We start from the raw sequence: 121,896 nt of genomic DNA on the forward strand, positions 1-121,896 counted from the left end.
AGGGACAATGGTGGTATAAAATTTGTAAATAAAGTCATGTTATAAGGGAGTAAATGAGAGATAGAAGGGCCCTTATTGGTCATGCAAGTATTGGGTATGTTGTGTTCAATTATAGAGCTATTTATATTGCCATCATGTAAAAATCTCCAACATAATAGAAGAAATATTCTATTATTCCACTATCATGATGTTCTCTTTTCTCTTTCCACTTGTTTCAAGCAATTGTGTTTAACCGTCTTGAATTTAATGCTTTGTCCATTTTTTGCAACCATCGTAGCACATGCTTCCCATTGACATGCAATTGGCAATCTAGAAATGACAATTTGCCTCACAACACACAAAATGAATGCAACTTACAATTACATGTCAAATTAATTTGTTAATCACTTTTCATAATTGACATAGAGCTATCTTACATGGTTCATACATTCAAGCCATCAAGAGCTACTTTACAGATACTTTAGCTTTCTAGACTATTCTAGAGCTTACTTTTACAACCAAATATTGTGTGACAAGTCACATGCCATGTTTATTAGCATTGCCTAGGAACTCTAGAATGGATAATTGGATGTTCCTTTTGGAAAATTCCATGTGTAGTTCTTTAAAAAATAACCTCCAATATTTATGCATTGGTATGGTCATACCATACGTATATGCATTTGATAGTCATGAATCTTGCTGGGACCGTTGTTAGTAATGTCCATGTTGTGGAAAGTTATCATAAGGGTGAACCATCATTTCTAACTTGGGGCATGTACATTTCCCAATAGCACATGTGTCTAACAATTTCACATTAATAGTCTTATAACTTATGTATTTATGTCCGCTAATCATGATACTTTGTAGAGCATTTTTTTAAAGTAAGGCCGATGCACTTTCAAATGTTTGTAAGTATCAAACATCGCTTGTATTGTGGGATAGGTGCCTTTTCTCATCTTTTGCCATGAATGTTGCAAGAGCTACAAATAGTGCATTATTATGCTCGTACCATATGTGTATGTGTCTAATGGTCATAAAAACTTTGTAGTCCAGCCTAGATAATGTGGACCAAATTTTCCCTACACTAGTTGATGAATAAGTAGAAGAACTAGAAGTGAAAGAGAGTCCCTCTTTGTAGGGCAGGTGTTAACCCTAGGGTTAAAAGAACAATAAAGTGTTCCATTTGTGTCTAATGAAGCATCCATTTTACATCAAGACCTTGGATTACAAAAATAATTGTATTTTGAGGCTAGAATGAGAAAGACTAAAAGTTCTTACCATATGCTTTAAATGGAGAGTGGAGGATTGAAATCATTACTGCATGCTTTTCATAGAGAGAAAATACTTATCCCATGCTTTGCATACATCAATGATGGTGGATTTAAGGCTTCAAGATTCCGAGTAGAAGTTCATCTTATTCTAAGGCAAACAAGGCATTTCTTTCTAAATACTCAGAGAATTATGCAGTCCTAGAGCAACTAATTGGGAGGAACATGGGATGTGAGGTCTCATATTCAAAGTCGATCAAGATCATGCTAAAAACTTGAATATGGAATCTGAGGGTAGGTTTAAAAGTGTCGGCTCAATCCACGAGCATTGGATTGCACATGTTGGGCATGAACAAGATGAACCAATGGGAAGAGGAGATAGGGAGGCTAAAGAGGAAGTTATAGAAGAAAATTTGAACCCATGGGAAGAGGAGATAGGGAGGCTAAAGAGGAAGTTAAAGAAGAAAATTTGATTGTAAAATATGACAGGGAACTCAAGGAGAGTGCTAAATCCATGGCAGGATAGGCACAATCCTAGGCATATCGGGCACACACTAATGTGTACCAAGTGTGAGAGTACCCCACTTTCATTTACATTTCTTTGCACCTACTCATCATTGGGTTAAGTTCCACCAAGTTTAAAGCCAAAATGCTTCTAAAAACAAGTGGATGCTACCAGTTGGATTTACACATTCCAAAAATAGTCATCTTGGCTTGGTGAACACAATGTTGACTTAGGCAAATGGATTGCCCCTCGCTTTGCTTAAATCATTTCTTTTTTCTACACTTGATCATTGACACAATTCATTGCTCATCTTTTCTTATTATGCTATTGAAACCCTTTGTTTAAGGTGATGAACATTAACCCCAACTATCATTTCATTCATGTTCTCATATGGCTTAGATATCTCACTATTGTGTTGTGTGCCTCCTCTTACGGTTTTTTTTCGATCAGGGTACTAGAGGTTTGCCACACTTGTGAATCTATGTTGCCTCTACTTTTGAGTTCTTGTGCATTTAGTAGTATTGGTACTTTATGATCTTTAGGTATACAATGATGTTTGTGGACTTGAAATCTTTTAATCTTGTCTAGCAATGTGGTTTGGTGCCACTTCCCAATCTTCTTCACCTTCACAATTTGTATCCAGATTGCTCTTCGCCATGCATGTTTGATATTCATAGAATGATGAGGGAGATTGATGTTACCAATTCTCTCATTTGCACATTGTAGTGCCCAAATTGATGCACATATGAGCATGCTCTACTATCAGATTCATGGGGGGATAGGTTTCTTTCTTTGGAAATTTTCTCAAGCTCAACCTTTGTGAGATCAACTACTTGGAATCACTCTTGTTCCATCCATTTTTAGATTCATCTTGTTCCAAAAATTTCTTAATTCATTGCTACTTAAGAAATACTTCATGGACAAGTTCAATTGCCTTCATTTTATTTTTCCCTTCCCTTGGATGTGCCTTGTGCTTATGGATGTCTTCTCAATGGGGAGTCAACGGGGTGGTCTTGACCATTGAGATTGTTGCGATCCCTAGTAACGTTGCTTAAAATTTTATATGAATTGGGAGATTTGTTCATCTAATAATGATGTTGTGATTCATATTCATTCTAGGTGTTGGTAGGAGGATTGTCATTTCTATATTACTAACTATGAGTCAATGGGAAGCACATGTTATGATTATTATAAATGAATGGGTGAATCATCAAATGAAAGACAAGTAAACACAATTTCTTTGAGAAAATGGAAAGAGACAAGAGTACTCAAGAAAATGGAATGAGAGATATTTCTTATATTACTTTGAAAAGTATTGTATGATGGCAATACAACTCGCTCTTCAACCAAACATAACAAGCCCACTACTTGAAATAGCCACAATGGCATTGGCTAAATAGTCAAATGGAAATCCATCAAAGGCAATGTGGGTTCACAAGTACTTCCCAACAAATTCCTTGAGTGAGAGCCCAACAACTCTCTATAGAGTACAAGGATGTATTTGCATGGGCATACACAAAGTTAAAGGGGAACCATCAAATTTGATGCAACAATAAATCCATGTGACTTTGGATGGAAATCCAATTTGGTAGCAAAGCCTAAAAGATGAACCCCAACTATGCCTAGTTGGTAAAGGACAAAACAGATTATCTAGTGCCTAAGGGCATGGTTGATCTATGAGTTGGATAGACGAAATTAGTTGTTTTGTAATTTTATCAAATAATAACTAAGAGTTTGTGTGGAGTATAAAAAGCTCAATGAAAGACCATCCCCATTGAGGCATTTTTCATGGATGCATACATTGGATACATCCAACAAATTGGCTAAAGAAGGGTGAGAAAAGACATCCTTCATCACCAAATAGAAGCATACTTGATCAAAATAATTCCATTCAAGCTATCACATGGAAAAATCATTAGTCATAATTTAAGCTTCATGGTGGAAACCTTCCAAGGACACATCAATAAATTCTTCACAATATTATTGGATGATTTTTATATCTATAAATTAGAATGCCTACATAAAATGTTCCAAAATTTTCAAAAGACATGAATCTACCTCAATCTATATAAATTTGTCTTCTCTACGTTCTCCACTGTCTTGCTAGAGCACATGATTTCAAGAAAAGGCATCATGAACCAAAATACCAAAATTGATGCCAACCAGGTAGAGGAAATTGCAAAGAGAAAAGAAAGTGAAGGCCAACAAGTCGAAGAGTATTGACATCCAGCCTCCCCAAGAATAAAGTTGGTGATCGGCAGCCATCAATGGCTACGTCTCATAGCACTATAGGATTCCAAGAGCTCCAATGGAGCCACATTTTTGATTGAGCACTGGAAACGAAAACCATTGGCAGGTATGACCTGGCCACAAAGAGATTCCAAGTCAAAGGAAAGAAGATAACAATTAGCAAAGACAAAGTATATGCAACCTTCAAGCAACCAATGCAAGTCAATTACTCCCAAGGGTCTCCTATGGTACATGTGATGACCTCTTCCCAGAGGGGGCCTAGCTACAAGGCTATGGATATCACAAGCAAAGCAATGAGACTCAAAAGTGAGTAATATCTTTTGTCTCTGCTTTGAAAAAAATTTCTTGAAGGCTCAAGGTGTTTGTGCAAAATATTTAGAGGCAACTACATGAGCATAGTTCAACCAGGCAAAGATTTAATTTTTCAAATCAAAGACTAGGTGGAGAAGCTCAAGGTGAGAAAGTAAAAATTGTGTCATGTGGGAGCACATCTATGCCTTCTTACATGAAGGGAACTTGATAGATAAATATTTGACAACACTTACCGAGGCCTCAAGAACTGGCAACTAGTTGAGTAGCAACTGCAGCAGCAACCCAAGTAGCCATAGCCATAGCAATAACAACCCTTCTAAGAAAGTCTAATAAGAGCATCAAGAGAACCATGCAAGGTAGATAAGCCCACATTGGAAGAGTAGGGGAAAGAAAGAGGTACCCATTAAAATATTTCCAAATAGGCTGATGGAAGCCCTATGCAAAACCCCTGCATACCCTACCATGAATCAGTTCAAAAAAGTCAACATTAAAAGATGTTACTATGAGTATGGCAAATCATAAGAAAGGATATCAATGTCTTATGCCACATCCAAGAGAACTTCAAGCCTCCGAGCATAGCAGAGTTTTGGGCACCCCAGGAAAAGGAAGAGAAGGAATGACCCCAAGCTACATGCACAACCTTGCAGATTGAGAAGGCAAGATGGTACCTAGAAGGAGCACAAGAAATCAAAGTTGAAGAGCTCAAGCCTTTCACCAATTGAAGAAGCATAGCATGAAGTCAACTAAAGGCAGTTAAAAAAGAAATGAAGAATATGAATCATGTAAACAAGAAGAAGCCACAATGACAAAAGAGTCAAAAGAGAGAATGTTGACTTGAAGGATCACATCTAGATCTAAAATTCCAAGGCAACTAGGACATAGACAAAGTCCCAGTGTCATAAGGGGACCAAAATCCAAGCCAAGTTTTCTTCTAAAGCATAAAAAATATTTGAGGGGAAATTTTCAATACAAGGATGAGTCACAATTTAAAGTGGGGGAGCTTCTATAATTATTCATGACATCAATATATCCCTTCAAACCATAATTATTGATGAAACCAATAGACCCCTCTGAAGTAAAGCCTAAAATAGATGATCTTGAATGAAGTTTGGGAAAGGCATCTTCTATGAAACCCCAAAAACCTCAACAATCAAGGCCACCCCCAAAAAGAAACATCCACATCCACAAGACACAACCAAGTAGGGGGGCAGTGACAACAAAGAAGGCAACCAAACCCACCCAAGAGTTGCTACTTGAGTAGCAACCAATGAATCAAGCAATTGAGGGATCAATAATGAAGTTGGATTGTTAACCTCATGAAGGCTGATCTCTAGGAATATCCAAAGAGCCAATGTCCCTTGCCTTGCAACCTAATAGTAGATTTTGAAAATGTGATGGGAAAGTACATCAAGTACTCTTCCTTTTTTGTATTATTGCTCTACTATTGCAAAAAACTTTACACATGGGATTAGGCATTCTTACCCTCTCATCGAGCTCTCATACCAGGTATTTTATTCTTGTTTTCAGTCCTTCATTGCTATTGAATATGCGATGGGCTTTCAAACATATACTTTATGGATTGTAAAATTGAATTTTCCATGGAATATTTGCCTTTATGAGGTCAATGGGGATATTCTTCTAGCTTCTTGCCAAAATTCTCCTGATTTTCCTTGAGAAGACAAGTCTCAACTCTTTCGATCTTCCCCTCTTTGTACTCAATCTACCCACCCTCTTTAGTTTGCATCTCCTCTTCACTCATAGTGTAGGGTGCACTAAGTTGAGCTTCCAATCCCACTATCCATACACCCCTCCATTGTTGACATCTTTTGATGGACAAGCTCTTGCATCCTCTGGTCCTGACACTCATTTATGAGTTGATCAACATATTTTGTTCCCGTTACTTCATTGGATCATCTACTGCAAACCACTTCATATCCTAGCAAGAGCTCCCAAAATTTTGATTACAAATTATGGCCAATGGAAAGATTTGTTTGTCTAGTCAATCTATCACATTTTGCATTTATTTTTGGTATCATGATGTAGATTGCCATTTTTAGATTACCAAGTGTGAGTTAACAGGAAGGACGGCTAGGATGTTTGCAAAGCATTAAATGCAAGACAAGTCAAAACACTTGCTTAGGATGAATGGAAAGAGAAAAGAGAAGTATTCAAGACAATGTAATGATAAAATGTTTCTTGTATATCTTTGGAAAGTTCTGTGTGATAGTAATACAAGCAGCTCTTTGGCAAAATGCAACACATTGATCCTTGCAGTAGCAATAAGAATGACCTTATCTATCTCTTGTTTACTCCATTATATACATGACCTTTTGATAGGGTGTGGTGGGTGGTACCACCCACCTTATCTATCTCTCATCAAGTTCATTATATGCATCCCCTTTTAACAGTGTGTGCTCGGTACCACCCACCTGTATTTACATTTCATCAATGGGGTAGGTGCTTCTAAGTCTAGTGCTGAAATTCTTTTGGACCCTACCATTCAGCTCAACAATGGTAATCTTGGTTTGTTGAACACTATTTTGACTTGGGCAAATGGATTGCCCCTTGCTTTGCCCAAACCTTCTCTTCGGCTACACTAGTGCTCTTTGTCATTGTCTTTGTCTTTGTTCTTAGGTTTGCCTCTTGCTATTGAAACCATTCATTTAGGGGGTTCAACAATCTAGGTAGCTTCAGTTATCGTCAACCACATAATGGTGGCTACATAAAAACTGAGCATGGTGGTCGATATGGGCTAGCAAGCTCGGTTGTAACTCTTATGTATGCCACCATGAACCTAGTCTAAAAAGTCTAAAATGCTACAAATCTCTAAGATAGATCTGTTATGCAAAAAATTAGTCGTGGCCTATATTGTAACATGATTATATGTCATGAACAAGGCCTATGGCAACCTGCACATGTGCAACTAGCACTAGTCTATGGCAACCGACACTAGTCTATGGAAACCTGTATTTATGCATCAAGAACTAGCATAGTACAAAAGATGGGCCAACATACTAGTCTATGGCAACCAACATTAGTTTATGGCAATCTACACTTGTGCATCAAGAACCAACATGGCAGAAAAGATGGGCCAACATGCTAGTCTACGTGCCACCACGAGCCTACACAACACACATGTCCTACATCAAGGACCAGCATGGTTGATGTGGGCCAACTAGTTGGTCTATGTGCCACGTGTCTTGCTTCAAGAACCAACATGATGGTCGAAATGGGTGCCACTTTGAGTTAGCAAAGTGATACATGTTATGCAATAAGAACTAGTGCAATTGTTGACATCACATGAGCCATCCAGCTAACCCATATGTGCCATTGTGAGCCTCTCACGTGAAGGCTATTTAAAACAATAATGAGCATGCTTAACTAGCATGTGATAGATGGTGGCTAGTGAAAAAATGGGGTGCATTGAATGCAAGCACCTCACAATTCCCCCCAAAGTGACAATCATCACCCCAAGAAAAAACCTAGTGAGCACAAATTGAGCACAAATTCAACCCCAACTTTGATATCTCACCCACCATTGGGATGTGGCACGTCCCCAAAAAAGTTCCATGCCTTAAGAAGAAAGAAGATTATATGTAGATCAGATCCTCTTTCAAACTCCCATTCCCACTCACTTACATTCTTTGTATTATCTTCCGCTTTGACCTAGAGCTTCTTATATAATTTGACATGTCTTATGGAAGAGGAGAAAGATTCTATGGATAAATTTGCATCAAGCCTCTTTCTATTTTGACCTCTTCATATCTTTGAATCCACTTTTTCATGTTGTTGTTGTAGAGGATACAAAATCATCAATCTTATCCACCTTTCTTATAATCTTGAGCAAATTTAGGTACCACATCATCATTTTCTTGTTATGCCAAGTCAATGGCACACTAGGATCCATGCATGGAAGGAATTATGTACCAATGACTATTACACCAACCAATCTTTTGCCATACTTCCCTCAAGTCGTCATGCCTTTTGTCTCATAAAACCTTTTAGACAAAAGCATAGAATGACTATGGACTATATTCTTGCAATGAATACCTCAATATATGTAGCTGGATTTATCATAATGCTTGGGGGAAATTGTTTCTCAAGCATATAGATTTGATAGAGTCAATCCTAGCCTTATTAATGCTTGAGTATGGACTATTATTGCAATGGCTACCTCAACTAATATGAGTATAAGCAAGTGAAGTACTTGATTTGTCATAATGCTTGAGGAAAAAAGCAAGCAAGTAGATAGCTTTGGTGGAGTAAATCCAAGCTTTATCAATGCTTGATTAGGACACCTCCTTTAAAGCAATCCATCTTTTTTGCATTCCAAAGTAATATTACAACATTAGCCATTGGGTTCATATGAAGTTATTAAAAATAATGTTGAATGATGGATATATGGTAAGCATACCTAACTATGCCATGAATCATGTAGATGGATTTTCAAACATCTTTAGGCAAGCATCCTTTCAGCAAAATTGAAGGATGAACAACAAGTCCAAAGAAATTCACAATATAATGATATATTACAATCAAATTTTGGATTAAAAGAAAAGGCTAGAGGTGTTAAGGATATTGTAATCACCAAGAAAGAAAGTATATGACAATACACCTATAAGAACATGCACCAATAATGGAAGAAAAAAGGATAGAGGCATTAAGGGTCTTCTTCTCCTCGAGCAAGAAATGATAAGACAAGCACACCCATAAAAACTTATGCCAATTATGAGACTTGAGGCTGTTAAGCCTTTTTTTAAATTTTAAAAGCACCCTTTAAGCAATACATTTGTTCCATTGGTGTTTTGAAAAGAGGCTATTCTTTCTTCACCATGGAAACCTCACTCTTGGTCAAGATCGACCAATTATTGACTCGGCTTGTATATGAGCATGCTCATGCAGCATAACTTTGCATTCCTAATTTGGCCATCACTAGAGATAAATTCCTCTTAGTGTGGCATCATTGTCTCTTGCAAGTTAATGTCATCATCATCGTTGTTGTGGAGAGGACGATATCACCAAAGACATCCTTGCGATTCTAGGGGGATCGCTACTTGAAAACACTATATATCACATGAGTTCAAAGGATATTATTATAACCCCTTATATGTAAATCGCAAGGCTTTAAATGACCCCTTTTCCTATACAAACTTCTGGATTTTTTTCAACACCCCAATTTAAAAACACCTTCTATAAGTATATTCCTCTCTTTTTTTTAACTAAAAAATATATATATTTTTTAAATCCCCTTAGTTGAACCCATGTGCTTGACTCTCTGAGATGTGAGTTGATACCCAGTATATGACACATAGCCCCTCACAAGACAAAACACACCCCTTGTGGCTATCTGATGAGACATTCCCCTCCATGCTAGTGGATAGCCACCTAATTGCCACTCCCACCGCGATAAAATGGTCTTGTCTTAGGCTTCTTGGATGGATGTCATTGCTACATCCCTTTGTTGGGGTCCTCTCAAAACTATTTTTTGGCTTTGCTCCAATTGTTCTTACTAACAAATTATGCCCTATGTAAACTAGCTCTCACCACATCTTAGATTTTTTATTCATGGTGGGTCATCACCCCTTGGAAAGTTAAGTTAATTTTACTAAGAACTTTCCTTTGTGATGTTGCATGTAGCCTATACACAAGTACCTACAGTAGAGCCTACACCGATGAGTAGCGATGCAAAGGGTGGGGATGATGAGGCTGAGAACCGAGCGCAAGGACAAGCCATCCTCTTAAAGGGGATGGGGGGTGAGGGCGAGGATGACCATGGTCCATGGTGGGGGAAGGAGGAGTGCTCTGCTTAGACTAGTGATTCCCCTTGTGAAGTAGTATGATTGTACATTTTTCTCGAATATGTTTGCATCCTTTTTTAGGACGAGAGTATCATTTTATATCCCCATTCAAGGGATTTTTGTAATGCATCTCGTCTTTTCCTTTACTATGGTTGGATTTACATGCCAAAAGTGTTTAATAATATATCATACTTTCTATTCTCATCGTTTTGTATATCCTTGCACCTTTGAGCAACCAGCCAAATAGTTAGGGTCATAAATAAAGGAAGGGATGGAGTACAGAACTAGAAATGGCATAAAAAATGCAAGTTCTATATTAGATACAACAACTTAACAATAGGAGGTTTGCGAGATATTCATAAAGTGACAATTTTCAATCATTGATGAGGATAGCTTCTTGTTATCCCATAGATCCTATTGGGCCTACAATAGTGTGCAATAATAATATCATATCATTAGTCTCTCTCTCTCTCTCTCTCTCTCTCTCTCTCTTTGTGTTCAATATTGAAAAGCCCATGATAGTGTGTGTGTGTTCAAAGAATCAATCAAAATACACTTGCTTCAAATAGGGTTTATATACAAATTTAAAGTTTTTCATGTTATTCCCTTATAATATAGTATAACCAGCGTGTACAAGAAAGTATGATGTGTCCAATCATAAAACTATTTCAAAGGGATGCATGTGCTATCATATCCATTTTGTAATACACAACCCGCTTGCCTTGCCTGGCCTCTTAGTGCCCCAAGGAATGATGAGTGCACTTAAAAATTGATACATGTAGGGGGTGCGAAACAGTGTTCATAGTTTTTATTTAAAATTCAAGAAATCAAGGTCCTTGCATAAAATTTGTACAAAGGTTTTGGGCAAAGGTCTGAAATAAGCGAAAACAAGTTATAGGTCTGAACGAAAATTTTTACAATGCATTGGACATTAGAGCTAGGGTTTTTCCTAGAACATGGGGAGGGTGAATGGTTATAAGGCGAAGGATGAAGTTGGTGGGGGAGGAAGGCAATGAGAAGTGGAAGGTGACGAGGGAACCAATTCTAGAAGAAAGCAAGATCATATATAAACAAGCACTATTCGTCAATTATTAAAAGACTAAACAAGCACTATTTCTGAAAAGAAGAGAGTACGAAGTCAAAGGGAACGTGGTGGCCGTTGGATGCGTGGATCGGACGGCAAGGGGAAAACCGACTTAAAACGTGAAAAGGCTACAGTATATTTAAACGCGAACACGGCAGGAAAGAAAGAAAGAAAGAAAAAATATATATAAATATAAATATATATCCGAGGGGTTTATATATAAAGGACTTTGGGAGACCATGTTGGTTGCAGAGATCTCAATTACTACGTTCTGAGAAGCCCGTTGCAAAACATATACATACATCGCACAGCTTCAGTCTCGTCTTCTTTTCACGCTATCTCCTGCCAATTATCGACTGTTGTATTATCATCCTCCTACTGTAGATTATCGCACAGATCTTCATCATTCCCATCTTTCCTACGCTTTGTTTCCCAATGACGACTCTCGATCCACCCCCCCACTTCCCATTTCGCCTTTCCTTCCCTCCGAGTCCTTCCTCCGGGTACGCCTTACCATCTCTCCTCCACCGATTTCTTGTAGCTTTCTCTCTCTCGTTGTTGTCGGTTTTTGGCTGCTCCTCCTCCTCCTCCCGTCGATTCTGGGGTTTCCTCGCAGATAATTCGGGTCGTGGTTCATTTTGGGTTTTCTTCTTTCGCAGTGATGATATTCGAATTGTGTCGTCTTGGAATTCCGACTGCCGCGCTGCTGCCGCCGATTCAGAGCTTTCCCTTACCTTGGCGGATTCTGCCTGCACGGAAGCCGAGATGTTAGCGGTCGAGCAGCTTGTGCAGCTTAAGAAGATTCGGCTTCTTGGGTGCTCGCAGTCCCAGGACGTTGATAGCCTCATGGCCTCATGCACGACAGAGCGATCATTCAACAACACGGCACGCAGCTGTGAGCCATCTCCCACGGCTTCATCTTCTGCAATCGCTATGACGGATCGTTGGGTGCCTAACCAAATGCGAGACGTTGGGATGAACGGGGATTCGAGGTATGAGGACACCTTGGATTTAGGTTTTGATGAACGCGTGAGGCCTCGGTCTAGGCTACTTGCCGATCTATACAGAATAGATGGAGACAAGTCGTTGGTTGTCTTGAAAAGGCCCAACAGCAAACGGGAAAGGAAGCGCAAAGCTTCACTAGAGGGCAACAGCGCCACTTCTATATGATAATAACAGTCAATCTCCATAAACTGGCCATGAATCTCTGTGTTCATGGGAACAATTCAGACCATTCATTTTGGCCAGGTTGAACGGCTACACAGGCCGATTCTGCAACTCCTTTTTTATACTGTACATATGGAATAACAATCTTAATCATTTTGATGGAACATATCTTGCACTTCGTGGGAACTTGGAAGTAGTCTGGTCTTCTTTTCTGTGTTGAAAGTCATGTAGATTCTATGTTGACAGGAGCAATGAATTCTTTTTGAGAGTGGAACGGTTCCCACGGTCCGATTTGCGCATGCTGAAATTAGTTTCTCAATGGAATAACAGTGTGTACAATTCGTGCAGTAGTTACAGTACATCAAGAGTGCTGGTCTAATGAACAATTGTTGTTGCAGGCTCCACCTGTCTTGTTTTCCTTTGCCTCTTCAAATGACTCTTTAACTCTAATGATTATCAAATCTTGCTTTTGCTTCGTTTTACATATACCAGAAACAGAATATCTGAAATCGGACAAGGAAACTTCAAAGAAGTCCAAGTAACAAAGTGTTCAAGTTATTTCTAGTGATTTACGAAGAAGTTAATTTCAAAAGTTTAAGTATTATGTACACAACGTCCGTGCTTTAGTCATTTCTAGTAATTTACCAAGTATCTAATTTCGAAAGTTTAACTAGTATGTACACAACGTACGTTTTAACAATCGGTCAAGGCCCTACTTTTGCGAGACTCGAGTTTAGGACTTTGAAGAGGAAGGGAGATAATATTTAGTGCATCACAACCTAGGACTCACAACTACAAACAACCCAAGTGGATGGAAAAGTACTCCTAGAATTCCCATGGCTCTTGAGTTACAAATGACACATGGTGGTACCTTAGCAAAATATTAATAAATATGCATTGTGTCTAAAGAATTCAACCATAGTATATGGAGCCTAAGCACAATAAAAATGGAACAGTCTCTAAAATCTAGTGTATCAGGTGCAAGTTTATCTAGTGCAAAATACATTCGAAAAGGAAAAGATTCTATATGTGGATAAGGGATGGAGCATGCAATTGCCATACTGCATTTGTAGATTGTACTTAGTTTGTCCCATGGCAAACTTGTGCTACTTTTACCACACTTTGTCTCATGTAGTGATTTGTGGATCACATAAGTAGACCCTAACAACATGATTCCATCAAAGTCATGGTTTGCACATATCGTATTTTCCATATTGTTAACATGTTGACATGAACACTACTTTAAGACATAGTTAATTTTGATATTAATTTTTGACATTTTTACTTTACAATCACAAATTATTTTATTAAATTGACGAGTATTAAAATAGATATCAAGATTATTGACATGAAAAATATTGATATAAAAGTCACAAATTCTGTCAAAGTATATGCCAAAATTTGACGATAAAATGGGTGATAAAAAGCGTCGATCAATGTAAGAATTATCATCCATATTAACATGGAAATCAACATCTAAATAAACATAGGATATATTGATTATAATAATGTTTATAAAGATGTCAAGAATCGACAAAAACTATTGATAAAGGAGTCAAAGTAGGTGGTGAAACTAATACTATAAATTTTGGGTGGGCAACTTAATAATGGCTTTGGTGTATAATATGGGTCATTTGAAAATATTTGCATGTAATTCAACTTCTCCAAACACCTCTCATCTGCCATTAACATGCATCATCTTGTCCAATGAAGTGTAAGATTATTCTTAACGTGCATCCTTTAAACCTTGATGTTCATCATATGATCATTTGTATCCAAGTTGAGTGCATCAATTGTAGTCCTCCCAAGTCATAGACATTCAAGAAATCCTCAGATGAGCTTAAACTATCCTCATTCTTGACAACATGCGCATGAGGAGTATTAGAAGTGTTGACATGAATGTTGACATGAAAAATAGATATCAAGATTATTGACATGAAAAATATTGGTATAAAAGTCACAAATTCTGTCAAAGTATATGCCAAAATTTGACGGTAAAATGGGTGATAAAAAGCGTCAATCAATGTGAGAATTATCATCCATTATCATCCATATTAACATGGAAATCAACATCTAAATAAACATAGGATATATTGATTATAATAATGTTTATAAAGATGTCAAGAATCGACAAAAACTATTGATAAAGGAGTCAAAGTAGGTGGTGAAACTAATACTACAAATTTTGGGGGGGCAACTTAATAATGGCTTTGGTGTATAATATAGGTCATTTGAAAATATTTGCATGTAATTCAACTTCTCCAAACACCTCTCATCTACCATTAACATGCATCATCTTGTCCAATGAAGTGTAAGATTATTCTTAATGTGCATCCTTTAAACCTTGATGTTCATCATATCGATCATTTGTATCCAAGTTGAGTGCATCAATTGTAGTCCTCCCAAGTCATAGACATTCAAGAAATCCTCAGATGAGCTTAAACTATCCTCATTCTTGACAACATGCGCATGAGGAGTATTAGAAGTGTTGGCTATTCTCTCTTCCTATATTCAAGCACTCCACTTTCACAACTTCACATACATGGCGCTATCAAGATGCATCTTGAATCATATATCGTGCCGCTTGTCACATTGATGTGATCTAGACCTAAGAGTCAAAGAGAACAATCCCGTAATAAGCTCATGGCTCATGATGCATACTTAGTTTACAAATGTATCCATATGAGAGAAAGAGCTTACTTGCTCACAATGCATGTGTAGTACAAGTGTGTTTCCCAAAATTTTATTGAGTTAATGGGAAAAAAACCATTCAAATCTCTCCTTAATATAATGTAACACTTGAACTTGAACCATTTCAACATCAATTTAAGCTAAATACTTTGAATCCTCTTATATTCACTTGGAGAATATCTTGTCTGATTCCAATAAAATCCATCTTGCATGTAATGAGATTTGTATCCCTAGTATTAGCTCGACTTTTTTGTGAAAAGATTACATGACTCCATGATCAAATGTACTATGCTTTAAATAAATCTTCTGGACACTCAGATGCAATTACCATGCGATCACGATGCATTGAATCAGTGATAATGATAACAAAAATTAGCACCTTGTTAGTTAATAGTGGATACTCATAAGTAATCTACAAAATAACGATACAAAGGAAGACACATAAAATAGTATAGTATGGTTATTAACCTAGAAATCAAAACACCATGCAAATCCTTTTCCCTTACTTGTCACCTTCTTTCCCTTTGCTTGGCCTCTATGACATTTGAATACCGCTTTTAGTGACTTGCACATAAATTGAAGGATAATCGTATTCCTAGTTATTTCACTAATTGAAAGCCCTCCTACCACCCTCTCATTGTCTTTTGGCCTCCTCATATCTCCCAGGTCATGTCTATATTTTTTCATAATTGAAACAAAAAAGATGATTTTCAATTCCAAGGACACATTCATCTTTCTCCCCTTCCCTTTAGCAATCTCTCCCATCCACCTTGGTTCATCTCGATTGTCCCAAAGTGAAGGCATGGATGGATTGGATTGCACTATAGACCTAATAACATAAAGCATAAACTCTTGCACTAGCCATCCTTTTGCCATGCTACTCTCTACTTTGCCTTTTCCCTTACATATGATTTTAATACCTTCATGAAGCTTTCCAAAATAGAAATCCATCAACTATGCATAGCCCCTAGTTAAGCCACCTCATCCACTATGTGCATGATTAAATGCAATTGGATATTGCAATTGGATATCTATGCCTTCTTTAAAAAACATATAGCTTCGATATCTTGGAAAGGTTGACTCAATCGAATATTTTTATTGTGATCTTTTGAGTTTATCTAGCTTCATATGAAAGAAATGTATCAGGTATGGCAATGTGTGGAGAGTCCTCTACATGAATAATATTATATGCCCACATAGCTATGAAATCATACCTCACAAATGCACTCACTTTATGAGCTTCCATGAATTTGTGAGCTACCATGGATTTGCGAGCTACAAGACATTCAATATTAAAATATCGATGCACACATTTTCTAGTTGCTAGCACATGGGGTACCATGAACAACCTTGCTAGCTATGGGCTACCACCATTGACACCCTTGCCTTGTTGCTAATGCATGCAGGTAAGTTCCACAATCTCATGTCATTTCCTACTCATATTATGCCAAACATATGAGATGCTCTATGAATTAAAAAATGCTAAGATTTTTTGTGTGTTTAAGATTGATGGTGGTAGGATCTTGAGTACAATATGTTAACATAAACCCCATGGTATAGTCTTGAGAGGTAAGCATTTACCAACACAAGATTAAGTACACCTAGCATTCACTAACAGTAGCACCAAATACACCTAGCACCAAGTAGACCTAGTTTGAGATAATGCTAGTTTGTTTATGGTAGGGATAGTGCTAGTTAATGATAGTGCTAATTCGGGCTAGTTAGTGGTAGCTCTAGTGCCTGTTAATATAAATCTAATTTGTAAACCACTTTTCATGGTATTTCTAATGCTAGTTAGTGTAAATCTTCTTTGTAATCCACTTTTCATGATAGTTCTAATGGTAGTTAGTATAAATCTTGTTTGTAATTCACATGTCATGATAGTTCTAGTGCTAGTTCATGCTAGTCAATGATACATTGCAATTTAATACTATCTAGCATTAGCACTATCACTAATAGTATAAATAGCACTAGCTTAATGGGGAATGCACTACTAAGAAACCCCAAATATGATGTGGGTTCAAGAGATGTTCTAAAAAGCCCTTATTTTTAAGTTTTGCATGATAAAAATAGCCTTTTATAATTGATTTTTTCCAAAACCTATTTGAAAAAACTCAAATGTAAATATGTTTTTGTAAATTTACATAAGAATATTTTAATTAAAAAACCCCTCAATTTGCACCCATCATAGTATGCTTATTATTGGGTGAACCCCCCTAGCACTAGCACTAATTTTTTTTTGTTTTTTTAAATTTCAAAAAAACACTAGCAATATCACTAGCACTAGCACTAATAATAACTAGGCTCAATCATTAGCACTAAATAGCCATGGGTAGCACCAAGTAGTACTAGCATTCAATATCTAATGCAGGTTTAGTTAATACAATGTTTATATTTGCCATTTTCAAGCATATTTCTTGCACTTAAGTCTTTTGTTATTACATATAGAGAATCAATTCTCTTAAGGGATTTTCACAAGCAATAGAAGTGTGACATTATATCACCTATATCTTTTAATGACGATAGAGCACCAAATAGGATTCATAGTAAGGTTTTTCTATGCATCCCTAATTTAGTGAACTTATCTAAATACTACATGAAATTTAGTAGCCAGACAAGGCATTCTATTTTGTGAATGGCTACTAAGGCATCCTATTTTGTGAAGAAGCATACTCCTCATACAAACCAAACTTAACCAAACTTTAAAGCTACAATACTTTACATTGTGGAGTAGGAGAAAGCTACTTAGGTTGATGTGACATGGTAGCCAATGATAACTCAATATAAACCTATAGGAAAGGTGATTGTAGTTAAATCTAAACCTGTACGGCAAGAAGATACAACATGCTTGCGAACTATAGCTATCGTTAGAGGATATTCTATATAAAAGGGTGAAGAAGTGAAAGTTAGATGCTTTGGCTACACAAACTATAGGTATTATATTTTCAATTGTTGACTAGTCTATAGTTGGTAGATGAATACGTATACTAACTCAATTTTCTCTTACATCACATGTGAAGGTGAAAAATAATCCAAAAGTCTAATTGCTGGCAAGGAGCAAAACCAAAGGAGTTCTACACTTGTGGATAGTTGTAATTAGAAGATTGCAAATGTCCCAACAGGAAGCCAAAGCATACCAAAGCCTATAAAATGTAGTGAGGGTGGAAAAAAGCTCACTCAGCTCCCCCACCTAGTCTCGACTTCAAGCCTAGAGCTTGTGAGATGTTCTAGTGGCATAGGATGTGTTGCCTTGAGGTATAATGAATCTTGGTCCTTGTAATTAATCCAATCAAAGTGAATTCTTAAGGTGACTTATTATGAACCTATTCATGAATTTCTTTCAGATTGGTCTTAAAATTTGTTTGTGAATCTGGTTGAAATAAGATCCAAAATCTATTTTAAATTTTATCCAAATGTGTTTTAGATCTATTTCTAGATGTTTTTAAAATCTAGTTATGAATCTATTTGGGCAGGAAAAATATATATTATATTATCATGATTAACTTTTGTACATCATTCAAAGTTCATCCAAAAGAAGAGAGTTGTCCTAAGATAGAATTATTGAGAGATGCATTAGCAACATGGAAGGAGAAGCTAGTAGACTCTTCATTGAGACCTACTTTGAGATTAATAGGGTCAGCAATAGGAGCAAAAACATCATCAGGAACACCATGGGCAGGATCAAAAGACATCTCTTCAATAGCATGTATCTGAGAGGAGAGAGTAGCACCATCAAATCTTTGAGCAGATGGGAAAAGGGTGGAGGGGCTAGCAGTAGGGTAGGTATTAGCTGAAGTAGTTCTTCTCTACAATAGGTGAAGAACCTTCTCTTAATGTTAGATGGAAGCTAGGTTAAATAAGTCCCGGAGAAGATGTAGATTCTTTTGCATGGCTTATAATTCAGAAAGCACTTTGGACTAACGCCAGAGGACTCGGAATAGGGAAGGGGAATGGAAAGTGTAACAAATTTCTTTTTGTTGCTTTTCCTCATGCCAGAAGAGTTTGGAAATTCATACAGATAGAGTGTGGAGAACCCATTAATTGGAAAGCTATTTTGCTAGGAGATGCTTGCAAAATAAGGCATGAGCCTTGGTTCTAGATAAGGGCACATGCCTTGTTTGCTTCATGGTGGGACATGAAAAAAGGAGACTTGATTTTCAGATAAGTGCTTACAACTTGGAACACTCTAGATAGCTATGAATCTATTTCTAGATGTATTATGAATCTATTTCAAATCAAGTTATACAATGGGTATATGAATAATGCTAGCGGATAGGAGATGAGGTGTGTTGGAAAATCTCAATGGGGATTAATAAGGTGGGGAAAGATATCATAGAGTCACATTTTCTTGCCTCTATTTGACTTGATAAATCTATGAGGATTAAAGAAATCTTAGTCAGCTATTTACGTACCTAAGAAAACAACCACTGCAGGAGGCAAATGTTTTTAACTAAAATAGAATCATTTGACAAATGAAAATTTACTTTAAGAAATTGTGATAAAATGAAATCAAATATGTCATTATGAATTCATTTAGCAATGACTCTAGTACAACTCCCCTATCGATGCGTGGAACTAAAATTAAAAACTCCTTGAAAGTCTTCTCCACTAGGACTACAATTTTTAGTGATGCCTAGTTTGGTACAAATGACACACATTGTGCATGATAAAGATAAATGCCAAGGATCAAGGGGGGACAAAGAGCAATTAATTAGCTTGAAATAAACGAGATCTATGAGATGGTTATCAAGATGGGACACCATTGTGGTTGAGTTGGGCCATCACGGTGGAGGACTTGGCCTAGCTTTTTGGAGGACTACCATTGCCATTTTGACATTTCATAATGAATTAGACCACGAGCATCTTGAAATATGCAACCAAGCTGGATATGGCTCAAAATTTCATCATAGCAAAGATTCGATAAATTTAGTGAAATGACAAGTAGGGGGTTCCACAAGGACTTTTCATAGATTGCAGGTAATATCCATAGTCACTTCCAAAAGTATTTATGCAAGTCAGTAGAAATGTGAAAGTTTTCCCAATGAGGTGCTCTAGTAGGCCTCTAGCCTCTCAAGCTGAGCTAAAATTTCCTAGCATTACTCACCATGTATTGAAAGATGGGGAGGCTCTTCTCTCAATGCCCTACATCAATCTATTCCCATTCCCCAGGATCCCACAACAAATACTATATTTGGGACACCTCCATAAATCCAAAATCTCCAAGAGCCCAACGGAATGTGATCTAGGTCAGGGTCTAGACATCATCCTAAATCCAAGAAACTCTTCTCCACATGGCCTCCAACCCTAACATGCTGAAAAGGAAAAATGCATGAGTATATCCTCCAACGATCTTGACAACCTTCCCCTCGATATAACATTAGAGACCAAGGCATCCCTATGTGAATGTGAAAATCCTTTGACCTAAAGATTGGATTCCTAATCTCACGAAGAGTCCTAGCCAAGTTGTAGGAGAATGGTATCTATCACCCGGGAGTACCCAATCTATAGGTATAGCTGCATCTATCTATTGAATCCTCCCTATACTTCATCTTAGGTGGCTTACTAATTGGGATTGTAGATCATTTGGAAGTCTTTTGAAATCCCTCCAAGAGACCACCAAGGAAGCAAGACCTCCCTCCCATCTTGATGACTACATGTAAGAAGAAAAACCCAAAAGTTTGCCATGCTCATCAAGTACATTGTCATTCCACATGACTGGCTACCTATCAATCTCTTCCCAAGATTTACATAGCATTGTGTCACCATATGGCCTAATTCCTACACCATTTTTCATTGGGTCTAAATCTTCCTTGAATCCCTAACTCATGGAGAGGTTTCTTCAACTTGGTTATTAGCAAGCCTTTTTTGGGTCTTAGAATCGCTACACCATTTTTCATTGGGTCTAAATCTTCCTTGGATCCCTAACTCTTGGAGAGGTTTCTTCAACTTGGTATTAGCAAGCCCTTTTTGGGTTTTGGAGACACTTTGTTCTCTTTTTTTCATTGTATTATCTATTGAATTCCTTTTTACTTTTAACTTAATTGGGCTTCCCTTTTTGCTTTTGACTGAAATGGCCTTCCATTCTTCATAGATATTGCTTAATTTAGAAACTATGTCTAGGGGTCAGGTTGAACATCCCCATTGACCACAAATCCATCAGGATAGTCTTATCCTCTAGCCCATTGTTTAGTTGTTTAATGAGTGCTTTCATCTTGAGCTAAACTAGCTCACTCTTTTTTAAAATTATTGAGCCTTGTCCTCACATCCTCCTCATTCGATATCCCTTTGGAACCTCCTCAGGAAGGCTCCTCTCATTTGCTTCCACTCTTGAAAGTACGTAATCGAGAACTGCTTGTGGTCAGTCTCTCCTTTGTATGAAACTTGACTCAACCTCTTGAAGCTCCCTTAAGGGCTCGCTCAAACAATATTCTTTGGTCTTGTCCTAATTTCTTTGTCTTGATATTTCTAGCATGATGTTGCTCACAATCTTCACAACGATATGTGATGGTGCACTACCTTCCTCAATTATTGTGGGCTGTGTCAAGCCTTTGTGTGCGCTCAAACTTATGTGATATTGTCTAAGTTTTTTCTACTTTACATTGTTGAAGCTATTGCTCTCCTAGGCCAAGTTCCTCATGATTAATGTATTTTTTATCTTGGTCATCCATCTCTCCTTCATTTTGCTCCAAGTTGCATTACATGATGAATAATACGATTCTACAACCTATTGGTTCGCTTCAACATCCCCTGAAATAGCTAGCATTTTTATAGAAGTAAACTATTGCACAATGAGCGATATACATATGTAGCTTATCAGTTCATTTTAGCATCTCCTAAAATAACTAACACCCTCACAGGATCTTGTTCACAATCATCATTTCATACTTTGTTTGAACCAACATCCTACAATAACATATGGGCACCGTACTTCAAACTAGGTATTACTTTGACAAGGTAGCATGTAATTCCCAATAGATTGCACATAACTTCTTACTTGTATAAAATCTCCGCTCCGTAAAATCATAGTTGCTTAGTGTCCCATATAAGTGATGACCAAATATTATGATTCAAAAAGTGTTTTATAGGAATATACTCAATTTATAATCCCTCCATGGTCTCTATGGGCAATACATCAAAACTTACCTAGGTAAGCATGCAAAATCAGTCTGAAGAGACTAAGGGGTCTCTCAATAAAAGTGAAGGTAGCAGCCAACGAGATAGGATCAAAGCAATAGCAAGATTCAACACCAAATACACAAGGTGTGGAAATAGAATAATTATCACAGGTGGGGGAGGAGAAAGACATATGCAAAGGAAAAAATGCAAAAAGTGAGTGCAATGCTATGCAAGGTGAAAGACACATCTTAGACTCTAGAGGAAAAGGACTTGGATGCTCATTCAATTTAAGAAAAAGAAAAACAAGTCCTCATCATGGGTGAAAACATTTCTTTTTCCTCTCTTAGTATAAACATATAGGGTCTAAAAAATGATCTAAAGACATGGCAATCAAGCCAAATTTGGTGGCTCTCTTGGAATTAAAGGTGGGGATAGAAAGATCTACAATGTGTTCTATTCTTGTATTTGGGATTAATGTAATAGGTGCCATAAGAATCTATTTATGCAAGAGGTTCTTCATTTAGAAAGACGTGAATAATGAAAAACGAAGCTATCCCACTCGGTGATTTCAATATGGTGAAAGTAAAGGAGGACATTATTAGAGAAATTGGTGAAGGTTCAAAGATAGATATTATTTCACAAGAGGCCACTTTCACGAAGGAGGGACTAACTAATTAGAGATGAGGAGGGTTGGTAAAATAATATTGACAAGGCCCTCTCTAAGCGAACGACAAGATCACCAATAGCATCTTGGTGGAGAACAAACAAATTTTCGTTTTGCGGTTGCATCCGTTGTTCAAACTGCTTGCTATCGTGGCGAGCATTCCTTTCCTTTTTCAGCTGGATCAAAATTCTGTGTTCCGGCTATTAATGTCCGATTGTTCAATCCAAACGGATGAGGATGACTTCGTTGCTGGCAGTCGTTTGCCTGCTCCATTGTTTGAGGGTGCTTATTGGCGCTGCTACTCCTTGTTTTGCATTGATGCTATGTCATTGCTAAGCGTGATCTAATCTTGTTTTGGTTGTGTAGGTCTGTGCTGTGGCTTGTCTTCCTGCTTGTTGCGCTGTCATGCGTGTTATTTTTGTTTTGCTCGCATCATGCTATAGAGTTGCTGTAGTTTTTGCATGCAGTTGTCGCTAGTCGCTGCTGTTGCTTGTTTGTTGCGGTCTTGCTTGCTGCTCGGTTGTATATAGCGCAGGTTTGCTGTTGGTGCACTTTGCTGCTGGTTATAGTCATCGTGCTTGTATGTGTTTGTAGCGTCACCTCCGTGTCGCGTTTTGCTTTATTACAGTTTTGTGTTGAGTATCACTGTAGCTTGCTGCTCGACTGCTAGTTGCGTGATATTGGAGCTCTAAGCTTGCTGCTCGACAGCTAGTTGCGAGCTCTAAGGCAATTTGACCCTCGGAACATGCATGAAGAAGCTATGGCAGGTACTCTGTCCTGGACAATCCGACCACGACAGCTTTGCTATTGGAGGCACTATAGGGTTGAGGTCTTGACCGCTGTGCAAGCTGTAGCTTGGGCTACACGTAGATCTCATGAGGGTCAAAAGCCACAGCAAGAGCGCAGTTCGTCAATGGTGAGGCAATGGAGTATATGGAATTATCAGGTGAGCAGCATGATGCTCAAGGAGGCTACTATACGCTTAAGGGCTTGAGATGATCTAAGAGTCCAAGAGGCTGTGCGAGCCAGCTAGAAGGAATTCCAGAAGAAAGCGAAGAAAGCTTCGTGAGTCTCGAGGAGACCAAGGCTATAGCAAGGGTTCTTAAGTGTCAAGGCAGCTTTGAGGTCTACAAGGCAACGCAGTTATCAAATCTGTGTGCTCTTTCGTGTATTTGTTGTCGAGATGGGGTTGCATAGGGGCTTAGCATATGGGAAGAAATAGGATGGGTCCCAGGTGGTAAGTGGCCCTGCAAAAGGAAAGAGAAGTTACGCTGGGGCAATAACATGGGATACCACAATCTACCCCTATAGTTCCAACTAACTACAATTACCACTATCATTACACTTAATAGCAACCTAAGCTAGTCAACATGACTTTTCTCAAAGGGAAACCATCATCTACACAAAACCACACCCATTCTATAGGTCCCTTTCAGCGCCAAAAAAAACAAGGGATGAGTTTAGTAGGTGGAAGAGGATTTCAATTGTTCAGGAGGTGGGGACCATGTGGGGACAAGGACACATGTCATCCTTCCATGTTTTTGAATCCCTAAAAGAAAGGAAAATCCATTCTGGTTGCGAGGATCTAGAGGCCATGGTCCAAGATGGGAGAAAAAGTGGCTACTCCCATTCTAAATCGATCCTAGCCCACTTGGTCTAAGATGGGAGTAATGATGAAAAAAAGATTCCCATCCTAAACCCATGCTAGCCCCATCCATGTGCTAAGGCCCATAGTACTATAGAATCCTAGAGTTTATGTAACTTATGAGTCAGCTCCCTCAAGAGCTAACATGAAGAGTTCAATGAACATTTGCCTCTAACACCAAAATAACGATGGAAAGAAGCACTAATGTACCTTTTCCCCCCTCCAAAATCACTTCAATTTTTTACTTTTATAGAGAATTTTAAAATACTACACTAAAGGGTGCACATCGTATCATTGTAGTGCTTTTGTTGGAAGATAAGTATTTATTCAACCTCAGTTGCCTTCTTGTTATCATTTAAAATATTCAAACTTAATAAATGAAAAAACCCTTCCCATTAAATGCTGTGGAGATTCCTAAAATAAATTTTAAGTGGAAAAAAAACCTAATAACCATGCCAAGCTTATCAAAATAACTCCATAATAGCCTCCATAATAAATTTTCAAAGTAGTTAAAAAAGAGAAAAGCCCTATATTAGACCCCCTCTCTCCTTCCGTATTCCGTATTATTCCCTCCTTCTGGTTGCCACGATTCATATATAATTTCAATTATCAAATCATCATTACTTCCAATTTGGTGGTGGTTCATAAAGACAACTGACCCAATTGATTTGCACCTCAACAAAACAAGCAGAGACAGTCTAACGGCAACAATAGGCAAACCTACCATTTGCCACCTAAGTATTCTAGATACTCACAAAGACATTAGATTGTTCTCATGTGTTTGATGTATGAACTCATAATCTCTATCCCTAGACCCCCTAAACCATACCAACTACATGATTTTTAAATGTATTATAGAGTTGGGACCAATACTAAATATATTTAGCAAATAAGAACAGCAATTAGGTAGACTTCATGATTCTATTGCAATAAAAAACCGTGTCAACATCACGAATTTTAAATAATTTACAAGTTTTTAGGATTTTATGGGCTACAAGAAGACACATTACCCAAAATAAGACACCAAAAATGATTGCAAAAGATAAAATACAAATGGAGTACTATAATGAACCTTCAAAACTATATGGCCTTCAATACTAGGGGATTGATTTTGGATTCACTTGGATTGAGAGGGGTGTTTTAGATACTAGATACTTAAGCCGCCAGGTTGGTATGGGCATCTCTCTTTCATAGCAGTTAGCCCCTGTGTTGAGAGTATCAAGAGGAGACTCCTTGTTTGGAGTTTAGCTAAACGTGACCTCTCCTCCAGGGTGGTGGTGGTCAACCAAGTATTGCTAGCCATGGCTTGGTTCATGTGCTCTTGTCAATGCCACTCTAGGAAATGCATCACTTAGCTTAAACACTGATAAGTAATTTTCTTTGGAGTGGTTTAGATGGTTTGGTAGACACCAAAGCTAGTATGGCTTGGGAAACCTTAATCCATCCCACACAAGAAAGAGGCCTTAATATCATAGACCCAGCCTTGTAGAGCAGAGCCATACTATCCAAGATGGTGGTCAAACTTCTCATGCGAGGGCAAGAAACTTGGAAGGATTTTTCATTCGATGCCATACAACCTTGTTCTCCTTCAGAGGTGGAGATTGGTTGGATAGTACTAGGTGGATTTTTACCTCAGCTTGTCTTAGGGCACTAGGGTCCCTGTCTTATGGCATGCATCTTGAAAGGTTGGGCTAGCTTCAAGAGTAGTCTCTCAATAATTTCCCCTGACATTTGTGCAAAGGTAGGGCACGTGAACAAGGGAGCGATCGAGGCTAAGCAAGTCTCAAAGGAGGACCCATGACCCTATTCTAGAATGGATACATCGGAATGATTGCCCGAATTGAGGCCAATGTCGTAATAATTGAGCTCGGTCTTGCGCACAAGCATCATAATTCAACTACCCAAACTGAGGTGCAAAAAAGATCAAGTGTGTCTTTTGTGATGAAGAGAGGCATATGAAAACTAAGTGCCATCGATAGCAATTGAATGTTAATAAGCTCTTGAAGAACAACATTAAAGAAGAGAAAAGGACTTGGACGTGGAGTACCAACCCATCTTGATTGAGGTGGTGGAGACCCCAACTACCTAAGCAGTCACTAAATCTCAAAAGAAACTTCCCAAGACACTAAGGGAAGCCCATCAAGAATGGCGCACTAGCTTAAGAGCAGAATAAATGTTGTTGCTAAGGTTCTTAAGGAGAAAGCAAAGCCACACCTATGAAACTTCTCAAGGAGAAACTTGAGGTGAGACAAAAAATTCCTTGAAGTAGAGAATGTGACTAAGGAAATCCCTCATCCCATTGGTAGGCCAACAACCATTACCAAACCTATGCAAGAACAACCACCTAGTGTAGGTGAAGCAGAGAATGATGAAGACACAAGCAAGACTGCAATGCTAAGAAAGCATGGCAAGAAAAGTTAGCTTAAGCATCAGATTGCTATTTGTAGCTCACCCCCTAGTATCAAAATTTCTTTGTTGAATAGTTCGAGAAGCAGGTGTAGACAACACTAAGTAGCACGGTTTGGCCACCATTCCTAATTACCAAAGTCCACTACTAGATGAGGCCATAACAATTGAAATATTCATAACAATTTAAAAAACCACTATTTGAGGAATTATTGTAGATGGAGGCTCTAAGAACCAACTGATCCCAAGGGAATGCTCCAAGACATATGGTTTGGTGGACTGTAGTACACAATTGATTTCATTGAAATAGTGATACAAGAAAATGCTTAACTTCTTCTACTTGGGACGCCATGGTTGAAGAAGGACAAAGTCCACATAACCAAGATGATGATTGAAGCATCCAGACTAAAGACACCAAGGTCCAAATACCTACTAACATTGAAAGAATCTTAGAACAAGGTTGAATGCAGCTATATCAGAGCACAAGAGCAGGTGTTTTATCTCTGAAGAACATGACAAGCTGCCCCATTTTCTCCACAGGTCTCCCTCAACTGACCCCAGCATTATGGCTACTGGCCCTTCCATGAGCCTTCCACATAGCACGCATCTGCCCAAAGCAAAGGAACTGCTGGCCCTCCAACCCAGCCTTGGTCTCATACTTCTGAGGAGATGTCTCTTGATCCTGTACAGGGTGTCTCTACTACTTCTGTAGCTACTCCTACTTAGAATACATGATTCAATGAAGAGGCTACCAGTTTTTCCTTTCATGTCCCCTCTTATTTATACAGGAAGAACTAAAGCTGATATATATCTTGACTGCCTGCTGCTCTCAGTTTTTTGTAAGGTTTTAGGCCTCTCTAGGGCTAGCTGATCTTTCATGGATCAACTTTAATGATGGACAAAGTTTCCTCGAGGTTAATATAAAAACTTTTTTGTTTGCCCAAAAAAAAAAAGAATCTCAACCAGAAGTCAACTACTTTTAGACTTAAAGGATAGAGACCAATTTCCTCAGGATTTGGAAAGCTTCATCAAACTTATTGGTACATTGCTTGAATTTTTTGAATTGTGTCACCTCTTCTTCTACATTTCTCAAACGCCTCTTCTTCTACACCTCTCATAATGCCTCTTCTACACCTCTCAAATGCACACCATCTTCTTTGTCTTTCTTTCCCTCTATTTCACTACCTTTTCCTTGTTTTTCTTTCTACTTGCATGGATAAACTATTTGTAGTTAGATAAATTTTATGATCGATGAAAGTAGATTGCACAATATATGCAAGTAAATAGTACTATACTTCTTGGACATCTTCATCATCCATTATCTCCTATTAATAGTCGGAGGATGACTAATTCTATGTAATAAATAATATCACTTCTATGTACCAAATAAGACCACTTCAATATAAAAAATTCAATGTGAATTTTTCATTACTCATTTATGACGATTGTCTAATACTTCGATACAACTCAAAGCAATGCTCTGTCTTTATAAAGAAGTGCATGAGGTAGGCAGTGTTAGATAGTGCTAAGACAGTGCACCCTTAAAGCTTACAAAGAAGAATAAAAAACTCAAAAGTAAGAGCACATCAAGTATCTACACATGTCAATGGTCTTCTCAAAGAAATTATACTATGTGATGTGCATGACAACGGAAGATAGAACATCTATGATCTTTTGATAATGATAAAAATGATTCTTTGAAAACTCTTAAACCAATAATATAAAGTGATCTTCTCACACTATTGGTAGGTATGAAATGAAATGCAATACTAGATTATTCATTGTTCTTATCAGTTTAATCCAATACTAGATTACACATTGTTATACAAGAAGCAGGACATCTTTTTTATCTCCTAAATGGAATTTGATAGTAAAAAAACTCCCTTTTCCCACTGTCCCAGCGTGTCCTTCCCATTCTCAACTCTTTGCCCATACATGAACATCTATGGATTTTTGTCATGTAATAGATAGCCAAAAAATAGATAACCTACAATGGACTCCAAAAAGCGAACGGAAGCATGAGGAAAGAAGACATAATGGAGAGGAAAGAAGGCATAGTGGAGAATCACTCACTACAGAGGAAAGGAAGGATCACAAGGTTGATAGGTGAAAGGAGAGATAGGCATTAACAAATGTGCAAAGAAAGAGATAACTCCACATTTTATAGCAAAAAAGAGAGGAGTTGTACTCTCTTTTCTAGCACTTGTTATGATCTATATTCTCTCAATGAAGCACAAAAAATAACAACAAGGCAACAGAAAGGTTCTAATTTTCTTTGTGCATTTTCAAAGTTATGAGCTTTTTAAATCTCTTCATCTTTGATTTTGGACACCACACTAGTCAGGTCAAACATCTTAATGTACATTCTCATTTAGAGGTTAAAATTATTATAGAGATATAATTACAAGGTGATTAAATCAAATTCTTAGTTTTTCATATAGAGAAGATGGGCATCTTTCTAGACAACGTACGCTTTAACCATAGAAAGACTCCAATACAAGATTCACTCTCTCTTTTCATCATGCTTTATGAAAGGCGAACATGCTCGAAGGGGCAAAAAGTGGCACAAACTATGTACAGAAAATCAGCACAAAGGATCATACCCATGATAACCATGTGGAAGTAGCACTTGATTCCTTAAAGATGACCTTAACAAAACTAAAATGTTTTCATTAAGAGTCACTCAGGCCTTAAAGGGTAAGCTAAAAGAAAATGCTACTTAAAAGCATCTACCACTTCTAACATCACACTCAATCTCACTACGCACTGAATAATAAGTCCTCTAGAGAACTATGTACTTCTATAAAATGCATTTTCATGATTGAACCCCATCTCTCTCTCTCTCTCTCTCTCTCTCTCTCTCTCTCATCAACAAACATATGGGTTTGGAGCCTTTATGGGGTGTGACACCTCGAGTTCCCCTACACAAGGTGTATTTCATGATGAACTTAGATTTTGGTCTCATAGTCCCGTTTTGTCATTTGGAGATGTTTGTAATCTCTCTCTCTCTCTCTCTCTCTCTCTCTCTCTCTCTCTTATAGGGCTAGAGTCTGAAAAGCAATAATTGGACAAACTAGTAACACCAATTACATCGGCTTGATGTTTAAAGATAGCCTTTCAAAAACCTTAAACGAAGTGGAATTGAAGGGTCCAATAAAAGGATCTCACAAGAAGCATTGTGTACTGGAAAAACGACCAATTAGTCCATACCGGCCATCTTTCACATCTCACAAATATCAAACTATGCATTGCATTGCTAGCAACAAATAATTTTAACCGGGACATTTGGATAATTAACTCAGTGTTGCAAAATGAAGAGACCCATCAAGGAAGCTCCAAATATTCATCTAGAAGAAAATCCACCGTCAATCAAAAGAATTGGGAACATACCAATTCAACTTTCAAGCGGTGACACTAAATCCATTTGTGATATACTACATGTGTTAGGACTAGCAATGAATCTACTATCAATCTTGCCCGTGTGTTGATCAAACTCCAAGTATCCCTTCTTGGGAGTCTAGGAAACGACACCAAATTTTATTCTTCTCTTGCATATCTAACTTGGAACTAGTTGGTGCATCCTCCCATGGGGCAATCATAGAAGTTTGCTTGCAAAGTAAGCTTTGCAGTAGCACCCTAAAAAGAAATGATGTATTATGTGCAACTTGTCCACACATGTGCCAAGAGTGCCTCCATACGGGATGACCAAGATAGAGCCCTGAGCTACCCCTGGGGCTTGAACTCAAACACAAACCCACACATTTTTGCCGCTTAGTCTAAACGCTCTTGGCTCATATAAAACCATCTTTGCTAAACAACCGCGATTATATCCGTGGATAAGTGGGTCTGTTTGCTTCGGCACCATGGAGATAAGCTAGATGTCCTTTCGGAATCTGCTCTATATGAGGCAGGTTTCAATATTTTCATGGGACATGACACCATTGTTTAGTTTGGGACCACATAAATGCAATGCACATGCATATCTCACATCTTGAAACAACTTTCTGGCATTGTTGTTCGTCACCTCTTCACCCTCGTCGTCCTCCTCGAGCAACCCCTTCGTGCCAAGCACAATAGAAGAAGACACATACCACATTGGTTATATCTTTGTCATGCTGTTTTACGTCCCTTCAAAAGTAACTATTTTTGGTCCAAAATGTGGTATCTCGTGTGGATGTTAACATGTTCATAATCATCTCTCTCTCTCTGCGTGCATGTGTGTGCCCACAATCTATTTTCTCAAGTGTGCTTGCATGCAAAGTTATTACAAGTTGTGCAATTGTATGGGCCTATGAGCACGAGGGTTTTTAGTGATCGGTCTCTTTGCTCTAATACTTGACTTCTTTTGGAGGAATGATTAGACGTTCGTTTTTCCTAGATCTCCAACTCAACGCTCACCATGCAAGGTTGCTCAAAATTGCAGGATGGGAGATCTCTAGAGACAACAATGGGATAAATTATAGAAAGGTCATCTAGCACAGAAACCCAGACTTTAATTTACACAATTTACTCTACATGTTCTTCCCTTACACACTACTAAAATTAGGTGTATAACTGCTTGCTTGTCTATCTCCTTCAATTTAGGTAGAACTTTTTACATTTGAGAGTGGATTAGAGATGGAGAAACTTTCAGTGACTTCCTCCTCACTGGCTAACGCAATTTGCAGCTGTTCCACTATTTCTTGCATTGAGGGTCTGCTGGATGCTTCTCTCTTGACGCATCGTGCTGCAAGTTGTACAACAGTTTCCATGCTACTTATACTATATGTGTTCTGTATCGATTTGTCAACAATAGAGTGGAACAAACTAGTCTCCAAGTATGGTTTTGCCTGAATTCAAACAATGTAAGCTTCAGGATGACCACTCAATTAGACAACAGTAACCCTAAATACATCCCTAATGTGCATCTCATAATAGCAGCAATCAGCATAATTTACCCAGAAAACTAGATTGTATTGATCGGGAGAACAATCCTGGGTCAATGGTGCACGCCCACAAATCATCTCAAGGAGAACTACGCCAAAGCTATACACGTCACTCTTGTCAGTTAGCTGTTGTGTTTCATAATACCTGCCAAAATAAAATGTACAATCAGTAGGCAATTAGGCATAAGCTTGGTGATCCTGTCAACCTGTATTATGCAAAAAAATCAAACATTCAAACAGTTTAAAAAAATTCAGGATTAGGCATACTCTGGATCAAGATAGCCAGCAGTTCCTTTCACAATGGTGGTCACATGGGTTGCATCATCCTTTTCAAGGTGTTTAGAGAGGCCAAAATCTGAGACCTTTGCATTGAGATCAGCGTCTAATAGTATATTATTGCTTTTAACATCCCGATGAATGATCCTTGGATTGTGTTTATGAAGATACTCCAGTCCTGCAGCCAAAAATGAATTAAGTTATGATCTTCAACACAACATAGGAGCTGCTTAGTAAATGTGTGGGGACACCATGGACACGTGCATGTGGGGGAGAAGAGAGAGATATAGAGCCAAAAGAAAGAAAGAAAGAAATAGCTTGCAAATATCCACTGGAGACCAAAATGGTCCTTAAGGTCATTAGAGAACTGAGTGCCTCTCTCACCTAGCACTAAGTGCAATATAACATGGGAATAGCTGTAATATCTCCACCAAAAGTTGTACCCACACATAAAGAGGAACCGTTTTTTTTGGGGGGGGGAGGGTACGGAGATGTGCCAGCATAGTGACATCATCTGACTGTCACTGAAGCTAATCTGAATGGTGGGTGCGAAAAGCTCTAGTCTGGTTCAATTGCTTGAAGATCAAAAAAACACACAAGATATAGATCTCTTTGGAATAGAGACGCTGCCCAAACAGGATGAAATGGAAGTGCGTAATTGCTACATTGAGTAGTAACGGGCCCAAAGGGACAAGCTAGCTAAGGCTCTCATAAGCCATGCCCTCCACAAGGTTTGTAGGCATCCTTTCACACAAGATGAAGCAAATATGTGGGGAGAGTAGGGTGCAAACCATACCTTCGATATCTCATTTCAGGAGGTTGGGGGGACTGATAGTTCCACCACCTAACTGGCCTTTAAGTCAGCCAAGGGCCATTTTTGGGTAGCTGATCAACTAAACCGTACCATGTGGCCGGCTACGATCACTGTCCCAGCAACTGCCATGTGGCACCTACTGACTAATGCCTGCTAGGATGCCTAGGTGATGGTGCATGGTTGTGCAGCTGGCCTTGTTGCCTAGCTATGTTCTTGGTCTTGGATGAGCCCTAAGGCTAGCCTGCATGTGCTATGGCCTATTGCAGATATACTCAAGTTATGACCCCAATATTGTGGGACGTGGTTAATTATAAAAGGAATAGGCAAGGTAGCCTATGGGTTGGAATTACCACAGGGTTGTAAGGTGCACCCAGTATTTCATGTTTCTCAATTTTTGCATCCAAATGACTCACTAATCAAAGGTATTGTTTAGTTTAGGATAAAAGTAAGGTGCAAATGAACAAGAATACTGGACCGTGAAACAATGCAAGTACGCAAATGGAAGATACCCATGGTGTTGGTTGCATGGCATAATTTACCTCTATCATAGGCAAATTGGGAATCCATATACCAGATGTGGAGAGCAATCCCAGATTTCATCATCGAGGTGTTGATGCTTGAAGAGCGAAGGAATGTTACGTTCCAATCAAAACGTAGCATGACCTCGGATGGATTGGTGATAGACGATCCTTAGAGCGATCAATGGAATCGCTAGGCTGGGTAGTGATAGTGTTCTCAGACGCTTGTGACCTCGGATGCTTGAAGAGGGAAGGAATGTTACGTTCCAGTCAGAACGTAGCATGACCTCAGATGGATCAGTGACAGACGATCCTTAGAGAGACCAATGGAATCGCAAGGCTGGGTAGCCATAGTGTTCTCTGACGCTTGTGAGTTGGTCTTTAATACCTTAGATGAGCAGAAATGAAGCAATGACATAGGAGGATGGCCATCCATGCCGAAGCCCCCTACAATGTCGTCTCTCTAGACTAAGATCAAAAGCCATGGAATCACAATGTCCATGATTATGTCAATAGCTTCTCCTTGGTTGGGCAATAGACAAGACTATTGTCTTTTCTCCGTGATCTTTTCTCAAACAAAATAGTAATGAGCCTCGATGTGCTTTGTCCAAGCATGCAACATTGAATGTTGTGTTATAGCCAAAGACAATATGGTTCTCGTGCTTCAGGATAGTCACTTCATCCTGACAAGAACCTATTTTCTTCAGGTCCAGAACGATCCTTTGCAATTACAAATCATAAAGCTGCTTCGAGTTTCTTTTTTGCTGATGCAAGATAAGCAACCTCCTCCAATCATGAGACAATAGCCTGATGTGGACCGACCGGTATCTGAATTTTGGATCCAACCTGAGTCGCAATAGCCACTAAATGTGAATTTTGCACTATATCTCATGCTTACACTATTTTAGTGTGGACCGACCTGTATCCGAATCTCATATCCAACCTGAGTCATAAAATCAGGCATAAACAAAGCTACTTCGGGACCCAGAGTTAGAATTGTAGTAATACCTGTCGCAGCACCAACTGCTATCCGCAGCCTCTTCCTCCAAACCATGGGTTTCTTCTTAGCTCTATTACCTGCAAGGTGAGACATCAGAGGTCCATCCCAAAAGCAATTGAAAAGGAAACATAATCTTCAGCAAGTCTTCTCAAAAGAGTATCCCCTCAAAGATGCTTTGACCCCCTGCCAGATCTTGTCTAAGTTGTATCTAAACACAAATTTATATTTTTAGATTTTCACAATCCCATTTATATCATACAAATGCATTATTCTTGTAAAAGAGCAAGAAGAAGATGACATAGAATGAAGATCGTCCGGTACCATAAAGATGGTCTGTGAATGTTCCACCAGGTAAGTATTCATAAATCAGAATCTGTTGCTGGGCTTCCAGACAAAATCCTATTAGTGAGACCAGATTTTGATGTTGTACCTGAGACAGCAAGAAGACCTGTCCAAGACATCAATCAAGCATGAGGAGCCAAAAAATTTCCAGCCCAATCTTTTCAAGAACTTTCTTTCCTTGATATTTCCATTTGTAAGATAAGGCAAATTTTATTGTCTCAGAAAAGAAAAGGTGATGAGCAAGCTGAAATCTGGACTTTTCTAGTAACTGGTGCTCTGAACTTCACATGTGCAATTTCCAATATTAGCATTCAACTTTTACCATACTTATAGACTGTAGATTCAATAAATACTCATCTATTTTTTTTTAAAGTATTTCCACTAAAGGTCCTGTGAATCAGCACCTCAATCATGATAACAAGTGGGAGGTTTTGAACAGTAGTACAGTGGCAGTTGACAAGATCACAGAACACTTGAACTATTTTTTTTTGCCGAAAAAACAGTGCTAATTATATTACTTCGAAAACAAGATACATGAGGTCAGCTTTGCAACTGACGGGGCTGCATTCACAAATCGGACACAGCCCAAAAAGGTAACAAAAAAGTAAAGCTCTCTCTCATGGAGGGATCAGGCGAGTGTGAATGAACAGCCAGAGAGGTGGTGAGTAGCGCCACTGAAGGCCCTGCGAAGTATGCTCGAAGAAGAGGCCCTGTGTGTCCCAATCCCTGTGTGTCCCAATCACGGAGGAAACGTCTCCGCTTCTCCCGGCCAGCCCGGGAGTCTCCCTGTATCTGGTCTCACTGGCCTCTGAGGGTGTGTATAATCTCACTCCAGATGTCAGTCATGACCTGGGCAGTCGAAAGGGAGGTGCCACCGAGGATCTGCGCGCAGCGCGAGGTCCAAATGTGCCATTCTGCGATGCTGCTAATAATCTCCCAGACTGGCTGCCTCTCCTGAGATCCTGTGCCAGCCTCTGCCAGGTGCGGTGGAATGCTCTCGAGCGGCCCCCACGTCCCCTGTGTGATAAGGAACGTGGGGTCCTGCGGACATGCCTCGAACAAGTGATGAAAACCAGGTGCGGTGATGCACTAGCAGAACGCGCCCCAAGTGATCAAACCTAACTCCGGTGCTGCGCGAGTAAGGATCCTAAAGGTCCACCTCCACACTTCCTGGGCACGAGTGCAGCTCCACAGGCAGTGTTTTGGTGACTCCTCGTCCTCATGACAGATCTGACAACGTCCATCCTGACCTACCTGCCGCAACCAGCTCTCTGGCCATCTCCACTCTCCTGGGTCCCAATCAAGCTCTGACAAGGCCCGCCCCTCCCAGAGCCAGAGTCGCCATAACTGCAGCTGATCCTGCTCTATACTGGGATCGGTCCGCCAAACCTTCCCCACGAGGCCTACGACCCGAACCCTCTGCCATGGGAGTAGGGGGTCGATGAGCACATCCTCTCTCCTGAGTCGGTCGTCCCCCATAACCACGAAAAAGGAAACAGAGGTGTCGTCCATCCGACCTACAACCACCAGTGGGATGCCACGGGGGGTGAACTGTCCCAGCCAACGGTCATCACCAGGCATGAGGATCTGAATCTCGGGTGGAACCAACCAATCAGCTAGAATCGCTCCGTCTATCTCCGTGCGTCTCGCCTGAGCTCCACGGGCACCTCCAGCTGCGACTGCTAGAGCAGCGGTCTTCAAGTGTCTGTACGTGTCCCTCCAAACTCGAAGGGACCGGGCTGGCCCCCGCATCCAGCCGTCCCACCTGATGTGTGATCTCTCCCCCAGCTGAAGGCCCTCGGCATCTCTGACCTGACCGTTCCAGATGAGCGGCTGGCGATCGATCTCCTCCTGACAGCTAGGAGGGGACTGTATGAGACTGAGGCGGAGCCGCCTCCAAACCATGAGGAGGCTACGAACGAGTGGGGAGCGGGGCTGAGTGAGCGGGACGGAAGTGAAGATCCACCTGAGGGACGGTAGCCACTCTCCACCTCGGCGCGGGACACAAGAACCGACCCCCTGCTGAAGTAACATCTTCCACGTTTGCCCCCCCGGGGTCAAACCGCGGATAACTAACTTGCCCAGCAGGGCCTGACTCTGAAGCTCTGGATCGATGACCCCCAAGCCACCCTCAGCCTGCGGAAGAATGACTGTCTGCCAGGCAACCCTGGCTCTGGTATCTCTGAGACCGCGTCCCCCCCAGACCACAGGAAGTTCCCGACCAACCTCCTAAGCTGTGCCACGCTGGATCTCGAGAAACACCAACAGGAAGCCACATACCATGCCGTGGCTAGGAGGACCTGGTTGACTACAAGAGCACGACCTGCAAGAGAGAGCTTAGCAGTGCTCCAGAAAGCCAGCTTCCGTTGAATGGAATCTAGCACCGGGAGAAACTACTGAGCTGGCGTGATATCCAGGCTGTGGCGAGGGAGAGAAAGAGCACACCGACACACAAGCAGGATGAACACAAGAGTGTGGGGATAAAAATATGTGTGTACCTCCCCTAGCACACAGTCAACCTTTTATATGAAAGGATAAGGTTACAACACTAAGTACACGTACACCGTACTTAGTGTACTTAACAAATAAAAGTACTAACTGTACTTAAGTGTACTAACTGTACTTGGGTGGCCATAGTGCCTTTACCCCAACAACCTCCCACTTAAAGGCAATATGCCCTCAAGTAAAAATAAATGAGGCTCAACCTATACCCATCAACTGTCGGCAATGTGCAAACCGCTCTGCAGGCAAGCCTTTTGTCAACAAATCTGTTGGATTATCATCTGTGTGAATCTTGACAAGCTGAATCAGCTTATCATCTATTACCTCCCTGATGAAGTGATACTTCACATCAATGTGCTTTGTCTTTGCATGAAAGACAGGATTGTGTGCCAACTGAATAGCACTCTAACTGTCACAATGCAACAATGGAATATCACCTGTAATGCCCAAGTCTCCCACTAGCCGAGATAACCATAAGGCCTCCTTGCATGCCTCTTTGGCTGCAATATATTCAGCTTCCGTGGTAGACAAGGCTATGCACTGCTGCATCCTTGACATCCATGACACTGCACCTCCAGTGAATGTATAAATAACCGGTAGTAGACTTCCGGTTATCTGGATGACCAGCAAAATCTGAATCCACATAACCATGCACCTTTGCATCTCGCTTGCCAAAGCATATGCACAACTCCTGTGTGCCCTTCAGGTATCTCATGATACCTTTCACTGCATTCCAATGCTTCTTGCCTGGATTTGCCATTTATCTGCTAACCACTCCCACTGCAAACGCAATATCAGGTCTGGTAGCAACCATGGCATACATGAGACTGCCACAAGCTGAAGCATACGGAATCTTGGCCATTTCAGCCCTATTAGCATCTGAGTGTGGGCTGTCCATTGCACTGAGTTTCACATATGGAGGCAATGGAGAACTAAGGGTCTTCCCCCCCTCCATATGAAACCTGTGCAATACTTTGCCAATATATTCGGTCTGAGACAAATACAACAAACGCTGTCCCCTGTCTCTCCGTATCCGCATTCCCAGTATGTGATTTGCATCACCAAGGTCCATCATATCAAAGGCCTCATGCAATCTTTTCTTAAGGTCATCAAGCTCCTTACGAGCTTTACCAGCAATAAGCATGTCATCCACATATAAAATGAGAATGATTAAGCTGCCATTTGCAGCCCCTTTGGTATATAAGCAGTGATCGTCATCACTTCTCCTGAAACCTTGGGACTTCATGAAGGTATCAAATTTCTTATACCATTCCCTTGGTGCCTGTTTCAGCCCGTAAAGGCTCTTCTTAAGCTTGCATACAAGTGACTCCTTGCCCTTGACTGCAAATCCTTCTGGCTGCTGCATGTAGATCTCCTCATGAAGATCACCGTGAAGAAAGGTTGTCTTCACATCCATTTGGCATAATTCCAAATTCTCACATGCAACCAAAGCAAGTACAATCCTGAGTGTGGTCATCTTAACCACTGGAGAAAAGATCTCATCAAAATCGACACCATACTCCTGCTTAAAGCCCTTGGCAACCAACCTGGCTTTATACCTTGGCTTAGCTCCAAGTGTGACTTTCAATCTATACACCCACTTGCATGGCAGTACTTTCATGCCCTTAGGCAACTGCACCAATTCCCAAGTACCATTTTTATGGAGACTGTCCATTTCAGACTTCATGGCTAGTTCCCATAGCCTTTTATCATGCATTTGCACGGCTTCCTTGTAACAGGAAGGTTCTCCACAGTCTGTAAGCATAATAAAATCTGCTCCTGGAACAAATCTGTCTGGCGGTTTCATTTGTCGAGTGGACCTTCGGACCCATTGGTCTTGCTGTCCAACTTGCTGCTCACCTAAAACAGGTGGCTGTTCAAGTAGATCAAGCTGCAGAATTATGCCTGGGAGGTCTTCCAAAGGTGGCATGTCCCGTAGTACATCTTCCGCCACTGCGGGCTGTCCATTTGGACCTGCTGCAGCATCATGCATTGGCTGATTACGCTGCTGTTGTGGCTGATTCGCAGCTTGCCTGAATTCTACAGGATGTCCCGAGTCATCAATGTCAACCTATGAAGCATCAGAAGGCTTATCTGCTGCCTTAAACATACATGACTCATCAAATAAGACATCATTGCTGCGTATTAGCTTCTTATTCACAGGATCCCATAGGCGGTAACCCATCTCACCACTGTCACCATATCCAAGAAAAATGCATTTAAGAGACTTAGGATCAAGTTTGCTGCCATCTTCTCTGCGTATATGCACGTACGCAGTGCAGCCAAAGACCCTCAAGTGCTTATAGGAAGGAGGTTTTCCTGTCCAAAGCTCCTCTGGCACTCTGCCATCTAGTCTTTTATTTGGTGACCTATTGATGAGGTGTACTGCTGTTTTTACAGCCTCAGCCCAAAATCCATGAGGTAAAGCAGCATGTGACATCATAGAGCGGGACTTTTCCTGTATGGTTCTATTCATACGCTCTGCAGTGCCGTTTTGCGTTGGACTGTAAGGAGCAGTGAGTTCTCTTTTAATACCTCTAGCATCACAAAATGCATTGGATGCATTAGACATATACTCCCCACAGTTATCTGACCGCAAAGCCTTCAGTGTTCTGCCTATTTGGTTCTCAACCATAGCAAGCCATTTCTGGAACACTGGAAAGACATCACTCTTCAATCGAAGAGGATACACCCACACCTTCCTTGTGGAATCATCTATAAATGTGACAAAGTACCGTGCACCTCCAAGTGAAGGACTAGGCATCTCACACACGTCTGTATGCACAAGCTCAAGTTGAGCATCTTTATGTCCTAATCTCCTTTTATGAGGACACTGTAACTGTCTACCATATATGCAGTGCTCACAAAACTTTAAATCAGAAAATTTAAGAGACGGTAAGTAGCCAAGGCGAGCCAATTGCTCCATTCCACTTATGCTCATATGTCCCATCCGGCTATGCCACATAGAAATATTCGGCAGCTCGGTGGCATGAATATCAGCATGATTACATACTTTAGCATGAAGAGTATACATTGTGTCAACCTTAGAGCCTCTGGCAACAACCAGGGCACCTTTGGTGACCTTCCAGAAACCATGACCAACGCTGGTCACAAAACCTTCGTCATCCAACATGCCAGTAGAAATCAGATTTTTCTTGACTTCGGGTACATGCCTGACATTGTGAAGCATAAGCTGAGTACCATCAGCAAATACAAGCCTGACATCTCCAACACCGACAATACTGCATGCATGATTATCCCCTAGAAAAACGACTCCATTACTGCCTGCTGCATACCTTACAAACAATTCTTTGTAAGGTGTAACATGGAATGAGGCACCTGAGTCAATGATCCAAGAGTGCATGTCTGCAAAATCTCCTGCATGGAGAGAATAAGCATCCAAAGTAGAGAGAAATAGAACCTCTCCCTCACTGTCATAACCGTGTGTAGAATGAAGCTCTTCAATCTTCACACTGCTCTTGCCATTGCTTACTGGTACAATTGCCTTTGCATCTGACGCATCAGTGTTTTTGGCTTTGTCTCTCTTATCACTTTTCAGTTTAAAGCACTCCTTTTTGGTATGTCCCTTTTTGCCACAGTAGTAGCACTCAACATCTTTGTTGGAGCGGGACTTGCTCCTCCCTTTTCCCCTTTCCTGAGATTTGCCTCTTTGCTGACTTCTACCCCTTGCATTTGAGGCATTGTTAGGCTTTACTGCATCTTGAGCTTTGAGCTTCTGCTCTTCTTGCAAAATCAGCCCTGTGATATCTGAAAAACTTATGAAAGTGTTTGCATTTGTTACAGCTGTGGTGAATGTATCCCAACTTTCAGGAAGAGAGATCAAGAGTGCCATACCCTTGGTTTCCTCATCCACCACATACTTTTGATTTGCAAGTTGAGTGACAATTGAATTAAACTCATTGAGATGTGCATCCATGGAGGTCCCTTCCTTCATCTTCAGATTGAAGAACTTGCGCAACCAATATATCTTTGTGGCTACACTTTGCTGCTCATATGTGTCCTGTAGCTTTTTCCACACACCCCAGGCTGTTTTTTCACCATCCACATTCCAAACAACACTTTCATGGAGTGACAATTCAATTATGGACTTTGCTGACAGATCAGCTAGTGCCCAAGCATCATCAGTTGTGCCAGTGGGCTTCACACCTTTGTGTATAATAGGAGCATGAAACTGCCTGAGAATTAGCACATTCAGGACCATCTTTTTCCACATTGGGTAGTTAGCAGCACCCTGCAACTTTTTAATATTGAGAAGAGAAGATTCCGAGGATGAAGCCATTACAATCAGCAAGAAATATAACCCACACTTGGGTGCCTGACTCCCTGCAAACCAAGTGCTTATAGGCACTTGAAATGTGCTCAAAGAATTTAATTCCTGCAGCAGAACAACAGGAACTGCACCTGCAAATATTTCTCCCAATTAACAGAAAATTATAACTGTTTACTGCTTGCTGCAGTACCCGAACAGCAACTGTGTTTGCATCATTAAATGCACTGTTGTACAATCAGCAATACTCTGATATTAAAGCAGCATCTGCCCTGCAATTACAGTGAAAAAACAGCAGTGTATTTTGCACTCTGTACTTCTGTACAATGACTGTAATCAGCCCCACAGTTGACACAGAACAGTACCTGACTGTACCAGAAAGTACAGAATCAGTAAATGGCTGTTTGACTGTTCAAACCTGTCAACTTCAAGCTTCAAGATACCAATAAAACTGTAAAACACAGTTTAGAGTAGGATTTAGGCAAAAGCCCCTTGACTGGAGGCAAAATTCTCAGAATTTTGAGTGCATTTACTGCTTCACTGACCACTGCAAGGCAGTTAAATTGCTTCCCCCAGCACTGATATGCATCCAATTGCAAAACCCCCAATTTGACTTGCACATTAAGTGCTCAAGTCTACAAAGTAATACTCAATGTAGCTTCTACTGTCCCGTGGATCAACAAATGCATACAAATCCTGCAAGAATCAACTCCAAATAGGAGGATAAACGCAATGCATGCGTATACAAGCCAATACTTGGCACTCGCTACAAAAGCCCCTTGATTCTGCACTTCACTATTGAGGATTTCCTCACAGAGTAGGCATAGACAATTATCTGTTTCCCCCAATGCCAGTAATGCTCACAATGAGCTCGAAGGATGCACCTGTACCTATAACACTGCCGGAGCAGTTGAAGAAAAATTCTGACGAGAGCTCGTAGGCCTGGCAGGCTGTCTTGGATGTGCAATGGAGGAGTCGCCTGCGTGGCGGCTTGTCGGACCGTTGGTGGCGTCACCTATGCCACACACAGGCCGACCTGAAAGCCGAGATATCTAGTTGTCTGTCCCCGCGGGATCCACCTGAAACCCAAAAACCTCCCCCACTGTGAGCACGCCTCAGGGTTTGTGAGAAAACCAACTGATTTGTTCCAGTTGATTTTCGCACCGGCTGCCGAACAGAAGACCTCTAGGGCCATCCTCACCCTCTCCAGCATCATCTCATCATCCTGGATATACAGTGCTGTGTCATCTGCATACTCCGAATCCAGGAGCTCCGTGTCCTCCCTGATGGGAAGGCAAACACCCCGGATCCCGGTCGACCTCGCCCGAAGGTAGTATGTCATAGCCTCGGCGAAGAAGAGAAATAGGTAAGGAGCAAGGGGGCAACCCTGACGCACTGATCTCTCCAAACGAAATCGCTCTCCCATCCTGCCGCCGATGATGACCCTGCTAGAAGCTGTCCTGTATAACGCTGAAATACCCTGAATCCATCCTACTGGGAAACCTAGTCGCTCCAGAGTACCCTCCAGGAAGGACCAGTCCACTCGATCGTAGGCCTTCTCAAAGTCGAGAAGTAGGATGGCTAAATGTGACCCACTGTGCTGAGCCCACTCCGCCGCCTCTGAGAAGATGAAGACATTATCCAGGATACTGCGATCCTGGACAAAGCCTGTTTGAGTGTCATAAATGAGGTCAGGAAGTAGAGGCCGAACTCTGGCGTTGATCATCTTGGCAAGGATTTTGTAGGCAGTGGTGAGGAGAGTGATCGGGCGCCACTGACGGATCTCCTGTCGATCTCCTCCCTTCGGGATGAGGCAAATCAGTCCCGAGGAGAGGCTCTCTCGCATATATCTGCTGCTGAAAATCCTCTGGAGGGCTGCTAGGAGGGGCTGATGGATCTGATCCCAGAAGGAGGTGAAGAAAGCGCGAGATAGCCCATCCTCGCCAGGGCATTTCTGCCCATCGATGGCCATCAAGGCCTCCAACATCTCGTCAGTAGTGAACGGTGCCAACAACGTCGCCTGCATGCTGGGCTGAACCAGGGCTAGAATGTGCCTCCACACCTCCTCGCGGGAGCGTCGAGTGCGAGGGGCAAGCTGCTCCTGCTGGAAAAGAGCCCTGTAGAAGTCGGTAGCCAACCCCAAGACCTCACCCGGATCAGTAACGATGTGCCCCTTCGCTATCCTAAGACTCTGTAGCTAATCACCTGCTGCTCTCTGGCCATGCGTCCTGAAGAACTCCCTGCACATCCGGTCGCCCTTCCGAGCCCAGAATGAGAGAGAGGCGTGATAGGAAAACTCTGAACGGCGCTGGAGAGTCTCCTCAAGAAGGGCTCTGGCTCGAAGGGCCTAGATCCGAAGCTCCTCCGAGCCCGGGGCTGCCTGCTGGAGTCGCTAAATGGAAGCGAGGTCCCTACGAAGAGCTCTCTCTCTGCCCCACCACTCCTGTCGAACCTAAAGGGCTGCGAGCTAGCAAATCTGGCTGGACTCCTGCAAAGCCTGCGCCACCGAATCAACCAGATCCACGCACTCGCCCCAATCTCTGTCCCATAGGCTACCGATACTGCTGCGCACGTCCTCCCTCAAGAAGATGGAGTCGGGAATCCGGCACGAATGGGGAGGAAGGGACTGAACTGCCGAGTCTAATGATAAGAGCACAGGCGCGTGGTCGAAAAGTGTCGTCCCTGGTACTATACCCGCCTGACCGCCTCTGCTGATGGCCCAATCACTGACATAAAATCTATCCAGTCTCTCCAGGAGTCTGCCTCCTTCCCTGCAGAAGCCCCACGAGAAGTCCAAGCTCCCGTGCCAACGACAGAAGGACAGGTCTCTCCAATTGTCCCTACCTCCTGTCGCGAAGATAAAGGAGTCCCAAGCGGACTGCTCTGCCTGAGCCATACCTATAAACTCTAGTCCTCTGCCCTGCTGGTCCTCCAAGGTCTCCAGATTGTTGAAGTCACCTCCAACAATCCAGGAATCCATGTCTGGGAGAATCCCTGTGAGTGTCCTCCAGAACGTGGCTCTGCATCGGAGGTCTGTGGGAGCATAGATGTTGAGGATTCCTATTTTGGAACCCTCCAACTCTAGGCCTACCCAAAGGGCACGGTCTGGGATCAACGTACCATGACCAAAAACTCCCTCGGCTAACTGCTCGCACACGGAAGTACAGACACCGCCACTCCTCCCCTGTGCGCCGATCGAGGGCTCCCAATAAGTGTGAGAGCGTCCAGGGAGAATCTTCCCGCAGCTACGGGAATGAGCCACAGAAAGCTTGTGCTCCTGGAGCAGAAGTATATCCAAGCGACCAATCACTGCTGGCTGAAGTTCCTGTCTCAAGATGAGCTTCCTAGGACCACGGGTGCCAGAAGAATGAAACCCGTTCACATTCCAGGAGACAAGGTGTAGGCTCATGGTGAGGACTGGTAGGCTGCGAACAACTGTCTGCTCGCGGCAGATGTCGATGAAGAAGCTGACATTTCGGAGTGGAGGCGCTGATACTTATGAGAGGGTTTGGAGGGGGAGGCGGGGTCGTCCTGCCCGTTCTTCAACACCTTTAGCAAAGGCGTGAGGCCTTTGGTGCCATGAACAAACGCTTTCTCGAGCCAGCTCGAGATCTCTGAAGTAGTCATCCCGTAGAAGGCTCGGAGTTTCTGAGGGGTCCAGGCTCTGACATCCTGGGGGAGGGGCCACGACAGAGGGGGCCTGAGGATCACAATCAATCTGAAGCGTTTGGCGGCGCAACGCCACCGCAGGCGCACGTCACCCTCGGACCACTGAGTCTCGAGAAGCTGTCCACCAGACGGGCCTATCCAGGAGCAAACCTGAGCGTGCGTCTGCTCTCTGAGAGCCTCCCAGACCGAGTCGTCTGTCCAAGTCTCGGTGCCGTCGCTGAGGAATGTGAAAGCAAAGCTAGGGCCATCCCTCGGGGCCAGGGCTGCGATCTTCCCATCCGCCCCTTTGCGGAGCAGGAAGATACTGATGTTGAGACAAGCAGGGAAGGTCCCAAGGTCGGCCACATCCAAGTAGTCCCAGGGGCCAGATCTGTAGAAGTCGCGAGGAAGCTCTCTCTCCTGAAGCTGAGGCCCACCAGAGTCTGCAACTGAGGGGCTAGCGGACAGGGAAGACTGCTCCAGTGGTGGTGTAGATTCAGGGTGTCCTGCCTGTGGAGGGGAAGGGGGAGGTGGCTGGGGGGTAGGCAACTCAAACTCCACGGAGGCGACTAGCGGGGGGGGTGGAGGAGAGGGAGTGGGGGCTGCCCGCAGCTGAGGAACCATCGGTACAGCTGACACTGCAGGAGAGCTGAGAGAGGCGGGGGGAGGGGGATGGGGCTGCACCTGGGACTGGGGCTGAGAAGGAAGAGGAGGAGACTGAAGAGGAAGAGGCGGGGGTTGAAGCTGCGGGTCGGGAAGAGGGGGGTGCGACTGGGGAAGGGGCTGGGACTGAGTGGAAGGGGGCTGGGGAGCGGAAGAGAGGGGGACTTGAGGCTGTGGAGGGCGGGCTACCGTCGAAGAAGAAGCTCTCCCAGGACCCTGGGGCGGCTGCCTATCAAGTCTCTGAGACGCTGCTGCAAGTTGGGTAACCTCTGCCTCCTTGCCTTTTTCGAAAATCTTCTTATTCATTCCTCTTTTCCTTCTGACCTCAGTCCAACCGCTAGCTATCTCTGGACCGGACTCCGGCTGCCTCTGCTCCTCCTGACGTGGCTGCCCGGAGGGGGGGGGAGGGGGCGGAGGGGGAGGGGGCGGGGGGGCGGGGGGGGCCGAGAGGAACTGGAGAATCGTGGACAAATAGCAGCCAGGTGCCCAAAGCCGTGACACCTCAGGCACTGGCCTGGCTGTCCTGTGACTACCATGCTCTGGGTAATGCTGCCGGCATCTGTCACGATCTCAATCACTGCAGGGAGAGTCGCAGGGTCCGCCACAGCCACACGGACTCGGGGGGCTCCTGCCGTAGTAACCGCGTCGGCGAAAGTGTCATGCATAACCCAACCAAAGTGGGAGCCCAGGTCCCTGACAATCGGCCGCAGCTCAGCAGCAAGGCCTGGAAAAACTAGCGTCACTGGGTGGCGAGGTATGCGGAACCGAGCATCAAAATCCGCTGCACTGAATCCACGGTACCAAGGGACTATCATGATGATCTTTCCATCCACAGATGTGGGGGAACCAGCAATCAGGTTGCTCGCAGCTTTCGCAGTGGAGAGTTTGAGCCAGAAGATGCCCCTTCCCATAAGGGCCACCTCCTCAATGTGGCTGTCCTCTAGCATGAGAGTGGACTGGAGCCAGTCCCTGATGGCTGATCTGGAGGGGGAAAGTCCAATGACTCTGCCATAGACAGAGGTAAGGGCAAAGTCATTGGCAACCTCCTGTACCCGAGACGATTGTTGCTCTGTCAAGATAACGCGGTAGGCATCTGGAGAGGGAGGGTCCGACTGGGCCTCCGGTTCCGGGCAGGGAGCCGCCATACCGCCAAGACAAACTGCGAGACCTCCGATGAAGAAGAGGCTGCCACCCAAAAAGGGGGGGATAGATGAGGGGGGTGGAGCCTGGGTGTGATGAAGACGGGTGAGGCGAAACGGGGCGACGTGAGTCGAGTGGGGGAAGCGGAGGCGCAGGCGAGGGCGGAGGCGGAGGCCAGGAAGGTTGGAGGGCGGAGGGCGGAGGCGGGAGTGGAGGCGGGGGTCGAAGGTGAGGGGGAGGGATGGCGGTGGAAACGAGGGCGGGAGGCCGGGAGGCGGAGGGGGCGGGGGTGGAGAGCGAGGGTGGGGGGTGAGGATGGAGGGCGGGGGGGGTGAAGAGGCGAGGCCGGGGGACGGCTGGGGTGGGGCGGGGCGGAAGGGCGGAAGGGCGGGAGGGGCGAGGGGGCGGGGCGGAAGGGCGGGAGGGGCGGGGGGCGGGCGTAGCGAGGGGGCGGGGTGAAGCGAGGGGCGGGGGAGAGCGAAGCGAGGGGGCGGGGGGCGGGCGAAGCGAGGGGGTGGGGGAGGGCGAAGCGAGGGGGCGGGGTGAGGCGGAATGGTGAGGAGGGGTGAGGGCATAGCGAGGGGGCGGGGTGAGGCAGAGGGGCGAGCGGGTGAGGGCGTAGCGAGGGGGCGGGGTGAGGCGGAGGGGCGAGGGGGTGAGGGCGGAGAGGCGAGGGGGTGAGGGCGGCCGAGGCGGGGGTGAGCTAGGGGGGTAGAGGCTGCGGGAGGGAGGGAGAGGGCTCGCAGGAGCTGGGGAGCCTAGACTTGAACACTTAAACTATGCTGTAAATATTTTTGAATTTAACAGTCTCGACCATACATAATCAATGACTGAAAGATTTGACAAATCCTCTCCTTACGTGCCTGGTTGAAACTCATTGAAAACAATATAAGCAAATAACATTTTCATCATTATTCCAAATATTTCAACAAACCATTATAAAAAACAATTTGCGTTTTAAAACACACGAGAAAGCATCACATTGACCCATTTGCAATGAACGAAATGTTTCCAAAGTTGAACAGAAGTGTTAGTCTGAACGCATAAATAAACATCAATATTTGATGCCACGTTTTACCATTGGTCAACCAAGATCACCATGAAGAGCAAAAAGCTTTTCCTTATATTGGAAGTGAATTATCTGGTTCAAATAATCAACATTTACAAGAGGGATCTTGCATTACAACCAATCCATCCTAACAAAATATAAGCCTTGTTCAAATCTTATAACATGGAATGATTGCTCCCCCGAGTAGTACTGGATTTCCACATGAAGAATTCGAAACGATCCTTTCCTAAGTCTCTGAAGCACCATATGCGAGTGCAAAGTCTCTACACAAGAGAGTCATCAAAAAAGTTCTGAACACTTCTGTCGTCAATAAAACATGACCTGGATGCCCATTGATCCTGTGGAAGGGAGAGTGTGAGAACACACACACACACACAAGCAGGATAAGCAAACAAGAAGTGTGGGGATAAAAGGTATGTGTGTACCTCCCCTAGCACACAGTGAAGCTTTTTATATGAAAGGATAAGGTTACAACACTAAGTACGGTGTACTTAGTGTACTTAACAAATAAAGTACTAAGTGTACTTAACTATACTTGGGTGGCCATAGAGCCTTTACCCCAACAACCTCCCACTTAAAGGCAATATGCCCTCAAGTTAAAATAAATGAGGCTCAACCTATACCCATCAACTGTCGGCAATGTGCAAACCGCTCTGCAGGCAAGCCTTTTGTCAACAGATCTGCTGGATTATCATCTGTGTGAATCTTGACAAGCTGAATCAGCTTATCATCTATCACTTCCCTGATGAAGTGATACTTCACATCAATGTGCTTTGTCTTTGCATGAAAGACAGGATTGTGTGCCAACTGTATAGCACTCTGACTGTCACAATGCAACAATGGAATATCACCTGTAATGCCCAAATCTCCCACTAGCCGAGATAACCATAAGGCCTCTTTGCATGCCTCTGTGGCTGCAATATATTCAGCTTCCGTAGTAGACAAGGCTATGCACTGCTGCATCCTTGACATCCATGACACTGCACCTCCAGTGAATGTATAAACATAACCGGTAGTAGATTTCCGGTTATCGGGATGACCAGCAAAATCTGAATCCACATAACCATGCACCTTTGCATCTCGCTTGCCAAAGCATATGCACAACTCCTGTGTGCCCTTCAGGTATCTCATGATACCTTTCACTGCATTCCAATGCTTCTTGCCTGGATTTGCCATATACCTGCTAACCACTCCCACTGCAAACGCAATATCAGGTCTGGTAGCAACCATGGCATACATGAGACTGCCACAAGCTGAAGCATACGGAATCTTGGCCATTTCAGCCCTATCAGCATCTGAGTGTGGGCTGTCCATTGCACTGAGTTTCACATACGGAGGCAATGGAGAACTAAGGGTTTTCCCCCTTCCATATGAAACCTGTGCAATACTTTGCCAATATATTCGGTCTGAGACAGATACAACAAACGCTGTCCCCTGTCTCTCCGTATCCGCATTCCCAGTATGTGGTTTGCATCACCAAGGTCCTTCATATCAAAGGCCTCATGCAGTCTTTTCTTAAGGTCATCAAGCTCCTTACGAGCTGTACCAGCAATAAGCATGTCATCCACATATAAAATGAGAATGATTAAGCTGCCATTTGCAGCCCTTTTGGTATATAAGCAGTGATCGTCATCACTTCTCCTGAAGCCTCGGGATTTCATGAAGGTATCAAATTTCTTATACCATTCCCTTGGTGCCTGTTTCAGTCCGTAAAGGCTCTTTTTAAGCTTGCATACAAGTGACTCCTTGCCCTTGACTGCAAATCCTTCTGGCTGCTGCATGTAGATCTCCTCATGAAGATCACCGTGAAGAAAGGCTATCTTCACATCCATTTGGCATAATTCCAAATTCTCACATGCAACCAAAGCAAGTACAATCCTGAGTGCGGTCATCTTAACCACTGGAGAAAAGATCTCATCAAAATCAACACCATACTCCTGTTTAAAGCCCTTGGCAACCAACCTGGCTTTATACCTTGGCTTAGCTCCAAGTGTGACTTTCAATCTATACACCCACTTGCATGGCAGTACTTTCATGCCCTTAGGCAACTGCACCAATTCCCAAGTACCATTTTTATGGAGACTGTCCATTTCAAACTTCATGGCTAGTTCCCATAGCCTTTTATCATGCATTTGCACGGCTTCCTTGTAACAGGAAGGTTCTCCACTATCTGTAAGCATAATAAAATCTGCTCCTGGAACAAATCTGTCTGGCGGTTTCATTTGTCTAGTGGACCTTCGGACCCATTGGTCTTGCTGTCCAACTTGCTGCTCACCTAAAACAGGTTGATGTTCTAGTAGATCAGGCTGCAGAATTATGCCTGGGAGGTCTTCCAAAGGTGGCATGTCCCGTAGTACATCTTCCGCCACTGTGGGCTGTCCATTTGGACCTGCTGCAGCATCATGCATTGGCTGATTACGCTGCTGTTGTGGCTGATTTGCAGCCTGCCTGAACTGTACAGGATGTCCTGAGTCATCAATGTCAACCTCTGAAGCATCAGAAGGCTTATCTGCTGCCTTAAACATACATGACTCATCAAATAAGACATCATTACTGCATATTAGCTTCTTATTCACAGGATCCCATAGGCGGTAACCCATCTCACCATTGTCACCATATCCAAGAAAAATGCATTTAAGAGACTTAGGATCAAGCTTGCTGCGATTTTCTCTGCGTATATGTACGTACGCAGTGCAGCCAAAGACCCTCAAGTGCTTATAGGAAGGACGTTTTCCTGTCCAAAGCTCCTCTGGCACTCTGCCATCTAGTCTTTTATTTGGTGACCTATTGATGAGGTGTACTGCTGTTTTTACAGCTTCAACCCAAAATCCATGAGGTAAAGCAGCATGTGACATCATAGAGCGAGACTTTTCCTGTATGGTTCTATTCATACGCTCTGCAGTGCCATTTTGCGCTGGACTGTAGGGAGCAATGAGTTCTCTTTTAATACCTCTGGCATCACAAAATGCATTGAATGCATTAGACATATACTCCCCACCGTTATCTGACCGCAAAGTCTTCAGTATTCTGCCTGTTTGGTTCTCAACCATAGCAAGCCATTTCTGGAACACTGGAAAGACATCACTCTTCAATCGAAGAGGATACAACCACACCTTCCTTGTGGAATCATCTATAAATGTGACAAAGTACCGTGCACCTCCAAGTGAAGGACTAGGCATCTCACACACATCTGTATGCACAAGCTCAAGTTGAGCATCTTTATGTCCTAATCTCCTTTTATGAGGACACTTTATGAGGACACTGTAACTGTCTACCATATGTGCAGTGCTCACAAAACTTTAAATCAGAAAATTTAAGAGACGGTAAGTAGCCAAGGCGAGCCAATTGCTCCATTCCACTTATGCTCATATGTCCCATCCGGCTATGCCACATAGAAATATTCGGCAGCTCGGTGGCATGAATATCAGCATGATTACATACTTTAGCATGAAGAGTATACATTGTGTCTACCTTAGAGCCTCTGGCAACAACCAGGGCACCTTTGGTGACCTTCCAGAAACCATGACCAAAGCTGGTCACAAAACCTTCATCATCCAACATGCCAGTAGAAATCAGATTTTTCTTGACTTCGGGTACATGCCTAACATTGTGAAGCATAAGCTGAGTACCATCAGCAAATACAAGCCTGACATCTCCAATACCAACAATACTGCATGCATGATTATCCCCTAGAAAAACGACTCCATTACTACCTGCTGCATATCTTACAAACAATTCTTTGTAAGGTGTAACATGGAATGAGTCACCTGAGTCAATGATCCAAGAGTGCATGTCTGCAAAATCTCCTGCATGGAGAGAATGAGCATCCAAAGTAGAGAGAAATAGAACCTCTCCCTCACTGTCATAACCGTGTGTAGAATGAAGCTCTTCAATCTTCACACTGCTCTTGCCATTGCTTACTGGTACAATTGCTTTTGCATCTGACGCATCAGTGTTTTTGGCTTTGTCTCTCTTATCATTTTTCAGTTTAAAGCACTGCTTTTTAGTATGTCCCTTTTTGCCACAGTAGTAGCACTCAACATCTTTGTTGGAGCCGGACTTGCTCCTACCTTTTCCCCTTTCCTGAGATTTGCCTCTTTGCTGACTTCTCCCCCTTGCATTTAAGGCATTGTTAGGCTTTACTGCATCTTGAGCTTTCAGCTTCTGCTCTTCTTGCAAAATCAGCCCTGTGATATCTGAAAAACTTATGAAAGTGTTTGCATTTGTTACAGTTGTGGTGAATGTATCCCAACTTTCAGGAAGAGAAATCAAGAGTGCCATACCCTTGGTTTCCTCATCCACCACATATTTTTGATTTGCAAGTTGAGTGACAATTGAATTAAACTCATTGAGATGTGCATCCATGAAGGTCCCTTCCTTCATCTTCAGATTGAAGAACTTGCGCAGCCAATATATCTTTGTAGCTACACTCTGCTGCTCATATGTGTCCTGTAGCTTTTTCCACACACCCCAGGCTGTTTTCTCACCATCCACATTCCAAACAACACTCTCATGGAGTGACAATTCAATTATGGACTTTGCTGACAGATCAGCTAGTGCCCAAGCATCATCAGATGTGCCAGTGGGCTTCACACCTTTATGTATAATAGGAGCATGAAACTGCCTGAGAATTAGAACATTCAGGACCATCTTTTTCCACATTGGGTAGTTAGCAGCACCCTGTAACTTTTTAATATTGAGAAGAGAAGATTCTGAGGATGAAGCCATTACAATCAGCAAGAAATATAACCCACACTTGGGTGCCTGACTCCCTGCAAACTAAGTGCACAGATGCACTTGTAGTTGTGCTCAAAAGTTAATTCCTGCAATTTTCTCCCACTTAACAGTAAATACTGTTTGTTTCCTGCCGGCTGCTGATCCAGAAAAATAATACTTAATGCATTAATTGAGGCTCTGTAGTACAGTACAGCAGTACCTTGATTTGACACAATGTATGTCCCTGCTGTAACAGTGAAAACAGCACTGTTTTATGCACTTTTAAACTTCAGTAAAGTGACTGTTTACAGTCCAAAAATTGACTCCGGACAGTACCAGACTGTACTTTATAGTACAGCAACAGAAATTGACTGTATAACTGTCCAAAAACTGTCAGAATTAGACTCTCTCATGTATCTATAACTGTGTTACACAGTTTAGAACTTGAATGAGTCAAAAGCCCCTTGACTAGAAGCCAATTTTGAAGATTTTAGTGCATACACAGCTTTCCCAAAGCTCCACTGATCACATAAAGCATCCAGGTGTTTCCCCCAACACTGATATGCATAACAATGTCAAAAGCCCCAATTCATATGCATCTGCCACTGTCCCGTAAGTCATAAAATGCATCAAATCCTTGCACAAATCAACTCCAATCAGGAGGATATACGCAAATAAGTGCGTGTAGAAGCCAATGCTTGGCTGTGGCTGCAAAAGCCCTTTGATTCCACAGTTCAGAAATGAGAATTTCTCTCACATTGGAGGTGTAGATCTGCAGATCTACCTCACTGACAACAGAAGGAACCAAAGAAAAAAAAACAGGTGAAGCGGGCTTCTGTACGATCGTGAACCAAAACAACCTGTCCCCGAGCTCTCCAGCGATGGAGATGGTGATGACTTGAACCTGTGGCCACGTATGGCTCTAATGGCGAGTTTGCTGGTAGCCTTGGCCCGGACTGGCGCCGATGGCGTCGCTGGCTGGCTGTTGGCCGCTGGCCGTCAGTGGCTGCTGGTGGCGCCGATGGCGTCGCTAGCTGGCGCCGCTTCACTAGCTGGCGCCACTGGCTGGTGGTGGCCTGTTGGCCGCTGGCGCCGGTGGCTGGTGGCCCTTGGCCCTGGCTAGCGCCGCGTGGCCAGTGGCCCTTGGCCCTGGCTGGCGCACGGCCTCAAAGAGTTGCTAGCGTAGCGCTAGCAGCTGAAGGCGTCGATGGCGCTGTCCGACAGGGCTGATAGGAGAGCAGGAGCAACGTTCATGCACGACGTCGATGATATCGTTAAATGGGCACCTTCCATCATTGCGAAGTCTGCTTGCATCGCTGGGGAGCCACAACAGCCAGGGTGCATGAGAAAAAATGGAGCAGCTGTCGCCCAACGATCACATACCAGCAGAGTCTGAGAATAGTCTGGAGCAGCCGTCGCCCAGCGATCACATACCAGCAGAGTCTGATAGTCTGATGAAATGACTGTTGGAGATGGATCGACGAAGTTGGTAGGGGGGGGGGGGGGGCACGGGACAGCCCAAGCTGATCCTCCTCCTCCACCACTTTGAGTGGGCTTGTGAGGATTGGATGCAAGGCTCTGATACCAGTTGTGGAAGGGAGAGTGTGAGAACACACACACACACACAAGCAGGATAAGCAAACAAGAAGTGTGGGGATAAAAGGTATGTGTGTACCTCCCCTAGCACACAGTGAAGCTTTTTATATGAAAGGATAAGGTTACAACACTAAGTACGGTGTACTTAGTGTACTTAACAAATAAAGTACTAAGTGTACTTAACTGTACTTGAGTGGCCATAGAGCCTTTACCCCAACAGATCCAACCCACCATGCGGATCAAATCATCCATACACCCCCAAAAGAAAAAGGCAATGCTCACAACTTGAATCTGCAGAAAAGACATCAAACCTAGCAATGTCAAGATAACTACCTATAGTCTTACTCTAGACTCAATAGGCTGATCAAACCTAGACCTCCATGGGTTCACTACGATCTTTTCATTGAATAGAAAGCCAAAAGAACATAGTGACTTTTCTATTCTCTCTCGCCTCCCTCGCCTCCCTCTCGCTATGCCTCTCTCGCCTGCCCTCTGCTCTGCCCCTCTCGCTCTACTCCCTCGCCTCCCTCTCTCGCTCTGCCCCTCCCGCGCTGCCCTCCCACTCTGCTCCTCCCGCTCTGCCCCTCCGCCCTGCTCCCTTGCCTCCCTCAACCGCTCTGCCCCTCCGCTTTGCTCCCATGCTCTGCCCCTCCCGCTCTGCCCTCTGCTCTGCCCCTCCTGCACTGCCCTCCGCTCCGTCCTCACCCGCCCCGCCCTCACCCGCTCGCTACCCGCCTAGCCCCCCTCCCTACCCGCCTAGCCTCCCTACAGCTGCCTCTCCCGCCCGCTGCCTCCCCTGCCCGCTGCCTTTTCCAACCCTCCGCTACTACTGCTCCCCCCACCCGCCTGTAGCTCCGCCCTCCTGCAACCCCTCCCCCCCCTGTAGCTCCTTCGCCCGCTGCTGCCTCCCCGCCTGCAGCCCCTCTGCCCGCTGCTCTCTCTCTCTCTCTCTCTCTCTCTCTCTCTCTCTCTCTGTGTGTGTGAAGAACAAAGGGGGATGAGGACAGGGGACTAGGCGGGAGACCCTTCGGTCCAAATTTACATACACGAGGAGATGGGGAAGGGGAACGATGACAAGGGGAAACACAAAAGCAACTCAACTTGGAGGACTTCAACAAACGCAGCAACCGGAGCGGTTTGATAGTGTACAACACCGCGGCCCAGAAGAAAGGGGCCCACCCGAAGCCCATGCCGCTCACCATAGCCTCAACCTCTATGATTACCACTACTATTTCGCCACCATCATCTGCATCCGCCGCATCATCTACGCCACCTCTCTCCTCCCCCTCTCCTGCATCATCACAGGCCTCCTCCCCAGTAGCCCCATAAACCATGGCTCCACAGTACTTCTCCCTCGTATCCCCTCTACCTCTCAGTTAGCCACCCTTCCTCGTCCAGCCTCGCTACTCCTACACACCACTCCCCCGTCCAGATCACGCTCTCCCCACCCTTAGTACAACCTCAGCATCCCACCTTCATTCCAACCCCTCTCGAGTTCTAATTCCCACCTGGACCAGGATATCTTAGGCCCCCACCAGATGCTTGGGACTCCCTAGTGGCTCCGATACACAGCATCCGGGCCCGTCAGGCAGATCTAACACATTACACTCAAGAGCAGGCCCGATACACCCAGGAGCAGGCCTGCATTATACACGAGCAGGGCACCCTTATCCAGGGGCTCAAACACGACATCACACAGCTCCGAGAGGAGCTCAGGACCCTGAGAGCAGCGCATGGACTAGTCACAAAGATGGAGGCACGGATAGCCACAATACAGTCGGCTATAGCAGAGACGACTAGATGGGTGGACATGGCAAAACGGGGGCCCGCAAAGGCAACCGTTTCAGCCGCCATACAAGAGCAGCAGCAGAGGGCTTCGAAGGCCCTCAACATCCGGATACGAGGGATCATGCGAGACAGCACCAGCACCACGAAGACGCCCATGGAGGAGGCGATCACCTTTGTGACCACCACCATGGGGCTCCCCAACCACGGCATAGAGGGAGCATGGCGTGTTGGGAGAGACCCCAACCGAGAGCCGCCTCTAGTCATCCACTTCAAAGATTCACATGCTCGACTAGCAACACTCCAACGTCGAGCCGCTCTACGAGAGCATCCCACCCTGTCCATGGATGAGGATTTGACACCACTACAGATTGAGAAGCGATGAGTTCTTCTCCAGCAGCGGGATGTTGCCCACAAGGAGGGAAAATGGGCCGTGGTCCGAGATGGTAGGTTGTTGACCGGCACCTGTCGGGCTCCCACCCGTACCCCCTAAGGGGACGGGGCCTATGAGACTCAGGTTTTCGAGACTCTAGCCTGCACCATTTGGAACTATAATGGTACCTTATGGTCAAACCCAGAGAACTTCTCGAAATCTTACATAGGACGAGACATAGTCTTTTACACGAAGACACACCAGAGCCCAGAGCGTCCACTACTGATAGTCAGTGGCTACACATGGGAGTCAACCTTCAAGGATGAGACGAGGGATACACGAGGAGTTCGAGGATCAGGCGGGGTCGCAGTATTGTACAGGTCTTCCCTCGCTGCAGCCATCTCTGCTGAGAAGAAGGACACACACTCCCGATTCATGTGGATTCGGATCCGACGCACAGCCACTCGTGACCTTTTCATAGCAATATGCTACTTCTCACCAGACACATCCCACTTTGCCAAAGTTGCACGAGAGGAGGGTGAGACATCGCCATATGCACCCTTACATCAGGATATCCTAGACCTTTCAGCTCGCAGGGAAGTCCTCCTTGTTGAAGACTTCAACACCAGGACGAGCACGCACCAGGCACAACTCCTGGACTTCCGAGACGACTCTATCATGCTACCAGACATGGACCTAGACGGAGCAGGTATGACCAGGATCTCATCGCACCGACACGGGCCTCTTACACCATATGGACACGCGCTCCTTGATCTGGGCAAGATGCATGATCTCATCATCTACAACGGGCTTGACCTATGGCCCTCCTCAGGTGGTTTTACTTGCTTCCCACATGGGAGGGGAACTAGTGTAGTAGATTACATCATGGGATCCCCTACCTTCACCTCACGTATCACCGACTTCACCGTAGCACCACTCCCTCCAGGAGCTAATCACACATACCTATTCTTCACTATCGCCACCTCACGCTTAGCCACACCACACACACCACAAATGAAGCACGACACCTACCACGACATACACTTTGATCACAGCCTCTCCCCTGCCTACTCTGGACGCCTAAATAGACTCCTAATCTACATCGATCACATACCACTCATAGAGGACCGTGCTGTCCTGATTAGTCGCACACTCCACAAGGCTACCCTCCAAGTCTTTCCCCATACCACACGGTCCGCCAGACCACCACCTCTTGGTTCTGTACCCTGCAACAACGGGTACGATGCAGAGTGCAAGGCTTATCGCCGACAACTCCGACTTGAAACCATGTGTCGCCTCCCGAACACACTAGACACTTTACGCAAGTACCGACGTCTCGTACCTCGGAAGAAGCAGGCATTTCTTCGTCGAAATGAGGAGGAGCTGCTGAACATCTTGTACAGCAACAACTCTAAGGAATTTTGGCGGAGATTCCTTGAGCGTAGGTCTCCATCACCCCTCACCGACACGAGAGTTTGGCACACGTATGCACGCCATCTTTATGATGTCCCACACCAGCCTACTCCAGATCTCATACACACACCTTGCCCCACCACTTGCACGTTGTTCACCAGAGGGGGAGTCAAGGACGCGACATTGAAACTACACAATGGCCGAGCTAAGGACCACGAGGGGCTATGCACTGAGTTTATCGCATATGGGATCAACACGTTAGCCCCGATCCTAGCAAAGCTATTCAATGACGTTGTTTGCCTTGGCTTCCCCCACACTTGGACACTCAACACCATCACCCCCATCCACAAGGCAGGGGATCCCATGGACCCGAGTAACTACAGGACTATCATGATTGGGCATGTGATGTCCAAGATCTATGCAACAGTATTGGATGTGTCGGTCAGCCTGTCCGCAAAGATGAGAGGGCTCAGAGCAAAGGGTCAGGCCGGTTTCAGGCGAGACCATGGGACTATGGATCACATACTCACACTCAGGAGTGTCATACAGGAGGCCAGATCACGGAAAGAGAGGGTATATTGCTGCTTTGTGGATTTCCGCAAAGCCTTTGACACAGTACCTCAAGCTCGATTCATCACACACCTACAGGCACTGGGATTTGATCAGGAGATCATCTGGGCAGTCATGGCACTTTATGAGAGAGTCTCAGGCCAAGTTCGAACAGGCGCAGGTTGGACAGATGAGATCTTGAGTACCATAGGGATCAAACAGGGTTGTCCCTTATCACCAACCCTATTTGGCCTCTATATCGATGAGCTTGAGACTTTCATGGGGGCTTCCGGAGGAACCGGTTGCTCACTTGCCAGGATCATCATCAGGATTCTTCTTTATGCAAATGACGTGGCACTCTTGTCGTCCACACCCAAGGGGCTCCAGCAACACCTGGATGCACTGCAGGCTTTTTGTTTATCCCATGATTTGGAGGTCAACCTTGGCAAGACCAAGGTCATGATCTTTAACACCTCTCGAGCAAACATGCACCGGAAGCAGTTCACTTTCGGTGGGTCACCAATTGAGATCGTATCCTCATACACTTACTTGGGGGTCATCTTCTCCGGCCCGATCTTCACGATGAGACCAGCGATGCAGGCCAGACAGAGCAGGGGATACACCTCACTAGCTCGGCTGGAGAGAGAATGCTTCCACTCCCACTTCCAGGACCCTTGGACCAAGGCTTCTTCGACTCCTTGGTCCGACCAGCCGGTATGTATGGCAGCCCTTGTTGGGGACCTGACATGTCAGAGATAGAGTGGACACGAGTGGAGCGCCTGCAAATCCCTATGCTCTCACGGATGATCCAGGGAAAACCATCTGTACCACATCATATCATTCAGGCCGAGTTTGGTGCTTCTCCACTCCAGCTAGATACAGGGTTAGATCATATGGGGACTGCACATCAGGAAGACAGAGGTTGCCATGGTTGGCTCTCGATTCCTCCATGAGGTTGGCAACAGAGGGAGATGAGCGATGCTGGTATGCACAGACTTACAAATGGTTTGTGAGACTAGGGTTTCACATCGATAGGATACCTCCTTTTCAGTACAGTTTGGATGCCCCTCCGGTACTCCCACCCACCATCCCGATCGGGCCACACACCAACCAGGTCATTCGAGAGGATCCCCTGCAGCTACACACCTTTAGGACCTGGTTGGAGCCGAGGGAGCTTCCAGTGAAGCTGAGCTTCTACAGAGATCAATGTCTTCGTATTTCAGAGGAGGGATTCATCACACCACCTGGGTACACTGAGCTTCATATGCCTCACTCACTACGGATCTCCATTGGACAGTTTCGGGTATCATCACACCACCTCCGCATAGAGAGTGGCAAAGCAGAGGGGATCCCTAGGGAGCATCGCATATGCACATTGTGCGACTGTCAGGAGGCATCTCCGGATCAATGATACCCAAGCCTCCCAGTGCCTGCGGCATGATCACCGTCTGCCAAGCTACTCAGGCCCTAGTGTTCCTCGTGCCGTTTGAACCTGCCCAAAGGAAGTTCCATACCAACCGTCGGAGCTGCCCAATGCATCCTCTGTGAAAGCACCAACAGGAGGCAATATACCAGGCAGTGGCAAGAAGGACCTGGTTTGCCACTAAGGCGCGACCTGCGAGGGAGAGTTTGGCCGAGCTCCAATAGAGAAGCTTGCGCCGAACACTCTCGAGGACCGGGGCAATTTGCTGCTCTGCTGTAATGTCAATACCCACCTAGCATCCGAGGTATCTCGCTGTCTGGTCCCGTGGTATTTATCTGAAACCAAAGTCACTCCCCTACTCACGGATCTCCTGTGTCCCCTCAAAGCCCGTGAAGAAGCCTATGGATTTCGTCCAGTTGATCCATGCCCCCGAGGCCTCACAATAGATACCCAACCCAATCTCCTCATAGTGCCCTCTAGGAAAGACCACTCCACCCTGTCATAGGCCTTCTCAAAGTCCAAGGGAAGGATGGCCAGTGGCTGTGACTCCTCCCGGGACCAATCCACTGCCTCCCAGAATGTGAAGATGTTGTCCAAGATGCTGCGCTCCTGGACAAACCCAGTCTGTGTGTCATGCATGATGTCGGTAAGATGAGGCCGTAACCGCAAACTCAAGACCTTGGCGAGGATCTTGTATGTAGTATCAAGCAGAGTGATCGGCCTCCACTGTCGAATATCTGGCCTATCTCCCCCTTTCGGGATCAAACAGATCCACCCCCTGCACAAGGACTAAGGAAGAAGGCCAGTGTCGAAAATCTCCTGGCAAGCTAAATGAAAGGGGGTAGAGATAATCTCCCAGAAGTTCCGGAAGAAGGCCGGAGTCAAGCCATCCTCCCCCGGGCACTTCTGGGTCGAGAGAGCCTTGAGAGCTTCCTAGAGCTTCATCTGTGAAGGGCTCCTCAAGTTTGCTGCATAAGTCCCGCGAGAATACTGTCGGAACATGATCCCAAACTAGCTCTCGGGCCACAATAAAAGCTGGCTATAAAATCTCCTGTCTGAAAGAGCTGGCTATAAAATTCGATGGTCATGTCAAGAATCTCCTGTGGGTCAGTGTGCATGATGCCCTGCGAGTCCCGAAGACACTGTAGCTGTGTGCCGGTCGATCGGGGCCCAGTGGTCTAAAAGAACTGCTTCATCATCCTATCCCCCTGTTGTACCCATCGGGCCCGGGAGGAATGGTAGGAGAACTCAGCCCGCCGCAGCTCTGTGTCCTGAAGCTCGAGACGAGCGCTCTCCAATCTGTCACTAAGCCACTGAGAAACTGAGTCCTGCTCCCTGAGCCTCTAGATGGAGGCGAGGTCTCTCCTCAAAGCCCGTTCTCGCTCCTGAAGGGTCCTCCTCTGCCTAAGGGTGTCAGCCTGCAGCTCCACACTGCTCCTCTGAATCGCATCGGCCACCCACGCAGCCCAGCCCTCACTCGGTGCCATCTCTGAGTGCTCCGAGCTCTCTACCATAACCTGCTGAATCTCCTCGTCCTACAAGAGGTCCTCTGGAATGCGGACCCCCTTCTGGGGGATACCTCGGCGGGGCTGATCCAAGTGAAGTACCACTGGAGAGTGGTCGGACATCATGGTACCTGCCACAATCCCGGTAGAACCACCTTTGTGTAATGCCCAGTCCCCAAAATAGAAGCAGTCTAATCTCTCGAGCAATCCATCGTGTCTCCTCTGTCCAAAGGAGAAGAGAAGGCTGCCAAGAGTCCTGCTGAACTCTGGCTCTCTCCACGGGCCTCTGCCACTGATCATGAAAATGAACTGCTCCCAGGTGCTCCGCTCTGCTACTGGCATCTCTGAGAATGAGGCGCTACCCTGCTTGTCTTCCCCAAACTCCAGGTTGTTGAAGTCCCCTCCAACAATCCAGGAATCATCATCCGGAAGACATTCTGACAGCCTCCTCCAAATGGCCGGGCGGTGCTGTCTTCACGCTGGGGCACACACGTTCAAGATTCCAATCCTGGACTCTCCCGTCCAAACTCCCATCCAAACTGCCCGTCCTAGAACGAGCTCGCCCTGATCGTAGACCTCTGAAGCCAAAGTCTGTGAGACTGAGATGCAGACCCCTCCGCTCCATCCTACTACGGGAGACCACTCCTCTGGACCTCTCCTTGGGAGAAGGTGATGGCGTCGTTTGATGTCTGCTGCTGAAAACATGTGCTCCTGAATCATAAGGATGTCCATTGCCCACCCTACCACTCCCCTCTGCAACTCCTGCCGGAGCAACAGGTACTGCGGCTGACTACGAACACGGTCGTGGAGCCCGTGTACGTTCCAGCTCACTATGGTCTAGCTCATGAGGACGGGGGAGTCAGGAACAAGGCTCTCCTGTGAGTGGGGCCTATCCTAGAAAGACTGCCTTGTGTGATTTTTCTGGGGGTTTGGAGGGCGAGTAGTCAGTGTCTGTGCGGCGTCATACTAGGGTGGATACCGGCTCAATACCGATCTTCCGTGCCCACTTCATCATGAAGGAGGCTTCCACCCCGAGCAACTCGGCGCACGTCTAGAGGGGCCATAAGTGTGCCTGCTCCACCTTTGCCTCCATCGGCAATCTAATAACTCCTGTCACCAAACCACACACCAGCTCTTCACGCGTGAAGCTCAGCTGAAGTTCACCTTCGCGCCATGGGCGTACCAAAGATCTAGTCCCTGTGGTCCCATCCACTCATCCATCATGAGCATAATCTGATTACCCAAAATAGCATCAAACACCTCCGGGGACCACTTCTCCAACCCTATGGAGGCAAACAGAAATCTCCAAACGGGGTGTGTCTGAGATCCCACTGCACTGATCGAACCCCCCTTTCAGGGTTGAAGGACCATGAGCGTGACCTCCAATGGTAAAGGGTAAGAGTCTGGAATCTCTAGATAGTTCCAGGGTCCTAACCTTCAGAAGTCCCGCGGTAAGGGACGCCCAGGCTAGAAGTTAGGAGCTGTTGGCCGGGAAGATGAGCCTCGTCCCTCAGGATCCCTCTCTGAGCAGTCCTGCTGCTGTGATGAGGAAGCAGAAGGGAGCATCGTCGTTCCCTTCTGATGGCAGGGGTGTTGAAGCGGAAGAGGCTGCTACTGAAGCGGAGAGGGGGGGGGGCGGGAGAGTGAGAGGTAGGGACGCGGGGGACAGAGGATGGGGGGCGGGTAATGAGGGTGACCATAGAAGGGGGGACTGGGCGAGGGGAACCCTGGGGAGGGAGAAGGAAGTGAAGAGGAGGAGGGGGAGGGGTCTGGGGGAGGGGTCTGGGGGGAAAAGGGCAACCACAGGCCCCCCCTGCTGATCAGGCTCGCCGAGGCTCTGGATCGGCTCCTTCACAGCCCTCGTCGGGCTATCATCTGCGGCTTCTGCCATTGCCACATCTGGAGCTCCTAGGGCTCTCTGCTGCTGCAAGGGTGGGTGCGGAGGCTGAACTTCCGAAGCTGGAGGATCGACTGGATGGACAATGGCCTCTGCTGCTGGGGGAGGTGACTCCTGCTATTCCTCTTTCAAGGCCTTTCGATCAACCCTGTCCCTCTCCCTACGGTTGGCCCTCTCTGTGCGGCATTTGTGCACCTGCTTGCTTGGTTTCTTTTTCTTTTTTACCCTGTGTCTAGTTCCCTTCTGAGGGGGTAACCCATGGGGTCTAGGACTCTTGCTGCTCCTGCCTGAGAGGGCGCTGAATTCAGGCCTGCTGACTCTGCCTACTCTGTGGAGGAGGGGGGGGAGGCGCACGAGGGTGGCCACAGGGACAATCTCTAGCGAGGTGAAAAAAAAAAAAAAAACAAGACCTCCTAAGGTCATTCTAATGGTATTTTTGGGGTATCATGTACTACATAATCTTTAATCAAGTTCATGTGCCATTTTGCCTGCTTGTTTTCCCAAGTAGCAGGGAAAATCACACTTCATCCGTACCCTTATCAAGCTGTTATCAAGTTTCCAAATTCCATGTCCTTGCCTTATTAGGCTCTTTGGGCTGTTCTCTTGCTGTCCATCTTCTTTTTCAATATTTAAGGTGGTTGGCTGCTGCTTTTGCTGCTGTTGACCAGGTTAAGAGTCATCAGACTCACCAAACACAATGCCCCTACTGATTATCCATTTCCTAGCTTGCATGTCATATATGCTTTAACTAACAAGTAGTGTTTGATATATTTAGCATCCATATTTCTCCTCTTCTCATCTATTACCAGTGAAAGCCTTAGGTGCCATATCTAGGACAGCTTTAGTAGGTGTCTATTCAATAAATATACTACCCCCATTTTGCTGAGGATATAGGCTTCTGTGTATTGTCTCTGTATGCCACGCTGTTTGCAATAATCTATGAAAGCTGCAGATTTATATTCTCCGTCTCTCTCCCCATGTCACTAACCCATAATAGATAAGGAATGCTTGTTGCATCCAAATCCAAAAGCTGTTGAGAGAATGGGAGGTCATGAGCATCCATATTTCTCCTCTTCTCATCTATTACCAGTGAAAGCCTTAGGTGCCATATCTATGACAGCTTTAGTAGGTGTCTATTCAATAAATATACTACCCCATTTTGCTGAGGATATAGGCTTCTGTGTATTGTCTCTGTATGCCACACTGTTTGCAATAATCTATGAAAGCTGCAGATTTATATTCTCCGTCTCTCTCTCCCCATGTCACTAACCCATAATAAATAAGGAATGCTTGTTGCATCCCAATCCAAAAGCTGTTGAGAGAATGGGAGGTCATGAGCAGACAGGAAGACAACAAGCATGAGGGAGGAAAGCAGAGACAGAAGCTTGGCGAGCTCACATAATTCCAGAGTAGTATTGACTTAATGCTGAAAGAGTGCCAAGACCCCTAGAATAGGGCAGCACATTTCTTCTCAATTAACAAAGCGCAGTATATACTACATCAAGAAAGAAGCAATAGGCAGCAAGGGGCTAGGTAATTTGATGCTCAGTGAGATCCATCCACTGCAAGTCTTGATACTCCAGGAACTTTGCCCCTAGCTGCCACCAATGCAGCTAATGAAGGGAGTTGACAGCCACACCCAATCCCTTGTGCTTCTTTGCCTCAATCCGTGTCCTCGGTCATGCTATCACCTAGCATATAATCAAAAATTTGAGCTGGAATTGTAATAGCTGGACCTTTCAAGTGGACCCTCAGGAGGAGGGAAAAATTCATAGCATTCTGTACAAGTTCCTTGAATCATGTCTCTATCTGAAGGTGTGTGATGTACCTCATTGACAAAAGAGTCATGTCCCAACTGTGATGCATCTGATCTCACTTTAACAGCAACTCGTTGCCCATCTGCAAGCTTCCCCAAATACACAGGTCCAAAGCTCCCATAACCAATGGGATCCTTGAACTTACACATTCCTTTCTTCAATTCCTTCAAAGAGAACCTTTTAGCTCCATTCCAAGCACTTGGATCTGGACCACATACAGAAATTTGGAGTAAGACAGTCATTCACTTGTAATTCTAAGCATCCATTCTGATAAAGGAAACTTACTTCCCTTCTCTCGTATAGAAGAGCTTGGCTTCATTCCTTTCCCCTTTCTCTTGTATAGACTGAAGATGAGGATCCCGATGACAGTCAGAACAGCAAAAGCACAGGAAACTGACCCTCCAACAATAGCAGCTACACGGGTGTGCTTAGGTTCTTTAGGAGCAGAGACAGGAGGTGCTGATTGTGGAACTGCTCTTAGAGGGGGTGGGGATGGCTCCACAACAGGAGGGCTACGATGGCTAGGTGGCGTGCATGAGCTATCAATGCAAGGATTACCAGAGGTTCTGCACATTCAAAAGCAAAATGGGTTTGACTTTTCTCTTATGTTGAACATCGGAGCTAGTAGAGACTGCTGGCGTGTCTCATCTAACTTTATTCACTGTGTGGATAAAAAAATAAAAAAAGGAGATGATCCATTAAAGCAATGCGACAGAGAAGTACCTCAAAACTAATGAGGACTTGTTTAAAGATTCAGGTATTGGACCACTCAGTGTGTTGTTTTCTACATTCCTGCATATAGTTTGTAAATGAGCTGATTAGGACAGATACAAAGTACAGGAATATACAATCGCAAATCAATTTCAATAAGGTTCGAATCATACAAATCCTGCAAATCTGGCAGATTGCCCAAGCTGGCTGGAAGAGTACCACTCAACTCGTTGCTTTGCAGGTCCCTGAAGACAGTCACAAAATTAAAAAAACCTTCTTCCGCCAACTGTCATGTAAGGATTCACAGTGCTAGTTGGCAACCATACATAAAAATAACTTCCTTTTCCAGTTTCTTAAATGGCCAACATTTTCAGATGCAAAAAGAGGTGGCATTAGAGGAGTAAAGTAAAAGGACAGAGTATTCAAGGGTTTTCTTTCAATAGAGCTGCTCCTCTCAAAAGTGCTGGTCAAATCATAACATATTAGAAAAACACAATTTTTTGCAAACCCTCAATACCACTAAAATATAAAATTCTGCAGTGTTTGACCCAAACCTGAAGAATCATAATTTCTACTATTCAATACGGTGTTTTAAAAAATGTGAACAAGTAGAATGGTAACTCCAACTAGTTTATACACAATACTCCATACAGCTGTCGGAAGAACTCACAGTTTTTGAAGCCTATTCATGCCATTCAAGTCAGGTATGGATCCCCGCAGAAGATTGAAGCTTAGATTTCTGCAAAAAATCAGACCGTGAAGAGTTATAAACCTGGCAATTACAAACAAACTGCAAGTGACCACGTTGAGTGTGAGTGTGTGTGTGTGTGTGTGTGTGTGTGTGAGAGAGAGAGAGAGAGAGAATCTACTAATGTCCACCAACATGTCTATGGGAAAGCAAAACAACCAGCTAATACATCAGTTCACGGAGGGCACCAGGAAGCTCCCAAGGAGGCAAAATAGTCCTACTGAACTTAGGCTTCTCATGAGTACTCTTTCTGATTTTGGATTGGCTGCTGGTCTGCATATTGATTTTGACAAATCTAAGCTTTTTCCCTTGAAAGCTTGTGATTGGCACTCGCTTCTTTGGCCTGGTCAAATTTTGCCTCCTGATCAGATTGTCATGCATTTGGGCTATCCTGTGGGCTGGAATATTACTATTAAACAGCAAATGGTATGAGTGTCTGAGAAGCTTTATAAGAAATTGGATTACTGGAAATTATCTACATGGCCTTTGCATGTTCGCTTCAGAATTGTACAATCCATTGTTATGGCTCATGTTCAATTCTATCTGCCGCTTTTACATTGGAATTCCAAAGACATCAATGCTTTCATGTCGCATGAGATGGAGCTTTTTTGGAAGACAAAATCTTGCAGGAAGGGTTTGAGGCTGTTAAGAATGCCTTATGTGTGTTCTCCCAAGATGCATGGGGGTCTTCACATACTTAACACTCAGTTTCACATCCTAGCCAGGAAGACTACTATGCTTCCTACCTTTTTTCAGCAAAAATAGCCATGGTCTGCCATGTTGGCAGCCATGTGTATGGACATGAGGACATGATACAGGAACAACAGGTGGTTTACATGGTGCAATAGATAGGTCAGGGAACTTATAAGGGAAGCAAGGTTAGACAGAATCTACACTTCTCAAAGCCTTCTAGAACAAACAATAGATCATAAGACACAGCTATATTCCACGCTTACTCTATCAGACCACAAACCCCTCTTCATCATCATTTTTTAGTTTGGAACAAGGAAAAAGAGTCCTTCTTGGTTTAAGGCAAATCCACATCTTTCTTTGATTAAGGATGTTCAAATACAGGTTAGAGTTGTTTGGGATCTTGCCTTGTTGTCTGACTCTAAGTCTGCTTCTGCAGCATGACTAGAGGCCATTTTGAGCACCCATAGGATTTTGAAAAATGCCAGGAGGAACAGGGCCATAATTAGAGCAAGAAGGATGGATAAACACAAAGTAGAATTGGAAGAGCTTGAACTCAGGGCAAGGCAAAGAGATCTCCAAGCACACGTTCAACTCAGAGAAAAAAGAAAGAGAAACCATGCTGCAGGAACAAATCAAATTGAAAGATGCCAAGGAATATTTCAGGAATGGTGGGCTGGCAAAATAGATAGGCCCATAAAAGAAAATTTCAAGCTAATAAGGAGGAAGAGGACTCAAGAAGAAGTTCAATGCTTAAAAAAGGGGGTTCCACTCATGCTACATTCACTGGTGAAAGCCTTTCCCTTATCAACATTTTCAGAACCTCCTCAGCACCACAGTAGACACTAATGATCAGGTGATAAGGACTAGGGAAAAATGCCAGCAAGCTCGAAAAGAATCTGTGCTAAATCATGACAACTTGCACCTTGACAAAGACTTGATTTTGAAGGATTTGAAAGATGCAGTCTTCTCAATCATTGATGAAAAAACATCAAGTGAAGATGGCCTCCCTGCTGAGTTTTACAAAAACTTCTGGGATACGGTTGGACCCTGCTTGTTGAAGTTATGGCAAGAAATCTTGTTGACCAAGCAACTGCTTGAACACATCAACGGGAGTCTAATTACACTTATACCTAAAGATGGAGACAAAGATGAAATAAAAAATTGGAGGCCCCTCACTATGCTAAATTGTAGTGACAAATTTTTTTCCCAAGGCCTTGGCTCTGAGAAATAGATAAAGGGATTTTGGAGGAGCAGAAAGGATTTATAAAGGGCAGGCAATTATTGGAAGCAATCATTAACCTCCAGGAAGGCTGTGTGTATACTAAGGAAACTAGACAGGATATTTGCTTTCTCAAAATTGATTTTGACAAAGCCTATGATAGACTTGAATGGACTTTCTCTTCAATCCCTTCAAGACATGGTTCTAGGACAAAAATTCATTTCTTTTGTTAACTACTTCGTACAAATGCCTTAGCCAAGATTTGTGTTAATGGTGAAATGACTCGGGCATTCTTGTGGAGGAGATCTATAAGACAAGGGTGCCCACTAGCTCTCTTACTTTTTTTCATTGCTGTTGATGCCATTGGGTAGCTTCTACAAGGTCAGGTGAATGAAGGCAAGATAAAGAGAACTTCCTTCTAGCAAACAGCTTATTACTCGACAATTTGTAGCCTACACAAATCTAACCCCCAGAAACACTCCCCAAGACATACAAGGAGTTTTGGATTCCCTTGACATTTTCTGTGTAGCCTCTGGCTTCATTATTAATCATGCTAAAACTGGGTACACAACTTTGGAGAGGAATTACCAAATTACTATTAATCAGCTAGGATGTTGAAATTTTCCTAAAGGGAAAGCCTTCAAATTACTAGGCATTCCTATGGGATTTGATGTCTATATGAAAGATAGATGGGAGTGGCCTTTAAGCAGATTGACAAATGGAGAGCCTTTCAGGCTAATCTTGCAAGGAGAAGAGTAGTTTTAAATCATTGCATTTATCCTATATCTATCTTCTACTTATCCTGCCAGTGTCCTTCAAAGGCAGGATTGGAGAAACATATAAAGATGTGCAGATCATTTCTCTGGGGAGGGTCTGACACTCGAAAGAGAATAGCCAATGTGAGGTGGTCCTTCTATTCAAGATTCTGGCCAAGGCAATCAGCCTCCGATTGCAGCCCCTTCTCCCAGATCTTATTCATGACACTCAGGCGGGATTTATGCATGACAGAAGCATTTTTTATAACATTTTCTCCTTTTGGGAAGCTTCAGAGTGGGCCATGCAGAACTGCCAGAATCTAGCCATTCTACTCTTGGATTTTGAGAAAGCTTATGACATAGTAGATTGGGGTTTTCTGGAGGGCACCCTTCTACGCTTTGGCTCTACAGATGCTTGGATCAGAGGTGTTTCCTCTTTGTACAGATCAGCCCACATCCAAGTACTTATTGGAGGGGTAAGGGGTGAGAGATTTCAGATTTCCAGATTAGTCTGTCAGGGATGCCCCCTTGCTCCTTCTCTTTTTTTGTTCGTGGCTGAAGCTATGAGTATCTATATTAGATCTCAAGCTGACATCTTTGGGCTGAGACTTCCCATTAGACGGGAAGAGGAGCTACTTGACAGTGAGTTGGTAGATGATACGGCAGTTTACTTGGATGCCACACCACAGACGCTCACTCTTTCAAGACAGCATTGTATTTATTTTGCTTGGCAGCGGGGACGCTCATAAATTGGCATAAATCCAATGGCTTTTGGATCAGTGACGAGGACACTCCAGGTTGGGGCCTTGACATAGGTTTTACTTGGGTTCAGAGGGGTGTGCAAGTCAGATATTTGGGCTGCCAGGCCGGCTTGGATATTTCCTCCACGCAGCAGTTTACTCCCGTGTTGGAGAGCATCAGCAGGAAGCTCCTTTTTTGGAGCTCAGCCAAGCTGGACCTTGCCTCTAGAGTTGTGGTGGTCAACCAGGTCCTCTTGGCCATAGCCTAGTTGGTTTGTTCTTGCTAGTGCCGTTCTAGGGATTGCATCATTCAGCTCAGGAGACGGATCAGAAATTTTCTTTGGAGTGGACTTGATGGCACAGTAGATGTTTTAGCCAGGGTGGCTTGGGAGACCCTCATCCTCCCTACACAGGAAGGGGGTCTCAATATTATTGATCCACATTTACAGTGCAGAGCTTTACTCTACAAGATGGTGGTGCAGGGACTCATGCCAGGGCAAGAGCCGTGGAAGGCATTTTTTATTAGCAGCATACAGACGTGCACACCTTCTTCAGGAGGAGACTGGATGGGCAGTATTAGATGGATCTTCACCGCCGCAGCACACCTCAGGTCCCCTTCGTCCCCTCTCATGGTTGCCATCCTGAAAGCATGGGCCAGCTTTAGGAGCACTCTTCGGAGGATTCCCCCTTCCTCTCGTGAAGAGATTGATAGGCAACCGGTCATGTGGAATGACAGTATATTGGATGATCTTGGCAGACCACTTGGTGCTTCACTCTATATGCAGTGGTCCAGATGGGAGAGGGGACCTGCCTCATCTCTGGGGTCATGGAAAGCTTTCCGGAGGCTTCCAGAGGAGACTAAATCTCAGTTAACAGGACATCTCAGAGGGAGTGCAGGGAGGATCTTGCAGATTGAGGCAGCCCTTCCAGTGGATTGGGTAGATACAGATGATACGCCTCTCACTTGCTCCACTTGGGCAGGTGCTTTTATGACAGGGGGTGTTCCTCTTCAGGTTTTGGCCTTTCGAGATGCACATGGGGATGCCTTGGTTTTTTATGTGCATGATGGTGGCAGATTGTTCAGGTCCACAGAGGACATCTTGCTTGAGTCTGCCTTTCAGCCTATCAGGGTTGTAGGTCTTTTGGTGCAGGGATCAGATTCAGAGTGGTTCCTTGACCCAGACCCCCGGCTTCTCTCCACTGGATCTTGGAGACTTTGGCTCTACGGGGGAGTTCCCATTAGGTATTTGCAGTGGGACCCTGGAGAGTGGGAGAGGATTGACACAGGGCATCGAGAGAAGAGCATCCCCTTCTTTCACTACACGGTCAGTAATGCCAAGAGATTCCAGCTCAATAGTAGAGGTTGGAGACCTTCTAGAGTTCCTCATTGGAAGGCATTTGATATCACTGCGGATCTGCAGAGGTGCTTCTAGAGGAGACTCTGGAAATCCCACAAGAATAGAAAGATCACTCTTTTCTTTTGGCTTTCTATCCATGATGGGATTGCAGTGAACCTTTGGAGATCCAGATCTAGAGCCAACCCTACTTGCCCTCGTTGCCTCTCTGCTTTGGAGACAATTCAGCATTGCTTATGGGATTGCAGACAAGCGAGGATGATTTGGATAGGGGTAGCCAGGACTTTCAGTCACTTTGTGCACTCCCCATTCTTTATGACATGGGGCTCAGTGGCTTGGCTTTCTCTTACTAGGCCTCAGGTCTTTTATGAGAGACATGACTCTTCTTGGGCCACGTCATCAAGTTGAGTCCTGTTCTTTGGATATGGTACCACACCTTCCTTTTGCAGCTATACATGCCTCTGTGGATACCTCTTGGGAGATACGGGCGAGCATAGCAGCCTGGTATATCTGGAGAGCCAGATGCACAGAGGCATTGGAGAGAACTCAGGTTCATCCCTCGCACACATTGGCTAGTATCTGGACAGACAACATAAATACTTTGATGGCCATATGGACGAGCATGCAGGGAGACTCTCGTGCAGCCTCAGCTAGGAGGGCTTCTTTCTTCAGGGAATGGAAGGATTCTCCTCTCTTCTCTAAGACTCTTACAAGGTTGAGGTGGCACTTTCAGCCTTAGCCTTGGTTGTTTTCCACCTCATTTTGAGGGGGTTTATTTATTTTCATGGTTTCATGATGTATTCCGCTTTGAGCTTGCTCTCGCGGGTTTTTTCTCTTACCTAATAGAAGCCTCTTTCTTGAAAAAAAAAAAAAAAAAGGACCTCTGCTACCGATTGGGCATAAGGGCTCATGCTTTGTGGTTTATTTGGCTGGCCAGAAATGAACTGCAGTTTAATGATATTTCTTGCAATGCCGTGGATTGTTTTTCTCAATGGCTCAACGGCTATGCTTCTCTCATCCAAAGTACTTAGAGTCAGTTTTGATTGTCTCACTAACTTCTGATTGACTGGTTTCTCAGGCTAAGATGCATTTAGATCAAGACATCTTTAATTTCAATGATGCCCTTTCTCAACTTCAGCAATAGGTGAATGAGCATAACACATGTTTGTAAGTTGCAAGAAATTCATGAAGGGCTGCAGACTCAAGCCATCCCTGGCTGCTTCCTAGTGGAAGAGGAAGTACCTTGAGGATACTCTTTTGAAGCTGATCCCATCATCACTGGAGATGTTGACGGCAGGCTGCTGCTTACTTGAAGGACACTGCTTGCTACAAGCTGCTACTTTTTATCCAAGATGAATCATTTTGTTTCTTATAATTTTTTGTCAGTATTCTCATGTTGTCAATAAAATATGAATTTTCTGCCAAAAAAAAAAGAACATTTAAGTCTTGCAGCCCGTGTGCTAAGTGTAAGTACAGCATAGATCCTAGCTTGATGGATGCGCTTTAAGACTTGGGGCTTCTGCCTTAATCTGTGCCAAGTCTTAGAAAACGAGTCTTCCTCCTTGTACCAGCCATATAGTAGCCCACTGATCCTGATTTAAGTGCACTATCATGCCTCGCCTCATGTTCCTTAGTCAAGCTTCGTAGCCCTACAGTAAGCTTTGTTTTTGTGGGCTGCACTTCTACATTAATCATATCCTTGACTAAAAACACTAACTGAGGGGTAGGGGAAGATATTTTGCTTGCTGTAACTTAAGCTCTCAGATCTCTCAAATCTCTTGCTGTAACTAAAAAATCTATTCCTAGGGTCTACTAATGAGTTGATTTTGCCTCTGATACGTCTTTGCGTATGGAGTGGGGTTGTGAGTAACAATTACAGAATAGGAGATTTTGTTCAATGGAGTCGAGGCAAGGGGTTTAGTGATATTCGGCATTTCGAGGAGCCTGGTTGCTCCATTTTGGCCATGATATATGACTGTACCCGGTAGTTGCAGCCCCAGAGTTGGGCTGGGGATTCAGCCCAGATTGGAGTTGGCTGAAGCAAAAGAGGGAGCCTGTGGAGAGATATCAAAAGCGAGGAATGAGAGGTGGCAAGAGAAAATCATACGACTGCTGTGTGAGAGGAGTTGCTCAGAGAAAAATCGGGGAGCAAATACGCATGGATGAAAGGAAGATGAGACAGTGGGAGCTAGGAGGAAGCAAAATCGACGTGGGAACAAGAAGAGGTGGAAGAAGAAGTAGAAATGGAGGGAGCTACTATGGCGGAAGGAGCTGAGGCAGCGGGAGTAGAGAGCTGCTGTGTGAAGGGAGGAGAAGAGGGAGCGATTGAGGCAGGCGGCACTGACGAAGGGAGGATCTACTACAGTCCAACGAGAGAGAGAGAGAGGAGGGGAAGGGGAAGGGGCCGGGGGGGGGGGGGGGAGCGCTGGACCTGTGTATGTTGTTTGTAAGACCAAAACCACTAGACAACTGAGGAGGCACAGGGGGAGCTTGTCTAACAATGGCTCACGATTAGGTGAGGGATGACGTCAAGAAGAAAGGTAGTAATAGGTCATTGTTGGCACTTGGTCTATCCAGGCCCATTCCTCCACTATAGTTTACGTGATGTTGCCCGTTGTCTGACAAGTGCTATCATAACTATTGTGGTTTGTCTCCCTACGTCAAAGAGAGAAAGCAAGAAAGAAAGAAATTTTATTAAAGTCTTCGGAGACCGATGGGTCTTTGAGACTCTGAGAAACCGGATACGAGCAAGCTAAAAGGGTGGAGCTACTAACCAAGCACCAACACCAATGCAAAAAGCGAAAAACTAAATGCTACATAGCCATATAGGAACAAAATTCCTCTACATCATCACTATCATCATCATCATCAGATCATATGTCATCTGGATCAAAATGGAATATGCTCCCATATCACGACTGTGGACCAGTCAAGGGTGGGGGAGCGAGAGCATAAAATCAGAGATAGAGAATGCTGCTAGCTGCTTGTGAGCACAGTCCTGCGCTGTCTCATGGTCATAGCTCTATGTCTAACAAGGTTGACAGTGACCCCTTGTCAGTCGCGCTCCACTCTGAACAAAGAGGGAATGTCCCAAGCGTAATATGTGCGTCAACCCTCTGTCTGAGCTGTCGTTTCACTGGCTCTGATCCTGATCGTGTCTAGGGCCTATAGAGTGGGGGTGGGGGCATGTATGGTTAAGCTGGAAGAACTCAATGATCATGGTCTGAGAAGAGTCTACCAGAGTACGGTCCTCTTGTCTCTGTGATCAGACCAAGGCGAAGGACGTAGTTTACAAGATATTATCTGTGAAATTGTTCAAGGACTGCAAATACTACCTGGACTGCCTTGTGAATGATCGCAGCCAAACATCTCTGATCTGGAAAAGAGAGGAAGCGGGATAACAATCCGGAGCTATCTCTGAATAGACTATAGAAGCACCCCCGAAACTCATAGTACACAGGGCATCTGAAAATGAAATGCTCCTCAGACTCAACTCCTATAGGTCACATAAGGTGCATATGCGTCTCTCCCTGGGTAATATGGAGTCTATGTGAAGAGACCCGAAACTACCCAATAGAGATCTTTAGTGAATGGGGTGGATAAATCCACGTATATCTTGGTGGGTCAACAAACCCCTCATCTGAGATATGTAGGCAATGATCTCTGTAGATGTTGAGCTTCACTTGGAGCTCCTTCGGTTCCAACCAGGCCCGGAATCTGTGTAGCTGCAGAAGATCCTCACATATGCCCTGGTTGATCTCATGATATCGGGAAAGGGAGAACGGCGCATCAATAATGTATCGAAAGGGAGGACGTATGTCCATGTAGAGCCCCAGTCGCTCAAACCACCTCACTATGTCCGGAGTCCTCATGTGAGTGTCCACCCTGGGGTCGGCGGGTCTATCAAGCCGTGCCCTCTAGCTCAACGAGAGTGAGCGAGAGAGAGAAAAGAAAGAAAGAAAGTTTATTAAAGTCTTCCGAAGACTGATGGGTCTATGAGACTGTGAAAATCCTGGTACAAGCGAACTGTGAGGGTTGTCATATGCACGGATTGGTATCTGACGTGTACTAGGTACACAGAACTAGCTCAAGTTAGCCTGGGGAGGCTTAGAGCTAGGCAGGCTTGATTCTCGGGTTGAGTGGCAAGGGTACAAACTATTTATAGGTCTTCGCTATTTTTGGCGCCGAAGCCCAAGTCTATAAAAGAGGCCCAGGGGGTTCAGTTCTCAGTGTGCAGTTGGGAGCAAGTCTCGTTCCCAGGTGCTAGGTCTGATCCTGGATTGAGTCGCGGACGCGCGCCTGCATCTTAGCGTAGCCCAAGGCCCAGTGACAGATCCAGGGCTTCACAGCGCCACCTGGTGGTATGGGACACCAGGCTGGTTTGGATCTGATTGGGAGTTCGTGCCAGTAGCTCAACTCGTGGCTCGGAGGGGACATCTTATGATTCAGGATCACATCCCGTAGATGTCACGGTTGGGTGGTGAGCAGCCTGCTCAGTTCTGATGTTGTGTGTGGTTGTTTTGCAGATCAGGGGTTTCAGGAGTGCTGGGATGTGTCAGTTGGTATCAGAGCCAACTCCTGAGGTAGGAACTTCTGATGCGAGAACTTTTGACGAGTTTTCCCTCCAGGTATGCCCTAAATTTCGAAATCGGTTGCTGCATTTTTGCTGGATACCTGGGATAGGAGGGGTGGAGAGATATCTGGGAAAAGGAAGAAGAAAAAGAGAGAAAGAGAAATCGAGATCTCTGAAGGCCTGTGAGAGAAGGCTAGAGGAAGGGGAGAGAGAGCAGAAAAGCAGGAGAGATGGGCAGGAAAAAAGCAGCAAGGGAGGCGGGGAAGTAGCGCCTGTGATGGTACGGAGTAGGCGGGGCAAAGAGAGGCTCGACAGCCTGCGCAATAGGCTGAGTACAGCCTGCGCAACAGGCTGTCAACAGCCTGCGCAACAGGCTGCGAACAGCCTGCGCATAGGGCTGCAAGCAGCCTGCGCAGGGGGGTGCTTTTTTCGAAAAAGGGGCTTGGCCTTTTTTGGAAGCTCAGCTTCCAAATAAGGCTGCCCTGCACCCTATATAGGTGAGGGCAGGGTACTAGCCTACCCACAAGCAGCCTCAAGCTTCGAGCTTTCCCCTCGAATTCTGCGCCAGCCAGCCAGCCTCGTCCGTACCCTGCCTGCGCCAGCATCGCCCTGCCTCGTGCAGTCTCCTACATCCGCCCCCTGCTTGCGTCAGCCTGCGCAGCCATCGAAGGCCCTCTGTACGGCCTCCGTCAGCCTCTGTACGGCCTGTGTCAGCAGCCGTACAGCCACGTCAGCGACCGTACGGCCTGCGCCAGCAGACCGTACAGCTACTCCAGCTGCACGCGCATCCGGGTTGCGGGTTTAGGGAGGCCTCGGGATTCGTGGGCTTCCGATTCGCCAGATTCCAGCATCTCCTTCCGTCAGCATCATTCGGGACGGTTTTCTTCTGCTCCATCCTCCTCTGTACTTCGTTTCAGTCAGTTATTTCTCTCAGTTTGTATCAGATTTCAGCCATGTCTGATGCTCAAAATCCTGAGTTCACCATGGGAGAGCAGGACTTGGATTACACTCCTGTGGGAGAGGAGGATCAGGGTCTCTATGACGACCTGATAACTAAAAAAGCCTTCAGTGAATTTACGACTGCTCTTGATGGCAAATTCGAGCAGGTCAATGCTAACCATGACACAGCAACTCCAGGGGATACAAGCAACTCTCACTCTTCTGGCTAGCACTGTACAGGCACTCACGCATGTGGATGCCATGGCTTCGGTGCTAGGCCTGAATATAACTCCAGATCCTTTTCCGGGTGACCAAAAGTCAAGAACAAAGGAGGTAGTTGACACTTGGTTGCACAAGTGGCAGGTACACTTCCAATTCCACCCCTATCCAGATGAGAAAAAGATTCAGCTTGCAGCAGGGTTTATGTCAGGTAAAGCCTTGCTATGGTGGAAAGAACTCCAGCCTAAGCCTGATACTTGGACAGATTTTGAGGGCATCTTCAGGAAGGAGTTCCTGAAGAAGGAGGATGACTACGATATCATTGGCAAGCTCAAGGCCCTTGATATGTCAAAATTAAACTTGACCTTTGAAGTTTATCTTCAAAGATTTAGGGATCTGCAAACCAGGGCCACTAAAATGGATCCAGTGACCTTGTTAGGTTTCTTCGTGGATGGTTTGCCAGACTCCTATAAGCTGCAGATAAAGAACAACAAGTGCACAACGTTGCAGGAGGCCATGACATATGCACGCATATATGATGATACCATGGCCGGTACCAAGGCAACCACAGTTACCGATACGAGTGCAAAGAACAAACGCAAGTTCTTTCAGCATACGACTGGTATTGCGGAGACGAAGTCTACGGACAATGCCTCCAGGAAAAGCTTAACTCCAGCAAAGAATGGTAAGGCCCGTTTCCTTCGCACTCTCAGGCTCAAGAAAGAAGGCCGATGTTTCTATTGCGAGGAGCGGGGCCACACAAAGAATGAGTGTCCTAAGCGGAAGAACCAAAAGTTGGTGCTAGGACCGAAGCTCCAGGCGGGTCCACGTACCGCAGGCAAGGGAGCAAACCAAGTCACGATGACAGGTATTTCAGTAAATGTCATTACCTGCCCCCTTTCTTGTAATTGTACTTTCAATACTTCGTTGTTTGGTTCCCATGATCTTTTCCGAGTTTATGGAGAAGTTAGGGACCAACAGGTTCACATTCTCTTTGATCCGGGCAGCTCTCACAATTTTGTTAATTACAAATTTGTACAGAAGATGGGGCTGTCCACAGTACCTAGCGACCACACCTATGAGGTGCAGCTTCCAGCTGGGAAGCAGTTTTGGGATCGCAAGGTTGAAGCGCTTCCTATCCGGATTCAGGCCTACACGGGAGCTCTCACATGTTATGTTATGCATCTAGAGCATGTAGACTTGTTGATCGGGATAGAGTGGTTTAAAACCCACAATATTCAGATCGGATGGACGGAGCATACGCTTTCTTTTGTAGATAAGGACACCCAATTTTGTATTCAGTGTGATAAAATTCCCCCTTCTCAGGGGCCTATTGTATCTGCGATGCAGCTTCGGAATATATTAAACAATTCTCATTATGATGTCTATCAGTGTGTTTTGATTCCACTTTCTTTATTTGTTGTTTCGGTAATTAACAAGAATGAACTAAGTGTGTTTGAACACCGGGAATTGAGAATGTTGTTAGATAATTTTAACGACATATTCCCAGCTCAACTGCCGGAAGGTTCACCTCCAGAACGGGCAGTAGATCATCGCATAGACTTAGTCCCAGGGGCTCAACCTATCAGTGTACCACCTTATAGGATGAGCCAGGTAGAGGAGGATGAGTTAGCTATCCAGCTTCAGGATTACTTGAATATGGGCTATATCCGCCCGAGTAAATCACCTTGGGGTGCACCTGTCCTCTTAAGAAAGAAGAAAGATTCTTCCTGGAGAATGTGTATAGATTATAAACGATTAAATAAAGTCACAATTAAGAACCGCTATCCTTTACCTCGTTCTGATGATTTGATAGACCGTTTGGCCGGAGCGAAGTATTTCACTAAGATTGATTTGCGTACGGGTTATCACCAAATCCATATCTATGCTAAACACATAGATAGGACCGCATTTCGGACTAGGTATGGTCATTACGAGTTCCTCGTATTACCTTTTGGTTTGACCAATGCTCCTGCTACTTTTCAGCAGATGATGAACGATTTGTTCAGGGATTTTCTGGGCAAATTTGTTGTAGTGTTCTTAGATGACATCTTGGTATATAGTAAAACGCTTGAGGATCACATAGGACACCTCCGGGTTGTCTTAGTTGTTCTAAGACAGCATAAGCTTTATGCCAAGATGAGTAAATGTGACTTCTTTATGAAGGAGATCATTTACTTAGGACACAAGATTTCTTCTGAAGGTATTAGCATTGATCTGGATCGTATCCAGAAGGTTTTAGAATGGCCTATCCCTCAGACTGTGAAACAACTTCGTTCTTTCCTAGGATTTACGGCATTTCTTCGGAAGTCAGTGCGTGATTATTCACATATCACGGCACCCTTGACCAACATATTGAAAGGTCGTGGACGCAGGTCTACCCAGCCGATCTCTTGGAATGATGCAATGAACAAGGCTTTTGAAACCTTGAAGTTTTCTATCAAGGAAGCACCCGTTCTTGCATTACCCGATCCTACCCGGCCTTATGTTTTAGAGGCCGATGCGAGTGATTATGCGATTGGGGCAGCTCTATTCCAAGAGGACAGACCTGTAGCTTTTGAGAGTAAGAAGCTAGACGACACTCAGTATCGTTGGCCCACACTCGAGAAGGAACTTTATGCTGTAGTGTATGCTCTTAAGGTCTGGAGACACTACTTGTATGGTTCAAAGTTCCTTGTATTGACTGATCACCAGTCAATTAAGTATGTGTGTGATGGCTCAGAATTGAGAGGAAGGAAAGCTAGATGGGCAGAATTAATGCAAGATTTTGATTTTGAAATACGTTATCGTAAGGGTTCGTTGAATAGTGTGGCGGATGCCTTAAGTCGAGTTAAGTTTGTAAATGCTTTGTCATTTACGAAAATATCCTCAGACCTATTTCAATCCTTGAGAGGGCTATACGCAACTGATAGTCATTTCAGTTCTTATTGGCAGAGAGTCCAGGATGGGAGCTCCATGGTTGACCAGGACTCAGGGATTGTGCCACCTAGGATACAGGCGGCAGGAGGTCAGTGGATGATTAGGAACGCATCCAGGTATACATAGGACTCTGTCTCTTGTGAAGCATACCTTTTATTGGCCTAAGATGCGAGCATTTATTGAGAACTATGTAGTAGGTTGCCGGGTTTGTCAGGTTACTAAGGCAGAACGCCTTAGAAGCGCGGGCTCATTACAGCCTTTACAGATTCCAGGTAATAAATGGGAAAGTATTTCCATGGATTTTATTACTGGTTTACCTCGAACGCGCAAGGGTCATGACTCTATTTGGGTCATAGTCGACCGGTTGACAAAAATGGCTAGATTCTTACCTACAAGAACAACTATTTCAGCTGTTCAGTTGGCTCACGAGTTTGTGGACCACTTGTTCAAGCTGTATGGTTTGCCATCTGACATAGTCAGTGACACGGACTCCAAGTTTACAAGTAACTTCTGGACACTTGTATTTGAGAAGTTGGAAACTACTCTAAGTATGAGTTCCTCGGATCATGCACAATCTGATGGCAGTACAGAAAAGGTCAACCAGTTGGTTGAAGACATGCTTCGGGCATACGTATCTAAGAGACAGTCTTCATGGGAAGATTATCTACCCATGATTGAATTTGCTTACAACAGTGCAAAGCATTCTAGTACAGGTTACAGTCCTTTTATGCTTATGTACAGGTTTCAACCTAAGTCACCAGTTATGGTTGGATTAAAAGGGATTCAAAATGATGCTGCTAAGAACTTCTTGCAAGACATGCAAAAAATGTTGCAGTTTGCCAAGGAGTCTATTAGAAGTGCCCAAGATCGGGACAGATTTTATGCTAATAGACATCGTTCACCCAGAGAGTTCTCTGAAGGAACGATGGTATATTTGAGAATTCCTAAGGAATCCAAGAGCCTAAGTACTGGTTTGGTTCCGAAATTATCCCCCAGATACTGTGGCCCATTCAAGGTCATTAAAAGAATTGGACCAGTTGCATATCGACTAGAATTGCCTCTTGATGTTAAAGTACATCCAGTCTTTCATGTCAGTAGACTGAAAGAAGTATTGGGTGCAGATGATCAACTTGTTTCTCCTCATGAGATTATAGAAGTTACAGATTTGACTTTTATTCCTTACGAACCTGAGTGTATTCTTGAATTTCGTAAAAGACAGATTCGTAATCGTAATATCACGGAATACAAGATTAAGTGGAAGGATCGTGTTGAGGAGGATGCAACATGGGAGACATTACAAAACCTCCAAAGAACATTTCCAGATTTCTTAGCGAACTCAGGAGTGAGTTCTTAGAGGAGGGGGAGTATGTCATGTGCACGGATTGGTATCTGACGTGTACTAGGTACACAGAACTAGCTCAGGTTAGCCTGGGGAGGCTTAGAGCTAGGCAGGCTTGATTCTCGGGTTGAGTGGCAAGGGTACAAACTATTTATAGGTCTTCGCTATTTTTGGCGCCGGGGTCCAAGTCTATAAAAGAGGCCCAGGGGGTTCAGTTCTCAGTGTGCAGTTGGGAGCAAGTCTCGTTCCCAGGTGCTAGGTCTGATCCTGGATTGAGTCGCGGACGCGCGCCTGCATCTTAGCGTAGCCCAAGGCCCAGTGACAGATCCAGGGCTTCACAGCGCCACCTGGTGGTATGGGACACCAGGCTGGTTTGGATCTGATTGGGAGTTCGTGCCAGTAGCTCAGCTCGTGGCTCGGAGGGGACATCTTCTGATTCGGGATCACATCCCGTAGATGTCACAGTTGGGTGGTGAGCAGCCTGCTCAGTTCTGATGTTGTGTGTGGTTGTTTTGCAGATCAGGGGTTTCAGGAGTGCTGGGACGTGTCAAGGGTGGAGCCACTACACGAGCATCCACACCAATGCAGAATGCAAAAAATGCAAAATGATAGTACTAAGTACAACATAGTCATGTCAGTGGTCGACTACATATCAATCTCATCATCATCAGGACATCAGGGTGGATGAGGCAATGGAGGTATAAAATCGGCGATAGAGTGTTGTCAGCTGCTCACGGGTGTGGCCCTGTGACGTCTCCTGGTCATAGCTCTGCACCTAACAAGGGCTACAGTAAACCTTGTCGGCTAGGCTCCCCGACTCTGAATAGAGAGGGGATATCCCCAAGTGTAATCTGTGTCTCAACCCTCTATCTTAGCTGTCGAGTCACTGGCTCTGGGTCACGATCATGTTGAGGCCTCGTATTGTGGGGTCCGTGTGATTTGGCTGGAATAATACCGTGATACAGCTCTGAGAGGGATCTGCCAAGGAAGAAGTCTGCTCCTGTCTCCGTGATAGAAGTAGCCTCTCGCTGTGCCGGACTGCCTCATGAATGAAGCCACCAAGCATCTCTGGTCTGGATAGGAGAGGAATCAGGACAAAACCCCAAAGCTATCTCTGAAGAGGCAGTAAAAAATGCCCTTGGATGTGATAGTAAATAGGGCACCTAAAAAATGAATTGCTCCTCCGTCTCAACCTCCTGTATGTCACATAATATAATGACTAAAAACTACAGCTCAATCACGACCACTAATTGGACGGATACAAATTAACAGGTGATGGCACAATGAATAACCACCCAGCCATTCTCTGGTTCAGCAAGCTCGTCACACTCTCTTACGTAAGAAGTACCTGCATGCTGAATACCAAAGCCCACAATTCCCTAGATGGATCTAGTATGCCACATGTCTACATTTTAGGGTACCTCCTAAATGCATCATTTACCCCTCTCTTGGGATATCATTAAAATCATTTGCCCCTTGGCACATTTAATGCATTTAGACCCCTTAGCCTTAGATCCACCTAGTCTAGTGCCATGTCACCCTCACCAAGGACCTTGACTAACTAATGTTTCTGCACTTGAGTTTTTTTGTTTGATTTGGGCATTGGACATTGCGTTTGGTCATTGTTTCACCAACATCTAAGCCTTTTCCGAAGTTACGCAGCACCTCCCACCCACGCTTTTACTCAGTGTCTGCCTGCTCGCATACGCGTCTCCTTCTCTATTTATATCAATCACATTGGGCCAGATCCTTTTCCCCGCTGCCTTCCCCCCACATACACAAGTTGCCACCCTCCCAAGGAATTTTCTACCTCTGTTCCATTTCTCATTCGCTCACGTCCGATTACGGATCGAGAGTGGATGCGCAGAGGGTATCCCACGAGAGGGCCGCATCTGCCCACTTTGCAACCTGCAGGAGATCGAGTCGGAGGAGCACTTTGCTTTCAGATGCCCTATCTATTATGCCATCTGAGGCCGGTACCACTGCCTGTTCCGCGACGGATTCGGCCCCCTCACACGCATGCTATAGTCCCGGACCAGTGGTGCCTAGCCGCTTTCTTACATGAGATGACCCGCCACCGAGATGCATCTCTCCGGGCACGACAGCATGCGCAGCCCACACAGCGTGAGGACACTCAGCAACCCATCACTGATTTCTTCCAGTCACAGGATACCTCTCCTCAATCTAGTCGGCGACGCGGACGTGAGCGCGCGGACGTGAGCGAGAGCCAGAGCCACGATAGCTACGCCAGCGGACAGACTCACACATCCAGGTCCATGACATCCCTTCTATGCTCTCAGCATGCCCCACCGGGGTCACCGTCGCTCTCGTTCTTCAACATAGGGCCTCCCGCCGGCCCCGACGACCGAGCTCGACTAGGCAGCATGATGTCAGAGGCCAATCATCCATCGCAGGGTTTTTTCGACCTCCCATGTGACGGGCCCTCTATGATTGGCCTCTGACGATCACCACAGGCATATATATATATATTTGTATCTCCCCCCTTCTGCTCCATTTTTTTGTGCCATTTTTTGTATCATCTGGAGATAGATACACATTTTTTGCACCAGGACTAGACACACCGTCCTTCATAACTTTTTTGAAGAAACGGTTGGCCGGACCGTTTTGAGACCGCCACCGTTATGCTCATTGTACTAGTTATCTTTAGTCTCATAGACTTTCACGGTCTCCCGAAGACTTTAATAAAATTACTTTCTTTCTTTCTTTCTCAACTTTCCACCCTGCATTGAGGCTATCACAATGGAGGTATCTCTCTCTCTTTCTCTCTCTCCCTCTCTCGTAGATAGCTCTTTCACAGCCCAACTCCCAAATTTACAGCTAACCAGGCATATATCAACTGCAGCCAAAACCACTTTTCCCTATACTAGGGAAACTCTTGCAATCTCAAAAACCTCAAATACCAAGGGCAAATAAACTAAACAACAAAATTTAACAGGTATAGAAAGCTCCCCGGTCATATTTCTGCCATATGAAGAGATTAACTTGTCCTTGTAAGCCACTCCCAATCTGCATTTATAATCTATCCTGAATGGATGATGTGGCTTTTTTTTCTTCTTTTTTTCAAGGTCCAAAGACCTTGGATGACGTGTCCTCTCTCAATACAACTGTTCAGACAGTTGCCTCGCTTTCGGGATCTCCTTGTAGTGCGTCAAGGTGTCTCTGGAGCCCCTCTGCTGAGAAAGAAAAAAGTGCCACATCATCTGCATACAGCAATATCCGGATCAGTGTACCGGCAAGAGAGCATCCATCCCCTTTGTGTCTACATCACTGTCTGGAGCTCGTCAAGGTAGAGACCAAACAGGGTAGGTGATAAAGGACATGCTTGTTTGACCCCAATAGTACTCATGATCTCGTCTGTCCACCCCGACCTTACCCGGACTTTGCCTGAGACTCTCTCGTAAAGTGCCATGACAGCCCAAATGATCTCCTAGTCATAACCCAAATCCTGTAGGCACTGAAGGAGGCAGGCTCTCGGAACCGTATCAAATGATTTGTGGAAATCCACAAAGCAATAGTAAACCCTCTGCTTCTGTGCACTCGCCTCCTCAATGATAAACCTGAGCGTGAGAATGTGATCCACGGTTCCATGATCACCTTGGAAACCAGCCTGTCCTACTGCTCTAAGTCCTCGACACTCTGCAAATCGACTAACTTCAGAATCAAGCACTAATGCATAAATCTTGGACATGACATGTCCAATCATAATGGTCATGTAATTTTCCGGGCTTATGGGATCCCCGGCCTTGTGGATGGGTGAAATAGTGTTAATGGTCAAGGTGCGTGGAAACCCCAAACAAACAATTTCATTAAATATCTTCGCTAAGATCGGGGCTAGGAGGTTAATCCCATATGCAATGAACTCAATGCATAGCCCCTCATGATCCTTCACTCGGCCATTATAAAGTTTCATAACGGTATCTTCACTCCTCCCCTAGTGAAGAGTGTGCAAGATGTGGAGCATGGCATATGTGAGAGGTCACGAACTGGCTGATTTGGGATATCATATAGTGTGTGTGCATAGTTATATCAAACCTGAGTGTCAATGAGTGGTGAGGGGGACCGTCCCTCTAGAAATCTCCGTCAAAAGTCCTTAGAGTTGTTACTAAACAAAATGTTCAGTAGTTCCTCCTCGTTCTAGCAAACGAAAGTTTCTTTCTACGTACCAGTCGATGATACTCACGTAGCGTCTCTGGTTCGTTCGGTAGATTGTGTTTGGTTTCGAAACTGAGCTGACGGCATAAAGCCTTACACTCATCATCATACCAACTATTACAAGGTACGGTCCCAAGTGGTGGTGGGTGGGTGGAGTGAGTGGTGTGAGGGAAAGCGTGAAGGGCAGCCTCGTGTAGTGAGTGGGTGATCAGGGCAGCACGGTCCTCTAATAGGGGTATGAAGTCAATATAAGTGAGAAGTATGTACAAACGGCCTGAGTAAATAGGTGAGAGATCGTGGTCGAAGCGTTATGTCATGAAAGGTAGAGTAAGGAATCCGTAGGGTGGAAGGTGATGTGCGACAAGGAGTGGAAATACTAAAGGACATGTAGGTATGATCACCCCCTGGAGAAAGAGGTGCTACAGTAAAATCAGTGATGCGAGATGTGAAGGCAAGAGATCCCATGATGTAATCAACAACGCTAGAGCCCCCCCCATGTGGAAAGCATGTGAGACCACCTAAGGTGGACCATCTATCAAGACCATTATAAATAATGAGATCATGCATCCTGCCTAGATCCAATAGGGCCTGCCCATAAGATGTGACCGGGCCTCGCCTCTCAGCCGAAACCCGTAGCATACCTACTCCTTTAAGGTCAATGCCTAGCAGTAGAATGGAATCATCCCTGAAGTCAAGGAGTGGTACCTGACGGGTGCACACACACACACACACACTCACACACAGAAAGAGAGAGAGAGAGAGAGAGAGAGAGAGAGAGAGAGAGAGAGTTTATTAATGTCCACAGGAAACCATAGGTCTATGGGACAACAAAGAAACCTCCAAACTAATACAACTGATTTAGGAGGGCACAAGGCAGCTCCCGAGGAGTGCAAAGAGAAACTCCAAGTTATTTTAGATTACCTACATTATAGGCTGAAATAAAAGAGATATAATCGGCCATACATCAGTTTAAGCCTGAGAGTCTTTTGATTTTGATTTAAACTTTTTGATGAGGGCTATACCCTCACAATATACTACCCATTTTCCTTCCTTCCTAGCAGCCTTGACCTTGGCTAGTTCCGTTGTCTTTGGGCTAGTTGGGCTCATGTGAGTTTTTCGGCTATCCAAATCTCAGTACCTTTCAGCTTGTATGATTGGCGTAGAAGCTTTAGTCATATATCCCTTGAACTAACTGTGAGTACAGCATGTCCATTGGAATTATGAATATTAGTCACGGAATCCTCGTCATCATCTCCCGCCCATTCAATGCTAGGAGTGGTTGCTTTGATGTTGCTAAAGTCTCGTTGTATGAGTCCTCAACCTCCAACCTTCCGGAAGCCCTCCCAATCCTGATCTTCAATGCATTCTCTCGTTTGGCTTCATGTTCCTTGATTTCTGCTTGGATATCAGTCTTGCTTGCCTGTGTCTACCTCTACAATCACTTATTTTTTAATGTTTTGTACCTCATCTTGTACAAGATCCTTCACAGTACAAAGTAGTTGAGGGTTAGGAGGGGAATCCTTGTATGTCTGCATTGCCTCATCAGCCACGCTCAGTTTACCAGATCCTTCGAAAGCCTATACTTGCGCTGTGAGAGCATCTACTTGTCGTTGTAGATCTCTCACGTGTTGTAGAAAATCAATCTGATCATACTTCAAGGATAGGTCGGTCAAGACCACCTCGATAGTATGTCTTTGTGTAGGGAGAGGGTGTCCTAGCAATTGAGGAATAAAGAGAGAGAGAAAAAAAGAAAGAAAGATATATTAACGTCCACGGGAGGCCTCACGGGCCTATGGGACAAAGTACACAGAAAAGCGAACTCATACAAGCCTCAGTGGGCTGAAGCAAAGGGTACGCTAGGACCCTTGCTAAGTATTAATCTATGCTAAATGAATCATAATCATAGAAAACAAAGTCAACTACAACTGCAGAGTGGGCCATATCAATCAATCAATCTATCCAGGTGCAAGGACAAAACCGAAGCCTGGTATAGTGATGGCTCTCTGGTGGGCTGCGAAGATGTCTCGTATCTGCGTCTGTCGAGTTGTCTCGCGCTGCGGTGGGGGACACGGTCTCCTCGCTCTCTAGACTCTCTGGGCTACATCTAGGGTGACCCCTCGTCTCTGTCGGTCTCCCTTAAGGAAAGCTGTGATAGGTCGGACCTCAATAGAATGTATCATGGGGACTCTCTGTCGCACATTGGCCTCTGCGTCCCTCTCTCAGTGGTACTGTGCCGGCTGCTCATCCAAACTGCTCTCATGTCGGCTAGCTCCTCCTCCTCCACTCCCCTGTGTTCGGAGGCTCACTCAAATGTATAGAAGTCTATGACATGTCTCTGTGCCCGGTCACCCTCTATGTCTTGTTGTGGTCTGACCATCCCTTGCTGCTCTCTGATCTGTCATAGAAGCGTCTCCCTGTGTCGCCGCATCTCCATTGGATAAAGCCTGATACAGACCTGGTCATGGAAATGGATCAGTCGTGACAATGGACCAAAGCCACTCCCCTCTAGGTAGAGACAGTGGTAGCGTCCCCGAATCTCGTAGTAGGCTGGGCAAACACAAAGAAAATGCTCCTCTGTCTCAACCGCCCCCAACGTACATAGCATGCAAACCCGCAGCTCTCTGGGTATACCCGCTGCTCTCCCTGCCTCGATCCTCAGCTAGTGGGATGAAACCCGCATCTGACCAATGGCAATCCTCAGTGCATGGGAGACTCCTCTATCCTCGAGATATTGGGGTCTGATAATGAATCCCTCCTCTGATACTCTCAGGAAGTGGTCGCGATAAAATTGGGAGAGAGAGAGAGAGAGAGAGTTTATTATGTCTATGAAAGACCAAAGGGTCTATGAGACCGGAAAAAAATGAAATACAATGAAAGCTAAGAGTGGGGCCACTAAATGCACACACATACCCAAGGTTGATGTCTATCGATGAGAAAAAGTAATCCATCACACTACCACTGCGAGAGAAACCCAAAAGGAGAACACCAAGGGGCATCCCTAGCCGCCTACCAATTATTCAGCTAACCATCCGATTGGTTGAACCTATGTATATTGTCTATGGGACAAAATCCACCAGATGACTGAAGAGAGACAAGAGAAACTCGTCAAACAATGGCTCTAGATCTGGTGAGGGCTGGCATCAAGGAAGAAAATCAATGATAGATCACTGCTTACGCCAGCCTGTCCAAGGCCATCCCTCCTCCACTGTAGTCTCCGTGAGATAGCCCATTGTCTGACAAGTGCTATCGTCAATCCAATCATCGCTCTCCTCACAACAAAAACAGAGGATATGTATGTAGTCCTCATGTGAGTGTCCGCTCAAGATCGAGCCTGTCAAGTCGTGCCCTCTGACTCTCTACTACATCTGGTCCCCTATTGTCCTAGCGTAGGTCACTAGAGAAAAATCCATTATCGTGCTGTGACTGGAAACAGTTGGTCCATCTTGTGCTCTTCTTTGTGCTTGGATGAGCTGATCTCTATGTCTCTGGGCCTCAAGAAGGAAAGTGGTCACACATTGCTCATTAAGATGCACCAGGAACTCTTTGAGTGGGCCGAAGCCCCTATTGAAAAGACAATGATGTCGTCCACATATCTCATAGTATATAGGGCATTTGAATGCAAAGTGATCATCTGTCTCGGTCTCTTGCATATCACATAAAGTACAGATCCATCTCTCACGTGGCATGCCCTCTGCCCGCGTCCTGGCTCAAACTCATAGCTTGTGTGAAGATACCTAGAACTGACCAATCAAGATCCTCAGTGGATGTGAGGAATGAATCTAGTTGTAGCCCTATGGTTTAGTAAAGCCCTCCTTTGAGATGTGTAAGCAATGATCCCCATAGAAGCTGAGTTCAATTGAAAGCTTAGTAGGTGCTAACCACGTCTTGTATATATGGAGCTACAAGAGAACCGCTTTGATGACCTAGTTCACCTTTCCTAACAAGTGATCAGAATGGATGGAGTCTCAAAGATATACTGAAACGATGGGACTGTAGTTCCAAGCCTACAAACCATCTGCATGGCTGGGCATTCCAGCTCCTTGGATCCCCCTTTTACCTCCAATGCCATAACTGAAGTCAGGACTAGTCATGGCAATCTGTGTTGTCCAAATGTCGTGGTACCAAAGTCTTTGACCCTATGAAGATAAGGGACCAACTAGAAGACTGCATCAAGCAGTAGAGGCCCACTCTACTAGTACGATCTAATGGCTTGTTGCATATCATCTGAGCAAGAAGAAAAACCTGAAGTCTCTCTATGCAGCACCAAGCTGTCTCCAATAAGTTTGCCCCCCAAAAGGGAGACTACCACAAAAGAGACTTAGTCCTGGGATCCTAAAAATATGAGTGGAAGCGTAGACACTCGAGTTCCTGATGTTGGGAGTTGGTGCTCATCCTCATGGGGTCGATCTTAGAGTTAGGGTGTTTTTCATGGTGGATGATTGCATGCACTTAGCTATGTAGGTATAGAAGGGAGTGAGCTGCCTTCATTCTTGCTCTCCAGTCAATTCGATGAGGGTCAGGATCCACGAACTCAGAAAGGTCATTTGACCTTTGGCACCGTCACAGAGCTGGGCGACGTTGCTGGCAAGCATGTGATTGAGCAGTTCTCCCAGGCGGTGATCTCATTCATTTATCAATGGAAGTTTGTCGCCATTTTTTGTGTGTGTTGGTGATTGAGGTTGTCTTTGTAAGAGCAACAAGCCCGCTTGGGATGAGCTCATTTTGATTGAATAATTGAAGTGTTTTTGGTTTGATTGAAACGTCGAATTCTCTCAGTTCACTGTTCATTCATGAGTATTATTATTAAATTCATAATTGTGTAATTGCATGTGTGATTGAGAGAGCTCTCAAGCCATCAATAGTATCAGAGCCATAGGTTCGGGAGTTCTGAGAATTGTTGTCTGAGGTCGTTCGTCACAATTCGGTGAGATAGGCAGGCAGTGTAGTTCATGCATGTCAGGGAAATCCACTCGAAGGCAGTCTACCCTCTTAGTTGTATGAAGACAGAAAAGTAATTGAGGTCATAGAAGGAGAACTTCTCTCGACATCCTAGCTGAAGCTTGTTTTTGTGCTCTTCTAAATCCCACAAGGTTTTGACAATGGATGCATCGAAGAAGGATAAGCACGGAGCAATATTAGTGACCTTCAATGGTAAAAACTTTGCTTCCTGGCAACTGTCTACCCGTTTACTCTTCATGGAAAAGGGACTATGCCATATAGTTGCTCATATGGAGAAGAAACCGAAAGAGCGCTCTCATGATGCAGACAAAATTCCTATGTGGGAGCAAAAGGATGAGAAGGCAATTGGCTATATGGGTAGAGCTCTAGGACCTAAGTACTTCCACCATCTTGATGTGAAAGCCACAGTAGCAGAGAATTGGCAAACACTACAAACACTATTCAAAGTTCACATGAAACACTCGAAGTTGAATCTCAAGCAAGATTTATTTGATCTCTAGATGAATGAGTCATAGACACTGGGAGTATTCTTAAACCGGATGCGAGCTTTATTGAGGCAATTGAGCGATCTTGGAGCACGGGTCGAGGATGAAGACAAGAAGGCAATCTTGTTGAGAAGTTTACCCCCCGAACAGTATAGAGAGAGAGTACACGTACTACACCTTGACGCCGACATGGATTTCCTCGATTCTGTAGGGATGCTACTAAGCGAAGAAAAACATAACAATATTTCCATGTATGACAAAATGGTAATGCTGCACAAAATTCACAACAGCAATCACAAAATATCAGTGGACCTGCAGTGTCCTCTAGCGAGAGGCTGGCGAGTCAGGGAGTCAGGAAGTCATCGTAGCCATCAAGAGAGCCAGTGGCGCAACGGCTAGAGTATATGCTGCCACTGACAAAAAGAAGAAAGTAGGTCATGATACTCGGAAATGCAACTACTGTGGGAAGGAGGGACACATCGAGGAGTACGATTATACCAAGCAACGTGACGAGAAATTGAAGCAGACCAAATAAGGCACTTGCACTGGAAGACCAGAATGAGGAAGAGGTTACTATGTTGGCTGAAGTTGATCACCTCCATGATCAAGACTTTGCTTTCTAACGGTAGTGATACCTACCAGGTTTCATGCTCTTTGTGAGCAATTGTCGTTGAGTTCTTTGTGAGCATGATGTTTAGTTGTTGCTGTCAGCTCTTTGTGAGCACTAGTAGAAGTCTTTGTGAGTGACTGTTGTGTTTACATACTTGATTATTCTCCCTCATTTCGGCTGAGGGGGGGATTGTTGGGACTTGGTGCTCATCCTCATGGGGTCGATCTCAGAGTTAGGGTGTTTTGCACGGTATAATTGGACATGGTTAGAGTGCCCACGTGGCATGATTGCATGCACTTAGCTACGTAGGTATAGGAGGGAGTGAGCCACCTTCATTCTTGCTCTCCAGTCGGTTCGATGAGGGTCGGGATCCACGAAGTCAGAAGAGTCATTTGACCTCTGGAGCCTTCACATAGTTGGACGACGTTGCTAGCAATCACGTGATTGAGCGGTTCTCCCAAGCGGTGATCTCATGCATTTAGCTATGGAAGTTTATCGCCATTTTCAGCGTGTGTATGTTGGTGATTGAGGTTGAATCTTTGTGGCCAGTTATAGTGTCTTTGTAAGAGCAACAAGCCCAGTCAGGATGAGCTCATTTTGATTGAATAATTGAAGTGCTTTTGGTTTGATTGAAACGTCGAATTCTCTCAGTTCACAGTTCATTCATGAGTATTATTATTGAAATCATAATTGTGTAATTCCATGTGTGATTGAGAGAGTTGACTGTGTGACATGTAGTGTAGGTTGGCCACAAGATCGAGGTGCTCAAGAATCAAGATTGGCACCCTGAATATTTACACCCCTTATTGAAAAGCCAATCAACCATCCACACTTTAGAGTGAGCGAAGGTTTAGAGATTCAAAGGTTTAATCGCGAATGTAAAAACTAAAAGCTGAAATCCTGTAGGATCGAATGAGAGAGAGAGTGTGTAGGTACCAAAGTGTCGCACACGTCTTAGCCGTCACGTCAAACTTGGATAATTGAAAAAGAGAAGTACAAGGTACAAGTACCTAGACCTAGGACTTAGTGTCCTAGGTGTCACATAGGACTAAGTGTCCTATGTGGCCTAAAAGGCACTAACTCTACAAGTGCCTATATTTATGCCTACAAGGCACATACCATGGCCTATAGGGCATCACTAGAACCACCAGAAGATGGCCTACAAACCCCCCTCCATGGGATGGGCTGACGTCTCAGAATACCTGGTATTTTCTTGTCATGGTGGCACATGTTCATCCAAATGAATATAGCCACCTATGAATGTACAAGGGATGTCAGATCATGTAACAAAGGAAACCAAGTGTAAAGCCTGTCGAAAAACTTCGAACTTGGGATGAGGAAGTGCCTTTGTAAACATATCTGCTTTGTTGTCCTCTGTGAGAAGATAGGACAACTCTATGTCTCCTGCTAACAACCGCTCCCCAACATAATGATAGTGAACTTCAATATGCTTGGTACGCGCATGAAACACTCGGTTACGCGCAATGGTCAAAGCACTCTGGCTGTCAGTGTAGACCATAGTGGAGGATGTCTGGCGAATACCAAGATCTGTAAGTAACTATCGAAGCCAGACACACTCTACTGTAGCGGTGAAAGCTACCCTGTACTCAGCCTCATAGCTAGATGTGGCAACTGTTGGTTGCTTCTTGTTGAGCCAAGAGATACATGAATTGCCAAGCAAAAAACAATTGCCAGTATGTGACACTCTGGTGTCGGAACATCCTGCCCAATCACTATCCGTGTAAGCATGCATGGTAAGTGAACCCTGATCACCATAGAAGAGGGCTAAATCCTGAGTGCCTTCTGAGATATCTGAAGACTCTCTTCACTGCCTGCCAATGCTATGAACTGGGCATGTGCATGAATCTGCTGAGCTGAGATACTGCATACTGTAAGTCAGGTCTGGTGTGACATAAAATAAATAAGGCATCCAACATCCTGCTGATAAAGAGTGATATCACATGGTGGGCTCCCATCATGAGTTGCGAATTTGAAGCCAGGGTCCACTGGAGTAGAGATTGGCTTGCAATTCTCAAACTGAAAGCGATCAAGGAGCTGTCCAATATACTTGGACTGAGACATCATGATACCCCCCTCAACATGAGCAAACTGAATGCCCAAATAATAGTGGAGCTGTCCCATGTCTGACATTTCAAAAAACTGCTGCAAATCAGCCTTGAAAGCTGCAATTTGTTGAGTATCTGGGCCCGTGATGAGCATATCATCCACATATAAAATCAGCACTAAAAAATCAGATCCACTCCCATGGACATAAAGAGTGGGTTCTGTGGGACTATTCTAAAAACCAAGGGATAGTAAGTGTGCATGAATTTTGGCATACCATGCCCTGGGTGCCTGCTTCAAACCATAAAGGGCTTTTCTAAGCCGGCATACTTTATTTTCAGAATTAACAACCTCAAAGCCAGGAGGTTGTGAGACATAAACTTCTTCCTGCAGATCCCCATGAAGAAAAGCAGTTTTGATGTCAAGCTAGTGCACTTGCCAATGATGATGGGCTGCAATGGCAATGACACATCTAATGGTAGTAATCCTGGATGTGGGAGCAAATGTCTCCTCAAAGTCAATGCCTTGTTGTTGAGCATACCCTTTTGCAACAAGACGGGCTTTGTATCGATCTATGCTGCCATCAGATTTCCTTTTTAATTTGTAGACCCACCGGGTTCCAATGGCATGCTTGCCGGGAGGGAGATCTACTAATTCCCATGTGTCATTTTTAGCAATAGAATGTAACTCAGCTCTCATTGCATCCATCCACTCTTTGCTGTCAAAAGCATCTTTATGGCACAGAGGCTCTTCATTGCAAGCTGTAGCAAGGAGTGCAAACTCAAGAAAGTGACCATGCTGTCTATTCCCTGATCTTGTCCGGGCAGCAAAAGGCTGATCTTGTTTGCTGTCCCTCAATGTATCAAGAAGCCATCTGGGAACTTGCCTTTGCTGTCTATTGACAGCTCTTTCTTCAATGATTGCATCATGAATAGTGGGATCATTTTGTGCCGGAAGAGAAACCTACAAATCAGCATGAGGTAGTGGCTGATTATTGCTTGGTGGAGGGCCTGCAGGAGGCTCATGTTGCTGGTCAAAGTCCTCTTCTGAGGATGGCAGAGGTAACCAAGATTCAAAGGCATCAAACATGTCAACATCTGGCTTAGCTTTGCAGTCCACAAGAGGAGAAGCTGAATGTTCAGCAAAGATTACATCTCTACTGACAATAATCTTCCCAGTATTTGGTTGATATAACCGATACCCTCTGCTCTCCTGGCTGTAACCAATAAATATGCATTTGATTGCCTTGTCATCAAGCTTATGTCTCAGCTTAGATGGTACATGAACATATGCAAGAGACCCAAAAACCCTCATGTGTGAAACTGTTACACCTTCATAAGGTGTAACAGTTTTCAATGCCCGTGTAGGTGATCTATTCAGCACATAGTTGGCACACATTACTGCATCAAGCCAAAATTTATTGGGCAAAGACTTGGCCTTAAGCATGCATCTGGCCATCTCCATTGTGCACCTGTTTTTCCTTTCAGAAACAGGATTCTGCTGAGGAGTGTAAGGAGTAGTACATGAGTGAATAATGCCCCATGAAGATAGAAATGCATCAAACTCCTTTGACATATACTCTCCCCCCCTATCTGTGTTGAGGGTGACAAGCTTGCATCCTGATTCATTCTCAACCATATTCAGCCATCTCTGAAAGCATAGGAAAACTTCAAATTTGGCTTTTAAAGGATATATCCAGCAATATCTTGTGAAATCATCAATGAGAGTCATGAAATACATGTACCCCCCAATGGCATTTGTCCTCATTGGGCCACAGACATCACTGTGCACTAGCTGCAATTTCCTTTGTGAGAGTTTTGGACACTTCTTTTGAAAGGAAATCGATGCATCTTACCCAAAAGACAACCCTCACACACATGTTTGAAAACTATGTGAGTTTGAGGTACATCATTTGCCATCTGTTGTGAATGTAGCTTTGCAAGAGCTCTATAATTGAGATGGCCCATTCTCTCATGCCAAAGATGAGTTTCAGCAAGCTGTGAATCTGAAATAGCAAATGCTTCAATAGAAAGTGCAACTGAATGATGATCAAGGTGATAAAGCCCCTTTTGCAAAGTGCCAGTGAGAACTATGGCATTGTCATCACGAAGATCATAAACTAGGCATCTGTAGCCATCAAAAATAACTCTGAAACCTGAAGTGGCAATTGCTGAAATTGAAATCAAGTTGACTTCAATTCTAGGCACAAAAAGAACATTTGTCAGAGTAACAGGATGGCTTGAAATGGATGTGAGCTGCACATCTCCAATTCCTTTTACAGCATATGAAGCATTATTAGCACATGTGACAGTCCCCCCTTGAGGTGCATCAGCTAAAGAATGAAACAACTGTTTGCAAGATGTGACATGCTTGGAAGCACCACTATCAAAGTACCAGGACTGAGCATCATTAGCAGTAAAGAATGCATCAACTTTGAAGGGATCAAATGAGCAATGGACAGCCCATGCCCAATCATCCTGAAGAGCATGTGCATGTGAAGCATCTTCTGGCTCATGGGATTCAATAGCATAAGAGGCATTAACTGTCAATTCTGCTTTCTTTTTCTCCGAAGCAATGCGCTTCCTGCATTCTGAAATGTCATGTCCAGGCTTGCGACAATAGTTGCATCTTTTCTTCTTTGACTTATCTGCTGTATTTTTAGATGCATGGGAGGAATTGCAGCTGCTATGCGCAGATTTTGGCTTGCCCATAGGCTTGGAAGCCTTGCATTTTCCTGTCTGCTGTGAAGCAAATGCATGATCAGGAATAATGGCTTGTCTGTTAGCTCTACTTTGCTGTTCCTGCAAAAGCAAAGTCACTAGCTGATCAAAAGAATAGTGGTCTGGATTACCCATGGCCACTAATCGAAGGCTTGTAGCAAACCCTTGATATGTATCTGGCAGTCCATTCAATGTGGTACTGACAAGCTATGAATTTGGCACCACCTCATCAATGTTGGCAAGTTGTTCCATGACGTCCTTGACCTTTGTTAGGTATGCATCCATAGAGTCACCTTCATTCATGCTGACTTCCTGTAATTGCCTTCTCAAACATGCAACACGTGCCTCATTGCGAATCTGATAGAGAGAAGCCAATTTATCCCAAGCATCCTTTGCTGTCCTGCAAGACCGGATGTGTGGAATAATGATTCTCTTGCATGATAAAGCAATATATGAATGTGCATTTGCATCTCTTGCATCCCATCTTGTCTGTTCCTCAGTTGAAGAGTAGTAGCAGGAGTGCTAGAAGATGAGGCATCAGGAGGAGTAACCCCTGCAGAGGGACCAGCAGTAGAGGCAACCACTGTAGCATTGGCTCGCCTCAGATCAACCCCAGAAACAATATTCCACAAATGCTTTGCAACAAGAATATGTTTCATGAGATAAGACCACATCGGATAGTTGGTGCCATCCAACTTATCATCTTCACGAAGAACTCCGAATAAATCTTGATTGTTCCCAGACATAGCAAATGTGATACCCTGAAAGAGACCTAAAAACCCAAAAGCCTCAAGGCTATCACTGCAAAAATCTGGCTGTCAAAAAATGACAGCAAATATCTGCAAATTTCTGACCCGAATCAAAGGGCAAATGCAGATCTGACCCAAATGTGACTGTGGCAGGCAATGTTCACTGCAAAGATAGCAAATCTAGCAAAAGCCCCAAATTTTTTGAGGGCAAATAGGCCAAAAAGAGGGCAAATGCAGAAAAGCCCCAAATTTTGGTGAGATTTTTGCAAATGTGACCCAATGTATAGCCTCGAGGCTTTAAACTGCAAAAATATGATTTACTGTCCCAAACACAAGTTGAAATTGAGCTCCCAACACAAAAGCCCCAAATTTTGAGAATGCCCTGCAAAAGACTTCACACGTGCCAAGCTTGTATGGTACTCTTGGGACAAGTACCACTATACGGATAGTACTGAGCGCAGTACGGAATCCAATATACGACACAGGTACAATGTACGGAGACTGTACGTAGCAGGTACGTCTGCTGTACGGAATAACATATACAGCTGTACGGATGTAGGTACGTTCCCACGTGGCTGTACGACGACGCAAGCATGGAATGCAGTACGAAGCAATTACAAGACCTTCCGTACATCTGTACGGAAGATGTACGGCATACGGCGCAAGTACAGCGCAGGTATGAAGAGCATTACGAAATGGGTACGACGCCTGTTGTACGGCTGTACGACGATGCAGAGAAAAGTACAAGGTACAAGTTGTTAGAATTATTATTATAATTCAGCAGTGACCAATGTAATGTAATAAGTAGGTTAGGGGCACTTTTCCCTCATTTAGAGGTTTTTCCCCCTAACCACAGTTAGTTCACTAACTACGGTTAGTGAAGGATAAAGTTTTGTCACTTAGACGAAACCCATCCCACTACTTGTATTAGTCACTTCTTCTATTGCAAGCACTACGTTCAGCTCTCTTGCTTCCTGCTCTCTCACTCTCTCATTTCTAACATTTGGTATCAGAGCAGCAAGACCCCGCTCCTAGCTTCCTTGCCCACAAGCTTCCTGCCCAGCTACCCTGCTCCCTGCTCTTCCTGCTCGTCGTCAGCAGCTCGTCATCCATACAGTTTGCCGTCCGTACACTCACTCCGTACAATCTATACGGACTGATTCCGTACAGCCCCGTACACTCTGCCGTACAACATCCGCTCCTCTACCGTACAGTCTTCCGCTACATCGCGTCACATCGTCCGTACTGTGCCAGTCCGTACTTGCGCTGTCCATACCTATTGCCCGTACACCCCGTACATTTTTGCACAGTCCCGTTGCCGTTCGTACACACGTAGGGATCCCGTACTGTCGACGCAGAGCTCCGTACAAGTCGTCGTACAGTAGAGCTGACAGGCCCTGTACAACACAGTCCGTACAAGTTCAGTGCCATCCGTACAAATTCGCCATACACAACCCGTACATTGTACGGAATCCGTACGGACATTTCCATACAAGTTGAGGGGCCCGTACTAAAGCAGAGTTTTTCTTTGCAGGTGGACTTTGGAAGGTGTTTTTTGGTAGGCATTTGCGCAAAGAACCATTGTTTGGTTTGCATTTTGGGGCCTTTTGCATTTGTTGCAGAGAATTGCAGAAATTTGGGGCTTCTAGTTCATTTGCACCTTTCAGGTGCAATTTCTAGCAGAAATTTGGGGCTTTTGCAGGCAGAGTGCAATTTGTGCAACATTTAGGGCTTTTAGACCATTTGCCCTCTTTTGTATGCACCACAAGAAATTGGGGCTTTTGCATTTAAGTTGCAATTTTGCAGGTAAAAGAGCAGTTTGGAAGTTTGCAGACAGTTTTGGACTCAGTACGAGTCAAATTGCAGACTTTTGCCACCTTTTGCAGATTCTATTTGCAGATTTTTGGGCATTGAGCAGAGCATTGTGGTGCATTTTGAGCCTTTGACAGGCTATGACAGTATTTGTCACTGTGGGCATATCTTTCTTTGCAGATTTTATTTGTGCATCTTACATCCCAGGAAGGGATTTTACTTGTTCAGTTTGCTGTATTTCTGAGTTTATATGGCAAAAATGGCACATAACAACTCAAATGAGGTGTTCGGGGTTCTCACACAGGAGGATAAGTTGGATGGCACCAACTACTCCTTGTGGAGTTTCATGGTTCGCAATATCTTAGTTGGCAGAAATCTTTGGGATTATGTCAATGGAGATGAAGAAAGACCAGATACAACGCCTATATCTGTCACTCCTACAGCTGGAGGCAAGGGTAGAGGTACAAATACAGCACAGGTGATTGGAGCAGCCGCTCCAGGAGCTCCCACAGCAGAGCAGAAAAGATGGGACTCTAGAGATGCACAAGCTCTTTCAGTAATTTCTCTTTCTGTCAAGAGGTTCATTATACCTCATATTCAGTCATGCAAGACATCTATGGCAGCTTGGGTAATACTGGAGAGTATGTTTGCAGCAAGAAACGATGCCAGAGTTTCCTTTCTGAAGCGAGAACTTTCCCATACACATATGGAGGAGGGAGATTCCATGAATTCTCACCTCACGAAGCTTCAGGATCTCAGGGAACAATTGCTGAACATTGATGAAGTCATTCCGGATTCAAAGATGATCTCCACCACTCGGAACTCTCTTCCTGAGTCCTATCTCGGTTTCCACACGAATTTGTCATTGAGGGGGGGCAGCAAGCCTCTCTCCTTTCACGAGTTGGTAGGACTTCTATTGCAGGAGGAACAAACACGCAAAAATATGGCAACCCGAGCTGGCGAGCATGCTATGCTCTCTAAGTTCAAGCCCAAGGGTAAAGGGCAGCATAAGCCACATGCCCATCAGCCCACACATCAGCATAAAGCTGATTCTGGACAGCCTTCTTATAAGGCACAGGGTGATACAAACAAGCAGAAAAAGAAGGGCATCTGTCATTACTGCAAAAAGCCAGGTCATTATATTGGAGAGTGCAAGAAGCGCATAGCCAAAGAAAAGAAAAGGGATTCCGGTATGGCTGTATCAGATGCATCAGGTCCACATTGCCATGATGGAGGAGATGTTGTAGCCAACTTGGTTGAAGAGCACTATGCCTTTTTGACTTGCACTTCAGATTTTTTAGTGGGTAGTTCAGATACTACAGCCACTAATGATGATGACCCATATGCTTTTTTGACTTGCAGTTACAATCCTTCAAAGGATGAATGCTCTTTCAGTGTTGATGAGACACTACATACTTGGTATTTTGATAGTGGTGCTTCAAAGCACATCACTTCCAAGAAAAATCTGTTTGTAACTTTGCATTCTTCACCCACCACCAAGAAGGTCACTTGTGCAAATAATTCTTCACATTCAGTGTGTGGAGTGGGAGACATTATTCTCACATCCACTGATGGCACAGATTTCAGAATATCAGATGTACTCTATGTGCCAGGTATAAAGAAGAATTTGCTTTCAGTGTCCTCACTCAATAGAGGAGGATTTCAGGTTGTTTTTTATGATGACAAGTGTGCAGTCAGAGACAAAGAAAATGAATATGCTTTGAGATTGTCTGGCACTTTGTATCGGGGTCTTTTTCAGCTTGATTTATATGAAAAAAGATCCCATCTTGCATTATCAGTTAGCACTCCCACTGTTGCAATGCACAATGCGGAGTTGTGGCATGCGAGGTATGGGCACATCAGCTATGGTAGCTTAATGACACTTCAGAGGCATGATATGGTTGATGCATTACCTCCTTTTGGAGTCGCCTCCTCCTCATGCATGTGAAGGTTGCATTCTTGGCAAAATGCATAGGCTTCCCTTCAAGAAGGATGGTGCAGTGAAAGCTACAAGAAAATTGCAGCTTATTCACAGTGATGTCTGCGGTCCCATGAGGACACCTGCTTTTGGGGGTTATCTCTATTTTGTTACATTCATAGATGACTTTACCAACTACACTTGGGTTTATGGTCTCAAGGCAAAATCAGAAGTGTTTATGCATTTCAAACACTTTGTGGCTATGGTTGAAAATGAGACAGGACTAAAGGTGCAGACACTTCGCACAGATCGAGGGGGGGAGTACATGTCTCATGAATTTGAGACATTTCTGAAAGAAAAAGGTATTATGCATCAGCTTACAGTGAGGCTTACACCTCAACAGAATGGCAAAGCTGAGCGGAAGAATCGCACCACCATGGAAATGGATAGATGCATGCTCACAAGTAAGAAGTTGCCTCACAAGTTTTGGCTGGAAGGCCTCATGTGTGCTAGCTATATTTTAAATCAGGCTCCTACAAAGGCTTTGAAGCCAATAACTCCCTATGAGGCATGGCATGGGAGAAAGCCTTCAGTGGACCACTTCAGAGTTTTTGGTTGTGTTGCATATGCCCACGTGCCTGTGGAGTTCAGACACAAGTTGTCTGATAAGGCACTAAAATGCATTTTTGTGGGATATAGTTCACAAAGCAAAGGCTATCGTTCTACAATCCTGCTACGCGCAAAATTTTTGTCAGTAGAGATGTCATATTCTCTGAAAATTCTGCACATACAAATGCTGAATTTCAAGTTCCGGCCTCTTCAGATGATGTGTTTGAGGGGATGCTTCCTATAGCATTTGGTTCCCCTGCTGAAAATCAGAATTTACAGCAACCTCCGCCAGCTCCACAAGTACAAATTCAGCCCCCAGCTGAATTGGTACAACCTCAGGGTGTGGATGAAGTTGTCAAGCAAGAAATTCAAGAGATACACGCAGCCAAAACAGTCCCGCATTGGCTGCTTCAGACTCTCACGGAGAGTAGGCTTAAAGCTCCATTGCCTGGCAGAACTCGTAGTGCAGTATGGCACATGGAGAGAGCTCATTCAGTTGAATCAGCTTATGCAGGTACTCTTCTTGATGAGGAGGAGCCTGAGACATTTGAAGAAGCAAAAGATAATGTGCATTGGATGAATGCCATGCACGATGAGTTGCAGTCCATTAATAAAAATCAGACTTGGGATGTTGTGGATTTGCCACCAGGTAAAAATGCCATAGGTACACGGTGGGTTTTCAAAGTCAAAAGAAAGCCAGATGGGTCCGTTGATCGGTACAAGGCAAGCCTGGTTGCAAAAGGATATGCTCAAAAAAAGGGCATAGATTATGAGGAGACTTTTGCTCCTACATCCAGGATGACAACCATCAGGTCAGTTATAGCCATGGCTGCAAATTTTGAATGGAATGTTCATCAGTTGGACATTAAAACAGCTTTCCTTAATGGAGACTTGTTGGAAGAGGTTTATGTCAAACAACCTCCGGGCTTTCAAATTTCAGAAAATGCACTTCAGGTATGCAAGCTGAATAAAGCTTTGTATGGACTGAAACAAGCCCCACGTGCATGGTATGCCAAAATTGATGCCTTTCTGACCAGCAAGGGGCTGCACAATAGTCCAACTGAGAGCACCCTCTACATCAAGAAGGATGGGGGGGATATTCTGGTCATCATTCTTTATGTAGATGACATGCTGCTCACCGGATCAAATGAGGAAGTAATTGCAGATTTCAAGGCCCAATTGAAAGCTACATTTGATATGTCAGACTTGGGCTTGTTACATTTCTTTTTGGGGATCCAGTTTATTCAAGAGAAACGTGGCATTGTTATGTCTCAGTCCAAGTATGTTCAAAAGCTCTTGGACAGATTCAACATGCATGATTGCAAGCCTATGTCCACTCCTATGGAGCCGGGGCTGAAGCTTACAATGCATGATGCGGGTGAATCAATTGATGTCACACTCTATAGTCAGGCTGTTGGATGCCTCATTTATCTCTGCAATACACGACCTCATATTCAGTTTTCAGTTTCTCAGGTGAGCAGGTATATGCACAACCCAAAGATTATGCATTGGCAGGCTGTAAAACGCATCTTCCGTTACTTGCAAGGTACAAAGTCTTTTGGCTTGATGTTTCCCAGGGGGGGTGACTTGCTGATGCATGCTTACAGTGACTCCGATTGGGCTGGAGACTATGATACTAGGCAGTCCACCAGTGGGAATTGTTTCTTTCTAGGACATGCTTGCATTTCTTGGTTGAGCAAGAAACAGTCTACAGTGGCTACCTCCTCATGTGAAGCTGAGTAAAGGGCAACTTTCACAGCGACAGTTGAATGTGTTTGGCTGCGTCGTTTATTTGCTGATCTTCATCTTTCCTTGGAGGGTCCTTCTCCGATTCTCACTGATAGTCAGAGTGCTATAGCAGTGGCAAAGAATCCTGTGTTTCATGCTCGCACGAAGCACATTGAGGTTCACTATCACTATGTCAGAGAGAAGTTGCATGCAGGAGAGATCCGTATGATCTATGTGTCAACACATGACAATGTTGCAGACATCTTCACCAAAGGACTTCCACGTGGAAAGTTTGAGCCATTTCGTAGTGCCTTGAACTTATCTCCTTTTGATGATTGATCATTTCCTTGTACATGACATTGGCACTGCAGGGGGGTGTTAGAATTATTATTATAATTCAGCAGTGACCTATGTAATGTAATAAGTAGGTTAGGGCCACTTTTCCCTCATTTAGAGAGTGCCATCTAACCCGCTCCAAAGAAAGTTCCTGATAGGTCTCATGAGCTGAGAAATACAACCTCTAAACCTGCACCAACATGAGCAAACAAACCATAATACTTGGTTCACAACCACTACTCTGGGTGCAAGGTCAAGTCTAGTAGAACTCCAAAAAATGAGTTTCCTCCTAATGCTCTCCAACACGGGAGCAAACTGCTGTGCTGGTGGAGGGATGCCCACCCCTATCTAGCATCCTAGGTACATGATGGAAACACTCCTCTGAATCCAAGTGAATCCTATGTCATTCCCCCAGTCTGGAGTGTCCTCATCACTAATTCAAAAGCCATTGGAATTGTTCCGATTAATATGAGCCCTTGCTTCAGTGCAAAACAAATCCAAGGCTGTCCTGAACGAGGTGAGTGTCTGTGGTGGACTCTCTATGGTGGACATTATGGAGATTGATATCACACACACAAGATGAGACTAAGAAGTTTTGTATGCTCGGATTGCTAGCGAGCTAAAGGCTATTTATCTTCGTAGCACATGGATGCAACCTCTAGGACGTAGTAGGCATGGTGGTTGTGGGTGAGGTATTATAGCTACAAGAATTCATGTCACTACAAATTGAGGTCGAGGATGTGCTATCAGGTGAGAAGGTCAAGGTAAACGTGCTACAGTTGTTAGTGCGAGCTTATGCATGTAAGGGGCATACCTTGAGAGAAAACCTATGTGGACGATCATATCCTTGCTGACCTTGAGGAGAATCTTATAGATCCATAGGCTGAGATAGAGACGTAAAAAGGCGGAGGGGGGAGAAGTGGAGTCAGAGTTAGATCCAAAACAAACTAGGCGCCCTGAGTTTGATGACGTGGGGAATGTTGTGGATCATGAAGACTTAGTGATGAGGCCAATACTAAGTTTCATGATTTAACCTTTCTCTATAGTGATGAGAACTCTGTGGTTTTAAGTAAACTCTGAAGTATGGGTGTGCTAGACTTTCATAGCTTTGAACATGATTCATGTGATTATTGATGTGTAGTATGGACTACACACGATGCATGTGGATTAAACTTCTCATGAGGTATTTATAAAACTCCTCATCTCTCAAGAACCATATCAAACTATTTATGGTTGTTCTAAATGAGCTATGCATTTCATATCCTTCCCTACATCTTATGTGTATATTTTTCCTCCCCTTCCTCACTTTTTTTTCAACTTTAAAATGTAAAATTTTTTAGAAGTCCACACCCTAATTTTCAGAAATAAATTCTTTCGAACCTTGCACCTAACGCACCTTGAACACTACGCACCTAAAGACTTTGTACAATCATGTGCAAGTGCAAGAGCACTAGCCATGTTATCATCTGTAGCTATAAGTATTGAAAACAAGGAATGCAAAGAAATCACAAATCATGAAAAGGTGTAAAATAGACCTCTAAGAGGGCTTATCTTTAAAGTTGAAAATTTAGTCCTCTAGTAAGACCAATTCATAAGATGGATGGAATAAAGATTATCATAAACATTATGTATTAGCCCTTAGCTATTACTTTTGGGTGCAGGTTTCATTGATGCTCTTCCTTAATCATACTACATGTTAGAAAATCTGACCATTAAAATAAAATTTCCTACCAACAGCATCAATAAGATTTCATAGAGAGAATCTAAGATGACAATTGCACCAAGATGCAAATAACTTTGTAAGTACATGGTCTAGTTACTATGCTTACCATCTTTTTTTATGCCAATCAAAGATCCCACAGGACCCTCCCAATGGGCTCTAATTGACATTAATAAAAATTCAGACCCCTCAATTTTATTCAAAGTTATGATATTCAGCAAATATTTATTTTTAAATAAAGTTCACTTTCCTTTTTATACAAAGAAATTGCACAAATGTACATGACTGTGTGGATGAGAGAGATTGACACAACAAAACCAGGCTTATTACATGAAGCCTTTAGAGCCATCCCTTTTTATGACTGCTGAGGTCCAAACACATGAGAGAGAGAGAGAGAGAAGAAGAAGCAAAGGAAAGGAGGGTGGGACGTGGGTGAGTAAGACAGTGTAGGAGAAGCTCACAAGGCTTGAAGGTTACTTAAAGGCACTAGATTCTCCAGTCCAGCTATCAAAGAGTTGTTGTGTAGATCCCTGAGAACAATGATGGAAAGAGGGGAAGCTCACGTATAAGCCATTATGAAAATTATTTTGTAATAAGCTGACATTTATATTATTGAGATTGCATTACCTTTGCTGATCGAAAGAATACTAGATAAGACAATGTGCATTTGTGCTCAGCTTCCCAGTGGAAGGTAAACTCACAAGTTTTGCAGGTTCATCAAATCACCAAAAGCAGCTGCAATGACCGTACTCAGATTCATGTTGGATAGATTCCTGAGAAATCAAAATGTGATTATCCCATACAAGGTTTAGATTGATTTCCAGTATCACTGATATTGAACAAGGGAGTCTATCTTACAATGAGATGACCGAGTTATTGTAGCACTTCACATGCCTCCATAGAGTCGGAATGCAGGGATCCTTATCCCAACTTAAATTAAATCCATAAAATCCTTGAATACTCAATAGAGCATTAACTGTACAAAAGGAAACCATGCTCAGCTCTCTCTCTCTCTCTCTCTCTCTCTCTCTCTCTCTCTCTCTCTCTCCGTAACCCCTCCATACAGCCCGTCGTATAGTCCCGTAACCCCTTGTACAGCCCGTCATACATTCTTCCATACAGTCCCGTACAGTTCCTCGTAGCTTCTGCGTACAGTCCCGTAACCTCCCCGTACAGCCCATCATAGAGCCTGTACAGTCTGCCGTACCCTTTCCGTACATCATGCACCAGTCCGTCATACCAGCCCCGTACTTTCTCCGTACATCTTCGGTACTCTTTCATTCGTACCTTTCCGTACAGTCAGCTCTTAAATCCCAGGCTAGGCTGAGCCCTTGGCCTAGCTCTAGGGGGTTAGATATAGTCATATTTGCAAAAGTCATTTCTGATGGAGTTCAGCTGTTCCCCTCGACTCCAGCCAGCAAGAAGCCATCCTATGCTGATATGGCAAGATGCGTGCAAATCTGGAAAATGGGCATTCTACCAAGACGGATTGGCATTGATTAGAGATTTCAAATCTAAACCCAAAGACCCTTAGTCTTAAACTGATGTAATAATGAAGGCCATTTTATTTTATGATAGGACTACAATTCAGATGTGTGCTATAATAACCTCGAGCTGAGATGCCATGTGCATTCCTCGATTCTCTGATGGTGGTTCTGATAGAGGACAATGCCTCTTCTCATGGCCAACCTTGTGACAATGGTAACAATGAGGCTCCTTGTCATGCTTGTGTCTCTCCTTTGGAAATCACCACAGCATGTATCTGATGAGTCTAGATACTCTCTCTCTCTCTCAGCTCTCGCCTCTCTCTCTCTCCCTCTCACCTCTCGCAGCTCCTCCCTCTTGCTGGCTGCTCCACCCTCCCACTGCCTCCATCGCCCTGGCTCCTCCCTCCCGCTGGCTGCTCCACCCCTCCGCCCGCGCAGTGCCACCCTCCCGCCTAGCCTCACCACCCTCAGCCCTCCTCTGCCTACCCTAAGCCTCCCCTCATCCCTCCTCCACCTACCCTCAGCCTACCTCAGCCTAGCTTCGCCACCCCTCAGCCCTCCCCATCCTATCCTATCCCGTTGCGTCACCTAGCTGCCCCCTCCCCCCCGCCGTCGCGGCACCTGTGCCCCCCCCGTTGCAGGACCTGGCCCCTGCTGCGCCTGGCCCTTCCGTCACTGCTAGCCCGGCTAGCGCTACTGCTGCTACTGCTGTTTGCTGCTTACCCCCTGCCCGCTGCTCATCCCACACAGCTCTGCAGCTCCGCCTTCACAGCTCCCCCTCGCCCTGCAGCTCTGCTGCCAGCCGCCCTCCCCACTCTACCCTCCTCCATCTCCTCCACCCTCATCATTCTCCTCTGCCCCAACCTACAGCCCCGCCTTCAGCCCCCTCCATCGAGCTCTCTCGCTCCTCGCTATTTTCAGCCCCCAGGACTGGGTGTGCCTCCCGCCAGGGGGGGGGGGGCTCATGCTCCCGCTCCTGCACTAAGACCTGCACCAAACACGGGATCAGCCAAAAGAAATGGGAAAAGGTGGCAAAGATACGCATAAAGCCGCCAAGAAAGACGACAACCAAACCAAGAAACAAACACAAGGATGTGAACACACGCTACAACCGCAGTGGACTCGGAGTTGACAGCAAAGCAAAGGGGGGTCCACCTCTGCCTCAGCTTCAGCTTCAGCTTCAGTCTCAGCTTTCGTCTCAAGTACATCCTCATCCTCAGCTTCAGCACCAGCCTCAGCTTCAGCATCAGCCTCAGTTTCAGTTTCAGCTCCACTTCCATCCACAACCTCTACATCCGCAGCTACAGCTGCTGGCACTGATATACCCCTACCCATGACATCGATTGCTCCACCCTCCCCTAGGATAGAGGGGTTGCCACTGACATCATCTCTCCCTTCTTCTCCCACTACAGTTTTCTCTTCGATTATAACACCTACTTTGGGGGGTTCATACACTGTTCTACACTACACCTCGACCTTTCTCTCCCCTCTGCCTCTCAGCCAGCCCATGTTGCAGATGGATGGAGTGATGTGCGAAGTCACTCACTAGAGGGTATCCTTGCATATTGTAGGGGATCTGCACTCTACATACACTCCATAGAGTGTGGAGTGCAACAAAAAACAGCACCTATATTGATGCAAATGTGGGCAGATGCAGTGGAATATGTGGGGCTGTCTAATGTTTTGCAACTTGTTTCAGATGGGGAAAATGCCAATAAGGCAGCAGGTGCATTATTGGAGCAAAAGTATCCTCATATCCAGTGGAGTGCTTGTGTAGCACATTGCTTGAATAATTTATTGAAAGACATTGGCAAATTGGATTGGGTCAAGAATGTTATTGACAATGGAAAAGAGGTGGTTAACTTCATCACACGACATAATTTTTCTCTTGCTTTGTACCATAAATTTACCAACAAGGAGCTTTTGAAGTATGCAGAGACAAGATTTGCATACAACTTTTTGATGCTTCGCAGGCTCCTTGAAATGAGACCTGCACTGAAACAAGTTGTGGCAAGACCAGAGTGGGATGCATGGCCCACTTCTAGGCAGGCTCTTGGAATTTATTGTTATGACTTGTGCATAGGCAGTGATGAATTTTGGGCTGATGCATCTCACATTTTTTATCTATGTGTGCCTATTGTGAAGCTGCTTAACCGAGTTGATGGAGATATGCCTTTTCTTGGTAAGGTGTATGAGGGGATGGATCGGATGATTGAGAATATCAGAGAAATAGAAAAGGATCCCCAAAGGTTGAGAGAATTGGAAGAGTTGGCTGTGAGCAGATGGAATCAATATTACTCTCCCATGCATGCAGCTGCCTTTGTGTTGGACCCGGAGTTTCAACACAAGGCAAGTGCACAACAAAGTGATGCAGAGCTTGTTCGTGGCTGGAACCTCACTCTTCAGAAGATGGTGCCAACTCCTGATGGACGGCAGAGGATAAAAGACCAGCTTGCCAATTATCGCAATAAGGAAGGCATGTATGGATGGCCAGATGCACAGCATGATAGGTAATATTAACTCATTTTAATTTTCAGATTTTAGGAACTTGTAATTTGTTATTTAATACAAAATTTGAAATTTGAAATTTATGAGTTTTGGAATTTCAGATTTCGAGTTGGGGCTGTTACATGGTGGGAGGATTATGGAGCTGATTCCCCCGAGTTGCAAAAGCTTGCCATCCGCATTCTAAGCCAAGCTTGCACCTCCTCTTCTTGTGAGAGTTTGTGGAGTAGCTTTGCCCATATCCACACAAAGAACTGCGAACGCAACGGGCCAATGATCTTGTCTTTGTTAATGCAAACTTGCGTTTGCTTAACAAGATGAGACACGAGTATACGCATGACAAATATATTGGATTTCATAGCCCAGATGATGCCCACTCACCTGATGATGATGATTTGTTAGTAGAGGAGAATGATGATGATGAGGAGGAGGAGGCAGAGGTTGAGTCTCAGGATGAGGATGAGCTTATTATTTGATCATATCATCCTCGATGTAGCCTTTTTTGGGTTTCAGCTTTGTTTTTGTTACCATGACATTTGGGCTTTGAAAGCTGAATTACCATTTATGAATCATGATTGGTTTCTTAAATATCATGAATCATGAATCATTTTTCCATTTTGTAACTTGTTATAGGATTTATAAATTACCCCACCTTGCATAATTGAAATTTGCATTGTGTGATTGGTTGAACAATGAAACTTGAATCTTCAAAGTTCAAAGTTACAATCAATATTAATGGTACTAGGTAGAACTATAGCTTATTGTGCACTTTTTTTGAAGGTAGAGCACTCTAAATGTGTGTATGCATTACTCTAAACCCCCTTTTGTAAACCCCCTTGATGATGTGGCGTTTCCACGTTTCACCCCCTCTCAAAAATCCTGAAACGTTTCTGTTTCCGTTTCCCGTTTCTGTTTCCCCATTTCCCGTAACTCTGGCTGTCACGCTTCACACAGGAGCAGACACGCTTCACCCAGGAGTAGGCGCGTCTCATACAGGAGCAAGCTCAGGCTATCCGAGACCAGGTTGATCTTATTCAGGGACTCAAATAGGAGATCTCACAGCTCCGATAGGAGGTCACTGTTATACGCACAGTCCTAGGGAGCACCCCAGTTGTGGAGGCACAGATTGCGAGCATGCAATCTGCCATCGAGGAGACGTCTAGATGGGTTCACATAGCCAAACGGGAACCTGCAAGGATAACCGTTTCGGCTACCCTCCTAGAGTAACAGCAAAGAGCCAATAAGGCTCTCAACATCAGAGTACGTGGGATCCCACACACTGAGGCTACACCGATGGCAAATGCGACGGCCTTCGTGGCCACTACTCTAGGGGCGACTGAGCATAGGATTGAGAGAGCATGGCGGGTACGGAGGGACCCCAACCGAGAGCAATACCTTATCATACGGTTCCATGACGCTCAGGCACGACTTTCAGCTTTACGTCATAGGTCAACCTTACAAGACCAGCCAGTAATCTCCATGGATGAGGACCTCACTCCACTACAGGTTGAGGAGAGGTGCTTCTTGTTACAGCAGCGGGATCAGGCCCGCAAGGAGGAGAAGTGGGCACCAGTACGAGATGGAGACTCCTTACAGGCCCCCGTCGGGCACCCACCTCTCCTTCCACATAGGGAGGTGGAGCTATGAGACTCAGATATTCGAGACCCTATCCTGCACCATCTGGAACTGTAATGGTACCTTATGGTCAGAACCAGGGAACTTCTCGAAATCCTCTATACAGGTCACCACATAGTATTTTATACAGAGACACATCAGAGTCCAGAGTGCCCACTACCAATAGTCAGTGGGTATACATGGGAGTCTGCCTATAGAGATGAGACGAGGGATACAGGAGGGGTTCAAGGGTCAAGAGGAGTCGCAGTCCTTTACAGATCCACACTTTTGGGGGCCATCTCAGTGGAGCAGAGAGATGCACATTCCAAGTTTCTTTGGATCTGGATTCGATACATGGACATCCGGGATCTGTTTATTGCAGTTTGCTACTTCCCCCCTGAGACCTCCCACTTTGCCAGAGATATTCGAGGTGAGAATGAGACATCTCTATTTGCTGCTCTTTATCAATCCATTGTTGACTTCTCTAGCCGCAGAGAAGTCCTCCTAGTTGGGGACTTCAACGTGGTGGACAGACGCTCGTCAGGCACCACTCCTCGACTTCAGGGATGATTTCACTCTACTGCCAGACATTGACTTTGAGGAGGTAGGTACGCTACGGGTTTTGGTTGACAGACGAGGACTGTTCACATCTTATGGGCAAGCCCTATTAGACCTCGGCAGGATGCATGATCTCATTATTTATAATGGTCTTGACAGATGGCCCGCATTAGGTGGTTTCACGTGCTTTTCACATGGGGGAGGCTCCAATGTTGTGGACTACATCATGGGATCCCCTACCTTCACATCTCGCATCACTGACTTTACCGTAGCACCTCTCCCTCCAGGGGCTGATCATACCCATCTTTTCTTTAGCATTTCTACTCCCCGTCGCGCAGCACTTTCCATCCCGTTGAGTTCTTACTCCACCTACCATGATATACGCTTTGATCACCTACTTACTCTGGCCGTCTGTACATACTTCTTGTTGAAAATGGGGAGAGGGTGAGAGACACTCAATGACAGGTTAGAGACAAGAGCTGAGGCACGAACTGATGTTGATAGATTGTGTAATCATAGCAAGTACATGGCCTCATTTATAGGCTGGGCAAGCCTTATCTTCCCACACTGACACCTCATAGATGAGGTCACACACAAGAGAATCTAGATCCTATAATCTAGGGGAGGAATCACACCTACCACATGAGGTGGCACAAGTGGCCTCAAGACTCTTCACACACACAACTGTAGGACACTCCTAGGACTCTAGGACCACACACACTAGGACACTCCTAGGACTCTAGGACCACACACACTAGGACTCTGATAGTTCCAACACTTCTCGCCTACATTGACTTCATACCCCTATTAGAGGATCGTGCTGCCCTAATCACCCGCTCACTACACGAGGCTGCTCTTCACGCTTTCCCCCACACCACCCGCTCCACCCGCCCACCACCCCCTCGGACCATACCCTGTAATAGCTAGTACAATGATGAGTGTAAGGATTTACGCCGTCAGCTCAAATTCGAAACCAAAAACAATCTTTCGAGTGAACCAGAGACGCTACGAAAGTACCGTCAACTGGTACACAGAAAGAGACTAGACTTTGTTCACCTGAACGAGGAGGAGCTACTGAACATTCTATCTTTTGGCGGAGATTTCTAGAGGGACGGTCCCCCTCACCACTCACTGACACTTAGGTGTGGTTTGATTATGCATGCACACTCTATGATATCCCAAATCAGCCAGTCCCTAACCTCTCACATATGCCACGCCCCACATCCTGCACCCTCTTCACTAGGGGGGGGGGTAAAGGATGCCGTAATGAAACTTCATAATGGCCAAGCGAAGGATCATGAGGGACTATGCACTGAGTTCATTGCATATGGAATTAACCTCCTACTCCGATCTTAGCAAAGCTATTTAATGAAGCTGTTTGTTTGGCATTTCCACGCACCTAGACCATTAACACTATCTCACCCATTCACAAGGCAGGGGATCCCATGAGCCCGGAGAACTACAGGACCATTATGATTGGACATGTCATGTCCAAGATTTATGCATCAGTACTTGATTCTCAGGTCAGCAGATTTGTGGAGTGTCGAGGACTTAGAGCAGCAGGACAGGCCGGATTCTGGCGTGATCATGGGACCATGGACCACATTCTCATGCTCAGATGTATCATTGAGGAGGCGAGGGCACGGAAGCAGAGGGTTTACTATTGCTTTGTGGATTTCCGCAAGACATTTGACACAGTTTCAAGAACCCTCCTCATATGACGCCTACAGGATTTGGGTTACGACCAGGAGATCATTTGGGCTGTCATGGCACTTTATGAGAGAGTTTCAGGCAAAGTCCGGGCAAGATCTGGGTGGACAGACGAGATCATGAGCACTATCAGGTCAAACAAGGGTGTCCATTATCACCTACCTTGTTTGGCCTCTACATTGACGAGCTTGAGACAGTGATGCAGACACAGGGGGGGTAGGTTGCTCTCTTGCGGGCACGCTGATCCGGATATTGCTTTATGCAGATGGCATGGCTCTCTTGTCTTCCTCAGTAGAGGGGCTCTAGAGACACCTTGATGCACTACAGTCCTTTTGTGAGTCTCATGATTTGAAGGTCAACCTGGGTAAAACCAAGGTTATGATCTTCAATACATCTCGAGCTGTCATGCACCAGGAGCAGCTCGCATTTGATGGGTCACCTGTTGAGGTAGTTTCATCATACACTTATCTTGGGGTCGTCTTTTTCAGACCCATCTTCACTATGAGACCCGCGATGCAGGCACGCTTAAGCAGAGGATATGCTTCATTGGCTAGACTAGAGAGGCAGTGCTTCCGCTCACTTCCAGGATCCACGGACCAAAGGGTTGCTTTTTGACTCCTTGGTCCGCCCAGCGGGGATGTATGGCAGTCCATGCTGGAGGCCAGACTTGTCAAATATAGAGTGGGCCAAGGTGGAGCGGCTACAAGTTCTCATGTTATCACAAATGATCCGTGGTAAGCCATCCGTTCCCCATTACAGCTAGATGCTGCATTTCAGGTCATCACGTATCTGTACCGAGTCAGGGAGTATGGGGATTACATCTATGGGCGTAGCAGGCTACCATGGCTAGCACTATCCTCTTCTATGGCACTTGCAGCAGGGGGAGACCAGAGGTGCTCGTATGCACGCACAGAGAGATGGTTTGAGGGACTGGGGCTCCACATGGACAGACTACCTCCATTCCAGTACAGCATGGATGCTCCGTTTTCTCCCCTCCTATCACATGAGGTCAACCAGGTTCTCCGTGAGATCTATTACAGCTACACACATTTCGGACCTAGTTGGGCCTGAGTGATTTTTCAGTGAAGCTGGGCTTCTACAGAGATCACTTCTTACATATCACAGCGGAGGGTTTCATTGACCCACCAGGGTACATTCAAATCTACTAACCCCACTCACTGAGGATCTCACTTGGGCAGTTTCGGGTCTCTTCACATAGACTTCGTATCGAGAGCAGCAAAGTAGAGCAACAACTCAGGGAGAGGCGCATATGCACTTTGTGTGACATGCAGGAGGTTGAGACAGAGGAGCACTTCATCTTCTGTTGGCAACCATGCAGGTTGCCACATGTCCAAGGTAACGCCGAGTGTGGGGGGTCCCAATCCCTCGCCTCCTAGCCACGTCATGCCTCCTCTCCCTCCCAAAAAGTCTCGGGAAGGATGAGAGAGGAGGGTCAGATAACCTCTTTATATCCAAGGCCCCCAAGGGGGCACCAATGCTTATGGGATTTTATATCCCCAAATCCACATGTCATAGCCGTGATCCTCCTTCAATAAACCATGCTTCACACACCATTTTAACTGGTGGAGACCACCACCTCCAACACCCCCCTGTGGCCAAACCTTGAGGCAAACCAAACTTGATGCTGACCAAACCTGACCACGGCCACACAAGGTCGGTCAATCAACAAGGACCAACCACCAATAAATTCCACGGGTACATCTACCAAATGCCACAAGGGAGCCTGCCACGTGAGAGCATTCAAGAAGGAACATCAGTCATAATGTCGCACTTTGAGCCGCTGCACGGATCACGACAGTCCGCCGCCACAGAACATCCAACCACCACGTGTTGTCAACGCAAGGACCGTGCCCAATAAAGTCCCACAGTCCGCAGGTCTGATCCTTGCTCTGATACCACTGTTGGCAACCATGCAAGTTGCCACGTGTCCAAGGTAACGCCGAGTGTGGGGGTTCCCAATACCCTGCCGCCTCCTAGCCACGTCATGCCTCCTCTCCCTCCCAAAAAGTCCCGGGAAGGATGAGAGAGGAGGGTCAGATAACCTCTTTATATCCAAGGCCCCCAAGGGGGCACCAATCCTTATGGGATTTTATATCCCCAAATCCACGTGTCACAGCCGCGAGCCTCCTTCAATAAACCATGCTCCACACACCATTTTGAGGGGTGAAGGCCACCACCTCCAACATCTTCAGGTGTCCTGTTTACTATGAGATCCACGGATGTTTCCACTGTCTCTTCAGAGACAGCTATGGGGTTTTGGCCCGATTCATCTCCTACCAACACTAGCGATGTTTGGCAAGTTTCGTTCATGAGGCACTCAGATACCGCGAGAGGATACTTCAAGCACGGAGACAGGAACAGACTTTGTCCTTGGTTGATCCCTCTCAGAGCTCTATCACGGAGTTTTTCCAGCCAGATCACATGGACACTCACGGGACGAGGCCTCGACATGATCATGACCCGAAGCCCGTGATCCGACAGCTCAGACAGAGGGTTGACACACAGATCACACTTGGGGACATCTCCTCCATGTTTAGAGTTGGGTCTCGCCCGACGGGGGCCACAGTAGCCTTGGTTAGACGCAGAGCTATGACCAGGAGACATGCCAGGGCTGCACCTTTGAGTGGCCCACAGCACTCTATCGCCAATTTCATGCCCCCATTGCCTCATCCACCCTGATGTCTTGATGGTGATGATGATGATGATGATGATGATGATAGTCGACTACTGACATGACATGACTATGTTGTACTTAGGATTTAGTACTGACATTCTGCATTTTTTGCATTTGCATTGGTGTGGACGCTCGTTTAGTAGCTCCACCACCACAGCTCGTTTGTACCAGGTTTTTCAGTCTCATAGACCCATTGATCTTCCAAAGACTTTAATAAATTTTCTTTCTTTCTTTCTGGTTTACCTAGATTATGTAAATTTTTTTGATCTTTTGCACTTTGTCACATAGGCCCGTGAGGCCTCCCGCGGACATTAATACGACTCTCTCTCTCTCTCTCTCTCTCTCTCTCTCTCTCTCTCTATGGCACACTCTATGGCACAGAGACGGGATGACCTGGATGGAATTACGGTGCATAATGGCTTCTGATATACCAGAAGATGCATGCAAAATCAGGGAGTTAGTGACGCAGGAAATGCTACAAATCTTATGGCAAGACCCCAACAGTTTTACAAACAGGGAATTTACCCAATGGACAGCTATGGAATGCAAAATAACCACGAGGAAGACATGTTAATGTTTGAAAGGCATTTAATCTGTTAGCTGAGAATCAGCTCACATGATCTAGAGGTGGAGAGGGGCAAGTGGTCAAGACCTGGCGGGTCACTCTGCGGCCAGTATTGAGGAGACGAGATTGTGCTCCCAAAAAGTCTATGCCTTCTTTGTAGACTTTTGGAAGACCTTTGACACAATCCCACGATCTCACATGATCAGACCACTACAGGAGATGCAGATTCCTGTGATTTGGGGGGTGATGAGTATATTTGAGTCAGTCAGAGAGTATGTGCCCTTGGAGGCCTATCAAGCTGGGGTGATGAGTATGTATGAGTCAGTCAAAGGGAGAGTACATGCCCCTGGAGGCTTGTCAGGCTGGGTCGAGAGCACAATAGGGGTGAAGCAAGGATGCCCCCTTTCACCAACATTATTTGGGCTATATATTCATGAGATCACGACATTCATTGACCGCCTCGGAGGTGAGGGCTCGTGGCTAGCCGATCTGATGATACGAATACTATTGTACGTAGAAGTCCTATCCTCCTTAGCAGTAGGGTTACAGAGACACCTAGATGCCCTAGAGTTGTTTTGCAAATAGAGAGATATGACTGTTAACCTTGGCAAGACCAAGGTTATGATTTTTAACACCTCACGGATAGCACTTCATCGGCATACTTTCACCTACCGAGGAGAGCAAGTGGACATCGTACAATCCTACACCTACTTAGGGGCAGTCTTCATGATGACCTATGCAGCCAGGGCACATCTTACACGAGGGCAAGGAGCTCTAGCTCAACGGGAGCAGCAGTGCTTTGAGGCACATTTTAATGACCCCCTGGCGAAGGGATGGCTATTTGACACAAGTGAGGCCAACAACCATGTATGTTCAGCATACTTCTGAGGGTGTAACTTGACAGCGACTAAGTGGCAACACTTCAATAGGTTGCAGGTGACTTTGGGATCCACAATGATTCGGAGCAAGCCTTCACTCCCCCACCAGATCATACAGGCAGAGTTTGCCATGACACTGCTCAAGATCGATGCCATCTTCGAGATGGCTACTTATCTTCACAAGGTCTGAGCCTTACCTAAACGGAGGCTACCGAGGGTGGCACTTGAGTCATCTATGACTAGCTGAGAGCGGGGCTTGCATGGCTTCGTATGCACACATTTCCAGGTGGTTTGACAGACAGGGCATTTAGATGGATCGTCTCCTCCCCTTCCAGTACAGCTTGGATGCTCCTGATCCCTTGATTCCATGGGATGAGATCAACCATATTATACGGTTGGACCAACTCCATCTTTATACATCCTGGACTTGGGGAGTAGACCAGGATTTCCCCACCAAGGCCTGGTTCTTGTTGGAAAGGTGACCCCCCCATATGAGGAGAGCATGGGGGGGATGGACCTAGGATCTGAGAGATGGTCACATGGGCAACATGATGGTTGCCATGAGTGCAAGGATCAGACAACAAAAGAGAGAGGGAGGGGGCTGCCACATGGGCAGCACCTCACAGCAAAGAAAAGATGGCTAAAAGGGCTGTCACATGGGCAGCACAACAGCCTGGCAGAGGCGCAGCAAGTGTGTGTGTACGGGCTGGAACAGGTCCCTAAAAAAGGCGCACAGGTGGCGGGACAGAGGGCCTGCACAAGGCACATTAATGGCAAGGGGAACCAGCATATCAGGTCAGCCTGGTGGAGCAGCAAAGGAGGCTGCTAGTAGGCAGGGACCTGCCTTTATATAGGGCTGGGCCCTTGCCTTGATTGGAGGGCAAAGGGCCCTCGAAGTATGGGCCAAAGGCCCTAGAAAAGAGAGCCCCAAAGGGGCATTTATGGCAGACCTGGACGGCCAGATTAGGTCTGCTGGTTGGTTTTTGCCAGCCCCATGGGGCTTATAAAAGGAGGGCCTCCAGGCCCTCATTACTCATTCTCTGGAGCAGCCTTCACACAAACAGCAGGAGCAGTCTTCTACCCATCTTGGAGCCTATACTTTGGAGGACCAAGAGACCTAGAGAAGCTGCAGACGGAGCTTTAAGGGTTGCCCACCTAGGCTGATCTATAGGCAGCAAGGTGGAGAGGATCATTCTCGACAGAAAGTCTACAGACGCTCAAGGTGGAGCACGCAGGCTCGAGTCTAGAAATAGCCGACAGATAGGAGGAGGACCTTGTGGTAAGATCAGAGGACCACACCATTGGTGGGACTATGGATCTATCTCTTTTGTATTGTGTCCATAGCTTTGGATGGAAATATATTATTTTGGTGGTTTCTTTATCTGGCTGGTTCATTGTCTATTGATGAGTCTGCACATCTATCCTATGCACATAAGTTTAAGATGTGATTCCACACCCCACACCACACTGTGTGAGCTCCTGGGCTATTCTATCAGTCTTCCGCTGTGCGTACCCTCTGTTGGTCGATTTCTAACAGTTCTATCGTGACCATATATATCCTGACAGTGTCGGAGGTCATCAGACCCCCGGCATCTGAAGGACAGGCAAGTTTCACATGCCCTCAGGATTGCCGTTGGACAGATGCGGGTCTCGTCCCATCAGCTGAGGATTGAGACAGAGAGAGCCACAGGTACACCTAGGGAGCAGCGGATTTACAAACTATGCACTCCAAGAGAGATAGAGACGAAGGAGCATTTCCTATGTACCTATCCGGTTTACTATGAGATTCAAGGACGATATCAGTGCCTCTTCCAGGAGGGGCATGGCTTCGGACCCCTCTCCCAATTGATTCCCTTCTAGGACCAAGTTTGTGTCGGTCTCTATCTGATGGAGATGAGACGTCATAGAGAGATCCTTCTGCGTCAAATCACAAAGTATGAGTTGTGCCGCAGGAGACAAGGGTAGATCGAGCTCAAGGACACATCACAAATTTCTACACATTTGAGTCTGCTCCTGGGCATGTCGAGGTAGATGAAGAGAAGATCGAGGAGATGAGGGCAGTATGGATCCGTGGGATGAGACGACGACGAGGAGGGATGCAGCTAGAGACGCACGAGCCACACACGATGCAACGACGGACCAGAGCATGCACGATGGAGGTCCAGCCCATCACAGCTTTACTCAGTAGGGACCATCCGACCAGAGGCATCACTATGGCCCACCAAATACTGAGATAATGGACACCACGCCCCCCGCCACAACGTGAGATGACTAGACAGTCTCGGATACGATATATTTTCGCAGCTCAAGGAGAGCCACCATGGCACCTGGATATGTCTTCTAACTCCAATTTTGAGATTGAGTCTAGCTATTAGTCCCTAGTTTTGGACTTTGAGTTTGTGTTTGTACTTCTAAGATTACTCAGCAAAGGGTCTTAGTGAGCCCTTTGCCTCAGCCCATAGCGGCTTGTATAAGCATGTGTCAATCTGCTATTGTACTTTGTCTCATAGGTCCGCGAGGCCTCCTGAAGACATCTCTCTCTCTCTCTCTCTCTCTCTCTCTCTCTCTCTCTGTGCAAGTGTACCTGAGCAAAGTGACCAATGGCTAGTAAGCACTGACTTAGGCTATTCACATATGTAATTTATGTAGGTATCGTGCCTCTAGTGGCAGGTTCCACCAGTTTTTAACTTGGACATGCCAATGCATGGGCATACCCTAAGAGCAAAGAGTCGGTGGCATGTATCCTGATTCCTGTACTGGTGAGGAGATGAATTCTTACCTTTTTTCCAAGGAGGCTCAAGACTCTCTTTTAATGTTCTCTAAGTATCCGGACAGAGGGACTAGCAATACACAACTTAAGATGAGCCATCATATGCACTACCCACTTGAATAATTATTCACAAACATATCATGGAACTGAGTGGTTCACACTGGAGAGCTTGAATGCAATAGATGACCATCCGGACTGATGTGAGGACAATTGCGGAGTGAGAGGACAGACCACGGGTTAGGACATGGGACCTAAATATTACAAACAAATCTCATCACATCTTCCTTACCCCATAACAATAAAACAGTTTTTTGGTTGGTCAAGGTCAGCTCCATCAGGTACCAAGTGAGAATTTCAAATCCCCCAATCTCTACCTTGGAGTTGCTCACACCTCAATGCTCACAATCTTGACAGTAGAGATAGCAAAATATCATAAAGCCCCAAGTCCCCAATCCTCTACTTTGTAGTTGCTCATAGCCCAATGCGAGCAAACGCAAAGGAATTCACAACCCAAAGATTTTTAAAAATGCCCATCGTTACACAGCAACTTTGCGTAATCATACAAGCTGTACAACACATAGTATCGATGGAATAGACATGTCTGTAATACCTTATATTATCGGTGGTAAACCGTAAATACCAGCAGCGGGCAGGTTTCCCGATTACAATTACGAGGCATAATCACAATTATAGGATAACCTTATCCAAAATGGGTATTGTTTTACTTACCGGTCTATCTGTTCATACCTCGCTTTCAAACTTAAGACATGAGTATACATGCCAACCTCACTACTCTACAAATAGGCAAAGTGCAGTCCCACGTGAAGTCACATAATTCATAAACGATGAAAGGAGAATATAAATGTCGTAGATGCAACCCACCTGTCACGATATCTGTTGCACTAACCGCTTTGATTCCTTTGATCGCGTTGGAAGTATTGGCGGCTTCAAAAACGGGAGTCAAAGGGATTCTGAAGCAATTCTATGCTCACAATCAAACGAATTGAAACAAAAACATCACCACGCACTCTACCTGTCGTTACAAGGATCACTACTTGAAGCAAAACTAGCCCCAGCGCTGATAACAAAAACGATCGCCTTAGCATTCTGAATTTCCTCTCTCTTGGTCGTTCAAGAATTTAGTCGAGGCAGAAAGGTCAGCTGAAGCTGCGATAAATCTGTCGCCTTCTAACAGCTTTCAAGCGCTTCTCGAACAGCGTAGTTATCTGACATTTCAACGTTTCGTATTATTGTTTGTTTACACTGTAGCCTCACGTGAGTTCTCAGTCCTATTACCAAGTCTGATTCCGCTTACCGGTTACTTGCTCATTGCCGAATCGCCGCAGCTTTCAACTGCACGTCCGTATGGCAATTTGAATCGTTATCGCGAATCAGCTGAGCGTTAACGATTTGTAACTCCATCGGAGATTAGCAAAGCCTTCTGGATGCTGGCATTGACTCTTGCAACACCTCCATAGTGAGCGCAGCGATGAAAAGCCCAGATAGATATACAAATCTGTCCCCCAACTTTGTCGACCTCCGTAGAATGGGAATGCGCATAAGCAAAGTGGGCAGCAAAGTGGGCAGCAGGATAAAGCAAGCGTTGAAGAAGAAGATGGTGGCCACGATGGTTCTAAGGGGCTTAGCACATGGGAACAAATAGGATGGGAATGGGAAAAGGTGGTCCAAAGTGGTCCCATGCATATTTTTATCCTATTCCCATCCTAGGGATGGGTTTAGGAGGAAGAGGACACATGCCAATCGTTGCGCTTGGGCATTGGAATGCTGGGCTAGAATTGGCAAAATCTACAAAGCCAGCTGGGTCAGTAGTCCAATGCCCGTAGCATTTTGGAGCAAATCCTCCATGGACCAGCCCC

The 121,896-nt window shown here is 45.0% G+C and overlaps 3 protein-coding genes across 5 annotated transcripts; 2 read left to right on the forward strand and 1 right to left on the reverse strand.

Moving 5' to 3' along the window:
* The first annotated feature begins 11,457 nt into the window (after window positions 1-11,457).
* On the forward strand, window positions 11,458-12,522 carry LOC147903773 (uncharacterized). Its single transcript, XM_087372961.1, has 2 exons — window positions 11,458-11,699; window positions 11,856-12,522. The coding sequence occupies exons 1-2, from the start codon at window positions 11,632-11,634 to the stop codon at window positions 12,364-12,366; spliced, it is 579 nt and encodes a 192-aa protein (XP_087229087.1). The 5' UTR covers window positions 11,458-11,631; the 3' UTR covers window positions 12,367-12,522.
* An 18,823-nt stretch (window positions 12,523-31,345) lies between these two features.
* LOC147903774 (putative LRR receptor-like serine/threonine-protein kinase At5g48740) lies at window positions 31,346-121,590 on the reverse strand. 3 transcript variants are annotated; one of them, XM_087401114.1, is made up of 16 exons: window positions 121,335-121,590; window positions 121,053-121,245; window positions 120,902-120,964; window positions 106,096-106,213; window positions 105,939-106,010; window positions 105,699-105,767; window positions 66,526-66,594; window positions 66,029-66,100; window positions 65,868-65,936; window positions 65,430-65,488; window positions 65,156-65,349; window positions 34,740-34,866; window positions 34,427-34,495; window positions 32,078-32,264; window positions 31,823-31,955; window positions 31,346-31,714 (listed from the first exon to the last, which is right to left on the reverse strand). In XM_087401114.1, the coding sequence occupies exons 2-16, from the start codon at window positions 121,123-121,125 to the stop codon at window positions 31,466-31,468; spliced, it is 1,623 nt and encodes a 540-aa protein (XP_087257240.1). In that variant the 5' UTR covers window positions 121,126-121,245; window positions 121,335-121,590; the 3' UTR covers window positions 31,346-31,465. The 3 variants fall into 3 exon arrangements, with proteins under 3 accessions (XP_087257240.1, XP_087257233.1, XP_087257248.1); XM_087401107.1 differs by having other exon boundaries at window positions 31,347-31,714; window positions 65,430-65,710; XM_087401122.1 differs by lacking the exon at window positions 121,053-121,245 and having other exon boundaries at window positions 31,347-31,714; window positions 65,430-65,710; window positions 120,902-120,990.
* Window positions 109,127-118,922, forward strand: LOC147903775 (uncharacterized). The gene is made up of 3 exons (XM_087402442.1): window positions 109,127-109,234; window positions 109,334-109,446; window positions 118,816-118,922. Exons 1-3 carry the CDS (start codon window positions 109,134-109,136, stop codon window positions 118,920-118,922), a joined length of 321 nt encoding a protein of 106 aa, XP_087258568.1. The 5' UTR covers window positions 109,127-109,133.
* Window positions 121,591-121,896: the final 306 nt, after the last annotated feature.

The sequence above is a fragment of the Dipteris shenzhenensis genome, chromosome 3 (genome assembly GCF_047967505.1).
Source record: "Dipteris shenzhenensis isolate YYH24624 ecotype China chromosome 3, Dip_SZ_1.0, whole genome shotgun sequence".
In the NCBI taxonomy this organism is placed as follows: domain Eukaryota; kingdom Viridiplantae; phylum Streptophyta; class Polypodiopsida; order Gleicheniales; family Dipteridaceae; genus Dipteris; species Dipteris shenzhenensis.

Bases quoted from the DNA above. Each gene is read 5' to 3' on its own strand.
- LOC147903773 (XM_087372961.1), top strand. From the start codon at position 11,632: ATGACGACTCTCGATCCACCCCCCCACTTCCCATTTCGCCTTTCCTTC. The intron at 11,700-11,855 runs GTACGCCTTACC...CTTCTTTCGCAG, and splicing joins CCTCCGAGTCCTTCCTCCGG to TGATGATATTCGAATTGTGT.
- LOC147903775 (XM_087402442.1), top strand. From the start codon at position 109,134: ATGGTGCCAACTCCTGATGGACGGCAGAGGATAAAAGACCAGCTTGCC. The intron at 109,235-109,333 runs GTAATATTAACT...TTGGAATTTCAG, and splicing joins CCAGATGCACAGCATGATAG to ATTTCGAGTTGGGGCTGTTA. The intron at 109,447-118,815 runs GTTTGTGGAGTA...ATATCCTGACAG, and splicing joins CACCTCCTCTTCTTGTGAGA to TGTCGGAGGTCATCAGACCC.
- LOC147903774 (XM_087401107.1), bottom strand. From the start codon at position 121,125: ATGCTAAGGCGATCGTTTTTGTTATCAGCGCTGGGGCTAGTTTTGCTT. The intron at 66,595-105,698 runs GTGAGCTTCTCC...GATTTTTTGCAG, and splicing joins TTAAGTAACCTTCAAGCCTT to AAATCTAAGCTTCAATCTTC. The intron at 65,937-66,028 runs GTATGATTCGAA...AACTATATGCAG, and splicing joins CTGCCAGATTTGCAGGATTT to GAATGTAGAAAACAACACAC.